At 37.6% G+C, this 115,617-nt stretch overlaps 3 protein-coding genes across 3 annotated transcripts; 2 read left to right on the top strand and 1 right to left on the bottom strand.

Annotated features, from left to right (window-relative positions):
* Positions 1–443: 443 nt before the first annotated feature.
* On the bottom strand, positions 444–4,520 carry LOC140169310 (ATP-binding cassette sub-family C member 12-like). The gene is made up of 4 exons (XM_072192567.1): positions 4,407–4,520; positions 2,692–2,868; positions 1,848–1,994; positions 444–612 (listed from the first exon to the last, which is right to left on the bottom strand). Exons 2-4 carry the CDS (start codon positions 2,859–2,861, stop codon positions 444–446), a joined length of 486 nt encoding a protein of 161 aa, XP_072048668.1. The 5' UTR covers positions 2,862–2,868; positions 4,407–4,520.
* A 7,356-nt stretch (positions 4,521–11,876) lies between these two features.
* On the top strand, positions 11,877–36,503 carry LOC140169308 (uncharacterized). The gene is made up of 4 exons (XM_072192566.1): positions 11,877–12,218; positions 12,962–13,209; positions 35,589–36,358; positions 36,495–36,503. Exons 3-4 carry the CDS (start codon positions 35,642–35,644, stop codon positions 36,501–36,503), a joined length of 726 nt encoding a protein of 241 aa, XP_072048667.1. The 5' UTR covers positions 11,877–12,218; positions 12,962–13,209; positions 35,589–35,641.
* Positions 36,504–36,538: 35 nt separating this feature from the next.
* Positions 36,539–106,093, top strand: LOC140169307 (ATP-binding cassette sub-family C member 5-like). The gene is made up of 25 exons (XM_072192565.1): positions 36,539–36,635; positions 54,832–55,015; positions 56,859–57,005; positions 69,452–69,599; positions 73,302–73,535; positions 74,692–74,865; positions 79,726–79,873; positions 80,803–80,951; positions 82,372–82,479; positions 84,262–84,555; positions 87,299–87,568; positions 89,929–90,138; positions 92,355–92,610; positions 93,550–93,734; positions 95,170–95,310; positions 96,382–96,511; positions 97,661–97,943; positions 99,628–99,814; positions 100,456–100,545; positions 101,372–101,561; positions 102,469–102,628; positions 103,241–103,319; positions 104,504–104,617; positions 105,171–105,335; positions 105,971–106,093. The coding sequence occupies exons 1-25, from the start codon at positions 36,554–36,556 to the stop codon at positions 106,091–106,093; spliced, it is 4,251 nt and encodes a 1,416-aa protein (XP_072048666.1). The 5' UTR covers positions 36,539–36,553.
* The last annotated feature ends 9,524 nt before the right edge of the window (positions 106,094–115,617 follow it).

Below are 115,617 nucleotides of genomic sequence, written 5' to 3'. Positions count from 1 at the left end.
AACCAATCAGAGGTACCGTATCCACGTAAGAAAGGTAGTTGTGGGCATGGGGTTATACAAGTGAAGAGTTACCAATCAATATTCATGAGAAATGTGATCCAATTTGAGTTACAATCAGCAGAGTGGTTGAAGAGGAAATAGCTACTGCCTAAGCTGACCTCTAAATGACCTTTGACCTCATAAACATGACTTTTGATATACATGCTTATATAGGCTTTTTAGCTTGGCTTGAGCATTTTGTTTGAGCCTGATCCCATCAGGACCCAAGCCTGTCTCCACACGCAGCGACCGTTTAAACAAACAAACAAACAATAAATTTGTGAAGTCCAGTAATGTAGGGTTGACATTTTTGTCACACCCTGTAAAACATATGTGTACACATACACAAAAACTGTTCTCATTTAGTCTCACCTTTAACTTGTTCGGAAGGGACTAACATGCAGTTAGGGTACCCTGTTACTCACCGAAGAGACAATAGCTGAAACGTATCCTATGGTAACGGCAATTGTACTGTGGATGACACCGCTTCGCATGACATATAACAACGCACTGAGCAGTGACGCATCTTTACTTCCATACTTGGTAAGTAAATGAGCCCATCTTGTCTCAAGCCTAAAATGAAGAGGAGAAAAATTAATCTTGCAAAATGCATACATGTATATGCCTAATGGCTTAATGCATATAATAATTCAACAGCTTATTTGAAGTTATTGGTCAAAATGTTAATAAACCAACATCTTGACCCCCAACCAGAGTCTTAGCTAGAAATTGAGGGTTGCCCGTCATTTGAATACAATTGCCTGTCCTAATTTGACCTTTAAAACATTTACCAGGCATCTATTAGCCCATTGGGGGTTCAAAGAGTTCAAATATGTGCTGATATGGCCTTGTTCTACAAATTGGGTCTACTAAAAAGGGCAATTAGCTTTTCAAAACATACAATTTATAATATAGCATCTGTCAAAGGCATTAATTTTGCCCGTCCCAGGAGCAAACTGGCCGTCTAAAATGACGGCCAGACGGGTGGCTAGCTAAGACCCTGCCCCCAAATCAAGAACCTTTATAACCCAAGACAAGTGGTCAGACTTTTGCATGATTGTACTTGTGTTATAAATTGTGCCAAAAATTATATTTTGATGCCTATTGCATTAATTAAATCGTGCAAAAGTCAGACCAAGACCTACTACAATTTCTCTGAAAATTTCCTGTTACTTAATAGGTGTTTGTGTACTACTTTTCCCAAAAGTGATTGTGATTTTTCCATCATTGTCTACGCTTTCCGGCTATATGTTGCCATTGCGGCCACTACTACTGCTCTAAAGGCTGTATGTCTGTGTCAGACTCGGCATGTTTACTTCTGTTTGCATTAGCACCACCCACATGTTTTCTATATTGGGGATGAATGAATTGGGTTATTCCAGTTGAAATCCACACTACCCCTGTGCAAGATTTCGGAAATATTTTCCACGTGGGGAGTATGTTTTTCAATTGTAAGTGGTCAGAGTTAATCATTTTGAAATCCATACTCCCCCTGTATTATGGCTTTACCTATATCTTCCACAATTGGAGTGATTCAAATGGAAGTTACCCAATTGTCTATTCTATTTAAAATTGATACTCCCTCTGTGGCAGACTTTAGCTAAATCTTCCACAGGGGTAGTGTGGATTTTAAATGAAATAGCCCATTACAACTAAAATAGCCCATTTCATGAAAAATAGTTCTAATTATAATTATCAAGTACTACTTTGTACAAAAATGTACTACATGTAAGTGATCAATTAAAAGAAAGTCTGATGTCATCCAACATCCATCACTTTCACAGTAAAATATATTATTTCTTACAAACCTGTGACTGTTCATCTTGGATGAGTCTTTATGTGAAGCAACTGTAAGATCCTCTGTCTTCAGGGTTCCTTTCCATCCCTTGATAAACAGTGGTGTAACCCATGAAAAGGTGAGGATTGAAAACCAGCTAGCTTTGTCTATTGGAGGCCTGCAACATTCAAATTTGATTTACAAGTTAAATTGTTTTCATGCCTTAACACATAATGGTAATACTTTCCCCAAAAACTAGCCTTGATTCAAGGCTTCTGAATCCTTCTTCCTTTTATCCTTCCTAGTCTTGCCAGGTCCTTTGCAGAGCTTGTCAAAGCTCTTCCAACATCTGGGAAAGGTGTAGCTCATTTCTAACCCTGTGTTACAGTAAATCCCAAACATGTGGAGCGTGAATATTTGGTTATAATCGAGTTGAATTTTGGTCTTACAACAGTCTTTCAAATGACTTTTATTGCTTAACTTCATTGAGGGGCACAGAATCAGTCTTGGGGTACTGAATTGGTTGATTAAAGTTGAGAAGATAAGCAGATTCCTGAGTCGTGCAGGTATGAAGACCTTTTTATTCTCATTCTAAGAAACTAAGGGATATTCTTAGTCATCTGAGATATTATACTGAAACTCTACACATCTCTAGTTAGACCCCACCTGGACTATGCTATGCAAGCATGGAGCCCACACATGAAAAAGGACAAAAAGGTCAATGAAAATGTTCAAGCAAGAGCAACAAAGCTCATCCCAAGCATCCAGCACCTCACATATGAAGACTCAAATCTCACCACAATGGACAAAAAGAAGAGAAAGATGAAACGAATGTTACATATTTCTAAAGCTGTTTTTGCAATATAATAACATACCTTGTATCCGTTTTTCTTTTCTTTTTCTTGCGCGAATTGATTTTGGTATAAGTTGGGTTGTACACAGCATGTGTAGCTTCCTGGTACGATCCATGTGAGTCTCTTCTACTGTTTCCATGGTTAACTTTCCTATCATCATTGTTTTGACGCATTGGCTTGGTTGAATTCATTTTTACACTGGAAAATAAAAATGCACAGTTCAAAACTGAGAGTAAAACCATGTTGAATATCAAAGTGACAGATTCAAATCATGTGTAACCTAATTCCATGGCCGCGGGGCATACATTGTACACACACAATAGCAGGGTGATTTGTCCATATGCTGGCAATGTAATTGTGTAACAAACTAATTTGAAATGACGAATCCCCGCGTTGCTCCGACCTTGAGATGAGATTCACTATAAATAATTATTATAATCAAAGAAGAGGCATGGAAAGTGTTCAAAGACTACATCAAAGTGAGTATATATAGCACCGTACTCAAAAAAATAATCTGTACTGATTTGTTTGGACAAAAGCTGACGAGATAACAAAATATTAATAAGTTGAGCAATCACAGATCATGAGATGACTGTGACAAAAGTTTCTCAAGTCAGTCATTTTTGCTAGATAGTAGATACTAATGCACATTGCACACCAGTCATAGACTTTAAACAACATCATATTCCGAGGCGCAGAAGTACACCAAATTGGTGTCTTATGACCTTTGACATTCTTTTGTGGCGATCGTGACATGGTCTTTCAATTCACGCCGAGTGTCCTTGACAGGCATGACTATGCTTCAGTGGTCATGAAAGAATTCAAAAGATAACCTCTGCCCCTATAATCCCGAGCTATTGTCTGAAACTGCTCCTCGGAAGATGTATCATAAGCACTCAGTCTTCAAATGATAGTCACGTAACGACCAAACGTTTTTACTGACTATCATTGAAGACTGAGTTCCGCAGTCTAATTACACACCTTGTAGGTATCCTAGGCAAACCTTAGTTAACACATTTGCTAATCAGCAAAATTCGCCGAGACCGGGCCCAAACACAATGCATATTTACATAGAAATTTGAATTTTTTTCGAAAATAGGTCGGTGAAGGAAACCTACATAAATATGTTTTCTATACTTCACTTGACCCAAATATATGATTTTTATGGTGATAATCAAGTCGCACATGGAATTTTAGAGGATTTTGATAGCAGTTCCATTAAAAAAAAGCTGCTATCGCCATGAGATTAAGATCTAGAAACACCCCTAAATGCCGTTTTGGGGAATTTTGTTAGCAGAATCTTTTTGATGAAAGTTAATCTTTGACAAGATATAACTTTGTTACGGAAAGTGCTATGACAAAAATGTTTTCAGTTTTGGCTTTCTTTACTCAAGGGCTTTAATTTGATATGTAAAATGATGCAGTTTGATGTCAAATTTGAATTCACCTAGCATACCTACACCTTGCTTGCCAAAATATAAACCCTGGCATGCTGGGGACACACTACCAAACTTCACACAACTTGAGAACAAGTCCTCAAAAATTCGAAATTTGTAGCTACAACAACAGCTTACAATAATTGAGGTGACTGATTATACCCAGTACGATAAGATGGGTTGCATCACGGCCTAGTCAATTTAAGCTGATGATGCTGAAGGATGAAAACCCAACTTGAAGTTCAACTTTAATACACTACCGACAAAATAAAACATTGCGGATCCCACTGATTAACTTACATATATTGGCAATTTCATAGAATCCCGTTGCTGAGAATCACAAATTTCACATGGTCAGACACCCCCCTCAAATAGAGGTTTTTGTCAGTTTTTGTTTGTGTTTTTGGTTAAAAGTTGTATGTAAATTAATTAAAGAGCTTTATGAACAGCTTGTCACCTACCGTCGTCGCCCAGCTATTAAGGGCGCACACCACCAATTCAGTTCAGTGAACTGTTCAAGGATGACCATGAAAGAATCGTCTAGAGACATTCGGTAAAATCTCGGGGGGGGGGGGGGGGCCTCCCGTATATTGGTACGCGTCATGTGCTTGTCAATAGACCCCCCCCCCATCAACGTCGCCTGATGATAGTATACATCTGATATAGGGCCGCATCTTGGAGGGTGAAGCAGAAGCCGATTTCTTTCAGATTGTTTACCACACAACTATAGGCCTATGGCTCTAGAGCCACGAATATCAGGTGGCGGCAGGTGGTGTATGACGTGCATTCCCTAAATTCAGTAAATTTTCATCGTCAACCGTGTAATTGAATGGGATTATTTTGAAATTTTAAAACGCTTGAAATATCACAAACAAATAGGCCTATGTTGATAAATAGGCCTAATATAAATACAAGCTAAAACCGTTGGGGTTCGATAATGCCAACCCCACAAAACTAACCGAGTATATGGAAAATGCCATACGGCCGGGCGGTTTCACGAGTTGCCGGCTCGATCGTGTCATCCGCCGCCTGGGTGGCGGCTTCTGATTGACCTCATTTGACATTTGACCTGGAATAAACTCAAGTTGATTTTTTCATGCTCCCTCATATAATTTGCACTTTTGCAGCATGTTTAAGCCAAATCGGGCCCATTTTAACATTTGACCTCGTGTTACCGGTACCTTTGACATTGGGTGATCTCAGGTTGACTTTCATGTTTCTCTCATATCAAAGATGCATTGCACCAAGTTCACGCCCAATTGGACAAAGATTGCCATGTGATCTCATTTGACCTTTGACCTTAGGTTGACCTTTTTATGCTCCCTTCATATCAAGGATGCCGATCTGCACCAAGTTTAATCCTAATCAAGCCCGGTTTAACATTTGACCTCAGGTGACCTCTTTGTGTTCCCTTTATTATCAAGGATGCTTTGAACCAAGTTTAAGCCAAATGGGGCAAATTTTATCATGTGACCTCATTTAATGACCATTGATCCCAAATGGGTGCAAGTGGCGTCACCCTGCTATATGCTACGAAGAAGAAGTTTAGCTTTTCTAAACTTGTCCTTCATGGTTTTCCTTGTAACTTTTGTAAACTAAACTTATCCTTGTTTTCCTTATCGTTGTTCTTTTTTAGCTTCAGTCCTGACTAAAAGGCGCTTGTTTGCTCGTTAAACAGTTCATCAAACCATATGTTACCAGTCTTCTTATAAACAGGCTCAGTATGAAAATCTCCATTGCATCGCTGATAATAGTGGTGATGTTGCTGCAAGCTTCTTCTAGATCATCAGATCGAAGTACAAGATACCAGTCATGCAGACATGGCAGATGCAAGGAAACCTCTCATTCCCCAGTCATGCCAGTAGGCAGCCCTTATCGTAGGCCTACTGACGGTCACACTTTGCGGTTGCATGTCTCTATACAGCGACGTTCCGTTTAAATGAACTGGAACATGAGTTACATAGTCTTGCATGCACTGTGCAGGTGTCATTTAGATCAGTGATGACCAAGTCAAGAATCTGGTCTTCATCCCGTGTAGGTTCTTTGACAAATTGTGTCAGGCCAAATGCATTACACATCTCAAGTGTGCGGCGTCCAGCAGCATGTGTTGTACGGCTGCCGGCCATATCCATGTGGTGGACATCGAAGTCGCCAAGAAGACTGAACTACTGACTGCAGCGGCGGATCCAGAGCAGTCAGAGGGGGGGCCCAATTGTTGAAAAAAAATGTAAGTAATTGCCGCGAAGCGGCTATCCCGGAACGCTTGCGCGACGACAGCAGGGTGTCTGAGGGGGATGTGCCCCCTCAGAAGTTAGAAACTTTTGGAAAATGTAGACCCATTTGAAGCCATTTGGTGGACCATTTTGTCACTATTATTGTGTAAAATTTAAGTTTGAAAAAGCCTAAAATTTGAGAAAAACAGCCCAATTGAAGCCATTTGTGGACAAGTTTTGACTTTTATTGTGTGAATTATTGCTTTATAATTATGTACCAATAAAGTTGCGCATGCAGGGGGTGTCTGAGGGGATGTTCCCCCCTGAGAAGTGAGAAAATTTTGTAAAATGAAGGCCTAATTGAAGCCATTTAGTGGACTATTTTGCACTATTTATTGTGTAAAATTTTATGTTTCAAAAGGCCGAAAATTTGCGAAATGAAGGCCCAATTGAAGCCATTCGTGGACAAGTTTTAACCTTTATAAATTACCCGATATTGCTTTAGATGTAAACATAAAGTTGCGTACACAGGGGAGTGAGAAACCTTTGCAAAATGAAGACCTAATTGAAGCCATTTGGTGGACCATTTTTACACTATCATTGCTTTTTAAAACAATAAAGGGCCCGAACTCGATTTGTAAAATTTTAAATGTAACACTAACACTTTATAGGCCTAAGACTTGAGATTCGCAATTAAAGCATGCATGGTGTTCGGCTCGGAGTCCGTCTTAATAGGCCTACTGACTTTGGTGACCACGGGCCCTACATATCGGTCGGCCCGCCGTAATTTTCACATGCTTTTAGGCAGAGGACCCGCCTTCAAGCAAAATAATCACTAGACTGACCCGACTGCGATTTAGGCATGGGCCTACTATACGTACAATTTAACCTTTTCCCTTCTCCTTTTCTCCCTTTTTTCTTCTTTTTTTCTCCTTTTCTCCTCTTTCTCTTCTCTTCTCTCCTTTCCTCTTTTTTTTTTTGGGAGGAGGGGGGCCAGGCCCGCCGGGCCCCCCTGAATCCGCGCCTGACTGACTGTGCATTGAATTCAGAAAGCTTCATGACAAGAGGCTGACAAGGTGGTGGAGTTAAGGTAGCTGATGATATCACTCGGCATTAGGTGGTCTGTATAGACAGTAGCAAAGAGTATTTTCTGTAACCACATCAGCTCCATATCATCTGAATTAAAAGCACTGTCATGAAAAACTTATGGCGATATACCCTCCAGGATCTATTGCCTGGAGCCTCCAGGCAATAGATCCCTCCTTTCTTGGATGTCGGTATGTCTCTACGACTATAGCTGAGGGAGTATCCTGGTATAGTTATGCAATCAGCACAATCATTCACAGTAGCATCCAAGAATATGAAGGTTTCCATGATGACAATAATGGGTGGCTTTATAGTTCATGGCACAGATTGGACAGCTCACCTAGGCTCGAGCGTAGTCCTCTGATTTTCACTTCTAAAGTCAGGTCCGTTCCACGTAGTCGTTGGCAGGCATGGATCGTTTCTGTTTTGATCCGTCCATTCGAGGCTTCTTTGACTTACTTGTACCGAGAGAAGTTGAAGAGTGGGGGTTGCTGGCCCCTCATCCCAGATACACACCATTCAAACAGTCTGCAGAACAAATCCTCAGATCGAGGAGAAGAAGAAGGAGCAAACTCACTCTGACACTGCGTACCAAAACATTAATTCTGATATAAGGAATAGCACGTGTGACAAGACTAATGAAAAGCAACCTGCCCAGCAGGACAACTCATTGAGTAACAGCACTGGGCAGAGATCTAGAGAGACTGCTTCAAAACTGGTAATGTCTGGGAGTGATGGCAAGAAACAACTTGCACAGCAGAACGTGTATAATATAACCAGCCGAGTGTTAGCACTGGGCAGAGATCTAGAGAGACTACTTCGAATATTGGTAATGTCTGGGAGTGACAACATCGGTATTCACTGTCTTCCAACCACCGAATGAAGAAGTTAGGGTTAGGGTTAGATTTAGGGTTAGGGAATGGTTAGGGTTAGGGAATCATTCTTCATCCGGTGGTTGGAAGACATCGCTTACCGACAACATATGCAGGCGAGACTACTGGGAAGCAATTTGCACAGCTGAACAGAGCTAACTTTTTGAGTGATAGCACTGGGCCGAGATCTGGAGAGACTATTTCGAAGCGGGTAATGTCTCGGTGTGATGTATGTAGCAAAGCGGGACATAGCCAACTTTAATACCCCGGGCAACTTACTGAGTGATAACATTGGGCAGGGATTTGGAGAGACTGCTTTGAAACTGGTAGTGTCTTGGAGTGATAACATGTATGACAAGACTGCTAAGAAAGCTTAAGAAGCAACTGCAAGACATAGCAAGGTACTGAGTGATAGCATTGTTGGCAGAGATCTAGAGAGACTACTTCGAAATAGGTGATGTCTAGGAGTGACACATGTATTATTTATAAGACAAATGAGAACTGAGCTACTTGTACAGCAGGATAGAACTAATCTAGTGAATGATGGTACTTGGCGGAGATCTAGAGAGACTGCTTCAAAACTGATAATGCCTGGGTGTTATTTTGAGTGTTGACAATGGACAGAGATCTAGAGCTCCGAAACTGGTAATGTCTGTGAATGATAACGCGTATGAAACGACTATGGAGAAGCAAACACAGCGAGACAAAGCCAGCGTGTTGAGCGAGACAATGGGACAGAGATCTAGAAAGACTGATTCAAAACTGGTCATGTATGGGAATGATAAACATGTATGACAAGACTACTGAGGAGCAATTTGCACAGCATGACAGAGCAAACTTATTCAGTGACGGCATTGAGCAGATATCGAGGGATTGCTTCGAAACCAGTATCGGCCGGGAGTGATATCATGTTTCCTAAGAATGAGAAGCAGCTTACACAACATGCAGGACAGAGCTAATTTGTGGAGTGATAGCTTGGGGCAAAGCCGTAGAGAGACTGCATGTGTTTTCATTGACAGCAAGACGCAGACGGTAACAGTTGGTGATCAGGAGGTTAATTTCATATCTGATGCAGATGGTATTATCACCACTGAAAAAAGTATCTTCGCACATAATTAAGATCAACGGTCTTTTTTAAAATCGCCGAGTCTCTACAAAGACAGATAGAAACTACAGTGTGGTGCACGCCCAAGGAAGGAAAGAACATAAACATGATAAACCAGATAAAGATCGTATCCCTAAATGATGCAGCCTTTGATGAGCAATTCCAGGCAGAAATTGAAAGTGTTCATACAATCCACAGCATTATCAAATATGCGGTTATAGGACCAAACTGTCTACAATTACAACCAAAGAAGTCCGGGATGCTATTTCAAGGTTTAACATGTGAGTGCTCCCCGGATGAGTAGGGCATACCTGGAACAGACTTTTTCGTACCGGAAGCCCTCTATTTTACATGTATGATATTGTAGACTTGGTGGTCACTATAATATACCCCGGGTAATATACTTACTAGATTTCGTCAAGAAATAACATTAACTCGCTCCAGCCAGTTCTGATATCAGTGAACCAATATGTTATTTATTCCCTTTTGCTCATGGTATGACTAGCGCAGCGACTTCCTCTGTAAAAATAGCCTACATGTAGCGTCTTCCCCGGGACCGGGTCGTCCTGTATCCTGAAAAGTACTAATCGAACAAATGAAAACTATTGTAAATAAACTTTAAGTCTACTTTACAATGAAATGCAAACGCTCTTGCCCGGATGCCCTTTTGTTTGGATTTGGCGTTTTGAAATTATCAACCTTTTAATAGTCCACGAATCGAATGTCCACGAAAACATGGTTCATATGATTTGCCTTTTCTGGGAGTGGATACACTCATAGGCTTAGGAACCGGGGGTTAGGGGACTGGAATACCTTTCAGACCCCCAATAATCCCAGGTGAAGTTAAAAAAATGTGATAAAATAGATGGGAAATGGGTGTTTGTGACCTATATTTAGCAAAATTTTCTGACCCACCCCCAGGTTGACCCATCAAAATTTGTTCAATTTTCAGCCCCTCCCCCATGTTGAAAAGTGATTTGACACTAACATAGAGAATACATTTTGAACTCCTTGAATACTAAACTGTGAAGGTCGCATCAATTGCATTTTTAAATAATTAATAAACTTGACCTGAGAATATATACAAAGAAAACCTGGACCAATCTGGATCAGATTTATTGTCTTGGAGTCAGAGGGTCAATCCCCAAGACAGTTTTGGCTATATTTAGATCAATTTCTGGGAAATGACAAGAATCACTCTCTGGAGAGTTCACTCTTTATAGGGCGAACAGGTTTTTAGGTGAACTTGAGACATACCAAGGAATTAGCAATAATCAGTTATTTCAAAGTTCACCAACTCTCACTTGGCTACCGCTAGACTCTAGCACATGCCATCGACCTGGAAAACTTTTCTCCTCGAATAAATATTTATACACACTGTCTACAGTCCATGTGCATGATCGACCACCTTCCCATCATCCAGTGTTGTACGGTCCCGATCCTGGTGTACGGTGCGACCAAAGTCGCATTCCCAGCAAACAGGCCCGTACGCAGGGGGGGGGGGGGTGCGACCGCGCCTCCCCAAATTTGCAAAAGTGTACAAAAAGTCCCAAAATTTCAGAATTTGTGAGCGTATCGAGCAAAAAATCAGGTTTTTATGCTTTTTTGGTCAAAAAAGGTCCAAATTTTGGGAAGAAAGTCCACTTTTCACAAAATCGCACCCCTTGGGAAAAAAAAGTCCACTTTTTCAAAACCAGCACCCCCCCCCCCCACAAAAAAATCCTGCGTACGGGCCTGCCAGCAAACACAAACCATTTGCGACATCATTCGCAAAAGGTTAGAAAAGTTTGCCAGAAAACGTTGAAATGTCGGGTTACATAAACACTATGGACCACAATGGCCTCGTCCCAATGGCATAGTCTAATAACCTCAATTACATAAGCATAGTGTAACATTTGACCTCAAGTTGCAGAGTATGAGTTTTTGTACCCAAATCTTCAAAGGTCATTCAATGAATGTACAAATGTATGGTTAAAGAACTGTGCCCTGATAGATGAACATGTTGTGGATCCTAGTGAAAGCTGAGACGAATATATTCGTCTCAGCATAAAGATAAAGGATATATAAAGGTATACAACGTTCTCATGAGTCTAGTAACCCTTTCCAAACTTCACGCGTGGAGTGAAAATGAGAAGTCAAGCACAGGTGTGTGCTTAAAATGAGAACCAATTTTCCTGAGCTAACCTATTTAGCGAGATGAGCCAACGAATAACATATGGGATGTATGGAGTAGAAATCAAGACTGGGGTTATTAATATTCGTGATATTATACCGAGATATGGGGATATGTATGGAATATTATGGAACTTGTACTACGGGAACTTGTTGTATGATTATTGAAATGAGATAAATTTCAGTTTTTCAAGCATTAAAATTTGATTATCATTCAAGTTTTGTGTCTTCAATTCAGTTGAAACATAAACAACAGACAATGACATCGATATCTGTCAAATTGAAGACATTCTGCGTCTCCGTTGTCATCTTCGTCGGGGACTCGGGGAAATGTTATTGCTAACGTTGAAACAACTGTCAAGTAGCCTGGGACTTACCGGAAATTACGAAGCAATAAGGGGGAATTCCCCTTCCTCGGCCATTTGTCGACCTCCGCTAGAAAACCTGTTTCTGATATGGAGGTATCTAGGCCGGGTATTCAACTTTAAAGTGGTGGACGTGCAGAAGTAAAAGATGCAGATGGTGGCCGCGCATGGTATTGGTGCTGGAGCTGGATTGGAGCAAGAAAGTGATTCTCAAAAGCAACTTAAACATGATCAAAATTCAAAAGTTGTCATCTTCTGAGGATGAGGCGTTGGTTTTGGAAGGACACGTTATTACACACGTAGGTGGCAAATCAGGGGAGATGAAAAAGACGAGGTTGCACCTAGTCGTTTCCTAAATTTGGTGGTAAACAGGAAAGAAGAAAAGCCATTGTAGCTCATTGTGTTGTTGCTGCGACTGATGCAACCGGGTCAGATGATATGAAATAGGGACATACCTAAGAAAAAAGTGATAAAGGAGATGTAGTAGAAGGACCAGAGGATGATTACATTGATCATGGAATGGAAGGCGAACATTAGGCAGTGGCGGATGGCGTCGGAATAGCGTTAGGTTTGTATTATTTGATTATCACATCCGAACCTATAACGCTAAATACGACGTCTCTGCCTAATGAATTGATGAAAAGTGATGAAATGAGCAGTGAGGAACCTGTGTGGAATTATTGCCCAAAAAGTAACGCAACTGTTTATATAAATACGCATATAACTTCAGAACTAATGCTTAATGTTTTCACAATATTCAACGTGGAGAGAAGGATGATTTATTTACTCGCACTTTGATACCCCATTTGTCAAATGTCGTTCAATATTTACAACACAGTTGATACTTCATTTATCTTCGCGCTGACTTCAAATCAATACAATTAGCTGCAACTTATTTGGGCATTTTTCTCTTTCAAAACACTGCATATATATATCTGTATAATAATGCATGCTGTGTTGTTAATATTGAACAAAATTGGACAAATGGGGTATCTAAATGCGCGTAAATAAATCATCCTGCTTTTCATGTTGAAATATTAAGGGCAAATACGGGTCAAGGAGGAGAGCTTGATAAAACGGGATTCGACTACATGTGCCACGGCAGGTGCTCAAGTGACGACGGGGTTTGCTGTCTGTGGAGACACAGGGAAGAGAGGCGGATAGTACAAGACTTGAGGAGAGAATTGGTGAAGGTGTATTAAATGATGTTGACATTGGTCACTGTTGGTGGCACGAGTGGGATGACTCATACGGAGGCTCCTCGTTCTTGGATGCAAAAAGAATGAAAAGGTAGGTTTTAGATATTGCTTAGTTTTTCTGAATCTTATAAAACATAACAGTAAACAGATACACTATATATAAAATACACAAATTAACATCAATCAACTGAAATATCGAATCCAACAACAAAGAGTTTTTAACAGTATAAAGTTGGCTTTTCGCACACCTGCACAACCAAACCTTTTATATTAACCAATTCAATTTTTTAAACTTCTGAACCGACATCTCCGATGGCACGGAATTAAAGGTAACCAGTTTTTTGTACGCGTTCAGAGTCAGTTTGTTCCTCGTTGTTGTATTCTACGCACTACCTGTGCTCCATAAAAATGGGCGGGTAGGATGGGTCCCACATTTGGCAAAAAAAAGTTTTCTTGTCCTTAGATCACTTTCAGAAGTTGGGTCGGGCGGTCGGGAAAAGGTTTTTTTTTTTTTTTTTCTTTCTTTTCTTTTTTCTTATCAAGTACCAAAACTTCCCCCCAAAAGTATAATGTGAAGTACTGTGTATGTAAAACACTCACTGACCAAAGCATGTGCACCAAAGACAAAATCAAAGTAAACCCTACCTTATTTGGCATGTAGGCCCTACATGTCTGGCAGACTTCTAATACTGCATTTTTAAAAGGGCATTTCGTGATCGTTGTATTCCAGAAAATAGGTGCACATGCACCCCCTATTAAGGAGTAAATTTTCAATCAAAGAAATGTCCGGATTTCCAAGTCTGCTTTCTGAAAACGACTGGAATCCAGTTGCCAATGTTACTGGAAAAAGCTTGGAAATCCAATCAAATGAAGGAAAAATCACGGAAATGTTGAAAATGAGCTCTCATATTGAGGATTTCTTTTTTAAACTATTTTTCTGCCGGATTTGTTTGCCTTTGGGCACTTTAAAAGTCTGGATTTCCAACAGTCACGACTGAACAAAAAGTCGTGATATCCGAAGTCCTCTATAGGGGGTGTGCATCTATTTCTGGAATAGCCCATTCCACGCATAAGTTACCAGTGCTCCATAAAAATGGGCGGGTGTGATGGGTCCCACATTACTGGTCGATCTCGATCACGATAAGATTTCGGTTCTTAGAACTTAGAAACTTTTCTGATGAGCGTTTTGATCTTGTTTGAGCCCTCTTTAGCTAACTTATGATTCATCAAGCTACTGGGGGTCCAACCTTCATGCAATTATTTTGTGTAAGCTAATCCTAACCCTAACCCTATTCATAACCCTAATCCTAACTCTAAACTAACCCAATGACAGTGCCTGTTTCAACCCTATACGTCTGCACGCCTGCCGAATTCGACTACCTATTTGGACCGGAGACTAATTAGTTGCACCCCATTCCTATATTGGGTAGCTGTGAACGTGCCTTTGACTCAACTGAAATCCTAATGCGGCAAATAATGAGGTATGGTTCACACCAACAGCCTGAGAGATAAAGGCGATTTTGTGCAAATTTGTCAACAAGCATGCAGTAATTTGTCTTTGCAGTCCCGGGGAAGGGGGGGGCATTCCCATTGTGGCCTGTGCACCATCCGCGAGAATCAACTTTTGAAAAGCACCCTAAACAAGGATTTAACCCTTGGCTAAAACGATACTCTTCAAACAGGTCTCGTGTGACCAACACACACCATCATCGTCCCTATATCTTAGTGTCAAAAATTGCCGTGATAGTACTATCGAATCCTCACGTTTTTCAACAGCTACGCATGGTGATTTTATTCGAGATAGGCCGAGCGACTCAGGCTAAGCATACAATGAGAGATTTTGAGAGTCTGCCACACTGTTTCTATTCTATGTTTTTTGTCGCATGATCAGATATGGCTGGCCGTAACCGCCACAACGTGGAGCTGCTACGCGTAGCTTACTTTTCGCTTCGCGGAGCTAAATTGACCAATCATGTTAGATTCATTATGCGGAGCCAGTTGATGCATCCTCGTTCCAGAGAGAGAAAACTCTTGCCAAAATTAATGTTTACTATGTGGATTTTAAATGAATCGAATGTAAATAAACCACAAACAGTTGTACAGGATCAATACCATTGTTTGATTAGTGTATAGTCAATGTTACCTTGCATGCATGTGTCATGTGTGTGGCGTGTTTGTTTGTTTGTCTACTGTGTCAGGCCAGGATCACTGACACCCACGGTACTGATACTGTCATACTGTCACGGTGATCATATTGTTGAATGTTGTTGACTTTAAAATAATCATGATGCAGTCATGTCTACAGTAGAATTCACCACGACCTTTGAAGGACTTAAACCCCATTAAAAGCTATTAAACCAAGATAACACTCAATGTTACATCAGATCTTCTCTGGTTAAATACACACTGCACTTGTGTTTTACCTGTGCAATGAGCAATGAGCTGGTATTATAGTTTCAGTTGGGTGAATGATTATAAAGCGAACGCAAGGTAACAATACTGTCTGGTCTTTTGTTTACGAAATGAGACAATAGTCTGCTTATTGTTAACCAGCGTTCTTGAAAATGAGAAGCATAATGGTTTGCAGACTTAACAGGGTTTAGAAATAATTTGTTCATATTTTTTGGTGTTATCTGTCGTTTACATATCCTTTCTAAAACACAAAAGTACCAATATTTCCAAACACCTAAATTAGCTAAAATTTAGGAAATGTTACAAAACTATATTTTCTAGAATTTCAGAGAATACTTTAAATATTGGCTGGTTATTTTTTATACAGTGACGTCAACTAGGCAATGGCATAATACTTCTAACATACACTAGGTCACGCGTCAATGGTGAGCGCACTGAGTATTGTGTATAGGAAAACGGGCAGTACCGTAACTACAGTATGTATGGCCTACTACTAGTATATAAAGTAAATCCGAACTGGTTTGCTGAAGGTCGAATTCCGCAGGCCACGCCGCGCAAGATGTACAAATCAGCTCCCGGCGATACACTGCAGATCGCAGAATTGTGTGCATGGTTTACCACCACTCTGCCTAGCTATATAGTTGTGTACAATACTGTATGAGTTTCTTGTGAGTGCATGTCCATCTTAATAATAAGTCGGTTCGTACTTTTCATAAACTACGTGACTTTCGTGACCGAGGATATCTTGCAACTACGTGAAGCTCGTCTGGCAAATTCTTAATGAATAAATTCGCTTCACGTAATGTAAGTCGTACTTGATTGGTCAGTTTTACCTCCGAGTAATGAAAAACTCTAACATGATTGGTCAATTTGGCTCCACGGAGCAAAAAGTCAGCTACGCGTAGCAGCTCCACGTTGTGGCGGTTGCGGCCTACCATATCAGTATCCCATAATTTATGATATTTCTATTGCAAGAAAATTTTATTTGTTGTCACGTAAATCACAGGTTTCGTTTAAATTAAGGGCTGGGGTATGAACGTTTGGACAGTATTTATTTTGGGACATTAGAGCACATCAGACATATCGAATTGCATTCTGAATACGAAGAATGTCATTCTGATATCAAATAATTTTTTTGCTAATTTGGTTTTTTTTAAAATTCGCAATTTAATGCACATTTTATGGCAAATCATTAAACATTGATATTTTTGATATTTAACAGTACTTGAAGTAAACTTTATAAATCTGATGATTTATACTTAAAGTGTATGTAGGTGGGATGAAAAGCCGACCATCAATTGAAAATGTTGACCTTTCGTATTGAAGATACGGATTTTTTCCCAAAAAAAAAAAAAAAAAAAATTAGGTCTTTTTGGGGAAAAAATCCATATCTTCAATATGAAAGGTCAAAATTTTCAATTGACCGTCGGCTTTTCCTCCCTGCTACATACACTTTAAGAATATATCATTAGATTTATATAATTTACTTCGAGGACTGTTATATATCAACAATTTGAAAAATATCAAATTTTTATAATTTGTCATAAAATTTGTATTATATTGTGATTTTCAAAAAATTAAAATTATTTGATATCAGAAAGAGATGCTTCGTATTCAGAATGCAATTCGATAGGTCTGAGGTGCTCTCATGTCCCACAAAAATACTGTCGAAACCCAATAAACGCTCATTTTAGATCCCTTAACTACCTGGAAATTAAATTAACTAATTAGTGAGGACCGGTATTTTGCTGTGGATATGTTTAACTGCAATTTTGATGTAAAACATTTGAAATCCGCTGTAAAAATTGTGATAATATTCTCTTTGAGAAAAGAATTATATAAAGGAATGCATGTAAAACCAGGTGCAATACAATGTACATTATTGACACACTATCACTCTCTTTATCTACGTCAATAATAGAATAATCGATTTCAATCGAATTGAATACGTTGCTCCATTTTGAGTTTGTAGTTGACTACTGAGCGACCTAAGCGATCAATTGCTAGCCAATCAGATAGAACTCCTTTTCTTGCGTTCAGTGAAATACCACTCGCCTGTCGCTCACTACCACTCGCCCGTCGCTCACCAACGGAGTATTAAATTTATATTTATCGTATAGGGCGTCGACACTGTGCAACACGTACTCTTTTCATTAACCCAAACACCCATAAATACCACGATGAAAACCACTACGCATGCGTGAAGCCCAGGGTCTGCGATGACGCAATCACCCTAAGTGCTATGCTCTCGGAATCGCTGGCCGGGGCAGTAACCGGGGCAAAAACAAGGTTTTTCGTTCTTTTGATATTGCCAACAATAGTATTCCCTTAATTAGCTAAACGTGGAAAATTAGGTTTCTTTGCCAGTTCTGCTGACTAATCCCAAACATTTTTAAAAACGGGAATCTCTCTGGCAAATATCTGAAACCGTGATTAAAATATAAATGCACGACCCTCGTAGTAAGCAAGTAACATCCACTGTTATAGGCAATAGGCTGATACCATTTCATGGTTCAGCAAAAACGCACCTGTGTGTGTTGCAAAACCTGACACGAATATAACAAGATACTGCCATGGGGATACTAGCTACAGGCCAGCTAGCTAGAGATAATGGTATTTATAATCTCTGTCACCAATATCCATAGAGAGGAACCCCAGATACTCATAAAATTCGACCTTTGTGACCCTTTCACTCTTTCTTTTTATTCAAATGTTTACAAGTTGTCAAATTCCTTATACTAGATTGTAAAAAATATTATTAATATCCGATTCAAAATATGCTATTTTTATATAAACACCTCCCTTGTGGCTGTGGTTGAGAAGGTCAAAACGGCCCTTATACTTGGAACACGCTTGGAAGAGAATAAAGGTATTTTGCGAGTTCGAGTTGCCATGCCAGTTAAAAGTTGCGAGTTGAAATTTGCGAGTTGCCAAGGGCAGTTGCGAGTTGATTTGCGAGTTGCCAGTTGGTATTTGCGAGTTGCCAAGGGTAGGGCTAGTTGCGTGTTGATTTGCGAGTTACGAGTTGGCATTTGCGAGTTGCCAAGGGTAGTTGCGTGTTGATTTGCGAGTTGCGAGTTGGCATTTGCGAGTTGAAATTCGCGAGTTGCGAGTTGAAATTTGCGAGCTGCGAGTTGAAATTTGTGCGTTGTTAGTTTACATTTGTTTTCCAAAATCATTTCCACTAGTTTAAAAGTCACGTACACCCCATGCACAAGTATTACTAATTACGATCAGAAACAATACGTAAATTCGTCGTAGATCGTCATACACATTATTGTCGTGGTAATATTATATTGTAATTGTATACGTCAATTGTGTTCAGTTTGGTTCAAACGGCTTAAAAGTTTTACTTTACACGGAAGTAAATTAGCACAAATAAGTTATGTTTGTACATGGGGGCGGGGGGTGCTGTGCAATAATCATGAGCCCGGGGGTAAATTAAATCGGCATCACAGGAACAATGCGTTACGTAATCTATTATTTATCCTTTGATATCCATGATTTATCCTTGCAAATTAGCATATAACCTCCAGCCAATGTTCCTTGCTAGTGCTAGCCACGAAACAAGGTCACAACTGTAGCCACTCCCTCAATGGTCGCCATTTCAGTGATTGACAGTGATGTAATGCAAATATGGCGCTGGCCATCTGGTCACGTGTGCATTTACAAGGTGTCCCCCAAAAAGAGGCCCCTCATTGCGCCCTCTTTTTCTCCTATTTTAGAAAAGTATATCAAGTATATGTTGGTAACTTGGTATGTAAAGAAGCCTTAACTCGTTAGCTTTCATAAACCGAAACAATTATTTCAATCGGCTCATAACTTTTGAAGATATGCCCTTTTTAAAAAAAGGGACCCGTTTTTCACTCTGTCCACGGATAGCAAACAGAATTGTTGGGATGGGTCATGCTGTGGAGTGGCCTGCAAGATCAAACAGACCTCACACCACTTGATTTCTTCCTTTGAGGCAAAATCCAAGATCTTCACTCACGTAGAACTAGCCCCGTTCCACAAACCGCGACGCCTCTCGAATAGCGAGCGGAGCGAGCACCGAGAACTATCGGCTACTATCCTACAGAGTTGGAAAATCATCATACAGGTATCAGAGTACAGCACAGAAGCCAGTGCTACACAAACGTAATACTGCTGCATTCGCAAGTATCGGGCGCACAAGGATGGAACGCAACGCAAGTAATGCAATGAGGACCAGGGCTGAAACCTGTATTCGCCAAGGAGGCAACCAGGTGTGGGCAGAGCAGCACAGTAAACTCACTTCAGAAGAATCAGGGATAAACCAAACAAGTCCTTTTCAGGGCTACCTTTTATCCTAGAAAGAGAAATTACTTATGTTGTAAATAAAAAAGCAAGAAACATCAAAGGAAGAAACATAATAGAACAAAAAGGCATAAATAACCAAGTAAAAATGTAAGTAATTGCAAGTAAAGCAAATGAAGTCCCATTCCGCAACCATTTTACCCACAAATTAATGACCCTCTCGAAATCTATAGCCCATAAACCCACCGGTAGGTAAAGCACATTCCCTAAATAAAGTTATTTTATAAGTTATCATTGAGGAATGTTTGATATTCATGCATGGTACGTGCAGTCCTTTTCAATACAATACAATACAATACAATACAATAAACGGAATTTATATAGCGCCTTAGCATAAGTATGAACAAAGCGCTTTACAATGATCTTAAAAGTACAACTTACACTACATCTTAGGCTACACTTAATGTACAACTTAATTAAAAATAAAAACTTAGTTTGGAAACAAATAGGTTTTCAGGTTAGATTTAAAAGTGGCCAGACTATGTGAAGTACGAAGTTTTAAAGGTAATTTGTTCCAGAGAGCTGGCACAGAATTGCAGAAGGCATTATTCCCATATGTTGTGTGAGTTCTTTTACATTCAAGCAGACTGCCATCAGCATGTGATCGTAGGAACATACCATCAGAAAATGTGTGAGATTTTAGGAGATTTTGTATGTACAGTGGTGTTGTTTCATGTCTACTTTTATAAGCGAATGTGAGTAGTTTGTAGGTAATACGCTCATTTACTGGAAGCCAGTGAAGCTCTTTCAGCAGAGGAGTGGTGTGTTCCATACGGTTTGCCTTGAAAACAAGTCTGGCAGCTCTGTTTTGTATCTTTTGTAGTTTTTGTGTGTTTTTTTTCACCCAGGCTTCAGCCTGGTGATATTACATTCAGTTTAGACCTTGTCCTTTGAACCCAATTTGGCTACTTTGAAACGAAGTAGCCAAATGCATTTGCTTCGTCCTCATTAAAATTATTTTACAGGATAATGCAGAGTATCTAATGGATCTGCAGGCTACTAAAAAACTAACCTCACTCCCCATGACAAAATTCATAAAACTATATTCAGTAGTGCTTGACTTTACCCAGGGAATGGATTGAATATTAACCTCATTCAAGTCCCCATGACAATTATTCGTACAGCTGTTCTGTAGCCTATGAAGTTATTTTTTGACATATAGGGATGATGTTGCAATATGAAAGTTGACCGGTGAATGGCCATGGCCACTAATTCATGAACTTGGCTAGCTGGCTGGCTGGTCTGAGGTCACACTTCTTAAACATCTATGATTTGAATTGCATTGTTGTTCTCATCACAGACTGAATTAGAAGGAACCATTAAACTACTACTATTAAAGTCTGCTATTATAACCGGACACTAAATTAATTATAAAAAATCCTCCTGCTCCCATCATGCAAGTTATTCCACTTAGACTGTTTGATATAGGCCTACTTTTATCAAAATAATTAAGCATTGATTAAGCATTTGCCAGTGAAACATTCTCACTCACAAAAATCACAGATACTCAACATGAGAATCTGTGCAATGTTTGACAGAGAAGGTCACTAAATCTGGCCGTCTCAAGTTCATAATTAGTTTTGATTGATCTTCATGTACCAAATCATTTACTTTAAATTGATATCCTAGCTGTGACCTCTGAGCCAAATGTTCTATAGCATAGTAACACCACATGCATTCATATACATTTATATATAAACATATTGGCATAATGGGGATTGATGTTCTCTGACTGCAGTCAGAGGGCTACATGTAGGACCAGTATGGCTAGTAGTAGCATACAGGTAGTTCATATACTTATTCAGCAATCATAGCTCAGGTGTGGAGTACTAGTTCTTTGGTTGAATCACCACCTTCTTGACTGATCAGAAGACCTGTGTTTTATATAGGCTTACTGCATACACTGCCTACCTCTTTGTAGCTATGTGGAGCCAAGGTGGGGGCAGTCCGGGGGGGGGGGGGTTGTGCAGTCATGTGACCTCCTATGGCCTGGGTACTCCCTTTTAAAGGGATTTTTATTTACAGTTGTTCCATATAATAAAGAGTTACAATAATCAATTCGAGAAATAACAAGTGAGCGGACAGCATGGTTGCAAGTATCGTTATCAATATAACAGCGAATGCGTCCTATATTACGAAGATGATAATTTAAAGAGCGAGAGACAGCAGATATTTGAGATGACATAGACATGGTTGAATCAAAAAGAACTCCAAGGTTGCGTACAGAATCAGATGGTTTGATAATTGTTCCACATACATTAAGAGTTGGTTCATATATATATTTCAAATTATATGCAGAGCTAGCAACAAAGAATTCGGTTTTATCTTCATTCAGTTTAAGCTTATTTACATTCATCCAATTCTTGATTTCAGCAATACATGATTCCAATTTGAAAAGAGCAGTTACACTATCTCCAGGTATGCGGGGATTAAATTCTGTATATATTTGCGTATCATCTGCGTATATGTGATAGTTCAATCTGTGTTTCTGGATAATTTTTTCCAAGTGGGTATGTGTAGTAGCTAAACATCCCAGGACCTACCACTGATCCCTGGGGTAGGCCAAATTCCATTGTTTGAGTTTTAGAAAAATCACCACCTATACCAACTTGGCTATTGCGTCCTTTGAGGTAGGAGAGTATCCAGGATCGCACGGCTCCATTAATGCCAAGAGATTTTTCAAGTCTATCATTCAAAATATCAAAATCAATAGTGTCAAAAGCTGCACTTAGATCTAATAATACAAGATAAACAGCTTTTTTGTTGTCCAGTGCACATAGAATATCATTTTTCACTTTCAGAAGAGCAGTTTCTTTCTTTCAATCTTGAAATAGCCAAACCTCCTCCGTGGACAGGGTGAAAAACGGGTACATTCCTTTAAAAGAGCACATCTTCAAAAGTTTTAAGCCGATTGAAGTAATTGTTTTGGTTTATTAAAGCTAACGATTGATGGTTTCGTTGCATATCAAAATTTATTTCAGAAATAGGAGAAAAATAGGGCGCAATGAGGGGCCTCTTTTTTTTGGGACACCCTGTATAAAAGCGCATTTATATATAACCGAAGTCCACTGCTCAAAAACCAAACCACGCTACTGCACGTGACTGCACACTAGAAAGATTTGCTGCCAACAACTGATAAATTGGCATAATATTTTCGACTAATATATTTAAATTGTATACAGTCTCTTATTATTGTTATGACTTCTGAATGAGGTAAACCATTAAGCAGGTATGCTGACCTCATGAACTTGACCCGTAGGGATTGTGGAAGCCCAATGCTCGTTACCAATAGCAACCAATGAGTTTATTTATTTGCCTATGCTTTTACCATAGCACTATGGACCACAATGGCCTCGTCCCAATGGCATAGTCTAATAACCTCAATTACATAATCATAGTGCAGAATTTGACCTCAAGTTGCAGAGTATGAGTTTTTGTACCCAAATCTTCAAAGGTCATTCAATGAATGTACAAATGTATGGTTAAAGAACTGTGCCCTGATAGATGAACATGTTGTGGATCCTTGTGTAGGGTTTATATGCTTTTACAGACTTGCTATACTAATATCCAACTGATAAAGCAAACGTATTATGATTGTACTCTGGCCTATTAATTTTCAGTTCAGTTTTAATTTTAAAACAAGAAATGTCTTTAAAAAAGACGGCGCAGTGAATGAAGAAAAAATGTTGGATTTCACATTCACTGAGAGGACCTTTGGCTTAAAAATGAGCTTTTAGAAACGACACTGTAAAAAGGAGAATGATGTTTGTTTCCTTTATTTTATTTTGTCTTAAAACCCACAATGAGGGCACAAATTAATTTATATGCTGAGTACTTAGTTCATTTCTTGGTATACTTAATAACATATGATGACATTTACTTAAAATGAAGAACATATTCTCAAGTTTGTACTTAACATAAATGAGTTAAAAGTTGTATGCATTTGAGCCTTTAATAAGGCCTAGGAATGATTATAAACATAATACTGTGGTATGGGGTAATAGCAATTCCTCATTGATAGCATGGATAGTGTCTAAGTCTGATGACGAGTCTTCAGGTTCATATTGTGGTTTGGATATACCATTGACTGACATCGGGTATGGCCATTGTTTTCAATTTTGCGATGAATAGTTATATCATTTTATGAACCAATTACAGGTAGGCCTATTTCTGGAAAGCATTAAGAACAGAGATTAAACTGACCAAAATTCGAAATCAATATTCAGGGTGTACTAGACGATATACAGTGTGTAAAATGAACTTTTAAGGAACATGTGGTATATTTTTCTTTTCAGGAATATTTTCTCAATCTGAGGACCACAAAATCAAACAGAGCTTGAATTGAAAAAGCCAACCAGAAATATACTTTATTTTGGGTGCGATGTTTGCTTCTATGTATACAGGGTGATCAAAATTTACTTCATTAACAGACCTAATTATTTATTCAAAAGGTTTAATTAGTGCTAATTAGCTGCTTAAACTGCTTTCAGTCATAAATACTCATTCCAAACCAGAGAATACAATATCTCTTTGTCACTTTTAGACTACACTTGCAATTCTGATAATTGACTGTTTTACATAGACCCCTATGAGGGGTGTAAGTATTCATTTTGAAAATATCATTATCATTTCATTTGTTCAAGAAAAATGTCACGCCGTCAGTCTTTTGGGAGTCTCAACTTATAACCGCATGGTCCTTTACACTGCGCCATTAGGCCTATCAATTTAATACCCAGACCGAATAGGCTATTTAGTAATAAATAAAGCAACTTGAAACAAAATGATGGAGAAATTATCACTTTCGTAAAAACAAAATAGTATGGTCCACAACACAGAAGTCCTAAACAAACTGTAGGCCGAAACAACGGCCGAAAATTGCATAAAAATAGCTGACATGTACCGCAATATCAAAAACTGCATTTGGTACATTTTACAGGTTCACTTTACCATGCTTACAGCACGGTGTGTCAATTGCGGGAAAATCCGTCAAGGTGTCCCGAAGAATAATCATTTACAGTTGAGTCACGGTCACCGGCCATCTCGTTTGCATATCCATATTAAACTACAGCGCCTCTAATGACGTGCATGCACTGTTACTGTGCGACTGAACAACCTTTGTTTATTACTTTAGACAGATCAGCACGCTGTGATTGGATGTACTATGTAAATAAGTAAGTTGTTGTTGTAATGGTAACACACCATACTTTGGTAACACGAAACTTCACCCATCCCATCCACATGTAATGACACGTGATACAGTTTTTGAAAGCTAACTCCCCAGGCTAAATCCATATTCCTCCGCCGGCAAAAATATAGCCCATGATAAAATTAAGATAGTTATAATTATTTTCTTCAAATGTGGTTGTCGGGTTCAGTATACCACAATTAATACAACAATAAAATAATTCCCACCAGATAATTACTTGATATGTAGGCCTATACTTTCTCAATCTAAACCTGAGGTATAATATGGTTTCAGATCTAAACCAAAATCAGTACCACTGACGTCATCTCTGTCTACCAACCAAGTTATCAAAATGTGTCTATGGCATATGCAAGGTATTCTACCGGGGCAATACACTAGGATAAATTATTACTTGTGCTGTGATAGTTGCCATCTGCGACGTGATTGGAAATTATGCACATTTACAAAAACATAGGCCTACGTTTAAACTGCTAAAATACATCACGCATTTTGACTATAAACTCATCTATACCATTTTACTAGAAATGTACTATCTCCAAGGACGCTACGACCAACTCAACGAACTCATGCATATGCAAACGAGCCCAATCCCTATGCTAAATCAGGGGTGTGAGAGTAGAAATTGACAGGACGCATGCTCAGCTAATGCTTGTAGCTAATATTCCTCATGCAAGGAGCCCAGGTTGAGTGTGTTGTTGAAAATCATTGCAATAAAAAACACTTCTTTCAATGAAATCGCATATAAAATCAATGGATACACAACCAAAATTCTACAAAAGTCAATCTTTATATTAATAAAGCTATCGATGTGTACGAAAAACTTCAGTGGTACAAAATGCCTTTCACATTCGAAAATTTCAGTATAGTAACACCCAGCCAATTCAGAATTAATGCAGCACTGCTGCAAAAAATTATCTGCGATACTTATCGTTATGATCGTGGAAATTAATGCGTAGCCTAAACATGTTCAGCAATAGAATCTGTAATCAGACTATATGAAGACCTGAGCGCAAGAAGACCGTAAGTCCACTTGGCCCCTCAACATGTATACACTAAAGTTGCGTATAGTTTCGTATAGTTTGCAGGCCCGTACGCAGGATTTTTTTGGGGGGGGGGCTGATTTTGAAAAAGTGGACCTTTTTCCAGGGGGGGGGCGATTTTGTAAAAAGTGGACTGTTCCTCAAAAATTTGGACCTTTTTTGGCCAAAAAAACGTAAAAACCCTGATATTTTGAGACTTTTTGTATACTTTGAGACCGCACCCCCCCTGCGTACGGGCCTGCTAGTTTGGTAATGTTTTATACATGTTCAGGGGCCAATACAAATCTTTTACAACCTTTCATGATGTTTTAACCCTGGAACATGTATTAAACATTATAAAACCCTAATAACTATACGTAACTTTAGTGTATAGGCCTACATGTTGAGGGGCCAAGTGGACTTACGGTTTTCTTACACTCAGGTCTTCATATTGTGATTGATGTTTGAACATGTCATAGGTGAGATCGCGTGAAGCATTTTTGATTACAACTTGACAAACTTTGATGTCAACATTGCTTGCATTCATAATATCATGTCATTTTAAAACAAGAACTTCGTTTGTATAAACTTACGATAGTAGCCCTAGTTCTGCTGCTCCCACCCTCTTTGTTTATTTAACTCGTGTGTCACTAAGATCCACAACTTGCTCATCTATAAAGTCACGGTTCTTTGACCCCAATACATTTGCACATTCATTGAATGACCTTTGAAACTTTGGGTACAAAAACTCATACTCTGAAACTTGAAGTCAAATTTTGCAATATGTTTGTTTATTGAGGTTATTGAACTATACCATTGGGATAATGCCATTGTGGTCCATCGTGTGTTTGCATATTATATACTATTATGCATCAACTTCTGTTGGGCGCATTGGATGTCGTTTTGGGAGTATTCTTTTCTGCAACCAATCACATGTCTTGAAATTGACATATGTCAATTTATACCTCAAAATGGTTGAGAACAATTTTAACCATCAGGTATAGGGAAGCAGTCACGCAGCCAATTACACAACATAAAATTGATGCAAACAGCACAAATGGTTTTAAATAATAGACATATGTCAATTTCCACCCTTGGAAATGACATATGTCGATTTTATGTAAATTAGCTTACTTATGGCAATTACAAGTTCTCCTATTGGACAAAATCAACATATGTCAATTTCTTTCAGCGAAATTGACATATGTCAATTTGCCTATTTATGGCAGCGATCGCACGTCATAGACGAACCACCTTCCTTATGTCAGTGCTATACTTTTAGACGTTCTTGGCATCAAAGGATGTACATTTCTATACCAACAGTTTCAGCCAGGCCCGTAGCCAGGATTTATTTTGGGGGGGTGCTGATTTTGAAAAAAAGTGGACCTTTTTTCAAAATTTGGACCTTGTTGGACTGGTGGGGCGGATTTGGACATTTTTGGACCAAAAAGGCATAAAAACCTCTATTTTTTCGCTCGCTACGCTCACAAATGGGACTTTTTGGGTCAAAAAGTGGACTTTTTGGGTCATTGGCATTTTGGGGGGGTGCGTCGCAAGGGGCTAATCTTGGAAATCTGGGAGGGCAAAATTTGGGCAATTTTCCTTTTTTGCTCCAAACAGTGGGATTGTCGGTGATTTGTTGTTATGTTACACAAGTTGTTGCTGTTGCTGTTTTTCTTTTTTCTCTCTCTCTTCTTTTCTCTCTCAGGCCTTTGGGGGGGGGTCTCCCATGGTCTCCCATGCCCTCTTGTCGCATCGTAGACTATGCCATAGTCGTAATTTGGTGTTAAATTTATTTTTCACTCTATTTTGCGTTCAATCTTGTTCTATATCATTCCCGGATCCCGTACACCACTGTCTGTTTAATGAAATTACATATACACCGCTATCATGGCTATAGCGCTCCCAACTAAAGTACACTATTGATTTCCCCAAATTTATACTATTAAGAGAGGGCTCCCTTTACTGTTACTCTTAAATTTGAGTACTGCGCTTTGTTCTCAAAACGCTCCCACTCCGATCCAGTGACCCCCCCTCCCCCAAAAATATCGACTATGTACATTCAATTGCGGTCGGGTAATTTGCACCCGGTAGGTTCGAATATACTAGTAAGACCTGTCAATCATTAAAGATTTGTTGAAAATTGACCAATCATATGACAATATAATAAAGTTGGGACTTGTAAAAGTCTAAGATGGGGCATGATAAAATAATCTTGGCGCCATCATCATCATCCTAAGCCATCGTCGACCCACTCCAGGGTGAACGCCGACGCCACTCTGATTTATTTCACGTCTTTCTCATCCAAGTTACATCAAGAAATTTAGTAATTTCATCCCTCCATCTAACTTTTTTGTCTTCCTGGTGCCTAGTACCATTTCTAGATATCCATTCTGTAACCAATTTGGTCCATCGTCCATCTGATGTTCTAGCTACGTGACCAGCCCAAGACCACATCTTTTGTTTCACATGATGACATCGGTGACCTGTGTCATGCTTCTGATCCACTCATTTGTTTTTCTGTCCCTTTTTGTGATCCCTAGCATACTCCTTTCCATACTGTGATGTGTTGAGCCACTCTCAACTTCTGCTCCATTCTCTCAGTCATGGCCCAAGTTTCTGAGCCATATGTCATGGCTGGGAGGACACACTGGTTATAAACTTTCTTCTTAAGACATAATGGCATATTGCTCTGCATCACCTCATTCAAGTTTCCAAAAGCACCCCATCGACATCCTGCTCTTACTCTTCTTCGAACTTCGTCAAAGTGTTGTAGCTCATTTTGACAACTTGACCCATACACATATTCTTCTGCTTCTTCTAGTGCTGTTTTGTGAATGTAGATTTGCTTCTTGATGACAACTCTGTTGAACATACTTTTGGTCTTGCTCATGTTGATCTTCAGCCCCACTTGGTTACTTCCATTGTTGAGGGCTTGCCGCATAGACTCCAGATCATCAGGGTTTTCGGCAAATATCTAAGGTGGCTTATCCTCTCCCCACTGATGTTGATCCCTTTCTTTTTCCCAGTCAAGCCTTTGTACGATTGCTTCCAGAGATGCATTGAAAAGTTTTGGTGACATGGTATCTCTGTGTCAAACCCACGGTGAATGTTGATTTTGTTGCTCTCAGAGTGTAGCCGGATGGTAGCTGTTCATTTGCTGTATATGTCCTTGAATATGTTGACATTGTGCTCTCGATTCCCTGGTCAACCAGTGCCTGTTGTACAGCTGGAATTTCAATGCTGTCGAAAGCCTTCTCATAGTCTATGAAAACCAAACACAATGGTTGCTGGTATTCATTTGCTTTCTCTGTGATCTGGTTAACTACATGTAGGTGATCTGTGGTAGAGAATCCGCTTCTAAATCTGGCTTGTTCTTGGGGCTGGTTGAAGTCCAAGGTAGCAGTGAGCCTATTGGTGATGATTTTGGTGAAAAGCTTATAAACATTGCATAGAAGATTGATTGGACGATAGTTTCCTAGATCTGTGATGTTGCCTCTCTTATGAAGTATACTTATGAAGTATACCAGACAACTGGAGTAATGTAATTATCATCATGATCATCCTATAGGATGATCATGATGATAATTAGATCATGATGATAATTACATTACTCCAGTTGTCTGGTATTTTGCCTTCTCGGATACACTGTGTCAAGAGATCAGCTAGCTTACTAATTACAACTTCACCTCCCTCCTTCAACACATCAGTCAGTATCTCATCCTCTCCTTGTACCTTTCCTTTCTTCATATCCTTAAGGGCAGATCTTACTTCATCTGCATTGATGGGTGGTATATTGGGATCGCTGGTAGAGACTAAATGTGGGCCTTCTAATGGAATCTTGCTGCTGTAGAGGTCCTGGTAAAAATGTTCAACTCAGGATACAATTCCATCCCGGTCTGTTATTACTTCCCCATCCTCATCTTGCAGGGCAACCATCTATGATCTCTCAGGTATATAGGGTGGTGCATTTAAATGTACACTAGCTGGAAAATGCTTTGTCGCCCTCTGGCATTTGGCCTAGGCTGTGTTTAGTCAAAGAAAGTTATTTTCTGCATCTTGAAGACTTAAGCTTTCATTCCATACCGAACTCGACTAATTCTGAACGGATTTTCATAATTTTTTCGCTGTCTTTGTGATTGGTGAGTGAAAAGCTCCTTCCGGCCTTAAATTTAAAGGGACAGAACGTAAACAAAGTCACATGATTTCCGTCATTTTGGCGCAAGGATTTCTGGCCTGGTAACAGCCCAGATCTTAACCCCATTGAAAATGTTTGGTCTATGATGGAGGAGAAGGTGTATTGTCCACCTATGGCTACCAATCAAGCCACGTTGGTCCAAAAAATCAAAGACGCTTGGGACTATGTAAACCTTCGGCGGCATACAATTCTCCCAAATTTGCTGGAAGGCGAGAGAGGATGGAAAAATAAATGCCAAAAAGTTATTGAAAACCAGGGAGGTGCCAGTTCCTAAGCAAATGTATAAATGTAAGCATACAAACATTTGACAATAACATTTAGAAGGTTTCCAATGGTGTAAAACACTGTTAAAGCTTTGTTTATCAAAAAGTTTAATTGCTAGTGTACATTTTAACGCACCACCCTATAATTGCTTGTTTTGTCTTTTTGTAGCTTCTGCCTGCTTGCACGGTTTGCTGTATCTTTTTGACATTGTGTTCTCTTAGTTCTACCTTCATTCGTTTCCTAATGGTTTTACATACTTCGAGCACTCTATTTTTTTAATGTTGGTTCCCTCCTCTTCTTAAAGCTTTAGTGTGGTTTCTGAGAGTTTGTCTTCCTTCTTTTCCACTTCCTTTCTAGATACTTCTCTGGCATAGCTATTGATTGTTTCTGCTAACTGGAACTCTAGTGAGAGTTTGTCTTCCTTCTTTTCCACTTCCTTTCCAGCTATTTCCCTGACATAGCTATTGATTGTTTCTGCTATGGCTTTGGATTTTTCAGTAAGATCACACTCCTTCATTGTATCATCCAGTGCATCAAACTTGTTCTGTAGGCTACCTGGGACTCTAGTGAATGTTGATGTAGCTTGTCTAGGTTCAAATTGGCTGTCTTCTTGCGCATTAGCTTGGCTCTTTCCAGTTAATGCGGATCTTAACTCTTACTAATCCGTGGGCACTGCCTGTGTTGAATTTGTTGAGAACATATATACATCAGTGACAATGTGTTGCTTGTCTGAGACGATAAAGTCAATTTCATTCTTGGTTGGGCCATTTTGGACTTCGCCATGTCCACTTCCGAGAGGGTTTCTTCTTAAAGAATGTGTTCATGATTCTAAATCCTTTGTTGACAGCAAAGTCTAGAAGTTTGTCTCCTCAGGTCATTCCTTTAATTAAATTCGCCAATTCTACCTGCTCTCCAACTCTCTGGGTTCCCACCTTGGCATTAAAATCTTCCATTATGATTGTATGGCTTGCTTTGTCTTGGTTGAGAAGGCCATTGATTTCTTCATATACTTCATCAACTGCGTCATCTCCATGGCTTATGGTTGGCATATTATAGATGTGGATGATTCTCAGTTTCTATTGGTTTGATAACTTGATGCCACTCTATCAGATGTGCTCTTATAGCTTAAGACATTAGCTGTGAGGTCTTTCTAAATGATGAATCCTACTCCATTAGCGCCACCCTTCTCTGTGCCTCTGTAGTGCCTCAAATGATGTCCCATTTTATGTTGTCTTCGCACAATTGATCATCACTCAAAAGGGTCCTTCCGTTGTATGTTCCTAAGGTCAATTGATGAGTGTGACGGTTTAGTCGCCGACGGCTCGACCCTGAATTGGTAGCACTGGGATAATGGGATCTCCTGACCCACAATTAACTGATCTGATTAATCTTGAGTTATTTAGTTTAATAAAATCAAATAAATTTCCACAATTGTGTTGAATTAAAGTTTTCATCCAATATATTCAGGTGATGTGTATTAAATGCAATTAATATAGACGAATCCAACGAGGCAAGTCATGGTCAGGATTTGGTCGGCCATCTTTGGGTAGCCGCTAGCACCAACCTGGTGTTTTGAGCGCCCCATTGTGCAAATAAAAGCCGCCTAACACCTAGAGAAGATGCAAGGACGAGGAGGGTTAATAGAATAATATATACAATAGAGGTAATCCCGTCGCATCTATTCATACATAGTCCTTTTTTTCGCAAGTACATCCATTTGTAGCGTTTGATATGGTGTAGTTAATCCGATTATTATGTCACTTAAAGAGCGAATAGACCATGTAGAAGCTGTGTGTTTTGCCGAAGGGAACTATATAGCCTATTGTGTTGTAAACTTTATCATTCTGTTGTCTACCTGTGTTTTCGTGGGAGGTGTAAAACGGGTGATGGAATGCAGTTAAAAATTTCCGCCAAGGCCGAATCATTTCACATTTTGGGTGCATTGTAGTCGACGGCTACCCAACTAAAGGCTGCTAGTCAGGTGTAGGAATGCATGGATTTGGATTCGTCTATAAATTTGTTGTTTCTTTTATTTTGATCAAATACAAGTTTCTTTAGTTTCACCCATCATGAGAATGAGCCTAGCCTAGCCATTTATTTTCGGAAATCGATCCACTGGGCTCAATGTACGAAACGGGAGCGAACTCAAATCTTACAGTAACATAAAGAGAGTCCTCTCTTGATAAGTATCATAATAACCATAGTATGAATGAAAAATAACGGTGCACGTATACAGTGTCCTCTTTAGGTAGTTCTTAAGTAAAATATGGATAACCTCTGTACATCAATTTATATTTTCTGTGTATCTTATTGTTTTTATCGATAATCTATAAAGTTAATGAGCAAAAATAACTGGAAAGGCTTATTAATAATTCTACAAATTTTTTCAATATTTTGTTCAAAATCAATACATAAATGTTTGCAGATTTTTGCTTCGAATTAATCTGTTGAGAACATGCTCAGAGCTTTTCCTAATTACAAGAAAATGCCTCAAATCCCACTTTAACAAGAACATCGTACTACAGCTTAACAAGTTCATATCAAGTGTATTGCTTTATACTGGTATACTAACAATTATTACGACCATTTAAAGGAGTGGTGACCGTGGCAGTCTTAATCAAAGAGCTTTTAAATAGAAATAGAGTCGCAATAGATTATATAATCTTTTGTTCGTTTGATGCCGATTAGAAGTTGCGACAGGCTATTCAAAAAGTGGTACCATTGTTTCGAATAAAGGGTTCCGCCATTAAATTGGTCACTGATCCGGCATCATATTAACGCTCTACACAACAGGCGAGTATCAATAAGTGACCACACTACAGTCATGTGTAAGGGCAGTCATGTGTAAAGTGGTACCATTGTACTCAATGTATCCCAAATGTGTGCTTGTGTGGGTCTGAAGACTATAAGGAGGCTTTAGCTGTCGATGCAATCATCTTTACCACCCACCTGACGATAGGTGTTTCATTTAAATAAATTGAATGCTCTTGGTGATCGATTACACATTAGAATGTATGAAGGCTGCCATGTCCAGTCCATATATCTATATTACACTATAATGGTAATCGCTATACGTATACATGTAAGTATAAGTATAGGCCTATAAAGGTTGTTTTTAAGAAATTTCCATTTAATGTTATTTTAAGAAGGAGATTGGTATAGAAATAGTGGCGTACCCAAAGAGGGGAGGGGGTTGGTGAGGGACAGATTCACCTCTGTGAGAAGTCTTGGGGGGGGAGAGGGAGGAGGGATATGGAGAATGAGAGAGGGCTGGAGGAAGGGATAATAAAGGCAAGTAGATAAATAGAAATATAAGGAAAATGATGGGAATTCTTTAGCACATGAAACAAAAAATACTTACGTGAGGAAGTTTATTCTGTGTGATTTGAAAAGTTGTAAAGTGTGTAACATATATTATGTAGCTTCTGGAATCATAGGAAATGGTCCGAGTCCAATTTTTGTGTATCAGAAATATTATACAATTGAAGACCGAATTAAAAAGACTAGTTTGTGTATGACGTTCTGTCAACCAGACCAAAAATGTTCTACTTCGCAGGTCAGCAACCAATCACGCCGCGCCTTGGCCCTGACGTCAGACGCAAACTATCTTTTTTTTAAATTCGGTCTTCAATTATAGGTGTCAACTTCTTTCACGATATATGTTGCCATTGTTGCGTAATGCACACTGATTTCATTGATAAAAAGCACTGACTGGTATGTTAAGGAAGTCTCCGGCAATCATAACAAGCTTAAAACAAGCTCATATTGACCATGAAAACAACATGCACGCGATATTCAAAATTCCCGCGCCGAAATTGTCTGGGGCAATGACGTCATGGTTATTTGGGCTCAAATGTCGCCAACCTTCATTGTATTACTGGGACGTGTTGAGACACGGCTGTATTATTCGTTTTCATGGTAAATATGAGTTTGTCTAAAATAAAACCATTTGATTCGTGCTAGATAATAATTTTCCTAACATATACAGGGTGTCCCAGAAAAAATTACCGGGCAAATGAATTTGGACGTAAGTCGAGAAATAGACATCAGAATCCAAAACTCTAAAATTCAGCGTGTAGCCCATCTTATTCTGCGTCTTATATGCTAATTTTACTGGAATTGGTTAACTGATTGCGTAGAAATGAGCGTTTACATAACGCATGCGTCAATTCACTTCATTCCAAGTTTTTAATTAGGTTGTGTTCAAATTTGGAAATCTGCACGATATTGAAAATGAAAGCTTGCATGTAAGATAATGTTCGGTACTTGTAAATATCTTTTATCGTTAATGTTGACATAAATGTTGTATAAAGAAGTATTTCATACAGAATTCCAGCTGGTTAAAATCTTTCTCACACACACGTTAATGTTTTTGGAATATTTCCAAGAAATTGTAATGCAAAGTTTAAAACTTCAACATTAATGTCGCATGGTATCAAAAATTACACGTAAAGCTGTAAGCACTTGATCATTGTCATTCTTGGCTCAAATGTTCTTTGGAAAGTTAAAATATAACATATTTGCACAACCTAAAGAATTAAAGTTGGAATGCTACCAATAATTGCAGAAATCAAAGTTTTCTCGGACAAAGCAGTGAAAGCATGAATAACATAACACCGTCGAATTATAAAACATATAATGTGAACTAAATTTAATGAGATACACAAACTTTAGGAAGCGGTGAGCGAGTATGATAAAGGTGCCTGTTGATCAAACTTGGAATGAACTGCATTGATGCGCGCATTATGTAATCGGTCATTTCTTCGCAACCAGTCAACCGAATCAAATAAAATTTACGTATGTGATGCACATGAAAATAGGCTATGCGTTACATTTTAAATTGTTTGATTCTGATGTCTATTTCTCGACTTACATTCAATTGTATTCTCTCGGTAATTTTTTCTGGGACACCCTGTATAAGGCATAATGTTGTGATTGTCGGAGACTTCCTCTAATACGTACATCTTTATACCTCTGCAGAATATTTAAAATAATTGCTAATCGCTTCGTTTATATCTTTATTTCTAATTCTACAGAAGTTCTCGATTCTTTCGTCACCGAAGACCAAAACAGCAACGAAATAAATGCCATGGATGCCATCGAAGTGAAACCGGCTGGAATACATTCCAATATCGGCTTCATTGCAGAGGAACATCCACCTGATCTTGATCTTGATAAAACTGCTGATAAGGAGAAGGTTGATGCTAATTCAAATGCTCTCCTTGCAGGTGGCGTTGATGTTGATGGTGCTGTTGATGCAGCAGGTGACGATAACTATACATCAGCGCTGTTGGAAGAGATAGCGCAAACAATACATGCTAGTGAAGAAGCTGCTGGTGGGAAAGATAGTTCAGGTGGTAACATAAATTTCGGTCTGGAGTTAGAGGACGATGATGACGGAGACCTTTATGTACCGAAGTTAGATCTTGGAGACATGCCTGATGAATCTGATATACCAGAAGAAGATAAGGATGTTGACGATACTGATGGAGATGGGGATTTGGGTATTAAGGGAGATGGGGAAGCACATGGCTCTCTGAAAGGTGATATTGATTTAGATATAGGAGAATCAGGAGAAACTGATTTAAGCCCAAAAGGGGTAGAATTGTCAGTACCACTCACTAATCGTGTTGATGGTGATGGGGGTGACACGAAGGTTGTTCCTCTTGGTGGCGAGGTACGGCCCGATGACGTGGGGGTAAAAGCTCCATCGGGTTCTGTTAAAGTGAATTTGGACAGTGATCAGCCTGGAACAGAACAGATAGATGATATCAGCAAAGCAAAAGCTCCCTCAACAAATGTAGACGTAAAAACGACGGGTAATATTGACGCGAATGTTGGAGATACAAAGAAGCAAAGTACAAAGAGTGTATTCCATTTCCCGTGGTTTGGTGGTAAGAAATCGTCCACCAGCAAAAATGCGGATGTGTCTTTAGATACAGATGATCTAATAGGAGGAAATCAAAATGAAGATGTCCCGCAAAATGGACCTCAAGTGACAATGGTTGCTAGAGTGAAGGATGATGGGAATGCAGCGACTTTGCATGTTGTGACTGCTGGGGATGTTGATCCATGTCTAAAAGGTAAGCTTGATTGTTCATACTTCTTCAGTGTTGTGTATCTCCATCTCCGATCTTCCACGTTGGGAACAAGTCTTGCCAACCCGGCGGGGGCACATCAAAATATTTTGGTGGGTATGTTCCCCCGGAATTTTGAGGTGGTGGGTCTTTGGGAGCTGACGACGTACCGGTAAAAGGGGGTCTTTTGGAGCTGCGAACAAGTAAAATGGAGACTTTTGGAACTGCGAACAGTCAAAATCAAAGGTCTTTCTTGGCTATGTGGTTGAAAATCGCCTGATAAAAACCAGAAATATGAGGAATGAGCGATTTTGCTGATTTTATGAAATTATCAAAATCAAGGGTCTTTCGGAGCTCTATTTTGGTCAAATATAGGGGGTCTTTAAAGAGCTGCGAAATCCAAAAGGTCAATCCATGAGCACGATGAGTCACTGAATAGATTAATCAGGTTTGAAGATCAATAAATATGCCTATACAAATTCTACTAAACAAAACCTAATTTTACTCGCTAGTTTGAGGGTTTCGCTTCTCATGGACGAAAAGCATCATCAGAATAATTGGGTGATCACATCGGAATTCGTCCAACCGGAAGATGTGAACAATATTTTGATAATGCTGATGATGCTTTTCGTCCATGAAAAGCGTAACCGTCAAAATAGTGAGTAACATTTGGTTTGGTTTAGAAGAATTTGTATATTCAACCTTTTCATAGTTTATAGTAGCAATGGTATAGAGTTGTAAAGATTGTTAAGATTATAGGTACCCTCGTCTCAGTTCATGATAGGCCTATTGTTATTCTTCCTCTCCATATATACCTTCACTTTATCAATCTACTTTATAATAATTATGTATAACTTCACCTAAAATTTTGGCAAAATTTTACAATATTCTGCTTATGGGCCATTCCACGGTTTGGGACAAAGGTAAGTGTAGTCAACGTGAGTAACCAACAGTGTCCTCTTTTACTTGAAGCAAGTCACAAGGTATTTTAATATCATATCATATCATATCATATCATATCGTTTATTCAGGTCTTGTCCTTGGCGTGATATTATTAGTATTCCAATGTTTTGCTTCATGTACAAGAGAAAAGAAAACCAATGTGCTGGTTACTCCGCCCTTTGCCTACTGATAGCGCTGAAAAGAGCCGTTCACTGCCTCTTGTCAACAGCGAACAAGCAGATCTTGCCTGTCTGCTAATGTAAAAGATTTTGGTGACTCTGAAAAGAGCCGTTCACTAAAGACCGCCCTTGTTAACCGAGAACAATCAGACCTTGACTGTCTGTTGATGCAATTGCAGAGAGTTTGCAACTAAAAATAGGTTGTCTCGTACCTCTTTGATTGATTATTAAATAAATAGGCTGAGGTCATATCAGTTGCCCGTATCATGCCTCTTTGAGTGATAAAGGCTGAGGTCATTATTAGTATCATACAGACTGACGTTAGATTCAGTAATTATCACTTGAGGAACCTGGCGAATTTCTACAGAAACTTTTATTTGAAATACAGCATGCGGTCATATTATCTAATTTCCAACATTAATTTAAACTTTCTTCATCCACTCTTAGATAGCGCGAACCAATCAGAGCAATCGTTAGAAAAATCCAAATCATGCATTGATTGTGTATATTGTGCACTCCGCGTACTAAGCGTAGTGTTTGCACACGCATTCGCGTCTCGTAGGCTTGATTCATTTTTGGGCGGGTTGATGCATTTATATTTGGTTCTGTTTTCCAATATTTTTAGTGATAATTTTGTTATAAAAACAGCAAAAATCACGTGCTTTTTTTTTTCTCGTGTATGAAATAGGTTAATGAACGCGTATTGTTGCTCGAGAAATTAGACAAAATAATGCACTCAAGTTGCGCTGATGTTGATGCGTCTAATGCACTCCTCCTTCGACATTATTTTGTCTAATTTATCTCCCATCAAGTAATACGCGTTCATTAACCTATAATTAAACACTTGAGAATGTTCTTGCAATCTTATTAGAGTCACGCGGTAGCATGACCAGCAAGTTTTTAAAAAAACGACTGATAAAGAAGAATAAGAAGATGCACCGCGGGACTATATTTACACGAAACAAAACGCTATTGTTCTATGATATTTTTCGCTGGGTACAAAATATATCTAAAACCATGCTAAATCGTATTTAATATCCAAAGTGTAATATTTTAATAACTCATTAATTCAAAAGTTACACCAATCTGCAGTCAATCCGATTGTTTGATAATAAATAAACATTCTTGCTTTATTTCACGCGGTATTTCATAGCCAAAATTAGTGGAAAATCATAGCTAATCATACTGATATCCACAATCTTTCGTCACTGCTACAGCCATACATGGCTGTCACTGTCGCACTACCTTTTGAGATTCACTTTCAAATATACCCTAGTATATTCCTGGATACCCTACATACAAATTCTGGATCCCATTCGCCAAAAAAATCAAGTTTTTTGCAATTCTTTTATTCTTTCCGGACCACAGCATACATTCATATTAATAAATACTCCACTTTCACACGTCGTAATATCGGGTCGTCCCCGTGGCGAAGCGGTTAAGGTCCTGGACTTCTAATCCATTTATGAATTTTGCTCAAGTTCGAAACTTCCCACCACTTTTTTTTTCTTAATGTTTTATTAACCAATTTATTGTCATAAATCAAGAATAACACCATCTCGAACATCCATTGCTATTATGATATTATTTTTTTTCATCAAACAAACATGTTTGATTTTTTATTCTCATTTAGGCCTAGGCCTACTTTCACCATCCAGATGCTTTCATCATGCCTGACCATGACATCTTCGTCATTTAAAACACATTTATCATTGGCTCTGTTCACAGTTCAATCTGAAATTATATTTGCAATAAATATTATAAATTGTCACAAATTAATATCACAAACCGCGAAAGATCGCCAACAACTGCCGCTGAATATTGATATCCAACTAGATTTCACCGCAGGGCTATAAAGAACCACAAACCGCGACATTTGGATATCCAACTAGATAGCCCAGCAGGGCTACAAAGAATCACATACCACGAAATATGGATATCCGGGCTTAAACTATAAATTAGCTCCCGATAGAGGGCAGGGCCTGATAAGGGAAATTAAAATCACAAACCGCGAAAGATCGCTGACAACCGCCGCTTAATAGGGATATCCAACTAGATTGCCCCGCAGGGCTACAAAGAACCACAAACCGCGAAATTTGCATATCCAACAAGATTGCCCGCAGGCTTATCGATTATAAAGAACCACAAACCGCGAAATATGGATATCCAACAAATTAAGACCACAAACCGCGTAAGATCGCCAACAACTGCCGTTAAATTTGGATATCCAACTAGATTGCCTCGCAGGGCTATAAAGAACCACAAACCGCGAAATTTGGATATCCAACAAGCTTAAACTATAAATTAACTGCCGATAGAGGGCTTGATAAGGGAAATTAAAATCACAAACCGCGAAAAATCGCCGACAACCTCCGCTTAATAGGGATATCCAACTAGATTGCCCCGCAGGGCTACAAAGAACCAAAAACCGCGAAATATGGATATCCAACAAATTAAGACCACAAACCGCGATAAAATGAAATGAAATGAAACGAAGAGCCACAAACCGCAAAATTTGGATATGCAACTAGATTGCCCCACAGGGCTACAAAGAACCACAAACCACGAAATATGGATATCCAACAAGCTTAAACTATAAATTAGCTCCCGATAGAGGGCAGGCTTGAAAAGGAAATTAAAACCACAAACCACGAAAGATCGCAGATAACCGCCGCTTACTAGGCATATCCAACTAGGTTGGCCCGCAGGGCTACAAAGAACCACAAACCGCGAAATTTGGATATCCAACTAGATTGCCCACAGGCCTATAGATTATAAAGAACCACAAACCGCGAAATATGGATATCCAATAAATTAAGACCACAAACCGCGATAAACGAAATGAAACGAAATGAAGAGCCACAAACCGCGAAATTTGTATTTGCAACTAGATTGCCCACAGGGCTACAAAGAACCACAAACCACGAAATATGGATATCCAACAAGCTTAAACTATAAATTAGCTCCCGATAGAGGGCAGTGCTTGATAAGGGAAATTAAAACCACAAACCACGAAAGATCGCAGATAACCGCCGCTTAATAGGCATATCCAACTAGGTTGGCCCGCAGGGCTACAAAGAACCACAAACCGCGAAATTTGGATAGCCAAGTGGATTGCCCCGCAGGGCTATAAAGAACCACAAACATTCAAACACGATTATCTTGCCCAGTCGGGGCATTTAGACGTTTCCGTAGTATAGGCTTAAATATATAATGCGCATTTACCAGTTCCAACTTGGAAGTAAATCGGACTTACTCTCCGTATCTCTCTGGCATTGTCAACATTGGGTGTGTGTTGTTCATATTTACATTTTCTGTACATATTTACGTTGCCTTGAATAATTAAAGTATATTAAAATATAATTATATTGATCATTGTGTACGTCTCAGTCACGCGTGACGAGCAAGTTTTAAAAATAAACGACTGATAATGTTTTGTTTAATTATTTATTGTCATAAATCATGAACAGCAACTTCAAACATCTATTTTTCGTTTTATGGAGCACTTTGTAACCTGATGACTTTCCAAGCTTGGAGCTGCTTGGTTACATTCATAAAAAGAAAAGAAATCTACCAAAAAACGTTGACAACGTAAAGAAATCAGCAAGTTTAAAAAACCCACCTCGGCTCACTTTTTTGAAACTTGGTCCCATTTTGAATACCAACAGCAAATCAGTGTTTTTATTTTATTTCAACAGAATACAGCGTTTCCAACAAGATTACAAGCCTACTACACTTCTGGAAATGTTTTAAATTTATATAATATGATGAAGTTTAAATCAATACCTTTTATAAATGGGACCAAGTTTCACAAAGTGAGCCGATGTGGGTTTTTTTAAACTTGCTGAGTGCTTTACGTTGTCAACGTTTTTTTGGTAGATTGGTTCTTACCCGTGTGATATGACACGATATCACACTTTAGCGCGTGTCGACACAATACTAGTACGCGTTATTTGAACCAATCGGAGGTGCAGAAACAACGGGACTGATCGATTCTAAGCCTAGGCAATTCCTTGTTTAAAATGTAGGATTTTATTTAATTAGAATTTGGTATACTTATGATAAATATATTGATTTATATTTGAATTGAAGTTTTTAAGAATGAGAATAAAGGTATTGTTTTTAGCCGCTGTCGTGCCTCTATTGTGTCATATAACACGCGACATCATTTTTTTTGGCGTAAAACAATGATGTCGCCCGTGTTATATGAGACGATACGCGATAGAAGCACTCCACGGCTAAAAACAATACCTTTATTCTCTAATACATTCAAAATCTCATCAGTCGGAAGAAGATAGTTATTGTTGCTATATATGTACAATGACACACTGTTTATAGTGGAAAGTGAAATACATTTAGTAATTTATATAAAAACATGCAAAACTTAGATATAACTCACTCTTTTTATAGATGGTCGGGCGGTCCTTATGAAACCAAATAATTATAGCAAAATATTTTCTCCGGGTGCTCCTGTTTTTCTCCTGCATCTAAAATCGGACCTCTTCCCATATCCCTGTCCCGTTTAGCACAATTGGGCTTAGCCTGGCTTCGGCCGAATGTTATAAATAAGGGAGTGATCGTTATTTACGACAGGGGGGGAATGGGCGTTTTGAGGGGGGAATCCGAAATTTTTTTGGGTCTTGAGGGGGAACGCGAAATTTTCGTTGAACCAAGAGGGGGAATGTTAAGTTTTAAATGGAGAAATTCGGGAAAACAAGGGGGAATCCGAAAATTTTGAGCGGACGCGAGGGGGGAACGCGAAATTTTTTGTCGATATTTTTTCCAAAACGCCCATTACCCCCCTGCCGTAAATAACGATCGGTCCCTAAATTAAAAATAAAAATTTGAACCGTTAAACTTAAAATGGTTAAAATTGCCACTAAACTGAATTGAATTTAAATTTAAATTCAAATAAACCATTGTTGTTTGTACTTTTATAACCAGTAACACAATTTAACTTATCACGGACAACTTGCTCAAGACATTCATTGGCAACCATCGTGACGATCTTTGACAACACCATACAATTCAACACCAGAAGGTCAATGCCCATCAAATTCTCAAAAAATCGTGCCCTAGTGCATAATGCTTTACATACGTTTAATGTCATACACTGCAAAAAGCGTGTTCAGGGATTTAAACACTTTTCTAAACACTATATTGCACCACGTTTTTAAACATGTTTAAATGCTACACATGTTTACTAGGAATTTGATGGATTGTGTTTGGGAAATTTGACATTGGTGTTTAGGAATCAAAGATGTTTAGAAACGTGGTGCAAGAAAAGTGTTTAATTCCTAAAAACCAATGTCAAATTCCAAAACATCGTGTATTAAATTCCTAAACACATGCCCATCAAATCCCTAAACCTGTGTAGCATTTAAACACATGCCCATCAAATTCCTAAACCTGTGTAGCATTTAAACATGTTTAAAAATGTGGTGCAAGCTAGTGTTTAGAAAAGTGCTTAATTCCTAAACACGCTTTTTGCAGTGTTTACGAAAGGCCAAAATTTTCATTTGTCAGACCGTCGGTTTTTCATCCCAGCTACATACACTTTAAGTACATATCATTAGATTTATAAAGTTTACTTCGAGGATTGTTAAATATCAAAAATATACATTTTTAATCATTTGCCATAAAATGTGTATTATATCGAGAATTAAAAAAAATCTAAATGATTTGATATCAGAAGGACATTCTTCGTATTCAGAATAATGCAATTCGATATGTCTGATGTGCTCTCATGTCTCACATACAGTACTGTCGAAACGTTGCTACAAATTTTGGGTGCCCCAAAAATTAGAAGTAAAAATATATTTTGAAACAAAAAGACAGGAAAAGAACAGATCTAGGGAATCAATAGAGGTTTTTTTTGTCATTTTCATACATTTGTGGAGGAGTGTGTAAAAGGTAAGAATACAATTTTCTTTATTCCGTGTTGAAATAAAATGGATGGGGTACATTGCAGATTTAGTACCGACTTTATTCCTTTGCGGAATAAAGATTATTCTTTTCCCGGTATGTAATGTATAAAATATTTTGAACTTTATTTTGCTCTATAAAAGATAAAAGTTCTTTTTCAATTTCTGAAATGAATAAAGTTCCTATAAAAAGGAAAGGGTCATTTTTGATTTCTCGAAGAAGTTCGACTACATGTAGACATAAAATAGACAATTTATGTGCTGCATGTCTTTTTCAATTTCTCAGGAAAGTTTATTTGCGTATTTACACATGCACCTTTTTAAAACTACTTGCTTTCTATTGAAGATAGCAGACAAAACAATAAGCAATACTTTTTGGGTTTCTCCAATTTCTTGAATTAAAACTGGTGAAATTTGGTATTTTCATACCTTTTATACAAACGTTTTTGGAAAAATTGGAAATTGAAATATCGTGGGTAAAAAGCTGAAAAGACAAATAAAACCAGAACAGAACAATTTAGAGAACAATAATGAATTAATAATAATGAACAATAATGAATTAAAGAGTTGACAGGAGATTAGGAGTTAATGTTTTCTGCAGTTTCAGTGTACATCTTCTCACCGTTGATGGTTTGGTGGACTGTCATGTAACATGGATGTAGTAAGCCGTGATCCTAAAAATGCCTTTCACATTGACCAAAACTAATTACAAGACCTCTTCTACATTGAGGCTGGCTTTCCTTTTAAAGGGAATTTTTATTGAACCTCTAATTAAGAAACTTGCTATCTACTCAAGATAGCAAAAATGAAAATTGAAAAGGCATACTATCTTTTCAAATTTTTTCAAATGGGGGATAATCAAGAAAGTTTGTTTTAGTAATTTTACACCCTTTTTTGTGAAAAAAACCCTGCATGCTGTCTTCTGAAGATTAGATTATTGGTGTGAGGAAGAATGTGTGTGTGCATGGTTGGAAATGCGTGACCAGTAAAAGTTTATTTTTGGTATTTACCTTTATCAAACTTTAAGCTTGCTGCTATCTACTCAAGATAGCTAAAAATAAAGTTGAACGAAACGAATATAATATCTTTCAATTTCTCATATGGGGTGGGGTGATCGAGAAAGTTAATTTTGGTATTTTAATATCAGGAAAAGCATTTTGTAAGGCAACCTATGATATAGGCCTACCTTTTACTTCCCCTCAAAAGGTATGAAAATATATATAAAAAAGAGACTATTCCCTGGATCCGTTACAGGGTTCTTTTCATTCTCGTCTCTTTATCCAAGATAGGTTTTTTTATATAAAATTACAACATTGTTTTCGACATCATTCGCAAAAGGTTATAAAAGGTTGTCAGAAAACGTTAAAATGTCGGGTTATATAAAGGGTATATGGTATTAAGAGTATAAAACGTTTTCATAACATTAAAAAACATTTTTTGATAATCTACTGCAGCAAACAAAAATGTTTTACAGAAAACGTTTAAATGTCGGGTTATATAAAGGATATAAAAACGTTTTAGTAACATTCCAAAAACATTCTTGAAAACTTGATACAAAACATTCTAAACAGAATGTTATTTTGGGGTTGAAAAATAATTTGCGAAAAATGTTTGCCCAAAATATTTTCAATAACGTTTTAAAAACGTTTTCATGACCTTTATATAACCCGACATTTAAATGTTATTAAAAGGTTTTGAAAAACCATTTTAAGAACATTTCTGTCTTTGCTGGGTTCAAATATTTTAACATAATGTTATTTAAGTATTGACACAATATTTGGCAAAAATGTTTGCAAAAATAGTTTACAATAACATTTTTTGAAAACATTTAAAGATATCGTTGTAGTGTGTTTTCATACAAAACGTTTTAAAACGTTATCATGACCTTTATATAACCCGACATTTTAATGTTATTAAAACGTTTTTACCTAAACCAAAAGCCAAAATATAACTTATTTAAAACGTTTGTAAAACGTTTTTGTGTTTGCTGGCTTCATGTCACACTGTGAATTCAAGGTCATTTGACAGGGTATCTAATAATCTTGGTACCTCTGAATGTCTGTCTTCAAGAGATTTATCATGCTCAGGCCCGTACGCAGGGGGGGTGGGGGTGCGACCGCACCTCCCCAAATTTTCAAAAGTATACAAAAAGTCCCAAAATTTATGAATTTGCGAGCGTAGTGAGCAAAAAAATTAGTTTTCTTGGTCGAAAAAGGTCCAAATTTTGGGGGAAAGTCCACTTTTCACAAAATTGCCCCCCCCCCCCCTTGGAAAAAAGTCCACTTTTTTAAAATCAGAACCCCCCCAAAAAAAAAAATCCTGCGTACGGGCCTGATCATGCTCAACGCGCAGGGGAGGGGGCATTTGTACCCTAATTGTTTTCTCTTTCATGTCTCTTAGCCACTTGATACATTACAGGTAGTTTTAGTTAAAGCCATATTATAACATTTGCTGAGGAAGACGCCCTCACTGAATTTTAAAAATTCCTTTTTTTTACACGATTAATTGTACTTTATTAAACCAATATACCCTGCAAAAATCAAGACTCTAGGTGCTGTAGTTTTGTCAAAATCCGAGATTTTGAATAAAACGCCGGATTCGGCGCTTTATTATTACGATGGAATTATTAGTCGAACGCATACACGATGTTCATAACACACAGTACGTACACGGCGTGCGGGACGATGATATACACAACAAAGGGTCGCACCACAACATGACCGAAGGAGTGGTACGTATTGGCGACATGTGCGCTGGTAGTAAATTCCAATTTTCTTTGCTTTGCCGTAGTTGTTTCGGCTCAAAAATAAAGGGGGATATATCTGACAGTAAAAGCTAACATTTTATGGCAAAGAAATGCTAATCTATTTTGTTTGAAAATGTTATAAAAATGGCTTTAATTATGGGCGTTCTCATGTGTATAATAGGCGCGGCATATACAGGCGTCACAGGACATCCCATCGTATTGACAAAATAACACTAAATTTTGGCAAAGTAGATTTTGCGCCTGGGCATATAAATAGTTTTATAAATGGTTTTGTAGGATTCTGACCATTGGCGTAACGGGGGGGGGGGCAACGTGCCCCGGGCGCCACCCTTATAGGGGGCGCCAAATTGACCAATATTCACATTGAAATCGGAATGTTCCTTCGCCTCCGAATCGATTCTGCACCGAGGCTCCTTCGCGTGCATTAATTGAAAGAACCCCGGGGAAAAAACATTTAAAGACCGATATTCAACTTCTAGTAGGCCTAACCAAAATTATTTAGTGGTAGGCTTTATTTGTCCAAAATTTCACAATTGTTTCAAGAATTGGGGGATGATTATGTATCCTTAGCCCTGGGCGCCACAGCCCCTAGCTAAGCTTAGCTACGCCACTGCCCGCGTCTAAGATATTCTCGGGTGGGCGCCAATTTTGGCACTACCAACCCTAGATCATCATCAGTCTGACGTACAATCTGTGGTGAATTTCTATGTGAAAGAACCATGGAAATAATAATTATACCCATATACTTGAACTCCCATGAACTGCACTATGATGAACTTCACCGAAGTCGAACTCCCAGGGCAGCGCTTTATACTTTACGATGACATTGAATTCTATAAAAGGTTCATTCAACCTTGCCTTCATGTTGAACACAACCGGGACACACAATTGAGTATTGGTTAAATGATGAAACATCAGTCATGTATACAGTAGAATTCACCACTACCTTTGCAGGACTTAAACCCAAAGCTAAAACCAAGATAACACTCATTGAAAACAGCTCAACTGAATAAATCAGATCTTCTCTGGTTAAATCCACACTATACATGTTTCTGTTTTACCTGTGCAATGAGCAATGAGCTGGTATTATAGTTTCAGTTGGGTGAACGATTATAAAGCGAACACATACAATACAGTGTGGGCTTTTGTTTACGAAATGAGACAATAGTCTGCTTATTGTTAACCAGCGTTCTTGAAAATGAGAAGCATAATGGTTTGCAGACCCATGAGCACTATTTCAGACTCAGAGTCCAGAAATATTTTTGAACTGATTAGGAAGTGTTCAGAAATACCTGGGGGGGGCTGGAAAATATTCTAATTATATAGGGGGCCTTTTGGGTGTATGAACGGGGGGGGGGGTGATTGCATGTGGGGGGGGGATGAAGAAACTTAAGTATAAAATACAAAATAGAAATTGAACATTTTTCTCGCGCTGCATGGCAGATAAGATAAGAGTGTTTGATCAGGTAGGCTAGTGTTAAAAATGTCTTGTCTATAATTTCAGTTGAGGTATGTGTCAGTTCCTTTTGGTCTGCTCTTTAAATCACTAAAAAGCTGTAATATAAATCACTAAAAAGCTGCAATATATTTTTGTTCTTTTGTGTTGACATTTTACAACGGTTTTATGTTTATCACTGTATTTTGACCATTATATAGGCCTATATACTTTACAATGTCATGTGAATTTCCAATCATATGTGGCGGAAATTGGAGAATGGGGGTACACATCCCCCCTACTTTTTTGGGAGACACCCCGGCCCCTAGAAGAAAAAAGAAAGCAATAATTGCCCTCTGCATCTTTTTAGGATGTCGAAAAGCACCGTGCTTTGGGCCTACAATGGGTAAATTGGGGGGGCACCGGGTCTGATTGGGGGTGGGGCACAAGCCGTTTCGGCAATTTTCCTATGGGATTTTCTAAATTTTGGGCTGAATTTTGCAATCGATTGGTGGAAGCACGCCCCGTGCCCTATATTATGACGCTACGCCACTGTCGGTCATAAATAGGCCGACGGTACTTTAGTAATTAAAATTGCAAAATTTGCGCTTGCACGATCTGGACAATCAAGCAATACACACCTTCATTTCAGGCTAAACACCCTAAAATTGAAGTTTTATGTGTAAGGGGGGGCTGATGCAAAAAGGGGTCCTGAAAATTTTCATCCTTCTGAAGGGGGGCTTTAAAAATCACCTTAATTTTTCTCGTAGAACACGAGTTTACACTATTTTCTACAAACTTAAAATACGGGGTTAAAAATAAACCCTAAAGGGTCATTTTTGACCCCACAGGCGACTGTCAATTATGCATCGACTAAAAAAGTTTCAAATTTGACCCCTGTGATCTGGTGAAAATTTGAACCAAATTGTGGTTTTATATTAGGGTTAAAAATAATTTGACCCCTAATATAGTCAATTGAAAAATAACCCTATTAGTGTCAAAAATTGACTATATTAGGGGTCACGATGACTCACGATTAGACCCCTTACGTGGTTAAAATGACTATATTCAGGGGCCCTGATTAGAAAATGAACAGAAACAGAAATTGACCCCGACCGTGGTTAACCACGAATGGGGTTATATAAAAGTGGCCCCGTAAAGGGTTGATATTTTGACCCTATCGTGTATATGGGTTGCAACGTTGACGTGTACACTTTTTTCAGGACAAAAGGGGGCCCTGAAAATAATTTTAGGTCCGAAAGGGGGCCCTGAAAAAATGTGAATTTTTCATTTTGCATCAGCCCCCCCCCTCCATTACAAGTGTTTGTGAACGGTCCCTAAAACAAGAACAATATACTCGTCTCGTCCCCTGACCCCCTAAATGTTACTGCTTCTGCCGGTATGCCGCCCCCGGGCTGCCGCCACTGATTCCAATTATAAATGGACGGGTAAATGGATGGTTGCATGAACATGATAAACATAGGCCTACTTAAATATGAACCACTTTACAAAATGATAAAACATTTCCACAATTCTACTCAGTGTTTTAATGACACGGGCCGCCTAGTAGGCCTACAAGTTTTAGTAGGCCTAGCTATCATTATTATATGTTTACTCTGTCCTTTGACGTAGACTGGTACCGGAACATTACAATGGGGGGGAGTCAAAATATTTTGGTACCTAATGGGAGGGGGGTCAAAAAGTTTTAGGTCCATAAAGAGGGGGTCAAAAAGTTTTAGGTTCGCGAAGGGATGGAAAAATATTTCCGCACCCCCCCCCCACCCACCAAAGTATTTCTGAACACTCCCTTAGTGCTTTTATAAGGGCGCATTACACCAAATCACTACGCAAATCAGTGATCTAAAGTTTTGGCGTTGAAAACATTTTTTTAATAAAAAACTCAATCTGCAAAGATAACCAAAATTGAAGCTTAAATGAAAATTCAGTCTTTAATTAAAACAGGGATGATGTAAAAAAGTGAAAAATATTGTCACTCGGGACTCGGGTAGAAAATGCCGGGTAAAATAGTTGATTTTTACGTGCTTTTGGTGGTCTACGCCCATAAGAGCATATATGTTTACTCCAGATTGCTAGTGCTGTTGTGTGTTGGGGCAGGGCTATGGCACTCAACTCATTTGCATAGCAAAATGACCTGTCTCATCTGCAGCCAATTTGGTTCCGCTCCATCGAAATCAAGCTGGTCACGGAGGAGACTACCCTCCTTTGTGTTTGTTCATTTGTGTATGGAGAGCCCTTCTTGGAGTCCGTAATGACTTAGGCTACGCTCTCAGCTAGAGTCCGACGCTGCGCTGCATTGCACTAGAAATACCTTTTCTGTGAAATCGCTATAGAGCCAACCGGGAACACGTATTCGTTTTGAAAATATAGCATTAAAATTAGTATCACCCTTGTGGCCCCCGTGCAGTGGAAAACCTTAATTCTTTCATTAAAAGGAAATGAAAATTAAAAAAACACGGATCTACCTGTGCACCTATAAAATGGGCACAGCAATTTGTCTCAAATATGAATGAATTTTAAGTAACATACGGGATATGATGAACATTGACCTGACGCCATGATAGTAGGATCTATTAGTCGTTTTATATACAATGTATATACCGTATTGTCATAATACCAATATTTGTCATTATATATAATGAGTAATATTTAGCAACGTAAATGTGCAGTTCATATGCACAAACGAATACTGATCTTTATGATATTCACCCGGGATATTCAGGTTTTTGTACATCACATATAACATGTCACATAGGAGGTCATACGTGTTGACCTTCATCTATTGTATTTGTTCATCTGTGTATGGAGAGGATTAACGCCATTAAAACTCCATCGGTATTAGGGCGTAGTTCAGTGAACTCACCGTATTGCTATTTCAATTACTTTGATAATATAGATAATAATGGGAAAATGGGTCGAGGCGATTGCATTGAAAAACCTAATAAATTATTCATAACAGTTACGTAATCAATCGATAGTGCGGACACTTTTCATTTGCAAACCACCAAAATTCGTGATCTTTTAGCGTTGGAAAAGAAACCACGTGAATAGAGTGCCCTCTCAAGAATATCAACTCTCTGGTTGGGGTCTGGTGGCGGTACCTGTTTAATTTGTTCTCTCGATCACACAGTGCCAATGACATTGACCTTGCCAAGGTATATACAGTACCAGCAGCATCTACCTGGATGTACATGTATGTGAATCATGTGATAATAAAGGAACATTTCATCGTTTATCGGTATAGGGCCTATCCCTGATTAATTATAATTAGCCAATCGATCTTGCTGACCCTGCTCTGACTACTCGGGCTCTACTGCATGCACAGCACTATCACTATCGGTACATAGGTAACTCAGGTAAGCTTAAAAATTTAAGTTCAAAACATGTTAAACCTGATGAGCTCTGATACGACCATGCCGTCACAGATACTGTGATGCCGTGGTCTCCCCGTTTGTAAAGGGCTGTGCAGAAATTATGACCCCTGGGAGGGTAAGCATGGTAAACTCATGAGTAATCTTTATTTAACATTATGACATCTGATTATACCATACTGATTCGGGCCTAGTACAAATGTAAATGTCAGTATGTTATCAAAAAGGATAGGACCGAAGGCATGCAGGCAGGTCTAGGTATTAGGGGTGACAATAATTAGCAGGTAAACTATATGATTTACCCATATGATATTGGCAACATTTCGCTTTTCTTTGTTTTGCCCCAGGTTGGTTTTACCTCGCATTTAAGGAGTATTTCGTGATCCTAGCATCCTCTTTTTATGACATTTTTCAGTACATATCCACGAAAAAAGCCTATTCCCAAAATTTCAGTTGATTCCGATTTTGCGTTTGCGAGTTATGCATGATTATGTGTATTACACTGCTCCATAGACAATGCGTTGTAATTTCGTTCTGGTGCACCAGAACGAAATTCAAATTTCACGATATCTTTGCAAAACGAATTAATCTGCAAGAAATATTTTGTGCATATACATTATGTAGCCAGAGGTTTCCAGTGATATAAAAATCTCAACTTTTTTTGAGAAAAGTGGGGGGATGAGGCTGTGGATCACGAAATACCCCTTTAAATTAAATTTAACAAATTTTTCAATTACGGCATATTTCTTTTGGAAATTAAAGGGTCCACAATGTACAAGTATTTTGCCAGATTGATGATGACATGATCCGGGGCTCACTCATGTAAAGGTGGTACAGATGTGCAGTGGTCAAGGGTCCCTTTTTCAAGCTCTCCAACAGTTCATTATTCACGTTTCATTGACTCATAAACTCTGAAAAATTTTAGCTCTTGATGTTGAGCTCAACTTTGGAGAAAAAATAGAATTTTTTTGCTAAAAAGCCTATTGGTCCAATTTTAGCTCCAAAGCTTAATCTGGCCCGATTTTAGTACACAGACCCCCACAAAAATCTTGAAATTTCAGTTCATCAAGCCTATTTTGCCCAAAAATCAGTTCTTATTTCGTAAAGTTCAGCACTATTACTGTATTAAATACTGTGTGCAATAATTCAGTGACTGTTCCCATTATACTCTTGATTTTACTGGGAAACCAACCAGCATTGTTAAATTACCCAATGTCATTTAAACCATGTATATTAAATGCTGATGAATGTAAAGATTATAAGATAACTTTTGTATTGATGATCAAACAACCATTGTTATTGAATGGTTTTGAACCCTATTCATTCAGGGCCTATCCCACAACCTATTCATTCATCTCATTCTCAATCCCATCATCCTGTCTCAACTGTCTCTATAACCATGCTGTTTCAAGTGCTAACAATTCATCTCAACAAACCACTCCATCTATTCAGTCTCCATCAATAACTATTGACCATTGTACTAATTGTACTTGACCATTGTACTTGAAACTGGACCTTTGTCTAATCAAATGCTTGTAACTTTGCTTCTTGTTAAAAATTGAAGTCACATTGGATTCAATGTGGTGTCAAAATGTGCATGATTAGATCTATGAAAAAAACAAATTTACCCCAATATTGTTCAGTTTGGAAATTGTGATTATTTTTTCAAGTGTAATGATACTTTATTGGCGCAGTATAATTCTCATGTAAATAATATACCAAATAATATTCATAACAATTTTTCAATTATTAATTTGTCTAAAGCTGATCATTTTTGTGGCACCTGTTCTCGTAAAATTAGAGCATCTCAGATTCTCAGCCTATTGTTTCTTGTACAATGTATACATTGTTCTCAGTCTTCATTTTCATATTTTATTGTGTACATATTGATCACAACTCTAGTGCCTCTTATTGGTGTAAGTCTTGCTTCTTTAGAACTTGTCTATATGAACTTCCTTTTTGTGAAGAACCATTTATTGGCTTTATAATTGTAATGTATCTTAGGCTGTAGGCAGACGTTTTATTAGACGTAAAATATTTGATGTAACATATCTTCGTTATTTAATCTATTGCCATTCTATTTCCTGTAATGTTTAAGTTTTAACGAATGTTTGATGACGTAAAATCGATAATATATTTCTACCAAATATTATACGTAACATAATATCGATTTTACGTTATCAAACATTTGTTAGAACTTAAACATTACTGGAAATAGAATGGGACGTACTAGATTAAATAACGTAATATGTTACCGTACATCAAGTATTATACGTCTAATACTCGGAGTCTGCATACAATTGCTCACTTCAACATGCAATGCCTGCGCTACAAAGTTGATCACTTAAGGATTTTGCTTAATCAGAATCAAATTGAAGCCCATTACAATGTAAATACTGTATATGTAACTTTTGCTTCCATGCACTGCTTTTATTTTTATTAACTTCTATTATTATATTGTGTGCTGTAAATTGTCACTCAGGGCCCCCTTCATGGAACAGACTTAATTCCTTTTACATTGTGTAATCTCTGTGCCAATTTGGATTCACTATTAAGCTTGAATGAGTTCAAGAATGCCCTATAGTTTTGTATGTATTTAAGGGGTGGGGTATGAACGTTTGGACAGTATTTATTGTGGGACATTAGAGCACATCAGACATTTTGAATTGCAGTCTGAATATGAAGAATGTCCTTCTGATATCAAATAATTTTGATTTTTTGAAATTCGCAATTTGATATTTAACAGTACTTGAAGTAAACTTTATAAATCTGATGATTTATACTTAAAGTGTATGTAGGTGGGATGAAAAGCCGAGGATCAATTGAAAATTTTGACCTTTCAGTATTGAAGATATGGATTTTTTCCCAAAACACCAAAAAAGGTCTTTTGGGGAAAAAATCCATATCTTCAATATAAAAGGTCAAAATTTTCAATTGATCGTCGACTTTTTTCTCCCAACTACATACACTTTAAGAATATATCATTAGATTTATAAAATTTATTTAGAGGACTGTTATATCAAAAATTTGAAAAATATCAAATTTTAATAATTTGTCATAAAATTTGTATTATATCGTGAATTTCAAAAAGCGAAAATTATTTGATATCAGAAAGACATGCTTCGTATTCAGAATGCAATTCGATACGTCTGAGGTGCTATAAAAAAAAAAAAAAATACTGTCGAAATGCCATAAACGCTCATTCTAGATCCCTTAAGTCATTAATAAGGAACTTATTATAGTCCTCCTCATTAATTTGTTAATTTGAACTTGTTCTATACATTTCCATGTTTGTATTATTGCATATTCTTATAATGTTATTTGTGTATGTTATATGTTATCAGGGCTTCCAGGGAGACCAGTACTTTTGTATTGATCATTGATGGAATTTTCCTGAATAAATAATGAATAAATAATAATAACCCCAACCAAAATTTAAGTTGAGTGCACCCACAGGGACATGATAAGCCATCACAACCCGACTTCATGCTTACGCCATAAAGTGTGCTAAATCAGGCAGAGCGAATGATCTATGTTGACCATACGCATTATATTATATTTTGCAGTGCAAACAATGAATTCAACCAAGCCAATGCGCCTAAATGATGACACCAATCATGACGACGATAACCATGGCAACAATAGAAGAGATTCAAATGGATCATACCAGGAAGCTACACATGCTGTGTATAACCCAACTTATACCAAAATCAATTCGCCCAAGAAAAAGAAAAGGAAAACAGATACAAGGTATGGCAGACTTATACAAGTATTGGGACCCGCCATGAGTATGGGTATGGGTCCTGAGCCATGAGTACGGGTACAGGTACGGGTCCCAGGCCATGGGTACGGGTCCCTAGCCATGAGTATGGGTACGGGTCCGAACCCAAAATAGGGTGCGAGTACGGGTACGGAATTTATCATGGTATACGGAAATTGGGACTCGAGTAAGGGTACGGGTATAGGTCCCAGTATGGGTATGGGTATACGGGCCATGAGTATGGGTATGGAAATTGGGACTCAAATACTTATATGGTCCCATTATGGGTATATGGGTACAAACAAAGCTTATAATTTGAAATTCACCACAAAAGACAATTACTTGAAGTGTTTAAACATAATAAATAATAAAAATAGAAGTTGGTGATAAAGAAATCGATAGAAGATGGAGATAAAGAATACCTGAAGGACAATCTTCTAAAATCTTTTCAATAAAAAAAAAAGCTGGAATTAGGGCGACCTCCAAAGAAATTTGAGGTCGTTGCACAGTTCCATCTCGACATTTTTCATTGAAAATAAAAAAATAGTTATCAATAGTCAACCAACATAATAGTCTATCTATTTTGGAAATAATAATAATGCTTATTTAAGTTTTAAAGGGATCGGATAGCAAAATTTGCAGTTTTGTGGGACCTGAGAGCACATCAGACACACCAAATTGCTTTCTGAAATGTCCTTCTGATATCAAATAATTTAGATTTTTTGAAAATTGGCATATCTATACATGTACAGTGTCTGTTGTATTTCTCTGTATTTTCCACCCAAGCCGGTAAGCATGGCATTTGGCAATGGCCAATTCTGAATTATATTGACCCAATTTCCCAACTACATTATTATGCTTTTTTAAATTTTTTATAATGATGCCCACTGTTTTGTAGGCAAAATAATTTACTGGGTGTGCATTTTGGGGCAATGGGCAAGTTGAATTTACTGGGTCTGCAAAATAATTTACTGGGTGGGCAAATGCCCATCCAGTTTCCTGTTATTTATCTCACTGGTTGTAGGCCAAGTCAAAATGAAATTAGAATTTGGTGTCGCGGAAATGGAAACAAATCTGTACCCACACAGAAGTCTTTTACCTAAAGCTTCCAAAGAAGGGTCTGAAGTTATCAATATGTCGGTGACTGGAGTTAATAAATATGTTTAAATATGGATGTAAAATTGGACAAATAAAGAAGCAAAATGCTTGGCTGTACATATTCATTTATACCCATCGTTCTGATCTCTGTATAATTTGTGAACCTGTTGTAGGCATATTTTATAAAGCTGAGTACTATTATTTTGTGTCACTTTATTTTTGGCAGAAGGTTATTTCTAATGTTTATCTTTTGTTGAGTAAGCAGATAGATGATGTAAATAAAGTTTTAGATATGAACCTCAATGCCTAACTGTTAACATTACTACGTATACAATACATCTCCGATGTGTTGACTGTTGATTTTACAAGATACAGACATTTGTTCTAAGTTCATAAATGCCTGATGCATCTTATGTAATGTGCAAGAATAACAACTAATATATCTTTATACTAGATTGTAAAATGTCTGAAATGTAGGCTATATATTGATATGTTTTGTTTGCTTCAGTAAAACAAATGCAATACAAAGATTGTACAGCTGTACGGAGTTCCAATTACTTAAAATTAAAGCCAAAAAAGTAACTTTAATACAATTGAAACATTTCCATAAGAAAATAGATTTTTTACTGTGTGGGAGATTAAGGTCACATCTTCCATAGGGTGTGTATGGATTTCAACTGGAATAACTCAATTAAAATGTGTACGGTAATATCTTTATCAATTTGAATGTTGCAGGCCTCCAATAGACAGAGCTAACTGGTTGTCAGTCCTCACTTTTTCATGGGTTACTCCACTATTTATCAAGGCATGGAAAGGAACCCTGAAGACTGAGGATCTAACAGTTCCTTCTCGTAAAGACTCAGCCAAGAAGAACAGTCACAGGTTTGTAAAACATAATTTATTTTATTGTGAAATAATACAAATTTCAAACCTGCCTCCAGAAGACATGAGTGCATCATATACATGTAAAAGCACAAAGTTGAAGTGATATTGATTTCAAGACTCATTTGCTTTTTACTTGTTCCATACAATGTATGTATCATGTCTTAACTGGAGGCAGATTTGAACTAATGACCTTTCGTGAAATGGTCATAATACATGTAATTTGTTTTAGAATTGAACAGCCTAAGTCATAGACTCAAACATGTACTTTCGAAGTTCTTGGTACATGTGGGTTGGTGGTAGGCAGGGCCGGATTTACCATAGGGCCAGATGGGCCCGGGCCCAGGGCCCCCAAATTTTTGGGGCCCCCAAAATTACCCTGTACAATGTGCATCTTCCATTTTAGCGAAAATGCTTTGTTTTCCCTAAAATAGCCTACAAAAATTGCAGCTTTAATTTGGGCTAAAATAGCCTATAATTAAAATTTTTCGAGCGCTTCGCGCGCAAATGTCCTAGTTAGATCTAAAAACTTGGCCACTTGAGTGCACATGCCTTCCTCACAGTGCGTTTGGGGCCTACAAATTTTGTCCTGGCCCAGGGCCCCCAAATAGGTAAATCCTGCCCTGGTGGTAGGGGAACCTTGTGTATTCCTGGATGGTCTTTGTGCTACAATCATGCTGAATGGGTCAAAATATTTCAACATGGATCCAAATTGTTGCAAAGGTACTCAAAAAAACATACAAATTAAATGAAGAAATGTGCCATGATTGACAAACCACCGGCACTCAATGAGCTTTATTAAGTTATGCATCAGATAATTGTATGGAGGAGAGTGAGTGTGTATTGTGAACGATTTTGATTTATTTCAACCCATTGTCATCCTTTTTGATCCATTCTTATCCCTTTTCCAACCATTTCCTTCCTTTTCCATCAGTTTACACCAGTTTCCATATGTTTAGATCCCGGCCCCTGCACTTTGTGCATCCGCTGGTATTCATGCTCGTCGAAAATTTCACGAAATAAGAGGTGTTTTCAGATGAAGAAACGCGATTCGCGAAACACACAAAAACGGGATGTTTTTTTCAAACCATGTATTCGCAAAATTGAAAAAAAAATGTATTTTCATCGAAATATCACTTCTCTTGCTTTTACCAGAGAAGAGGTAATATTTTATTATATCTTCTGTGGTTTTACGAAAGTATTGCAGTTTCACAATTTTCCGTTTGGCGCATATCCGGTGTGCACCTGGCCAAGTGATTGAAGTTCATACATTTAGCCATGGGACCTGTGAGCCAACCCTACGCGTTTTTGCCAGAAAAGGGTATATTAGACTTATCGTTCGCGTTTGATCGAAAATAGGGGTATTGTCGAAGGGCAAATAATTCGCAAAATCGCTAAAAAGAGGGTGTTTTTCCCTGAAAACTTCGCGAAATGAGATGCAAAAGGGGGTGTTTTTAAAGTTCACCGACAAGCATGAATAACTGCGGATGCATGGAGTGCGGGGACCGGGGTTTCGATACAATACAAGATTTACAAATACCCATTAATGCATATTTGTTGTTTCCGCTTTCTGTATTCAGGGTTTAGAAATTATACATGTATAATGACAATTTAATACTATCCTTTAAAAAATATGAACATTAACATTTTATTAATTATGCAATGAGATGATATTTATATGTTACAATACAATGAAATTATACAGCAAAAAGGTTACTTACACCAATAAAATTATATGGTCTTATGACTCATATAGTTAGAAATAACAGCTACAATTGTTGGGTGGGGGCTATGCTGACTAGACTCAGGGGATGAGGCTGTTGGATTGGGTCACAGACCTTTAATAGCCCTGATCGTAAAAACATAGCCTTTACTCAGTGCAAAACAATTAAGGGCGTCATCTCAACATAAATGTGTCTTTGTATTGTGTACTTCAAATAGGTACCATTAGAACTCATCTCCCATCAAAACTGAGACTGACAGTGGTGTAGGTGCTTGTGGTGCCCAGGGCTAAGGATACTTAATGGCGCTCCCCATTCTTGAAACAATTGCACACGGAGCATACGGAAATTTGCACCAATAGAATTCGACCACTAATTAATTTTGGTTATAATTAAAAGGGCATTTTGTGATCCACAGCATCATCCCCCCCCACTTTTCTCAAAAAAAGTTGAGATTTTTATATCACTAACCTCTGACTACATAATGTTTATGTACAAAACATTTCTTGAAGATTAATTCGTCTAGCAAAGATATCCTGAAATTTGAATTTCGTTCTGTATACCAGAACAAAATTACAACACATTGTTTATGGAGCAGTGTAATAATACACATAATCATGCATAACTAGCAAACGGAAAATTGGAATCAACTGAATTTTGGGAATAAATAAGATTTTTTCGCTGATATCTACTGAAAAAAGAGGATGCTAGGAATAGGATCATCGGACTTAAATTGATCTCTCAAATGATTTTTTGCTGAAATGTGTGTGAAGCGCGCAAAAATTTGACTTTCATCGCTTGGAGAAATCTTTTTTTTTCCGCATTGGTTTTTGGGCTTTGTGATATACCGTATTTCGTCAAATGAACGCCCCCGGGGGTGTTACATTTTCCCAAGGGGGCATTTATTTAAGGTCAATTTTAGAACGATAATTCCTGTTAAAATCATTAGGTAAACTTAAAATTCACGCTAAAATGACTTCTGCTTCACTTCCGGGTTTCCAATCAAGATTTTCGCCAAAAAGTGACGCTATTATCGACCATGTGAACAACTTGGTAAGCTTACTACACAAGATAGCATGGAAATATCGACATTTTTTAAACATCTTGGTTGAAAAAAGTGGTGGGGGCATTTATTTGAGGGGGGGCGACTATTTGACCTAAATACGGTAGTATTTTTTTTTTTTTTAGCTATACCAGACTGGAAGTGTACATCTCATATCAAAACCGCTGCAGCAATGCAACTCAAAAATTTTGAAGCGTATTGTAATGGTATTTATAAGCCTCAATCTAAGATTGAAAACAGAACATGAAAAATCGGACCATGCCTCTTTAAGGTCTGAGACTACTCCCCATTCCAGAAAAATACAGAACTAATCTTTTTGGATTAAAAAAAATATTATCCTGTTTTGCCAAATGAAATATATACATATAGCTAAATCATAATCCTTTAGTTTGTCCTAACTTGCAATAAAAGTCAAATTTTCATATTTTTGCAATTTGAAGGATAATGGTCCAGAAACATTCAATTTTGCATGTGTTCTTACAATTGTAGTCACAAAATTGTAAGACTTGGCACAAGTTTAAGCATGGAAAATGTGTTTTCCAAAAATTAGAATGCATAACTTATATAGTCTTTGTTCAAGTCTTTGGGCTTGATTGTCACAAAATACGAAAAAGGTCGAAAAACGCCCTAAAAGTGCATGTTTTTGGCCCTTATTTCCAAAATTGACCAAAAAATGGGACTTTTATTGCCAGTTAGGACTAACTTTAAAGGATTAGGATTTAGCTATGTTTCATTTGGCAAAACAGGATATTATTTTTCTAATCCAAAAAAATTAGTTAAAATTTTTCTGGTATTAGATCTTGTTGAAGTAGATTTGTCTCCAGCTCTGACATGAAAATTTCCCAAGGTAGAGATAGATTTTAATTAAATTGCATTTTGTTGCAAAACAACTGGGATCAATGGGAATACAAAAGTACACTGGAACAAGTGATTAACATTACTGTCAATGTTCGAAATAAGCACTAAACATGTATGATCCTAGCTCTTCTCCTCACTGGGGACAAGTATATGAGCTACGTACTTATCTCCTGGACAACTACTTTATTTTACCTCCAAAATCATGATTTATAAAATATAAAACTTGACGTTAGATGTTGACTTTTGACTTCATGTTTGATTGTAATTTGTATCCTTTTATAAAGCGAGATCTATAGATTAGTAAAAATTTTGACTACTTATTTTTAAGTGTGTATAGTCAAAAGGAATCAGAAAATGTATAGTTTGACCTATCTAGGACGTACCCAGTGTTCGAAATATGCCTCAAAAAGTTACAGGCCAGCCGGACTTGACCTTAAAAAGTTACCGGCCAGCCGGGCCGGCAACTAGATGCCAGTCAGAAAAGTTACCGGCCAGGCCAAAAAAGTTACAGGCCAATGGCCGGCTGACCGGCCCTATTTCGAACGCTGGACGTACCGTTCTTGAGTTATAAAGGTCACGTTTTTGGCTCCATGGGGTAAAAAACATCAGTGCTCCAATTTTGCTAACAGAGGTGTCAAATTGTTCGTTTTGATAAATCACTTCAAAAGGATAGGATTGCACCATCTTGGATATTTCATTACATACATTGTAGGTAACACAGCAAAATAGGTCATGGTCAATTAGGACTCAATGGGACTATCATGATGACCATGATGACTATTAAAGTCAGCCCAGGATGCCAGGAAAAGTTTTGCTTGTTTATTTGTTGTTTTAGGTTGGCCTGTATTGGGACAAATGCTGTGACCATGGAAAACCCATGGTCTAGAGTCTAGACAATAGATTAATCTATTGTTTGTGTCTATAACAAATTATGCCCAGTGTAGGGCAGAAAGATAAAGTGCAAGGAGAGTTTATTTGATGCCATTGACCTTGACCTTATATCATAATAAAGGACTGGCACTATGGACCACACTGGCCTCATCACAATGGCATAGTTCAATAACCTCAATTAAATAATCATAATGCAAAATTTGACCTCAAGTTGCAGAGTATGATCGAGTTTTGTACCTAAATTTTAAAATGTCATTCAATGAATGTACAGATGTATTGTGCCCCTGATAGATGAGCATGTTGTGGATCCTACTGTCTGTCCAATTACAAAATAGAGAGTCGGTTTTTATTTGAAAAAAATATAGGGCCCCCTATGGGTTAGAAAAAGGTCATGAAAGAAAATGTTCTAGTGGACCTTGGACCTAACAAGATTTTTTGGTAACATTTTGAAAATGTTTTTCTTCATGTCGACTTTCATTCAATTTTGACTATATTTCAACAATAAAATGGGACCATACAATTATTCCTATAATGATTAAAAACTTTTGAAAGTAAAGTCCATTTCTCAGTTTGGGGCGATTAAAATCGAGGTCACGTAGTGCCAAATCATATTGATCAGCAATAGGCCTACTGGTAATGATTCACCTTTGGGCTAATTAAAATGATCGATGTATTTTTTCAATTTCTTTAACACAATAACAATAACAATAACACATAAAAATAAAACCCTATTCCAAATTAAAGATAAATAAAGATATACACACTTAAGGGATCTAGAATGAGCGTTTATGGCGTTTCGACAGTATTTTTTGTGGGACATGAGAGCACCTCAGACGTATCAAATTGCATTCTGAATACGAAGCATATCTTTCTGATATCAAATAATTTTCATTTTTGAAATTCACGATATAATACAAATTTTATGACAAATTATTAAAATTTGATATTTTTCAAATTTTTGATATATAACAGTCCTCGAAATAAATTTTATAAATCTAATGATATATTCTTAAAGTGTATGTAGCTGGGAGGAAAAGCCGACGATCAATTGAAAATTTTGACCTTTTATATTGAAGATATGGATTTTTTTCCCCAAAAGACCTAATTTTTTTTGTTGGTGTTTTGGAAAAAAAAATCCATATCTTCAATACGAAAGGTCAAAATTTTCAATTGATCGTAGGCTTTTCATCCCACCTACATACACTTTAAGTATAAATCATCAGATTTATAAAGTTTACTTCAAGTACTGTTAAATATCAAAAATATCAATTCTTAATGATTTGCCATAAAATGTGTATTAAATTGCGAATTTCAAAAAATCAAAATTATTTGATATCAGAAGGACATTCTTCGTATTCAGGATGCAATTCGATATGTCTGATGTGCTCTAATGTCCCACAATAAATACTGTCCAAACGTCCATACCCCTTCCCTTAAAAATAGGTAGTCAAAAATGACCCTAAAGTAGTCATTTTTGACCCCATATGCAGGGTCAACTATGCACCGAACCCATTGAAGTCATTTTTGACCCTGTAGGCCTACATGAAGTCAAAATGATTTGACCCCCAATAGAGTCAGTTAAAAACTAACCCTATTATAGTGTCAAAAAATGACTATATCCAGGGGTCATGATTAGAAAATTACCCATAACGTGGTTGAAATGACTACATTCAGGAGTCCTGGTTTGAAAATGACCCCGGAATGTGGGTCGAAAAATGACTATATGTGATGCGATCAAGCAAAATGAGTCGGATGTCGGGAATATTGATTTTGAGATATAATCAATAATAGTATTCAGCTTCCTTTGCATTTTATTGTTCTGAGCAACACTAAAATGGTTATATCTCTGGAACCATAAGTCTAATTATAATGGGGTTTTCAGCAAAATAAAGCTCTGAGAATGGCTCATATAATGAGATTGAAAACTGAAATTTGATTTTGATCGACATCAAACTCATTTTTGCTTGATCGCATCATATATTTGGGGTCATTTAAATATGACCCTTTTAGGGGTCAATTTAATATGATGTCAACAACTGAAAATGACCCCGACAGTGGTTGGTTTAATCACAAATAGGGTTGAATAAAATTCCCGGATAAAATTGACCCCGTAAAAGGGTTGATATTTTGACCCAGTCGTTTTAAGTGTGTAATAGACATACAATAAATGCTATTCTGCTATGACGTATCATACCGTAAATATGGCGGACTACTCAACTGTATTCAACAAAAGCATGCTTGCAATCTACCGCAACTCTTCGTCACACACGCATAACAAATGCACTATGATCAACGGATCAAATCGGTTGAATACAGCATTTAATTCAATGGACTGCACTGCGCCATGATCAGATTACGGTGAATGATCCTTTGTTTGGAGCCAATCAATAATTTCATGCCAACGATGCACAACCTCTATTGATCGAAAATGGTATTCCTTATTTGATTGCCATATCCATATAGGATTTCTACCTTCGAAGTATAATAATCGAACAGTCCAAATACATATTTGGTAAATGGCACCCAACGTTTCACGGATCATTTTCAAATTTGCCGTGAGTTTGCTCAAATTTCAATAGATTTGTGGTTACATTGTTACCAAATATCTTTGGAACAAGAAAAACTTCTTAGGTCTGAAAGCCACTATTAAACAACTTTTCTTTCATGACTTTTTTCGAAAACATTTATATATTTAGATAAGTACCGTACTGACGCGAGTATAGTCCCACCTTGAGTAAAGTCCCACCCCAATTTTCGAAAAATGTCAGAAATTAAAAAAAAAAAAAATTTGGCTTTGGAGTGTCCCAGGACCTAGACCTAAATGCTAGGATCATTCATGGTTGACCTAAAAAAAAAAAAAATCAAGATGTTTTGTATTTTTAATATGAAAATTGATCATTTGTATTCATGTCAATTCAATTCATATTCAATTCAAATTCAATTTTTTTGTTTTGAAATTGAGTATAGTCCCACCCCCCCCAATTTGATGAAAAATGTTCACCCCAAAGCGGGGTGGGACTATACTCAGCGTAATAAAACCGGTCTCTAAGTTAATTGGACAGTAATCTGGCTATTTGTGCTCAATGTGCTATTCCAGTTGAAATCCATACACACCCTGTGGAAGACACCACAGCCACAGGGAGTGCAAATTTCAAATAGGGTTACCTGAATGGATGACTGCATTTACAGTCTACATGTACACACCCTGTGTGGAAGATTAAGGCCCCCCTTTGCACATGCCAAATTTTTGGGATCACAATTTACAATCCTTAAATGGTCTTGATACATGTTGCGAGCACAGTGATCAGGAAAATTTGCATAGCTTTTCTGTACCGTTTTCCTAAGCCTTTTTGAGCATGTTTTATTTAACAGGCGCCCCATGAATGTGTGCCAAAAATCACTTCCCCCCCCCTCTCGGCTTGCCAAAAATTGCTTTCCCTCTTTGGGCTCACCAAATATTTCTCCCCCCCCCCAAAAATTTTACCCTCCCACCAGGCTGAGTTCACATAGAAGTATACGGTATACGGTATTCGCTATACGAAATACGCTCATTCGATCAGGCTGAGTTCATATAGGATGATACTATGTGAACACAGCCTGATCGAATGAGCGTATTTTGTATAGCGGATAGCGAGTATGTCAGTTTACCCATTTTCTTCGTCTTATCAAATGCTTGTAACTTTACTTCTTGAGGTCACATTGCATTCAATGAGGTGTCATAATGTGCAGAATTAGATAGTGCATCTATTAAAAAATGAATTTACCCACATATGGTTTAGGTTTTTAAAATTAGGACGGTATGCGCTGCACTAAAATCGAACACGCACGATTCCCACTATACTAAACTATACGCAGGTATACGGCCTTTTCGAATAGCTCTTATGTGACCCGGTACTATGAAATTACCTTGCTCGATTTAAGCTATCGCGTGCACCGGCAAAAGCGTGCATCGTATACCCGAATAGTATACTTCTATGCGATCGTAGCCTTATGTGACCCGGTACTATGAAATTGCCTTGCTCGATTTGAGCTATACGCGTGCACCTGCAAAACGTGCACCGTATACCCGAATAGTATACTTCTATGTGATCGCAGCCCCAGGGGCAGGGCTCATAATTATTGCACAGCCCCTAACACACTCAATACCTACATACTTGTTTGCAAAAATTATGAAATTTTGGGGTTTGATTTTGCTCCTTATTTTTGCCAATAGACCTTTTTCCCAGACGTCTCCAATCAATCGATATTGGGTGCAGCATTTGAGTCATCTGGACTTGGTCTTGGACCTCAAAAATCTTGTTCTCAAAAAAATTATCAATTGATTATCTATTTTTTTTTTTTTTTTTTTTTTTTTTCCAAGTTTGCAGATTTTTAATTTTTTTATTTTTCACCATACTGCATACAATGTATGACATGCAATTGTGTACTTCTGTACAAGATCCTGACACACAGTGTGTGGATGTGAGTGGTAATTACATTACCTAACAGAAACAAGATTTATACACATATGGTGTAAATATACTAATAATTGATTATCTATTGTTGTTCATCACTATAAATTTTAATGAATGTTGAAACTCACAATCACTCATACGCCCAACTTGAATGTGTACTGTACTGCCAATCTTTTATATTTTGACTGTATTAAATTTAAATGGCTTTAATTATTAGTGAGAATTCATGCGTAAAATTGAAGAAAAATATACGCCCTAAATAATATATAAAATGGCAAAATAATGCAGTATTTTAATACCATTATCACTCACAAATAATATTGATTTAAAAAAATTCTTCTGTAATGTATGCTGAGGTCATGAGATGATGAAAAATATGTTTATATTGCCTGCATATTCATAAATATGTACAGGGTGTCCCTGAAAGAACTGTAGTATGCACAAAAAGTAACTCAGCTGTTATAAATAGGCCTATAGATTCAAAACTAATAATTCTTTTCACAATATTTCAACATAAAAAGAAGGGTGATTTATTTACATGCATTTTGATACCCCATTTGTCCAATTTTGTTCAATATTGACAATACAGCAGTGTTTTGAAAGAAAAAAACCCCAATTTAAAAGTTGCAGTTATTTGTATTGATTTGAAGGAAGCGTGAAGATAATGGCGGGCTTTACGTGTTACAGTGCTGGCATTAAAAACCATTGTTCGCTGTAAACGGCAACTTTTAAATTCGGGTATTTTTCGGTAAAAGCACTACTGTGTTGTTAATATTGAATGACATTTGACGAATGGGGTATCAAAATGCGTGTAAAATCATCCTTCTCTCTATGTTGAAATATTGTGAAAACAATTATTAGTTCTGAATCTATAGGCGTATAACAGCTGAGTTACTTTTTGTGCAGACTTTATATTGTCGGAAACTGATGCAGTAACACATTTGATGCATAAACTAAACATAACTAATAAACTGATGTGGTTAAGGAATATATCATCTATCACATACTTCGACAATTGACGTACCACTCTGTTTTTGTTTCTGAAGTAAAATAATTTTACGAAACTTCCTCATTTTCAATCCGTTCCAGAGATGTATTACCAACCCTTTTTTCCGGGGGCGGAGTTACATATAAATCAAAATGCAAAATAATTAAAAGCAATGTATAAGAAGAGTGTCACCAACCTGGTTTTTTTTGGGGGGGGGGGAGTACACACAGCTGGTTTACTGATATATATCGAGTTTAAAAATGGTTTTGGTATTGTGTTTTTAAAAACAATATTAATCAAAATGTAAAATAATAAAAGGCAATGTATATAAGGCATGCAAAAGCCTACATGCACTTATATTTATGATTTAAAGAAGATGTGAAATCGTGAAAATCAATCGTGAAAAATATTCTTAAAAACGCATACAAAATCTGCACAGGTTCCTACATGTATAATTTCAGGGATTGGGTACGGTACATAGTGAGTTAAGGGATAGGTGAGTTACCAAGAGTTAGTGGACAAGGGCAAAATGCGAGTTGGTGGATAAGGCTGAAAGCGAGTTAGTGGAAGGTGAGTTAGTTGATGTAGAGTCCGAAGCTTGCCATTTTATTAAATCCATTTTGAATGAATCTTTATTTTCCATAATAAAAAACAACAAAATACAAAGAAATTCAACATCATAAAAATAAAAATTTTCCGTGTTGTAATCCGTGTTGTAAAATTTGTAAATCTGTGTCATGAATAAAGCTTAAAATGTATAAACAATGATATTAATGTCATAATAAAGTGTTCAATATCGCGATCAATATGCTCTGATTGGAATATTCTCACGATAATAGGCCGACTATTACAATGTTTGGAGCTATATAGGGGGTTCATGTCTTGGTAATATACCTTTATTTCAGTATTATGAAACAGCATTTTTCATCATAAAAATTGACACACACAACTCAAGATTGTTTTTAACATAATTTTCTCTGATCTTTTAACAATTTTTGTCACGTCATACAAAAATGTCATTTTCCGTGTTGTACCTCCAATTCCGTGATTTTGTCCGTTTTCTGTAAAACGGAAAACTTCGGACTCTAAGTTAATGTACAAGAGGAAAAGAGGAGGGTTAATGCATCCAGATGAATTGTACAGATAAAAAAAATCTGCCAGGGATTGCTGCATGGAGGCTTCTGCATTGACCAGTGAAGTATGAACAGCCCAAGGTTTTAATCTCACTGCACAAAAGGCCAGAAGGCACTTAAAAATAGCCCCTGGCAATCCTGCATGCTGAAGTTGAGGAATTGAAATTACTTCCTTTAATTTGGTGTGTAATTTAATTGTGGAAATTGTTCTGGTATCATGCTTGGGTCTGGTGTTTCGTATTGAGTAAAAGGAATGTTTTAAGGGTATACGATGTATTGTTGGTCGAAGCAGCAAAAAAAATGTAGTTCACAGCATCTTGCGAATGGTAATGAGCTTTAGCAAAAATTGCATTGCTCAATTCATAGCGAGTGTGTAGAAGAATTCAAATATCACAGATATATTCACAAATTTATCACAGATATACTTTTGTAGGTCCTGTGGTTCTTGAGATATGTTGTAAAGAGGGCTGAAACAACGACACTTTTGTCAAACGTACATAACTCATTAACAACAACAATAAGTTTTCAAAGTACATGATTTTTAGAATGAACTTTTAGAAAACACCAAAGTGTTATTTTTCAATAATATATTGATTCAGATAATGAAAATAAATTTTTTTGGCTGCTTCGACCAACGATACCTCGTATAACCTTAATCTCGCGAAACAGTGGTTGTTGTGTCTTTTTTAAACACACATTTTGGACTGGTTGAACTCAATAAACATGTTTTAACATTTCATCATGTTGGTGCAAAAATGATGTAAGTGACATTTTGGGCAAAATTAAGTTATTTATAATGGACTATGGAGTATGAAAATATAGGTAATGTGCTCATTTTATGAAAATATAGGTAATGTGCTCATTTGAAGCTATTTTACATAATTAAAATGATATATAAGTAAATTTTGAAACAAAAAAATGCTTCTCTTGCAAAATCACTGAAAAGTTACTTACAACGTTATTGTGCTGTCATGACTATTAGTATTGTCTTTGTATAATTTATTCGCTGTCGTAGTGCATGTTAGAATATGACCATTGCTAGGTCAACTGGCTTACGCTTTCTTTGTTACGAACCAGTGATCGAATTGATCACAACACAAAGCCTATTGCATATCAGAATTCGGAACAAGTGTATGAGCCCAGGCTTGAACCAGTAACCAATGTTTTTTTACTATCATGCACTAAGGCAGCAAATAGCGAGGAAAAGGGAATTTGACCAACCCAGCTGCTGGATCAGAATATGAATCGTATGGGATCAAGAAGACAATGAACGGCATCATGGGATATCATTAGTAGACACTGATTTGTGTAGATTGATTTTTGTTCATTTCATTTTAGGCTTGAGACAAGATGGGCTCATTTACTAAGCAAGCATGGAAGTGAAGATGCGTCATTGTTCAGTGCGTTGTTATATGTCATGCGGAGCGATGTCATCCTTAGTACAATTGCCGTAATCATAGGATTCAGTTCAGCTATGGTCTCTGCCGTGAGTACTCTGTGTGTGTGTGTTTTTTACAATCGCAAATTTCCAATTTGCGAGTGTTCTGTTTTTGGTCAGTTCTTCTTTCTTTCTTTCTTCTGTCAAACTTTTAACGAGCCATTGTAGCCATATGCTTTAGGCCAATGTAACCATATTTGGTCACAAGGACCATTGGGTAGGGGCACAAATGTTACATGACCAACTCGAGGTCAAAGGTCATCCAAAGATCATTATGGCCAAAATGTGATTTTCACTAAAAATGCTTCTTCCACAAATTACATAATACAATGACGTCACTTGCATACCTGCATCGCCTTTAGCCAGTGTCTAAAAGTTGTACAAAGAATTGGGGTCAAAGCTCAATAAGGGGGAAAAATCGTACAATTGCATTATCTCGACATCCATAAGGGGTATGGGGCTCAAACTCGTTAACAACAAATCTCATGACCAGGGAACATTTTACAGGGGTCAGGTCAAAGGTCATGCAGAGGTCATATTTTAGAAATGCATTTTCTGTACATCTGGAAGAGGGACGGGACGCACACTCTGTGACAACAAACTTGATGACCAGGGGAGTATATTGGAACACTTTGCAGGGGTCAGGTTAAAGGTTATCTGGGGTCAAATCTTATAATTTCTTTTTCTGGACATCTGTAAGGGGTATGGTGCTCAAACTCAATGATAACAGATCTCATGACCAGGGGAACATTTTGCAGGGGTCAGGTCAAAGGTCATGCAGAGGTCAAATTTTAGAAATGCATTTTTGGACATCTGTAATGGGTACGAGGCTCAATTTTGATGACAACAAACCTTGTGACCTGGTAAACATTAAGGTCAAAGGTCAGATCAAAAGGTCATTAAAGGGTTACATGCCTGGCGATTGTCTGCGCTCTGTGAGCGCAAATTATCTCTAGTTTTCTGTTTCCTTTTTTGGCCCCCACACATATGTGTGGGGGCTTATGTTATCATCCAAATGGTTGCCTGCCTGGATGGCTGTTTGTTTGGCTGGCTGTCTCTGTCCGGGCCGAGGCAAATTCATTAATCCACTGTGCAGCTCCAAACGCAAAACGATCAACTTCATTATTTAGAGGTTAATAACTGCGCATCGGTTATTTGGAGGCATTGTGAAAATCTAAACATTTAGCCTTTGGAACCGAGATATTCCGAGGTCCAAAGCAAAATGTTTAGATTTTTCACAATGCCCGATATATAACCGATGCAAAGTTATTAACCTCATTCATAACCGTCACTTTGATCTTTTAACTTTACAAAATAACACAAAATTTTCCTCAAAAGTTTGTAAAAATAAAAATTTTGACATCTTCCCTTTCCCAAAATCGATCAGGCTAAGACAAAACGACCAATAGCAAGAGTGCGTATCAGAATCTGTGCAAATATGGTAGCGCATAATCCAAATACGGCAGCCAGCGCAGCGCAAGCAGTTCGTTTTACGCACAGTACGGCGCACGCAGAAGTCAACTGTGTGCGACATTGGAACAATTACGCATTTTGCGGTCAATTGTGAGATATTAATGACCTCGATTTCCGTTCGCGTTTTCACAAATAATGAAATATGATTGGATCGCACGCATCGCGTTTATTAATGAGGTTATGAATATGTCTTCAGAATCTTGCATCCTATACTTTGTGCATAACCTGGCTGTCCGATAAATTTGTGTATCGGTCCCCTGGAGCTACAGGGGTTTTTGTGTATCGGTCTGTAACCTCTTCATAGAGTGCACAGTTCATATACTTTACATATGCAGAAGTCACCATGTATATCTATTTAGGGGTGATTTTTTTGCCATGCCATGACCAAAAATCACTTTTTTGACCAAAAACACATTTTTGACCAAAATCACATTTTTGACCAAAAATCACACTTTTGACCAAAAATCACATTTTTGACCAAAAATTTTTGACCAAAAATCACATTCTTGACCAAAAATCACATTTTTTGACCCAAAATCACATTTCTGAAAAGAAATCGCATTTTTAAGCAAAATCATGTTTTGACCAAAAATCATGTTTTTGACCAAAAAAAGATTCTGAAGACATAATAATGATAAAATTGGACGGATACTTTCGCATGATACCTGAATTTATCGATCTCGCTTGAGTTTTCAAATATCACGCTTGACTTCGTCTCGCGTGATATTTGAAAACTCAAGCACGACCGATAAATTCAGGTATCACACTCAATCCGTCCAATTTTATATCAAACTTGGTATGGTTATAGGATATGGTGCCCTGATGTGCTGTATAGTTTTGTATCATGTTATTTGCATATTTATGAATACTATAATGAGCTTATAATCCATATTTTGCCTAAATTTTCATTAATCTACTCTGCAGCTTAAACTGCTGGGGATCCGCAAGACCTACGGAGAAGCTCTGTGCTCTGTGACCGTATGTTTTTCGGTGGTAAAAATGTGCAAATCTAAAGCAGCTAATTTGCATAATTTATGCAAAAATCATTGCAAATTAACAGCAGAGTTTGTGGACAGATTATCTCAAGATCAGTCAGTCGTATGGTTGCGAAACCTGGCGGCAGGAAAGATACACACCTGTTGATCACCTGATTAGTTTTTCAGCGAAAAAGTATGCACATTTAGTTGTGAATTTGCATAATTTATGTGGAACTCTTCAACAATTATGGTTGGAAATGTGATGAAATCAACCTTGTGGACAAATTATCACCTGATCTGATTGATTGGCGTATGGTTGCGGAAACTAGTCAAAGGAAAAATACTAGATTTACTAGTTGCACACCTGCTTTTTATCGCAAAATATGGTACCGGGTAATGAATATAAATAATGATGTATATTCATACATAGTGGTAAACATAAATAGAAAGCACTTCTACGCTACTCAAATTTGGTACACTCACTGTACTGAAGCGCTTTCACCGGGTCAACTGAAGATTTGTTGCTAGTGATGTTGTTGAGACACCTCCAATGATTTAGGGATTCAATCATGTTTCACCATTGTTCATCACCGTTAAAAACGGTGCATCCGCGTCGTCTGCATGGTTTACTTCGCAAGGGCAGCTTTTGCCCAAGCGAAGTAAACGGCACTGGACGCGAGTTGTTTATCGGTGATGAACAACGGTGAAACATGATTGAATCCCTTACAACAACAAAAACAAGCTAAAGATCGTCTAGTTGACAAATATCAGCAATAAAACTAAACAAAAGGCGAGCAATAAAACTAAAGAATAAAGCGGTAATGATTTAGCTGCTGCCATTATAATAGAGAGTGTTTACGCACAAGTTCCCGGTATGATGAATTTTACGCGCTCACGACTGTGGATTCATCACAGATTAACAACGCTTGGCTACTGTACAAAGGTATAGGAAGAGTTGTTGAAGTCACAGATGTAGATGACATCAAACAAGAAGATGTGGCGCCCCCTCGGTTCCGGGGGGTCAGGAAGTTGTCCCAAACAGGGTCGATGTCTAACACTATGCAGCGCTGCCTGCCACAAAGGGTTACAGAGCCCCTGATTGGTTCATTACATGATTGAATGACCTGAGTAACCAATCAAAAATACCTTTAATTACTTATACCCTTCTATCTCTGATTGGCTCAATACATGATATAGGCCTCTGTGTAACCAATCAAAATAGCTCTTATAGCTAGGCCAGTCATTTGATCAGTATTACACATGACCATAAGTTAACTTGTTGTCAATCCATTTATTTCAGACCGTCGTAATGCGTAGACTCATAGCCTTCACGCAATCACCTGAGCCCGACTTCGTTTACGGCTCCTTATTAGTCGTAGCATTCGTGTGTCTCCAAGTTACAGCGGCTACTACTACCGGTTGGTCTTTCTACGTGGGTACCCGTGTGGGTGGAAGGGCACGGGCAGCTTTGGTGGCGATGGTTTATCACAAGATTGCACGACTGCGGAGTTTAAAGGGTAAATCTGTCGGTGAGGTAAGCTATCAGATATTGTTGTTGGGCAGGAAAAATTTAATGTCCTGTGTGTCTGTGGCCCCTGAACATATTTAAAACAAAACTGCCAAGAGGTTACATAGGAGGTTTTGCTTTAAACATCAGGGGCCAATGACACATAGGAGGTTTTTCCTGCCTAACACACACAAATGTGACCCCTCAGCACAACTGAGCCCTGAAGTCGCCAATCATCATTTTTGAGATATTCAACCAAAATATTTTGCTTGAAATTAGCTTTAAAATGATGTATATCATGTCTATAGTACTTGACATTTAAGTAGTGAAAAATCAATAAAACAGTCAATAAATCCTTTGTTTCCTATTGCTTATTGTTAAGTTCGATGGAGTATATCTCAATAGTGGCACTGGCGACATCCGGGCTCAGTTGTGCTGAGGGGTCACAAATATGATGGTGTAAGTTTTGCTTAATTTAACAGGTTTGGGGGGAACTCAATATGCCACCCCAAAGATACATGTACCCTGTTTTTTTCTGGTTTTTTAGACTTCAGATGGAAACACCCATTTAGGTAACACCATTTAAAATTCATACTCCCTGTATGAAAGATTAAAGTCATAGGAGGGTTATGGAAATGGAATTCAATTAGAATAGCTCATTTGTTTGTTCATAGCAGTCGAGTTGATAAAGCGAGAGGTTGCAGGTTCAAACCTTGGAAGTGGTTTAGTATGCTCTCATGGAAAAAATTTTGGCTTGCAATTCCCCTGAACAAGAAGCTTACTGTTAATTGTCTTGTTGTAACTCGTACGAAACTCTGAGAGCTATCCTGGATGCGATGGTCAATTGTAGAATCTCTAGGGTGGACGCTTCTAAGCAGTAAAGTCCCGAGTTGTTGTTAAATGGTTTATGGAATGATGTAGGGCTGTAGTGGTCAGGGACAACCTGTAAAGTGTGCTGAGGCTTGGAGATCAACATCTAGACATTGTGCCTGCATGTAGGGCACTATCAGGCATGAAAATAATCAGCATTTTAGCTGATTTCAGCATTTTTTTGTTATTGTTTTCAGTGTTTTTCAGCCTATTTCTGAATCAATTTCACAGAAAATGGTACAGAAACGTGGTTTTGATGCCTGCACTATAAATCACAGCACTTTTCTTTCTTTCTTTTTTTTTGTCATTTCAGCTTATTAATCTGTGTACAAACGACAGCCAAAGAGTGTTTGATCTCGGCATGTATCTACCTCTGGGGATCAGTGGCCCTTTTGTATGTGTGTTTGGTCTTATTGCCTCTGGTGTAATCCTTGGATGGACAGGGCTTCTTGGGACAATATGCTTTCTCATGTTCTATCCGCTACAGGTAAGGGATGGCTTCAGCAACCAGCAATTTAATCGTCTGCTATTGTTCCAAACAGAAACCAGACCAAGTTTCCATGGTAACCGGTGTTTGGGTTTTGAGGTTTCCACAAGTTGAACAAATTGTCTGATAAGATACAAAATATTTGCACAACTAAGTGGACTATAGTCTAGTATTTACAAATATTAGCAGTAGCTGCTCAAGGCTATGACCTGGTTACAGTTGACTGTCTGACTTGCATCTTAATAAAAATCCCTTTAAAAAGGGATGCGTCTGGTCCAGAGAAAAGATTGGATGCGTTGTGGTCATGGAAACAGACTTGACGAATCAGGATCCAAGTACTAGTATATTCTCATGACTTTTTATTAATCAACATAAATATAAAAATGACTAGAGATAATTTACGCTCACAGAGCGCAGGCAATCGCAAGGCATGTAACCCTTTAATGGCTGTTTGACCTGACCTTTGACCTTAATGTTTCCCGGCCACAAGGTTTGTTGTCACGAAATTAAGCCCCTATACCCCTTACAGACAATAAAATTACGGTATAAGATTTGACCCCAGATAACCTTTAACCTGACCCTGCAAAGTGTTCCAACAAATTCCCCCTGGTCATTTAAGTTTGTTGTCACCAAGTTTGAGCCTCGTACCCCTTACAGATGTCCAAAAAATGCATTTCTAAAATTTGACCTTTGACCTGACCCCTACAAAATGTTCCCTGGTCATGAGATTTGTTGTCACTGAGTTTGAGCCCCATATCCCTTACAGATGTCCAGAAAAGGAAATTGTAAGATTTGACCCAAGATAACCTTTGACCTGACCCCTGCAAAGTGTTCCAAAATATTCCCCTGGTCATTAAGTTTGTTGTCACAGAGTTTGAGTCCCGTGCACCCATTACAGATGTACAGAAAATGCCTTTCTTAAAAATTTGACCTCTGCATGACCTTTGACCTGACCCCTGTGAAATGTTCCCTGGTCATGAGATTTGTTGTCACTGAGTTTGAGCCCCATACCCCTTACGGATGTTGAGATAATGCAATTGTAAGATTTTACCCCTTAATGACCTTTGACCCCAATTCTTTGTACAACTTTTAGACACTGGCTAAAGGCGATGCAGGTATGCAAGTGACGACATTGTGTTATGTAATTTGTGGAAGAAGAAGCATTTTTAGTGAAAATCACATTTTGGCCATATGAGGAGAAGGAGGAGGAGGAGGAGGGAGGAGGAGACAGTTTTTCAAAAGATTACTATACCAACTAAAGTGAGGTTCAACTGACTGCTTACACTGAATGGAGTATAATACACTTGAAAATAACAACACAAGAAATTGGTTGCCATGGTAAAAAGTTTTTAGCATGTGAATCCTGTGACCTCAAAACACACTATTGGTCATGCTAATGTATACTCAATAAAACATATTTATCACAGACATAGGATTCTCGACAAATGTTGAATGAGAGGAGGATGGTGAGGAGAGATTAACGATCAAAACTTCTGCCAGGGACAGAACTTGCGAACTTGGCCTCACCTACAGGTCAAGCTCAAGGGCCAAATATGCCTATATACTGCTGTATTAAGATAAATCGGTGCATCTTAATATCAGGGTACAATTTGGAGAATATTATTATGATCCAAAAATAATTATAAATATGAAAGAATGAATTAACTCTCTCAACATTTACCTAATATTATAACTACTGATCAAAGGCCTATCTGGCTATACAATAAGTAGGCCTGATATCAAATAATACCAATTCTTACTCTACAATGTTCAACAATCAAGCAGGAATATAACCACAATCTCATGGTATATGTTTCAACATACCTTATCATCCATAGCTTAACTCATCAGCCTAATCAAGTGTTCGGATTAATTTTAAACAATAGTAAACAAACACCATTTTACTGATTACTTTACCAGCGTGCTTCACAATTTGTGTAATATAATTAGAGAACAAAAAATAGTTTCAAATTATACTATTTCATATCATTCCCGGGATATCATTAAGTTTGGAGGAACATTTATTACAAAAATTACAGCAATATAATGTAATACATTAATATTATGGCAACACACGACTATGTTCATATAATCTTCTGATTTATTATATTGTACTTTCTAGCGTTGACCTACATGTATGAACCTATTATGGCCACAATTCTTCCTACTAAATTTATGACACCATAAGCAGCCTTACCCTAAAGAGTCATAAAAGGCTGGTCGGTCAAATCCCATCTCTGCCTCAGTCGCTGTCTCAGTATCAATGATCACATCTTCAGCTGAGTTATAACAGATAACTTCTAGAATGTGTCACTGGAACTCCCTGGGGATTTAGTCCCGACACTAAATGCATCTGGCCCCTTGGGGCCAGACGTGAAAAAAGCATAAATCTGGGGAATATTTACTTAGGCCGCACAGTGTCATCGCCCCGATATCTTCATGGCAGAAATCGCCATGATGGAAGACTGAATCCACATGCCTATTTGTTCCGACCTGTTTAATAGTTTTGAGGCTATGGGCCGAGGGACCCCCGACTTAGGCTATTGACAATAGCCTGGTCACTGACCTGTGTAGATGTCAGTGATTGTAGACTACCTCCTGCTGCATGCCGTAGTCTACACTGCGCTAGTACCATATGTTTTGTAAACCTGCAGGGCCTTTGACAAATAAGGGCAGCAGTCAATTTTTTGTTCTGCTTATATAAAATCCGCTCTACGCTAGTGCTCAACTCGGCTGCCCAATTGTCGTAGCCCACCTGAAAAAGACAAGAGCACAAGCGGTAACTTCAAATTATCTCATTGGCACCATGTGGTTTAATCGTTCAGGAATTCTATTGAGACAGCGAGACACTGCTTATTTTATTGTCACCTCAACAATGTAAGATTTTTATTCTGTTTGATCGTTACTAACAATAGGGTAGTTATCCTTGATTTAGCGAATAGAAATGTTACCTCTATTTTGTATTCTATTACTCTTACAACCCATTATTCAAAATCGCGCACTGTGATTCGTTATAACACGTCACGTGAGAGCCCATTATTCTGCAATAATGGGTCGTGAGCGCCTTAACACATTCTACGCACAACATCACGCATGCTTACGCTGCAATATTTCCGCGATCACGCGCTGTCACTAACGCCGCACGTGCTCCACCTTGAAGTAAACAACTTAAAATATTTGTGCCAAAAAATGATATTTTCTCTTTAAATCGCACAATTTTCTGGTACCGTACTGGTCCGAGTATAGTCCCACCCGTTTTTTATGTGAACATTTTTCACAATTGGGGGTGGGATAATTTAAAAAAAAAAAAAAAAAATTTTTTTAAAGTTTATTTTTTCCGGTTTTTGAGTGTCCCTGGACCTAGACCTAGATGCTAGGATCATTCATGGTTGACCTAAAAAAAAAAAAAAAAATTTCAAGATATTTTGTATTTTTAATATGAAAATTGATACTTTGTTTTCATGTCATACTCAATTAATGATTTCAAAATGCATTCAAATTCAATGCATTTTGAAATCATTAATAGAGTATGACATGAATACAAATTATCAATTTTCATATTAAAATACAAAATATCTTGAATTTTTTTTTTTTTTTTTTTTTTTTTTTTTTTTAGGTCAACCATGAATGATCCTAGCATCTAGGTCTAGGTCCAGGACACTCAAAACCGAAAAAACTTATAAAAAAAAAATTTTTTTTTTTTTTTTTTTTTTACAATTTCTGAAATTTTTCGAAAAATGGGGGGTGGGATTATACTCGAACGTGGGACTATACTCGGACGAATACGGTAATAGAATAGAAATAAAGGTGCAGCATTATCCTTCACACAAAATAATGTGTCTCGGCAGTAAAAGCGTTTAAATAAGGGGTGCGGCTGCGGCTCACCCATTATTTACGTTTTTAATGCCTCAAACACATTATTTGGGTGTAAAGGATAATGCATTACCCTTTATTTCTTAATTATTGTTATCGGCGGCGTGATACATGTGTATTGATTAAGTTTCCCTGCCTGTATAATATAATTATTTACCTGACATTGTCGCTGTGGGCCATGAGAATAAAAGTTTTAAATTTGCTTTGACTGCCTGCATGCTCCTGATCATTGTTTACATAAAATGGCTCTCCGTCACTCAAGTTCATGTTCCAAATCATGACATCCCTGCAGAAGCAATCTATCAAAGCATACAAGAGGTAATTTTTCATTCATAAAAGTGTACTGATCAAGTCTTTGCGATTTCTAGTGTGATCACATGATGTAGCATCATGTGATGTCATAATTTAATAGTATTAAATTAGATTATTAGTTTATTAGTAGATTTTTGGTTGTTGCTGACTTCTTTCATTTTCATGTGAGTCTAGTCATGATGCATGTTTTCGCAATGGAAAAAATAAAAGTGGCAGTACCTGGTAGCAGCATAGACTCCTCTATGTTGCATTTGTTTAAAAGCGTTAACTTAATGGTACAAGTTTGGATGTGTGTTGATTGTAATTACATTGTTGAAGCATCAAACTATACGAAACAAGCCGCATGCCATTTGAAAAATTTATGGATGTAAATCTACCGTACTTTCATTCTCATGGCCTAAGTATGCGGCTAGCGATAAATCAGTTTTTGTCGGTGCAAAATCATGGTATCCCTTCACTCCTGTTGTTCCTTCCTAAGCTGCTGTGAACCACTGATGTGGTTGTCTTTTATAGTGCCTAGGTCCCGGACCTAGGTGCCTATTTAAGTTCTTGACCTGTGTCACTCCTCATCTACGCTATTGTTCATGCACTCCAGCATTTTTATAAAGGAAAAAAATGAGTCGAGTTGTTTTAATACTTTGTCAATTGGTTTGTTTTGTGTTTATTGATATACAGGGGTTCTTGGTCCAACTGATAACTCGCTACCGTCAAGACTGCATTAAAATCACAGATAAACGTGTACGTCTCATGAGTGAAGTTATCACTTGCATTAAGCTTATCAAGATGTACGCTTGGGAGATTCCATTCTCAAAGCAAATAGGAGGTAAGATCGCAACCCCATAAACTATGATAACAAACTTCCGTCAACACTGCATTAAAATCACAGATAAACGCGTACGTCTCATGAGTGAAGTTATCACTTGCATTAAGCTTATCAAGATGTACGCTTGGGAGATTCCATTTTTCAAAGCAAATAGGAGGTAAGATTACAACCCCATAACTATGATCATGATCTTTTTTTAAATACCAAGTTGCATGGTATGAGAGGTTCTGTCTGATTTTATTATCTACATGTATTTATTTCTGAGTTTCAAGGCCATGTCCACAGGATGATATAAAGATCAGTACCCTTAAATGCTGTAAGGTTAACTCAATTTTGGCAAAATGTCAGTTGATCCCTTTTGTCGTAGCATATTAGGTCGTAGGGCATACTCATCATGGGCATATTTTTTGGCCTATAATGGGCCTATAATCATGTTTTTTTGTTTGTTTGCTCTTCACTTTTTCAAACCATCTAATAAAAAAATTGGGTCAACCTTTTTTGGCTGCTGATGAAGGGGTGGCAAAATTTAGCTTTTCTGCAGCCCCCAGGGTAGGATCGGCCATGGTACGCCACTGATACTATCATAGTAACGTCAGATACCGCTGAAGGAATTAATATACTGTTCTTCCATTAATAAGTTTGTGGTTTGATTTGTATAGTAACGTGACAATAATGATTGTAAGGGCTCATATTGAAATTCCCTTACACAGGAGGGTGTGCGCCATCCTGCAGCGGTCCTGTGCTAGCCGTCGTATGTGAAAATCGTGGGCAGGGTGTATCACTGATGCATATAATCCATCCGTTTTATGACTGAGCTTTCCTGAGACGCTCGCTTAGCGAGGGGAATCCTGCCTTCTTTCTGTGTGAAAACGTGGTAGGGTATTTCAATATGAGCCCTAATACAAAATTACTGTTCCTTCAATTTTCAGCTATACGCGATGAAGAACGTAGTGTCCTGGAGAAGGCTGGCTATGTACAAGGCATAAGCACTGGTACACTACCTGTTGTGCCTATCATCAGTGCAACCTTTACCATCATCCTTCATACAGGATTGGGCTACGACATAGACGTACCACAGGTTTGTTTGTTTGTTTAAGTATATATGTGTGTTTCTTAGCCACAATTAAGAAGACTTCATCCCATTTAGCATGTGGCAATGCAAAGCGGAAATGATGTATGCTAGAATTCGATGTAAAAGCTTACATGCCTCAAGGTTTTTTTTTTTCGGTGAAAGAGACAAATGGCAGACACCCTCCAAACATTACAATAGATTGGTCTTACAATAATATATATTTGCACAGCCACCTGAATACAGTTGCTCAAACTCCAAATAATGATTTTGTGGAGGGTGTCTGCCTTTTGTATTTTTGGTCAAAAAAACCCTCATTTAGAGTCATATATGCGTGAAGACGGAATTCTACGGTATACTACATACTCTGGCTTTCAGAAAAGAATGGCACGCTCTTGCTCGGATAGACACAAGCACCCTGTTAATGATTGACATAGGTGGAGCTTTGTGTCCCTTCATGAGCGGCACTCTGTGCCGACACAAACACTTGGCCAATCGTATTGGACTGTTGTTATGATTGTAAAAGACGATTGAATTAGCCAATCAGAACCCCACTTCATTGTTAATGCTGTGTACACTCTCAATTGTATTGTAAACAAGTGCCATTCTTTTCTGCCAGCAAAATGTAGGATGGTCAATAAAAGACAAAAATGCAGAACAGAATAAAAGAATTTCCACATTCTCTGTTGAGTTAGGTTACCTAAATCCATAAATCGTTCAATTCTGGTATGTGATAGTGCAAACAGCGATGATAGCATCATGGTCTAGCAGTTAAGGTCTTTGACTCTGGTACCTGATGGTGCAAGCAGCGATGATAGCAACATGGCCTAGCAGTTATGGTCTTTGACTCGGGTACCTGATGGTGCAAGCAGCGATGAGAGCAACATGGCCTAGCAGTTATGGTCTTTGACTCGGGTACCTGATGGTGCAAGCAGCGATGAGACCAACATGGCCTAGCAGTTAAGGTCTTTGACTCAGGGACCTGATAGTGCAAGCAGTGATGAGAGCAACATTGCCTAGCAGTTATGGTCTTTGACTCGGGTACCTGATGGTGCAAGCAGCGATGAGAGCAACATGGCCTAGCAGTTAAGGTCTTTGAAGCTGGTGCAAGAGGTCCCTTGTTCAATTCCTGGTGAAGGGCAATATGTAAAACTTTTTATCCATTCTCTGAATTGAATAGCGGGACAGCTGCAGTGAATGACGAAGATCTCGCACCCAGTTCCGATCAGGGTTACACCTGTCTGTTTGTACAACCTAACCTGGGCATCGTCAGAGAACAGTGTCTGACATTAAATGATTGACCCATGATATATTAAGATATCAAAAAAATAAAAGGTGCAAGCAGTGTTGTTATTTGCTTTAATATGGAGAGAAGAATGGGCTATTCTATTTGAAATCTAATTATTTTCTTTTTAATGATTCATTACAGGCTTTCACCTACTTGGCATTGTTGAATGCTATTCGCATCGTTATTGTTGGAGCACCTTTTGCTGCCAAGGCAATGGCAGAAACACAGGTGGCTATGCCACGGGTCAAGGTGAGTATTGACATACATACATACATACATACACAGTATTTATGACACGCTGTTTCATAGAGATCACAGCGTGTGTGATGATACACTATATAATAAATAACAAACAATATAAAAGCAAGCAAAAAATATGAAACAAAAGAAAATCATTATGTGAAAAGGTGTGTTTTAAGTCCTTTCTTAAACATTGAAGTGATGGCACAGAACGCAGAGCAGATGGTAAAGCGTTCCACAACCGGGGAGCAACATATGTGAATGATCTGTCGGCAGCAGATTGAAGAGCGCGAGGTGTGAAAGTTTGTTCAGTGAGTCTGGTAGTGTCAGTTTTAGATCGTAAGTCAGTTTTGCCGCCCAATTTTGGAGTCTCTGAAGTCTCGCGATATCAGTTGCATTTGCTCCAAGTAGAACTGCATTGGCATAGTCGAGACGAGAAAGAATTAATGACTTAACCATGTGGTGGCATGTGTCTCTGTCTAAGAACCGGCGTATATGTGTTATGTTACGAAGATGGTAACAATATTGACTTTACGATATGAGTTTTGTTTTTACTGTCCTCTACCATGTGATGGATAACAGGCAGGTCATATATTTTGAGTAGTGGTGCGCTTGATAAGCACTTCGATAAAATATTGGACCTGCCTGCCATCTATCACAGAGTCGAGGATAGTAAAAACAAAAATTCATATTGTTTATTCTCATTCTTCGAAGATAATTTGTGTCTTCAAGCTTAAGCGTTATAAAGTTTGCCCACTAAGTGCTTATCGTGCATTGTTGGCACAACGCTTTACATGCAGAACGCAAGCAAGTTTAATTGGTGCATGGCATGATTATTCAGAGGTACACTATTTGCCCTACATGAGCTTCACGCAAACATGGCAGAGTCGGTGCTCTTTAGATTTATCCTTTGGCTAATTTGGAATTTCATGCCTATCTGGATAAATTTCTCAATGAATGGGCTTTTGCACCCTTTATACACCAAGACTGGTTATGCGCCTGTGTAATGGAATCAGCATCTATAATAGGGATGCAAGTCATTGAAAGGATTGGGCTATTCCATTTAAAATCCACTCTCCCCCTCGGGAAGATTTTGGATATATCTTCCATAGGGGAGTATGAATTTCAAATTGAATGAACACATTCAAATCAATTCAATTCAGTTCAAGAAACATTTATTTCACAACTTTAACAGGTCCATTTGAAACTCGCCCTCCTTAAGTGTAAGATTCAGGTTGAATTTTTCTCAGAGGATGGAAGATATTTCCAAAATCTTCCACAGTGGTAGTGTGGATTTTAAATGGGATAGAGCATTTTGTGTATAAGGTATTGCTGTATGTGTTTGCATCTCTGAATGGGCTCTTCCCCCAGTATATAAATAACTGCCTCACTGTGAAAAGATCATCAGAGAGGGCAATGAAGAACTGCTAGGCGGAGAGTATTATAGGTGCACTCATACCGTGGAAACATGGCATGTTGCCTTAGGGGATCGACGCTAAGTCAGGTAACGCGCGAGCAACCACAAAGATAGCGTAAATGGTGTGAGCATACACAAAAGAAACTTCGCGTGTAAGATAAGCGATGTCGCCAGGTCTGTACGCTGTACCAGCGTCAGCTGAATTCGAGTACGCTTAGAGGGCACAGGCATGGAAAATTCCAATCACTATTTTGCCCCCCATGAGCGACATCCAATTATGGTAGAGTCATACTCCTTGGGTCTAGTCTGTGTTTGATTTTGTTATGCCTTTCAAATTTGACATTGTGAATTTTGTTATTCATCTTATTGTGCAGGAATTATTGCTAATGGAAGAAATGGAGCCCATTCAAAACAAGCCTAACAACCCAGAGAATGCCATAGAAATCAGCAACGCCACATTTGCATGGGATAAAGAGAGTACTGACTCTTCAGAGTCCAGCAATGCAAGTTTACAGAAACAGCAGCTGGAGGAAGGGAAAGATAATCAGCAACAGCAGAAGAATGGAGAAATGGAGCTACAGCAGACAAATGGAGAAATGGAGATTTTGCTAGATGACAACTCGCATTTAGTCACATGTCTTTTTGATATGAATTTGGTTGTTAAAAAGGTATGTATATTATTGGGTGATGACATTGTGTGTTTGTCTCCTCAGCAGTCTCCTTCCACTCCTTGAACACAAACAGTATGCCAATGGCAAATTATAATGCAGTTTGTGATTGGCTAAGATTGCGTTTATACCAACCATCGAACAATATACCAGATCTTTTATGTCTTCAAAATTTGTTATACAAAGCTAATTCAGTGGCGTACCATGGCCGCTCCTCATAATTCTTCTGCCTTTTTTTCTTTAATAATTCTTTTTGCCGCCCCTTCAACTTCCGCTGCATCTTCTTGTTTGCAGCGCTCTGCTTTTACCCGGGGCTCGCCCCAAAGCCACACCCCAAAATATGCGCTTGTAATTGTTGAATACTGTATGTAAATCATATGTTTTAGCCGAATTATTTCAAGTACCGTATTTCCTCGAATAGTCACCCCACCTCAAATAAACGCCCCCACCACTTTTTTCAACCAAGATGTTTCAAAAATGCCCATATTTCCATGCTATCTTGTGTAGTAAGCTTACCAAGTTGCTCACATGGTCAATAATAGCAGCAATGATCGGCGAAAATCGGAAACCCGGAAGTGAACCAAAAGTCAGTGTTTCTAGTTCATAGTTCGTCATTTTAGCGTGACTTTTAAGCTTAGCTAATGATTTTAACGGGAATTGTCGTGCAAAAAATGACTGTAATAAACACCCCCGTTTGGAAAATGCAATGCCCCCAGGGGCGTTTATTCGAGGAAATACGGTATATGAAATGTGTTTCACAGGTATGAAATTAGTTTTGCAACCCCAAATTTGGAAGTTTAAATGAACATCCTTGATCATACCTGCCAACTACTCCGATTTTCGCGGAGTTACTCCGATTTCCCGCGTTTTAAACCCCCGAAAATCGGAGTACTCCGATTTTCTGGGGAAAAATTTTTTTTTTTTTTTTTTTAATAATTTTTTTAAATTTCTTTTCCAAAGTTTTGGTGACTTTGAGAACCACTGGACCTATTCTGAAGTGCTAGGATCATTCACAGTTAATTTAAAAACAATTGAAAAATTACAAAAAAATTACAGTTTGTTATCTTTAATATGGAAACCACTAACTAATGTTTACCTCTTCATCTAGCACATATTATAAAATGCATGGAAAACCAATGCATGTATAATATTGTGATAGATGAAGAGGTAAACATTAGTTAGTGGTTTCCATATTATAGATAACAAAGTAACAAACTGTAATTTTTTTGTATTTTTTTCCAATTTTTTTTTCAAATCATCTGTGAATGATCCTAGCACTTCAGAATACGTCTAGTGTTTCTCCAAAGTCAACAAAAACTTTGACATGTTTTTTCAACGAATGATCGTTATGTACAAAAGTATAGGAAACTGCATTTTTAAAAGCACATTTTCTATGTGAAGGAAGCATATTTTTCAAACTTGTAAAAACAAGTCCCAGAATGTTTTTTCACATTTTTTCAGTCATCAAATATGTGTTGAAATTGTTGCCAGATATGGAGTATAAATCCCTCCTCAAATGCAACCTTCAGAATAGGTCTAGAGGTTCTCAAGTTGCCAAAAACTTTGAAAAAATTAAGAAAAAATGGGATTTTTTTTTAAAATTTTCACCTTTGTATTGTGCATCATATCAATGTCCTATCAGTCACGTAGGCCTTGTCATAAAGCCAAAAAATCGCTTCAACGAATGATCGTTATGTACAAAAGTATAGGAAACTGCATTTTTAAAAGCACATTTTCTATGTGAAGGAAGCATATTTTTCAAACTTGTAAAAACAAGTCCCAGAATGTTTTTTCACATTTTTTCAGTCATCAAATATGTGTTGAAATTGTTGCCAGATATGGAGTATAAATCCCTCCTTCAAATGCAACCTTCAGAATAGGTCTAGAGGTTCTCAAGTTGCCAAAAACTTTGAAAAAATTAAGAAAAAATGGGATTTTTTTTTAAAATTTTCACCTTTGTATTGTGCATCATATCAATGTCCTATCAGTCACGTAGGCCTTGTTATAAAGCCAAAAAATCGCTTCAACGAATGATCGTTATGTACAAAAGTATAGGAAACTGCATTTTTAAAAGCACATTTTCTGTGTGAAGGAAGCATATTTTTCAAACTTATAAAAACAGGTCCCAGAATGTTTTTTCAAATTTTTTTCAAAGGTTGTAGTCATCAAATATGTGTTGAAATTGTTGCTAGATATGGAGTATAAATCCCTCCTCAAAGTGTATAAAAGCCTAGGGCTTCATTTTCACCTTGTTGTTTTTCTATAAAATGTGTCTAATGTGAAGGGGCTTAAGGGTTTTTACAGTGTAGAAACCCTCTAGCTTTGGGGGGCTTCGCCCCCTCAACCCCACCGGGGCTTTGCCCCTGGACCCCACCAAGGGCTTTTAAGCGGGCCCCTGGACCCCCCGCTGTCAGAGGCGATACTACGGGCGCGAAGCGCCCTACGTTCGCCATGTACTCTGTTTTCTAGGTTTTCAATGTTGGCAGGTATGCTTGATGTCAATTTTGAGCTTCAAAATATAGCCTTTCCTACAACTTTGCTACAGGCCAAAAAAATAGCGGCTCCCTGGACCGCAGGCCGCTTGATGCTCCCCTGGCTTTGCTCTAATTGGACACCAACTTGAGGTACCCCTATTTCTGAGTTCAAAGTTTGGCAGGTATGTGTAAATGTATGATCTGTTGGAATAATATGAATTTCCATCAAATGCTAAGTATTTTCTATTTTATTTTTGTTTTAAATTTAGGGTTCTCTTATAGGTATTTGCGGCAGTGTTGGCAGTGGTAAAAGCTCATTAATCTCAGCCCTGCTAAGCCGTATGGTGAAAATGAATGGCACCATAGGACTGGAGGGTTCCATAGCATATGTCTCACAACAAGCATGTATATTCAACGCAACTGTAAAAGAAAACATCTTATTTTGGGATGATTATGATGAGGAGAGGTATGACAAAGCCATTGATGCTTGTAGCTTACAGGAGGATTTAGACATCTTAGCACAGGGAGATGAAACTGAGGTAAGATTGATTGATTGATTGATTGATTGATTGATTGATGAGGTTGTGATGAGGAGAGATATGCCAAAGCCATTGATGCTTGTAGCTTACAGGAGGATTTAGACATCTTAGCACAGGGAGATGAAACTGAGGTAAGATTGATTGATTGATTGATTGATTGATGAGGTTGTGATGAGGAGAGATATGCCAAAGCCATTGATGCTTGTAGCTTACAGGAGGATTTAGACATCTTAGCACAGGGAGATGAAACTGAGGTAAGATTGATTGATTGATTGATTGATTGATTGATGAGGTTATGATGAGGAGAGATATGCCAAAGCCATTGATGCTTGTAGCTTACAGGAGGATTTAGACATCTTAGCACAGGGAGATGAAACTGAGGTAAGATTGATTGATTGATTCATTGATTAATTGATCCATTGATTGGTGGAATGAGGGAGGGAGAATTAAGGTTTTACTGTCGTCACCCGATTTGAGTTGACTATTGCGCCTGTTTTCAACGCGTGCGTACTCCGCGTTGTGCTCGGCGTTGCGTTGCAGACATCGAGAGAACGATCGCGTGTTGTGCGTGTCAATGCTATTTTTACGCGACCGGCGATAACTAGGGCCACAAAATAAAGAAAACCATGTTTGCTGAGCGCAAAAAAAAGTGGCCGCTTCTAATATATTAAATACAACATGTACAAACCAAATGCCAGCGTGCTTCCACTGATAACGGACCTGGACCCCATCCCCAATTCACCCCAAAGTAGGCCTACGACAGTAGGGTCCAATAGATGGTATGAAGTTATAGACTACCCACAGAATCAGGGTATTTTTTCTAACATTAGGCCTAAACAAGTGTTGGTTAAATTGGTTAATTCGTTTTAATAATATTTTGGCCTAAATGTTGGGTAAGCACTATATTATAGGCCTATTAAAGGTTACGTTTGTAGAACGTTTCATAATGAAACATACTACAACAAAATTAAAAACGTTAAAAAATGTTATTGTAGACATATAATTTTTTGGCAACATTGTCCCAAATTAGAATATGTTTTGCAGCAAGTGTTCAATGTTTTTGATTGTTATTTTAAAAATGGTTTAAAAGTTCAAATGTTTAAAGCATTTTGTGTTATTGGGTAAAGACCTACTACGTGCACTGAATTCATAATGCATGCGATATAGACAACACCATCAAAACTATTCCGTTTCAAAAAAAAAGGGTCATACATTAAATTATGATATCATAATTGGCCAAACGTTTTCTACACCAAAAAGTTTTCCTCTCGTAAACGGCACTAAGCATGCTAAGTAGGCCTATGCCTATAATAATTGTAGGCCTATTATAGTCAAACACTTCGCCCATGGTGTCAAATGCTTCGCTTTCACATGTTTAATAAGATAATCCTCTTTTTGGTCATTCGAGTCAGGTGAACATAAAGCTGAAAATTCCTCGCTTTGTGTAACTTAATAACTCTTTGGCCCAATATCTTTGCAGAATGGCAGTCTTTCTTACACCTGTTTGTACGACCAAAATACACCAAATTAGAATTAGGCTAAGAATTTTAAGGCCTGGTTTATAAGTCTTTTATAGTCGACATCATCATAATTGTTCCTATTTAATATGGACACTTCTTAGCCTAAGAAGTATCTTAGGTAACTTTTTTTTTACAGTGAAAACTTTCCTGCGTAAACAGACAATTACTTTTTGTGGCCATATGCGTAAAAGCGAACGCTGATCCGCATCAGATCGCGCTTGTATACCAACGCGTTGGTACGCACAAAATATCCATGTACGCAATTAACTACGCATGGTGTCGCAGAAAAAATGCTTTTTTGACCTATTTTGGTCAATTTACGTGAAAACAAGGTCCGGTACCCCCAATTTTTTTTGCGCGATTTTACAGAGCTTTTTCTTTTTCATAACATATATAAAAAATTTTGTCTCAACAATTTTTTTATACAACGCAAAAGGTGGTATATTTTGGGCAAATTGCTGATTTTGCCATTGAAGTGTACAGAGATTTTTGAAAATGTACACCTCTTTTAAAACGGCTGTAGCTCAAAAGTGAGGTCCGGCACCCCCTGTTTTTTTTCCTGATTTATTATCTACACATATTAATGTACAAAATATGTCAATCTAAAAAAAATTGGTCGATAGGTTTAGTAACGACGGTAAAACCTTAATAAGTGTGAGTAGTGAGTGAAGTCATTGTATGACTGATTGATTTATTGATTGTTTGAGGGATTGGTTGCTTGAATGATTGAGTAATTAATTGATTGGTGGAGTGAGTATACAACTGGTATATGTATATTAATTTCAAGAGTCACCAGTATAGTCATTAGGTATTAATGGTACCATTTATATATGTTTCCAGATCGGTGAAAGGGGTATTAACCTCAGTGGTGGTCAGAAGCAACGTGTTAGTATGGCGAGGGCGCTTTACTCTAATGCGGATGTGTATCTATTAGACGACCCTTTGAGCGCAGTGGATACTCACGTAGGACAGCACATCTTTAGACATTGCATCAAAGATGCATTACAAGGGAATGGAAAATCAGTTGTATTTGTTACTCATCAACTACAGGTAGGTTTATTAGGCCTACTAAAATATTGGTTTATAATATATACATTTCAACTTGTCAGAACCAAAAGTTCTTTACTGACCTGACAGTTTCGACCATCTTCACAAGCTTTTTGCAATATTAGCAGCCACAAAAGACTGTTACAATAACTCTTACTTCCCCAGAACAATTAGAGCCAGTATAGAACCCAATATACCTTCAAACAGCCATTGTAAGCCACATCTACATGCAAGATTAACTAAGGAAAACATCAGCCGCACACTTTTCCTGACCGTATGATTTCCGTAGGAAATGTTGGCCAGTATTTCATCAAAGTCAAAGTCTTCAGAGTGACATTTGTGAATCCAACTTCTGTACACCAACAGAGGATGCACTAGTGCCCAGAAAAGGATCGTATATGTGACTATTAAAAGTAACATCAAATTTTTGTCAAATCATTTTCATACTTCGAGAAACAAAACCCACAATGATCGTGATAATGCTAGCCTAATTAATGAATTATATATGGTAACTTGCTGGAAACTAATGAAAAGGCTCTAACAACAGTAAAGAAATCTGTATATCATGTAATAACCTTGCAAATAAAGCATAAAGTGGAAAACAATCTGTGTTTTGTCAGTCTTGATGGTCAAAACTGTGGTTACAGCCCGCTAGTCCGAAGGCCCGCCAGTCCGAAGGTTCGCTAGTCCGAAGGTTCGCTAGTCCGAAGGTCCGCTAGTCCGAAGGTTCTCTATTCCGAATTCTAAATAAGGTCCGCTAGTCCGAATTTTTACCAAGGTTCGCTAGTCCGAATTTTAAATAAGGCTCGCTAGTCCGAATTATAAGGTTAAGCTAGTCCGAATTTAAAATCATGTCCGCTAATTCAATTTGATTTAGGGTTCAAGCTAGTCCGAATTATAAATAAGGTTTGCTAGTCCGAATTTTAAATAAGGGACGCTAGACCGAATTTAAGAAAGAAAGAAAAAAAAAAGAAAGAAAGGAAGAAAGAAAGAAAGGAAGGAAGGAAAGAAGGAGGAAGAAAGAAAGAAAGAAAAAAAGAAAGAAAGAAAGAAAGAAAGAAAGAAAGAACTTGAGAAAGAAAGAAAGAACTTGAGAAAGAAAGAAAGAAAGAAAGAAAAAATTAAAGGAAGGATTTGTAGAGAAAGCAATCAATGAAGAAATAAAATAAATAGAAAAGTTTGTATTTTAGACATTCATAATAGGCCTAGCTCTCGTTGTTGTTTTGAATTATTTCCATTACCATTGAGGCGATGGTGTATATTTGATTGCAATTTCATTCATTCTGCAAACCCTACATCAGTCATTTTTAAAAGGAATAAACATTCAAAAACAGCATCTATACCATGTATACTTTTTGTGTCTTTAGAACATAAATATACAGTTTTCATCGATTTGGAAACTTATTGGGTTACTTGCATTGTTTCCTTTCTGAAAATGTATACTTTTATGTACTTGCCATCATTACTTTTAAAGAAACAATGCAAAACATGAACAATGTTGTGAACCTGTGTGCACCTACTCAGGTAACACGCTAGTTTGATCAAACACCTCCAACACATTTTGAGACCGGTGTATGGTGGCGCTGATCAGGTTCTTTAAGGAAAATTCTGACTAGCGGACCTTATTTAGAATTCGGACTAGTGGGCCTTATTTATCATTCGGACTAGCGAACATTATATAAAATTCGGACTAGCGGACCTTATTTGAAATTCGGACTAGAGCACCTTTTTTTGATTCGGATTAGCGAACCTGATTAACAATTCGGACTAGCGAACCTTTTAATAAATTCGGACTAGCGAACCTTCGGACTAGCGAACCTTCGGACTAGCGAACCTTCGGACTAGCGAACCTTTTTTTCGGACTAGCGAACCTTTTTGCGAATTCGGACTAGCGACCGTCACGTCCTCCATTGAAATACGTGTTCGGACTAGCGAACCTTCGGACTAGCGGTCCTTCGGACTAGCGGGTACTCGCCAAAACTGTCAGGTCAGGTCAGGAAATAATTTGTGGTTTCTTCAAGAATTGGAAAGATTTATTTGTTTGCCGTAACCTGATTGACCATGGAGACAAACCGTTAACCCAATTCATGCAGAAAGGCAGGAATGCACAAATTAACAGAAGATCACAAAGTCCATATGTACAGGAGGTATTAATTTGGTAAGATGGTACATGCAAATTGAATTTTGTCTAAATTTAAACGTTTGACTCATTCTTGCAGTACCTAGCCGACTGCGACTACGTCATACTGATGCGCGATGGTAGAGTAGCCGAGGAGGGTAAACACAATGACCTGATGACAGAAGATGGAGAATATGCAAATCTAATTCGTACATTCCACATGGATGAACGCGAAGACAAAGAGAAAGGTGACGAATCACAGACAAGTGTTGGTGGGGACTTGACTTCATCAAAGGATGAGATGGGAAGTAAAAAGGACATGGGACTTGATATGGAAGAAGAACCGGAATATGAAGGTTAGTAGTGGAGGTCTGGTGATGCTAGTGGTATGGGAGCTGACTCATGATTGGAGGGTTCCAGTGGCGTGTCCTGGGGGAGGGTGTGCTTTGGGGGCCGAAGCCCCCACACTTTGTTAAAATCAGCCGTTTTTGGCGATTTTAGCTGTTAAGCCCACCCCCAGCATAACTCTGAAAGCCCCTCTGAGCCCCCTCCCCCCGCAGGAACAGATCCTGGACACGCCGGTGGGTTCTACTCCCTATTCCAGAAAAATACAGCACTAATTTTTTGGGATTAAAACAAATATTATCAAGCTCTGCCAAATGAAACATAGATCACACTTAATCATTCATTTAGCAGTAACTGGTGATAAAAGAAAAAGTTCACTATTGAACTAATTTCTTGAAAAGAGCCCAAAAGATGCGTTTTCTGACAATCGAGTCACAAAAATCAAAGACTTGGAACAAGTCCACGGATTCAAAATCTTGAGTATATGCCGAACTTTTGTTCTAATTTTCACTTTTTTGTGCTATTTTAATTAAATGTTTGGTTATAAGACTTGATTGTCACAGTATACGAAAAAACACCCTAAAAAAGTATGTTTTGGGCCCTTATTTCCAAACATTGACCAAATATTAAAATTTGACTTTTATTGCCTGTTAGAACTAACTAAAGGATTCAAGAAGAAGAAGATGTAGCTATGTTCAGTTTCCCATTTTGCCCATTAATGAACTTTATCGCAAAAATTGGCCTTGAATAATGTGTCATGATAATGGGCTAAAATGCGACCTATGTTGGCTGCACATCCCCATCTGTTTAATTGTTTTGAGTACCCCCTCCCCTCCCCCGAGTAGGATGCTTGACTCAGTCCTGTTTCTACCCTGTGCGAGAATTTTTTTAATAAGAGCCTAGCCTTATTTCCTAGCATTCATTCTTGTTCATATGTTTCGTTATCACAGGTGGTCTAATTGAGGCTGAATCCGCGGAAGCCGGAGTAAGCCGATTCGAGACGGTGCTTAGGTATATCCGGGCATCTGGTGGATTTATCCTCGCTTTCATTGTGATTCTCCTCTTCTTGTTGGTTGCATTTGGTACTGTATTTACCAATTGGTGGCTCAGTTATTGGTTCCAACAAGGTGATGGGGTAAGTGATAAGGAATTCAACAACTCTTCCTATACCTTTGTACAGGAGCCAACCGTTGTTAAACCGTGATGAACTCACACTTTTACTGTAGCGTATACGCGAACGAGACTACGTGTTACGCGAGAGCGCGTAAAATTCATCATGCCTGGAACCTTTGTGCGTATGCCAGCTTACAAGTTGAATTCAGTATTTTTCAGGTAGCGGCTAAACATTGCCGTTTTATTCTGTAGTTTTATTGCTGATATCAAAAGAGAAATCATCGAAGTTTTTGTAAGGCTGAGTGGCAATGATTAACTGACATTCCTCGTAAAATAATCGTGAATTATACGATATTTAGCTTCTTTTCGTTGTTGAAAGGGATTCAATCATGTTTCATCGTTGTTCATCACCGTTTAACAACTTCGCGTCCGGGCGTCTGCGTGAGTTTACTTAGCTCGGGCAGCTAAAGCTGCCCTCGCGAATTAAACCATGCAGACAACGCGCTTGCATCGTTATTAAACGGTGATGAACAACGGTGAAACATGATTGAATCCCTAATTCATTTTATGAATAAATTTGACATGTGTGATCCAATCATATTTCAGTATTTATGTGGACCCAAATGCAGCTTATGAAAATCTTTGAATCTTATAATGACTGCATCTCGTAGTATAAAATAAGCTTTATAATGACCATATTGTGTGATGTTTTATGCACTCAAACCATTTATACACATGCTGACTGCTGTAATTCGTCAGCCGTATCACATAGCGATGTATGCAACCTTTTTGTCTTTTTCATGAATTTTGACAGAGTAAGTCAGTAGACAACACTCTTCAAAATTAGTAAAGTAAGTAAAATTAACAAATCCTAACATAAATGTTGCTTCTTTTGTGAGGTAATTAACCTATCTCATTTGCTTTATTTCAAATTGTCCATTTTGCATAGCAGTGTATTTGCAAAAAGCTGTTCATTTACACATGTTTTTCATAGTGACGTATCTTGCCGTTTGCCCGGCAGTTCGTTCAAAATTGCTCCGATGACGCTCAATATTAAATAATTCAGGGGATATTTCTGCTATAGTTTACAGGGAAACTGAAAAATACAGTTACAATTTTATTTGTTTAAAGTCTATATGCGTGAAGATAGAGAGATCACATCACTTACATTACAATTGAGATACCGTCTCAAATATGGATTCTGAAGAGATGTATTAAACATTTAAGTAAGTAGATAGGCTTTCACGACGGGATTCCATAACAATTGATTTTTATTCGGATGCGCCGTCGGATATCACATTACCGGTGCAGCCGGTCAATGTGTGAAAACTACTTACTGGTGCAGCCAGTCACTGTGTGAAATTGGTCAGATGTGGCTCTGACTTCATCAGGACTAAAGACAGAATTGAACAAAAAATTAAACATTCATTTATTCTATTGCGTTTTTGTTTTTTCAGGGTGCATTTAATAGCACATCATCAGCGGATCCTGGTAGTATCTTAGACCACCCAGATCTATGGTGGTATCAGATAATCTATGGGTGCTCTGTACCAGCCCTCATAATAATTACTCTCTTTAAAGCAGTAGTATTCACAAAGGTTAGTCATGATGAGTATAGTCTGTATATCTACCTCGAGTCAGCGGCACTAGCTTTGAAGTTCATCGTGTGCTGAGTTGGCTTAGCATAGTTTCTTGCATGTACATATGCGGCACGTTGATCGTGTGCGTAAAAGTGTGTACTCGCACCAAGTAATGCTAATCTAACGCAGAACACACTGAACTTAAAGCTTATAGTGCCGGTGAATCGCGGTAGATACACAGACTATAGTAGTATCTTAGATAACCCAGATCTATGGATATATCAGATTATCTATATGGGTGCTCTGTACCAGCCCTCATACTGATTACTCTCTTTAAATCAGTAGTATTCACAAAGGTTAGTCACGATGAGTAGTAGTATCTTAGACAACTCAGATCTATGGATGTATCAGATTATTTATGGGTGCTCTGTACCAGCCCTCATACTGATTTCTCTCTTTAAATCAGTAGTATTCACAAAGGTTAGTCATGAGTAGTAGTATCTTAGACAACCCAGCTCTATGGATCATAATGTATCAAACTATCTATGGGTGCTCTGTAACAACCCTCTGTACCAGCCACCACTAGAGTGCCAAGCCCACAAAAGATTTGCTGGATTCCTGTATATATAGTGTGGTGTCAACTTACTTGAATATTAAATGGGCATTTCATGATCCACAGCATCATCCCTAAACTTTTCTCAAAAAAAGTTGAGATTTTTATATCACTGGAAACCTTTAGCTACATAATGTTTATGTACAAAATAAATCTTGTTCAAAAAAAGATTAATTTGTGTAGCAAAAACATCGTGAAATAAATTTGAATTACGTTCTGGTGTATCAGAACGAAATTATAACACATTGCCTATGGAGCAGTGTAATACACATAATCATGCATAACTCGCAAACGCAAAATCGGAATCAACTGAAATATTTGGGATGAGCTTTATTTTGTGGCTATCTAATGAAAAATGTAATAAAAAGAGGATGCTAGGATCACAAAATACTCCTTTAATAAATATTAATGAGCTCATTTTTATTAAATTTGATTCAGATATGTTTTATAGTTCTTCTTGTGCTTCCAAATTTCAGACAACTCTACGAGCAACCACTCATCTCCATGATGAGGTTTTTAAAAAAGTAGTTTCCTGTCCGATGAGTTTCTTTGATACCACCCCATCTGGGAGGATATTGAACCGGTTTTCTAAAGATATGGATGAAGGTAAGAATCAATCAATCAATCAATCAATCAATCAATCAATCAATCAATACCACCCCATCTGGGAGGATATTGAACAGGTTCTCTAAAGATATGGATGAAGGTAAGAATCAATCAATCAATCATGCCAACAATCAATACCACCCCATCTGGGAGGATATTGAACAGATTCTCTAAAGATATGGATGAAGGTAAGAATCAATCAATCATGCCATCAATCAACACCGCATCATCTGGGAGGATATTGAACAGATTATCTAAAGATATGGATGAAGGTAAGAATCAATCAAAGGGTTGTGAGTCAAAAAAACAAACAAATAACTTGGCTATACATGTAAACCCTAATCCTTACCCTAACCCTAAACTTCCCTAACCCTCAACTTCATCTTAGCCTATAAGCTAAGCCCTAATCCTTGTTGTAAAGCTAAGCCCTAATCCTTGCGGTAAACCTAATCCTTGCAGTAAACCTAACCCTAACTCTAATCCTAACTTTGACCCTAACCCTACTGCTAACCTTAACCTTATCCCAACCCTTATCCTAACCAAAATGCCCTAAACCCCAAATAAACCCTTTTGGTCCGTATGCACAAAACAAGTTAGACCAGGTCTAACTTCAGATCTAGTCTAACCATGGAGATTAGTCTTACAGAGAAGGAACGTTTTGGTATTTACATACCTTATTCTATATTATTGTAGATCCTGTTAAGATCAAATGCATGTAGCTTAATATTAGATGGCTGCGGTTCAACTTCTGGACTTTGCTAGGAGTAAAGGAGGAAAAGAAAATAAGTAAAAGGATCCCCTCCCTAATTCTAACCTCCATGTGTAGACCAGGTCTAATGTTAGACCAGGTCTAACTTGTTTTGTGCATATGGACCTTTAAGTCTAATTACCCTTCTGACTAATATAAGCTGTTCCTGTAGAAAAGGCAAAGTAAGTCTTGTGATAGATGATTTATATCTTTTTCTGCATTTTGATTTGTATTTGATCGCATGTTAAGATATTGGTAAATATTGGGCTATTACAGTTGAAATCAATACACCTGCTATGGAAGATATGACATTGACCATGAGTGTGGGGTTACCTGAATGTGTGATTACATTTGATATCTGCAATCAATCAATCAGTTATCTTGTATTCATTATTTTACAGTTGATGTGCGCCTTCCATTCTTCTTGGATTCCTGGATTCAAAACATGCTGCTCATACTTTTCACCATCGGAATTGTTGCCAGTGTATATCCATGGTTTCTCATCTCTGTAGTTTTCTTGGCGTTCTTCTTTATCATTGTGGTGGCGCTTTTCAACCGCACCATCGTTCACATTAAGCGTGTAGATAACATATCACGCTCACCATGGTTTGCACATCTTATGACGACAGTACAAAGCTTATCAACTGTTCATGCATATGGAAAATCAGATTTATTTATGAGAAGGTAAGAACGAGGGGTGTTTGCTTTTTGATGTCTGTGTGTTTGTGTGGCTGTTTATTTGTTCATATAGATAGTCTTATGCATTCGTGCAGAAGTAAGCATGAGGTGTGTGTGGGAGCTGGGGTGTTAGTTTACAAATATAGACTGCTCATGAGGGATGGTGAGAATTGTCCAGAAGGTGATTGAGACAATGGGTCTACTATTTCTTCGAGACCGTCAAGGGCATGTGAAGGAAGTGTGTGCAGATGATACCAAAGTGCGGCAGAATGATGTCTCAAGATCACTAAAGGGAAACAGTTCTCAGTATTTCCTGCATATAGAGCAGTCTATATTTGTTTTTTACACGTCATACATATATTTTTAGCTGCTGATTGGTTAAAAGCATTTTTGTATTTAGGCCTAAAACCCTAGTAGTAAGGTTGGAAATTATATGACTAGGCCAACCTGCAAGGATATAGGCCTAGTTAGGCTTCAGTAGGCTAGGCTGGCATTAGGCATCGGTAGGCTAGGCCTAGTCAAGGCTAGGCCAGCATTAGGCATCAGTAGGTTAGGCCTAGTCAAGGCTAGGCCAGCATTAGGCTTCAGTAGGTTAGGCCTAGTCACGGCTAGGCTGGCATTAGGCATCAGGAGGCTAGGCCTAGTCAAGGCTAGGCTGGCATTAGGCCTCAGTAGGCTAGGCATAGTCAAGGCTAGGCGGGCATTGCTAGCTTTGTTTTATTGATTGAACACGCATACACGCAGTACACACACTGCTTATATGGCTAATAAGATGTGAAAATGTTGTTACCTCTCCAATACTGCCAGGAGACGAGTAACCTGTGCGCTTCAATTATTGCTCAAAGACGCTTTTAGCAATTCAAAATGCCTTTTGGTGTTGGCGAACCGTCAAGTGGGATCAATGTTGTTATTATATTATTGAGCATATTTGTATCTCTAGAAAGCCTCAAAATTTCCCCAAAAGTTTCACAAAGAAGATCATTTCAACACTAATTTGATAATATTTATGATTTGTTAACGCATTTGATGTATGGGCTATTCCATTTAAAATCCACACCACCCCTGTGGAAGATTTTGGAAATATATATATGCCACAGGGGGAGTATGAATTTCAAATGAAATGAGCACATTAGGCAGCTCCATTTGAATTTCATACACCCTCTAATCAAGATTCAATCTAAATCTTCCACAAAGGGAAGATGAGTTTCAAACGGAGCTGCTAATGTGTTAATTCCAATTGAAATTCATACTCCCGCTGTGGAAGATATTTCCAAAATCTTCCACAGGGGTGGTGTGGATTTTAAATGGAATAGCCCAATTTTACTCTCATGTCGTCTGCTGTGTTAATTTTTTTATTGGTTTGGATTTACAGGCATGAAGCAAAGATTTATGGGCTATTCCAGCTGAAATCCACACACCTGCTGTGAAAGACATGACCTTAATCTTTCACACAGGGAGTGGGAATTTCAAATGGAGTTACCTGAATGGTCAGGGTGACTCCATTTGAAATCTACACCCCTGTGTGGGATATTAAGTTCATGCCATAGGGGGTGTATGGAACTCAACTGGAATAGCCCAGTGTGGAAGGCTTTTCTTTAATCTTCCACAGGGGTATGATATTTCAAATGGAATAGCCCATTTGTGTAGGGGTGAACTGACACCATGTTGTTCTGATTATTTCACGTTTTAGGTTCCATAGACTGCTTGACGAGAACACCGTACCAAAGATCATGTTTCACATAGCTAATAGATGGCTGGCTTTTCGATTAGACTTTCTTATGATGCTACTGACAACGACTGCCGCAATTTGTGTTGTGTTTACACATGGTCATATACCACCAGCATACGCAGGACTGGCATTGTCATATGCAACATCGGTAAGTGGGGGCTTATGTGTGCGTTGCATAACTAATAGATGGCTAGCTTTCCGATTAGACATCCTCACTTGTGTAAACAATTTTGAATGATCAAAAAATCAATGATTGATTGAAATTTGAAATGTTTTGCAATGTTGCTGTGTCTCCAGTTCACCTCGGGGACCAATAGATTCCACCAGATCCCTCATGAGCAGTAAATATTTGTATACTATGTTATGCACTCGATGATATGTTTAGTTGTCAGTTGTCAGGTTTAATATTGACACAAAGGCCCCGAATAGGGAATATCACTGCTAGTTGCTAAACTGTACATTATATATACATCTTATTTGTATTGTGTTTCGATTTTGACATACAGTGGCCCTAATTGCTTAGGCCCTAATTAGTGGCCCTAATCATTAATTATAGTTTTAACAGAACATGCAAGACTTGCTTAGAACTTTTTTTGTGAGTCTAGAAAAACAACAACTTGCAACCAGGCAAGTTTCTGAGGTTTGTCCACTAACTTGATCCCACCCAAAGATCAAATCAGCTCCTTATATGCCAAGACACAGCTTTTAAGTTCCTGGCTCCTAAAAATAATAGGCCACTGCATGCCTCAAATGTCTGATAATCTGTTTCTACCTTTGTTTTTTCTATAGCTTCTTGGCTTATTCCAGTACACCATCCGATTAACTGCAGATGTAGACGCACATTTTACATCAGTAGAAAGAATAGTAGATTATATCAAGGTATGTGTAGACTTGTGGCAATAGTTAGATTGCAAAAGAAGTTCTTGTATTTTGTACAACATTCTGTATTGAGCTGAGGAAAGTTTACTATGAGCTACATTTTCATTTGTAAATGTTTTCACACTAATGCGTGGCATATATGCTTAATATGCACCTACAATACCAGGGTCGGTCAAGTAATAAAATGTGACCTTTGACCCTATATATCGAATATTTTGATAGAATTTCTTTATGATCACATACAGACTGTAACTTTGTCTTTCAAACCACATGGATATATTATGTGCCCATCCACCACAAACTGGTCGTAAAGTCGGCATTTTCCTTTTTGAGATACAATCAAAAACAGTATTGGATTTCTATGTAAAATGTATTAGGAATTTGACCTTTGATGAACCATAACTTCACTTCTAGATGTCCGATGAAGCTGGTTGAGGTGTCATTGTAAAGCTGAAAGTGCATTCTTTCAAAATCTGCAATAAACAGAAAATGATCTAGAGCTGACTTTACTACCACTTCGTGGTGGATGGTCACATATGATACCACATAGTTGATTTATATGTAACAACATTAGCATCAAATCAGTAAACTACGGACACTGCCAAATCACACAAAAAGGTGGGTCTTTTGCTCCACAGCGATGCCCTCAGTTTTTGTTTCTACTTTTTGCCTGATTGTAATGCCCAATGGTGCAGAGCAGTTTACTACGAACAACTGCCAAATCACTAATGAATTAAGCTGACGAATTCAGTTGAAATAATAGACTAACACAGTCTAGGCGTTACTTTCCAATGCTTTAACACTCTTTTGTATGCTTTTTTTCCAGAATTTAACATCAGAAGCACCAGCAAAGGTCAAAGATCATGAACCTCCAGCAGACTGGCCCAAAGAAGGTCATATGAAGTTTGAGAAATTGAAGATGAGATACCGTGATAATCTGCCGTTAGTTTTACAAGGGATTTCGTTTGAAGCAAAACCCAAAGAAAAGATAGGAATTGTAGGGAGAACTGGTTCTGGTAAGTCAAATAAATAGAAGGGCCCCAGTTCAAATCCATCAGATTTAATTTACTCTGGTTTTTTTTTGTGGAATTTCATCTGAAAACAGACCATTTACTGTATGTAGTATTATTGTGAGACACAGGGTACTCACTCCCCTTTCCATAATACATTGGGGAGACAAAATAAACTAGTACTTGTTGTGGAGACTCTGCAGTTTACACACACTTAGACAGCACTAATCATTCCTTCAACAATAAGGATGTCAAAATATTAGACAGAGAAACCAGATGGTTTGAGAGAGGAGTCAAAGCAGCTATTTATGTGAAATGGGAGGAGCCTTCATTTAACAAGACGGGCTGTGTCGCAATGACAGGGGCCTACTTTTCAGTTATCAAGAAGATCCCTCAGAGGTTTAACTCAAGTTTGACCTGTGACACAACAACATCTGCTTCACATGAATTTTACTACGCTTCCTATTTTTGCCTTTACTTTAATTCTCGCAATTTGCAATACGATGTGCTGTCAACGGTTGCTTTTTCCAGTCCAATTTGTTGACCTCCAGGATCGACATCACCGTTCTAGCTATTAGATTTTCATACGAGTGTGATCGATATTAATAATGTTGAAAGAGGATTCTGTGTGGTCAACAGGTAGAAAATGGATCTTGTAAATTACTGTTTTACTGTGCATCTTCGTGTAGTATCAATATACTGACATTTAAACACAATGATATATTTTCCCGGTGTTTTATTCATATTACACAGGCTTTGAATGTCAACTTTTTCCCATGATACACTGCATATTTTGGCCTCTCCCTAGCAACCACTGGAGGCATATCATAGTGTGAATTGACAGAACCTTAATCTTATTAAATCTTATTTGATCAAATTGTATTACATAATGCTTCTATATAATCATATACAGGCAAGTCTTCCTTGGGTGTGAGCCTATTCAGACTAGTGGAGAAAGAAGCAGGCGAAATTAAGATTGACGATATCGATATCAGCGCCATCGGTCTCTATGATCTACGCTCAAAACTAGCCATTATACCACAAGATCCTGTGTTGTTCATTGGAACTATTAGGTAAGATAATAGGGACCAAGCAGTGGAGTGGGCAGAGTACCTTCTGGCAAACAATGAAAGAGAAGAGTGTTCCCCTGACAAAATCAACTTGAACTTGAAACTTGAACATGGGGGATGTTGGGTGAAGTGCATTTCCTTTATTCAAATCCATGGGTGATTTGAAATTGTATTTTGTATGTTGTGTAAACATATTCAAATGGTATCATTTTCTGATGGGGTAAAGTAGGGGTCCCAGGATTGTCAATAATGGAGCCATCTTTAATAATAATAATGGGCAGGATATTCTTTATGTTGAGAATTTGTGATAAAATTTTGAGCAACTTACAACTAGATGACAATGTTTCTGATCAATTAACCCCCTGGACGCTACTGGTCATCTAACAGCATTTCTGAATGGTTGATAACCTGAAATGCTCATTTCAATTGCCAATTATGATTAGGCTTTAAACTATTTATGGTCAGACTTTCATTTGCAGATGATCTTATTAATACACTCCTTGATTGGTTCAAAATTGGACACAATATTAATTTTGGCCAATCAGCAGGTAGTTCTCATAATGGATATAAAAGAAGGATGAATATGATGGTGTGATTTTATTTTAACATTTGCAGGTACAACTTGGACCCATTTATGCAGCATAATGATAAAGAAATATGGAGTGCCTTAGAGAAAACATATATGAAAGATAAGGTAAGATTCTCAAGCTAGGCCTAAAAAATTTGTTTGATTGGCGTAACCCAACCGACCCTAATAAATAAATAAATAAATTGAATTAAAAAAGAAAAAAAGTTCCAATGCCTTTATCAAACGCAATTTACAGCTTTAAAAGTAAAAAAAATCCTGACCTACCTACCCTATTTTTGTATGTTACGCCAACCAAACAATTTTTAGGCCTTATTTAAAGGTGGTGGTATTTTCTTTGGTGTTTTGTATCACCAATCTGATTCCAAGTTTTGAGTTAAATCACAATGGACCACAGAAAAGTACCTTCAAAGGTGTGGTACACCACCATCGTGATTGAGATTAACACTTTTTTGTTCATACCATCTAAAGGAACACATCTGAGGTTTTACATTAATATTGTTACTAGGATTATGATAAAAATAAGAGCTTTCTTCTGAGCCAAACTATCAATTTTTGATGGGGTAAAATTCCGAGGGATGAGGCTTTCAATTGGGCCATGCACTAGGCTGTATTAATTAATACGTTGATCAAGTTATACGAGAAAGTTGAAAATGTGAACTTGTTTTTCCTTTCAAAAATGCTTTCCATGGCATGCTGAGGGAGTGTACACAACCAGGGAATGCACCAAAAAATGCAGATGTTACCAAAGTGCGGGAGAATGATGTTAAAAATATAGAACCCAGGATTTCCCATTGCTTTGCCCCCTGCTGATGGACCAGGACCCTCCAGGCTTCATCACCCCCGAGGGTGCTAAATCCTCCTGGATATGCCCCCTGTTTTCGTAACTTTTCATGTTCGCTTTAAAATATTCAGTTGCAGTAATTTTACACAGTATTAATGGAATTAGCACATTAACTAACTCTATCAATTTGAAAATCAAATAGAGCTGCCTAATGTGCTTATTCCATTTGAAATTCATACTCCCTCTGTAGAACCTATTTCCAAAATCTTCCACAGGGATAGTGTGAATTTTGAATGGAATAGCCCAATACATCGATCATGTCAACGCTTTGCCCAATGCTGCAAATCACTGGCAGTTGACTTCCGGAGCATTGCTGCTTGTGACGTATGACACAGGATACAACTTTTGACTAATGAACAAAAAGCGATAACACTAGTGGCATGCTGCTTGTGGTGGAAAAACAAGATATTGAAAGTAATATCAAAACTTTTATCTTTACCATATATAGGTAAGCAAGTTAGATAACCAGCTAGAAGCTCCTGTGGTTGAAAGTGGTGACAATTTCTCAGTCGGAGAGAGACAGTTACTCTGTATGGCAAGAGCAGTGCTACGTAAAAGCAAGGTATGTTTTACTGAGCCTGACTAATTAATAATATTTGAAATTAAAGGATTTAGGGTGTAATTTTTGTTTTGTGATTTCTGGTGCTTTAATTTGACCATTATTGTTGAGAGAATCGTGACAACTTATGGAACAACCCAGAAGTTTGACGATGTCCTATAAACAAAGGCACTTTCGTTTGGAAGCTGACCCCTCTCTCCCTGTAACATAGGTGTGAATTATTGAAAATTCCAACCTTAAAAGATCTTTGAATGGTATTTTAACTAGTTTTTTTTTACGCCCTTCCTAGGACTTAAAAATTAAATTGGCTAATATCTCTGTGACAAATGTGCACTGCAAAACAGATGTGTGTATTTGAGACATGCTATTTGGGCCTAAGGTCTGCCCACATGTTCCCAGTTGTTTGTGAATGACCCACATGTTCCAAGTTGTTTGTGAATGGCCCACATTTTCTAAGTTGTTTTGGAATGGCCTGTGTGTTTTTTGGGAATGAGCTGTGTTGTATAAATGAATAGTGAATTAATTTTTTATCATTATGCATATATCTTATTCACAGATTTTAATGTTAGACGAGGCCACAGCTGCAATAGACACAGAGACTGACAGTTTAGTACAATCAACAATACGAGAGGCTTTCAGTGACTGTACACTGCTGACTATAGCACACAGGCTGCAGACAGTACTAGATTCAGACAAAATTATGGTCGTTGATGATGGAAAGGTTTGTTGATAGCTAAATTATTCTACTTCAAAAACATTCTTTCTTGTCTCACCTGAACTTTGTTTGAGCCACTTCCGGTCCTGCCGGGACTCAAACCCCCAATCTTGGGATTAAAAGGCGAGCGCGCTAGCGTATAGACCAAAAGAGGACATCCCCATCAGGTCTATTACACCATGCACTTATACCTCTGTGACAGTATAATGTACTGATTTGAATAATTTTGTTATGCCACTCACTAAGTATCACTACTACAGAATTCAAACTTGGTAGCAAAGATCATTGGGTAGGGCACTTTCGGTGACCAGTGGGAGCACCAGGATTTGGGGCGGGGGGCATTGGGGGAAAAGTGTATTTCAGGGGGGGAATTGACAAATTTTGCTCAAAATTGCTGCAAAAAGTGGAAATTTATGTTATTTTGTGGTTTTGCCTCAAAAGTGTGTAGGGGGTGTGTGGGGGGGGGGGCAAGAAAAGATATTGAGGTGACTAGGCTAATTCAATGCAAAGGATATCCCAACCACCCAGCTAAAGACCAAAGGTTTAGACACAATGTTGTTGATGCCATCTAACATGACAGGGATACTGTGTGATTTAATTTGTATTAACTTTCTTTATTTGTTCTCATCATCTTTCCACAGATTGCAGAATTTGACACCCCAACCAATCTACTTGCCGATTCCAATTCACTTTTTAGCATCATGGTAGCTGACATGACAAGGAACAAAGAGCCAAAAGACAAAGCATCACAGGAGGAGAACTGATGGCAATCAACCTGTTTTCCTGGCCTGTCACCAGGTATTCCAAGCAGGACTGCAGGATTTTTTGTTTAACTCCTATGAAAACTACCTGCCGATTGGTCAAAAAGAAGTTTTCATTATCAATTGGACCAATCAGCAATATTGTTAGAATAATTTCACCACGCAAAAAAATTGGGGTGAATTATTTGCAAAGCTCCATTCTGATTGGTAATTAAAGTGAAGATATCATGTAATTGACCAATCAGAGGTAATGTTAGATCGGCAGGTAGTGCTCAGGGGGTTAAAGTACTATAGATTACTAGATTATGGTGCAGAGGGCCAAGGAATCATCTCACTGTGAATTTTTTTACACTTTTACACTTTTGTTATTCTGTATGCAAATAACCATTGTCCAATACACACTGAAAAATAGACTGAAACTCCTTGGCCAGTCATTAATCCCATTGAAATTAATTTAATCCCACTGAAATGGATTTAATTAATTTAATTTAATTTCAGTGTTAAAACTTGTACTAAGACTAATTTCAGGTTACGCATTATGATATTTAGCATACCCGTTTTCTAAGCTCTTTGATGATCAATTATCAAAATTAACATAAAACACAAGTATTAGTGGTCATTTCATTGCATTTTGAGTACCATGACATCAATAGTAATGAAAGGCACCATAGTTCAGTTGAGTTGAGGATTTCCTGCCTTTTCATTCAGGCGCACCACCAAATGGTGTAGTTTAGCTGATTAGATACATCAGTAGTTCACATCAAACATATATATAACAGTCTATCCTGACCCTTATTACTAACATGGTATGAGTTCATCACAAAAAGTACATGCAAAAGCAGTTTGAGTTCATTGCATGCTTAGATTAGTCAAATGTAAATGCCACAATAAAGGTTAAAATTGAATATGTAAGAACCTTTTTAGTGCCAAGACTACATGTGCCTACAATGCTCGGGTTGTTTACATGGTGTTTCCAGAACATAAAAGTAATGATCAGATTTCTCTCAAATCTTCAAGTTTAAGAAAACGAAAAAACAAATACATATATTTGACATTTAGAAAATGGAAAACTTGCTACAGTGAGGTACACTTTATATCAAAAAGATACATGGTTAAGTACAATTTGATTGTACAAATGTATGATTGTGTGAGTCAAAAACTGTAATATGTGATGCGATCAAGCAAAATGAGTCTGATGTCAATCAAAATCAAAATCAGTTTTCAATCTCATTATATGAGCCATTTCCAGAGCTTTATTTTGCTGAAAACCCGATCATAATTAGACTTATGGTTCCAGAGATATGGCCGTTCTAGTGTTACTCAGAACAATAAAATACAAAGGAAGTTGAATACTATTATTGGTTATATCTCAAAAGCAATATTCCCGACATCCGACTCATTTTGCTTGATCGCATCACATATGTAGAGGAGTACATATGCAGTATAATTATGCTAAAGTACAATTTGATTGTACAAAGCTGAAATACGTAGATGAGTACAGTATAATCATGGTAAAGTACAATTTGTACAAATGTATGTGGGAGTCGAAGCTGAAAATGTAGATGAGTACAGTATAATCATGGTAAAGTACAATTTGATTGTACAAATGTATGCGAGTCGAAAGCTGAAAATGTAGAAGAGTACAGTATAATCATGGTAATGTACAATTTGATTGTACAAATGTATGCGAGTCGAAAGCTGAAAATGTAGAAGAGTACAGTATAATCATGGTACATGTACAATTTGATTGTACAAATGTATGCGAGTCGAAAGCTGAAAATGTAGAAGAGTGCAGTATAATTATGGTACATGTACAATTTGATTGTACAAATGTATGCGAGTCGAAAGCTGAAAATGTAGATGAGTGCAGTATAATCATGGTCAAGTACAATTTGATTGTACAAATGTATGCGAGTCGAAAGCTGAAAATGTAGAAGAGTACAGTATAATCATGGTACATGTACAATTTGATTGTACAAATGTATGCGAGTCGAAAGCTGAAAATGTAGATGAGTGCAGTATAATTATGGTCAAGTACAATTTGATTGTACAAATGTATGCGAGTCGAAGCTGAAATACGTAGATGAGTACAGTATAATAATGATACATGTACAATTTGTACTAATGTATGTGGGAGTCAAAGCTGAAAATGTACATGAGTACAGTATAATCATGGTAATGTACAATTTGATTGTACAAATGTATGCGAGTCGAAAGCTGAAAATGTAGATGAGTACAGTATAATCATGGTACATGTACAATTTGATTGTACAAATGTATGCGAGTCGAAAGCTGAAAATGTAGATGAGTACAGTATAATCATGGTAATGTACAATTTGATTGTACAAATGTATGCGAGTCGAAAGCTGAAAATGTAGATGAGTACAGTATAATCATGATAATGTACAATTTGATTGTACAAATGTATGCGAGTCGAAAGCTGAAATACGTAGATGAGTGCAGTATAATCATGGTACATGTACAATTTTTACAAATGTATGTTGAGAGTCCAGACCTGCCAACCTACCGAAGTCAGAAAGAGGGACATTGAGGCTAAAACCTTGTGCATGTAAACGAACCAGGTACCAATGAATTCAAAGACTTGAGGTGTGCAATACTTTCAGAATGCTGGGAAGGTTTTGCAGGTCTAAATTTATCACAGACTAAAGAGAATGCCATACATGTAGCAAAATTTTAAAGCAAAATTTGCATCATTTTCTGCTGTTTTTAGTTTTACATTATATTTGCCATCACTGAATTTTTCAGAAAGCAGGATTGTCCCTCTTTTTCACTTTGGAAAACCACAAATGAGGGACAGTCTCTCAAAATGAGGGACAGTTGGCAGGTCTGGTCGGAGTCAAAGCTGCCATGTGTTGATGAGTACATTGTATACTGTGCATAAACTACCAAATGTTCACAGGGCAGCTATTCCATTTGCCCACTTTTGGCACTGAGCAGTCAATTTAAAAAATTGAAGTGTCTTTAGTGTGTGTAAAGTGTAATATATTTTAAGAAATAGGAGTATAATCTTATATAATAAGCATGTATTTTTAAGTGTGTAAATATACGTTCATGAAAGTTCATGTGTTGGTATAAATCATGATTTTGATTTAAAATTTTGATCCAAACACAAGGGAATAATTCCTACCTTGTTGATGTTGTTTACATGTGTCATGCTCTTTGACATCTGATTTTGTCACACGTTTTCACTTCCGCTTTGCCGTCAGCTGATAGCGGACTTACACAAAATATTAAATCACCAAGGCGATCCATTTCGTTGTTCAAATGCTTTAATTTTTGAACAACTTGTTCAAACATCCAGAGGTCTACGAGTCTGTTATCAGGTCAAAGGTCAAATGATCGCAACCTGATAGTCATTCACTTGCTGATGAAAGATGGAGTACAATTCTGAGATAGGAATTATTTCCTTGTGTTTGGATCAAAAGTTGGATCAATATAGTCATCTTTTTAAAGAAATAATAGTATGATATTATTTAGTAAGCATTTTTTGATAACAAATTTCCACTTTATTTTGGGGTGTTTGACATTACTTTGGTTTTTATACTTGTGACAAAATCATAATTCAATAGTAAATTTTCAGCAAAATTGTGATACATCCTATGTGTGATGCAAGACCAAACAGTAAAATATTTAATGCAACAAAAGTGCCTTTCGTCATTTATTAATAGAAAGATATTTCATTCAGAAAATGTGTCAAATTTGTGAATAGAGAGTAGATGTGAGGAGTATTACACATGACCGTTCTTGCACAACGAACCAGGTGTAAAGTTGCAATTTTATTTTTTGTTATATTTTGAAATAATAAATAATAATAATAATAATATGGAAATTTATAATGTGCATCATCTGTTTCAATTCCAGTGAATGTTCATTCATATATGCAGCCAACTCAAGGGTCTCCTTGCATATGGTGGAAATGTGCAATGGGCGAATAGGTCCTAGTGATTTTACACCTGGATCTTGGTGTATGGTCACATATGTGATGATCATATGTGGCCATCCACCACAACTGAGCCCGGATGTCGCCAGTGCCACTATTGAGATATGCTCCATTGAACTTAACAATAAACAATAGGAAACAAAGGATTTATTGACTGTTTTATTGATTTTTCACTGCTTAAATGTCAAGTACTATAGACATGATATACATCATTTTAAACCTAATTTCAAGCAGAATATTTTGGTTGAATATCTCAAAAATGATGATTGGCGACTTCAGCGCTCAGTTGTGCTGGATGGTCACATATTACATGTAACTGTTTCAGAGCTTGACAATTGGACTTGTACAAATTGGACAAAGACGGGATGGATTTCCTTCACACGCCTAAGCAAGAATGCATGCAAAACGGTTAAAAACAAAGTGTTGTTAGTCAATTATGTTGTATAAGCATTTGATATCCAAAATGTTCCTCAGGTATTAATGCATAACAGCACATGGGAGGCAGTGGCGTACCGTGGCCGCTCCTACCCCCGGGGGGCTGAAGAAAATTCAATTTTGCGCTGCCCCTTCCTCAACAGCCCGAATTGGTTGACCCAATTTTTTTTTCGGTGGTTTGAAAAAGTGAAGAGCAAAAAAAAAAAAAAGGATTACAAGCGCTAGCGCCCTAAAAGCAACGCATTTTGATGTATATTACAATTTTTATACTTTTCAAATTTTGTCCGCCCATTTTTCTTTACTAATTCTTTTTGCTGCCCCTTCGTTTGCCGTCCCCTTCTTCTTCCACCGCCCCTTCGTTTTGGCCGCCCCTGCTTTTACCCGGGGCTGGCATCTAAAGCCCCCCCAAATATGCACATGGGAGGAGGAAATTGTTTACAGGGTTAATTGCAAGTAGATTGTCTCAAATAGAAGTACTTGCGAGGAGGAAAGCTTCTACAGATCTACATGCAAAAGGGTTTCTAAATTTTACTTTAATTTACTATTTTAATTTCCAATTTACAGGTGCCATAAGTAATTGAAAGGAAAGCTTTTATAGATCTTCAAAGATCATGAGATATTCAAAGATTAAAGGTGTCACAATATAATTATGTTTCACTTTGAAAACACCTTTTCAAGGCCTGGAAATTTGCACAAGGTCCTTGAAAATTGGAATTTTACCTACAGTATAATTTTGACAAAATTTGGGGAGTGGAGAGGAGCTGTCACTCTCGTTAATATTCAGCTTTTTGTGTTGTGGTAAGTCCTTGAAAATATTGCTTTTGGACCTTGAAAGTCCTTGAATTTTAAAGGTTTCAAGGTGCGGGAACCCTGTTTCAATTAATTACGGGATTTTTGTACAAATATTTACAATTAGTGTACGAATATCTGTTTGCTTATATATTTACTACCTCCATTGTTAAGAGATTTGGATTTTGAGGCATTACTTTCTTGAATTACAATGATATAATATGCATATTACACAAGTATTTCACAGTAATATTTTATCCATTGTAACTTCCAGGCCACATATATATGCTTGTTGAGGAATCTCCTGGGATATTCGCCATCGGAGCTCTTGATTTGTATGCATCAGTATTTTATATACCTTTTGTGGGTCTCGACCATGATTATTATAATGTTAATCAACAGTTTCAGAGACTTATACTCAGGAATTCTAGTTCTAGGTGGGTAGGTCTACCCTGGGATAAGTTTGATCTTGTTTTGAAAAATTCAACTCCTACAGTCAGTGTATCAGTGGACCCGATAGTTGATGCTGCGTTCACTAGTTCAAATTGATTCACTTTGTCATACACTGTTGTGAAGTGGAATCCAATGGTTACTGTCGCGTTCCAAATGTTTTTAATTATGGTTTCTCTATGAGAAAATATATACTTATAAAATATGTTTCAGCTGAGCTCAGAGGTAAATGGTGTTGATTCTGAAATAAATTCCAAACGCACAATAAAAGGTGACTTGATTGATTGCCATCATGATTAATAAAACTTTGTGTCATTGTCCTTCTTGGTTTTCTGTCTAAGGGTAATTCGACACATTCCATGTGTGATTTAAGCAAGATCAAATTAAATTATGAGTCCAATATTTAATGCAACAAAAAACAGTGTCTTTAAGGGGTGGGGTATGAACGTTGGGACAGTATTTATTGTGGGACATCGAATTGCATTCTGAATACAAAGAATGTCCTTCTAATATCAAATAATTTTGATTTTTTTGAAATTCGCAATGTAATACACATTTTATGGCAAATGATTAAAATTTGATATTTTTGATATTTAACAGTACTCGAAGTAAACTTTGTAAATCTGATGATTTATTCTTAAAGTGTATGTAGGTGGGATGAAAAGCCGATGATCAATTGAAAATTTTGACCTTTCATTATTGAAGATATGGATTTTTTCCCAAAACAGCAAAAAAAATTAGGTCTTTGGGGGAAAAAATCCATATCTTCAATATGAAAGGTCAAAATGTTCAATTGATCGTCGGCTTTTCCTCCCAGCTACATACACTTTAAGAATATATCATTAGATTTATAAAATTTACTTCGAGGACTGTTATATATCAAAAATGTGAAAAATATCAAATTTTAATAATTTGTCATAAAATTTGTATTATTTCGTGAATTTAAAAAAATGAAAATTATTTGATATCAGAAAGACATTCTTTGTATACAAAATGCAATTCGATATGTCTGATGTGTTTTAAAAAAAAAAAAAAAATACTGTCGAAACGCTCATTCTAGATCCCTTAAGAAAGATATATTTTTAAGACAAATTGTGATAAATATTAATCTGTAGTAATGATGCATATAAGTTTGAAGTTCAATGAACACAGCTAAAACAAACCATGTCAAATTAGTACATTGAGGTTTTCCATAAGGCTATTTAAAAAAATCCTTCATCTCAAAGCTCCCGTGCTTGTTAGGAAAGTTTACGCATTAGGTTATTTTAAATTTTTAAAAAATGTTAGATCAAAATTGCATTCTACACTGGGTTTTTAGAAGCTTTAATTTTTTTAATATAGCCTAAGATACATTATACTACATTTGTACATGGTTAGAGAGAAACTGGCTACTGGCCTATTATCCCGACCCAGAGGTGTAATAATGTATATAACTTTTTTATGCCTTAATCAACAATGTACCATATTTGTTCCATTAACCGCCCAGGGTGCTTAAAGACATTTTGGGTGGATGCTTATTTTTTATATTGTTTACATTGTTTACAAAATTGCATAGATTTGATGTGTAGATGGTTCTGTGTTTAATATACACATGTATAGTTACATGGATTCTGCACATAATAAAGAGGATCATGTGTAAAAAGTAGCTTGGTATGTGCCTTTAGGGGCAAGGGCGGTTAATGGAATGACTACGGTACTAGACGTGTGCCATATTCAGGCTACAGGGATGTGATTCAAAGCTTCTGAAATATCCAGAAAATAGTAAAAAATCCAGAAAAACAGTGTGAAATTGGACAAAAAGTACCCTAAAACGGGCTGAAACTCAATAAAATTGTGTTAATTTTGGCCACATAAAATCCAGACAAATCGCATCCTTGCAAGCTAATTAGCGCCCTCTCTAATTAGTTCTCCACTCGTCTATTTTGCACCTGTTTAAGTGTACCCTGTTGGAACAAACCAAAAGATCGATGACGTCCTATAAACTAGTTTCATTTCTCAGCCGACCCCCTCCCTCTCTGCCAGAAACGTAATAGAGATATGTTAAAAATGTTGACATAATAATAATGACATTCTTCAGACTGATATTTTTGTACAAATGTAAGCGAGTATTTTTACCCCCTCCCCCTAACCTAGTTTCGTTAATGAAACTAGTTTCGTTTATAGGATGTCATCGATCTTTTGGTTGGTTCCCTTAGTGCAATTTTAACATGTATTTTAGTACAAAATTGTTAATTAAGTTGGGCTATTCCAGTTGAAACCCATACACCCAATGAAAGACATGACCAAATAATCTTCCACACAGGGAGTGTAAATTTCAAATGGGGTTACCTGAATGGGTGACTCCATTTGAAATCTACACTCCCTGTGTGGGAGATTAAGCTCATATCTTCCATAGAGGGTGTATGTATTTCAACTGGAATTGCCCATTACAAGAGCTTCTTCTACAATTCAATTATGGCCACAAAACTTATTATTAGTTTCTATACATATGTATTTGGATGTAAATATTATGTAGGCTAGTGCAATAATCATAACTTAACCTAGGATGTTAGCCTTTTGCTTGTATTGTTTAGATTTTTTTTTAAAATTTTATTCCTGTTTAAGTGTGATAATAAATTATGTTTAAAAACACTGTCAGGAAGCAAAAGCCAAAATCATGGAAATAAAAATCTGCTTGGGTTTTGTTAATATATAGGGTCCACAAAATTATAAGTTCCCCCTAAATACTTTTTAAAATAAATATTTGACAAAATGCAAATGTGTAAAAATTTACGGGTAGCCTTAATTTGTTTTACACATATGGACCAAATTCACACGTCATTGCGTTTAGCCACAGTGGCTCATTACGTAAAAAAGAGACCGTTTTAAACATTGTTAAAAGTTGCATCTGAGTCCATAGGAGACAGCTCTCAAACAATACAGTAGGCCAGGTCTATTCATGTGTTTGTCAAAGAAAATCTGACTGCGATGGACTCAGGTGCAACTTTTAAAACTGTCTCTTTTCGTACACAATTAACCATTGTGACTGAACGCAATTACGTGTGATGCTATAAATTGGTCCACATGTGTAAAACAAATGGCTATGCATATCTTTTTACATTTTATAAAATATTTTTGGACTTATTTTAAAAAGTGTTAGGGGGAACTTCTAAGTTATAATACAAATATTGAATGTTTATGGGTACATGTTAAGAATATTCAATGTAATGGAACAGTTCATATTTCATTGTCTTATTCAATTTGTATTTTACTTTAATAAATAAAATAATTGCATTAGTCATAATTTTACAAATTTGAGATTTTTGCATAAATCAACACTTCATCAGGAGAGACACTTGCAATAATGCACAAATCAATTGTAGTCCCGGCCCCCCCAGGGGCCGGGGATAGCGGGGACCTACCCGGGGACTTGGCCGGGGATGTAACAGCTCAATGTGTCCCCGCAGTGCGGGGATGTAGCAGGGGCTTTTACAGGGATGTAATGCCTCTCAAACAGGCCGGGATCTACCCCGGGAGTGTGCCCCGGATGTAATAGAAGAGTACTCACAACTGTGCCGGGTCCTATGCGGGGGAAACACTAGCCTGTTCTAGCGATTTACCCGGGGAATACACGTTTCTCGATAATTTTGTTTTGAGCTTGTGAAATACAGGCGATCGCCATTTGGTTTATTTCCTATCAAAATAGGAGCACCGATTCATGTGGTTTTGTTTTTCACACATGGCAGACAACACAGCCAGGGTTGCCATAGTAGGCCTACGATTTTTCCGTATTTCGTACGGAAATGGTCAAGAATATGGGAGTACGGATAAAGGATTTTTGTCCTCAAGTACGTTTTTCAAAAAAATCGATACGCATTAAAAATATTAAAGGCTATTCAGAGATTTTTACTGC

Source organism: Amphiura filiformis, chromosome 14 (assembly GCF_039555335.1).
Source record: "Amphiura filiformis chromosome 14, Afil_fr2py, whole genome shotgun sequence".
Classification (NCBI taxonomy): domain Eukaryota; kingdom Metazoa; phylum Echinodermata; class Ophiuroidea; order Amphilepidida; family Amphiuridae; genus Amphiura; species Amphiura filiformis.
The sequence above is the reverse complement of the archived record's forward strand: the minus strand, read 5'-3'. Positions and strand labels throughout refer to the sequence as shown.

Excerpts from the sequence above, each read along its gene's own strand:
- LOC140169310 (XM_072192567.1), bottom strand. The coding sequence starts at position 2,861 with ATGAATTCAACCAAGCCAATGCGTCAAAACAATGATGATAGGAAAGTT. Across the intron at positions 1,995-2,691 it reads AAAAGAAAAACGGATACAAG|GCCTCCAATAGACAAAGCTA; the intron begins GTATGTTATTAT and ends TGAATGTTGCAG. Across the intron at positions 613-1,847 it reads TCCAAGATGAACAGTCACAG|GCTTGAGACAAGATGGGCTC; the intron begins GTTTGTAAGAAA and ends TCTTCATTTTAG.
- LOC140169308 (XM_072192566.1), top strand. The coding sequence starts at position 35,642 with ATGGATGCCATCGAAGTGAAACCGGCTGGAATACATTCCAATATCGGC.
- LOC140169307 (XM_072192565.1), top strand. The coding sequence starts at position 36,554 with ATGGTTGCTAGAGTGAAGGATGATGGGAATGCAGCGACTTTGCATGTT. Across the intron at positions 84,556-87,298 it reads TGAATTTGGTTGTTAAAAAG|GGTTCTCTTATAGGTATTTG; the intron begins GTATGTATATTA and ends TTTTAAATTTAG. Across the intron at positions 103,320-104,503 it reads AAACATATATGAAAGATAAG|GTAAGCAAGTTAGATAACCA; the intron begins GTAAGATTCTCA and ends TACCATATATAG.